Raw genomic sequence first — 104,574 nt, 5'->3', positions numbered from 1 at the left:
CATCTGGAGGTTGGCAACCATATGGAGGAAGGAGTCCTGCCTCTACCTGAGCAGTCTTTTCGTGCCAAAAAATGTGCTAGAGGAGTTTTTTCACCAATTTTGTCACTTCACATGGAGTTATCTGTGCACGTGGAGCAGCAAAAATGGTGAAATGACTCCTCCCCCAGCACAGTTTTCTCATGAGAAAATTGGACAGGGGGCAGCAGGAGCCCCTTCTCCCCCAGTCCTTTTCTGACACTTTTTGGCCTCTATGATGGCTCCGTCCATTTCCCTCCCTCAGAGGCAAGATTTTCTATCCGATTTTCCTAACCTATAGTGCTGAGCCACCCTAGTAATATGTTTTCTTATCTGCTGATGAGCTCTGGCGGTCCCGCCCTGTGATATTTTGGCTGCTGGCTGAGCCCAGGAACCTGAGGGAAGAACTGGGAGCCCCCTTTCACTTAAACATCCCTTAAGGTATTTTGACATTGCAAACTAACACAATATTTTATATAACACAGAAGGAAAAGGTCAGGTGAAATCAGGGGTTGAACATTTCTGAGGTAACTCAATATAGAAAACTCCGAGATAAAATCACTACATGTACAGACTTTAATTCTTATATTTCAGCCTAATGAGAGTTCCTTAAATTATGGGCAGCCCAATCTAGACATACGTGGCAGGCAGCCACTTGGGCGTGGGCGGATCTACGGCACCGCTCATTGTCTTCCAAAGGGGAGACGGTATGCCACGCTGGGAGAGGGAAGAGGGGCCCAACGAGCAAGAGAGAACACATCGCCACGGTGATTCTGCCCAGGTGCATGACATTGGCCCACTGCCGAGGCAAGGGTGGGGGAGGCGCAGGCTCACACGAGACCACGAGATTGGCCAGCCCATTGCATGTGATCGGGCAAGAGTGCGATCGGGCAAGAGTGCGAGCCGCTGGGCATGCATCCACTTCAGCAACACCCCCCTCCCAAGAGCCCAGCACACAGCAGCCCTTTGCAGTCGGGTAGGCCATCCACCCGGGCAGGGTGAGGGGCGGCACCCACCCCTCCCCTGCCCAGCCATGCAGGGGGCAGTGTGTCAGCTCATAGCCCATTCCCCGCTCCCAAGAACCAAGTCTGCCCACCCTCCCAGGCACTTGGAGAGGCCACTGACGGGGGGGGGGGGGTTGCCCCGGGAACATGCAGCATATGCCAAGCAGGAGAGACAACAGAGGGCACAGCTCAGACTTTATTTTTCCAGAACAGAGCGCAACAGTTTCCCTGGTGCGTGCTGGGCAGTCTCGCCGTGGGTGGGTTTCTGATGACACCAGAACAGGGAACTCTTAGCTCTTCAGAGCTAATTCCCTAATCTGACTGGATAGGGAAATTCTCCTCCCACTAGAAGATTTATCCGCTTTCATTCGCCCAAATGGGAGTCTTTGCCTGCTTCCCAAACTTCCTTGCCAACTCTCCCCCACTTCTCCTGTCTGTGTTAAACTTCTCTCAGTCAGGGCTAAATTCTGAAATTGTCAGTACTCCGCTCTTGTTGGCATCCAGTTCAGAAGCCTCTCTCTCCTCAGCTGATGCTAACTAAACAGATCTCTTGGAACAGCCTGCCACTCAAGGTTCTCTGGTTCTGTGAAGAATTAATCCTTCACGGTCTTTTATCTGTTTATACCGCACTTCTAAGTTTTTAAAAGAGTAGTACATCACAGCATCTCCAGTTTAAGTACTTGTCATGAACATATGAAGCTGCCTTATACTGAATCAGACCTTCGGTCCATCAAAGTCAGTATTGTCTTCTCAGACTGGCAGCGGCTCTCCAGGGTCTCAACCTGAGGTTTTTCACACCTATTTGCCTGGACCCTTTTTAGTTGGAGATGCCAGGGATTGAACCTGGGACCTTCTGCTTCCCAAGCAGATGCTCTACCACTCAGCCACCATCCCTCCCCAGTTTCTTTAAAAAGTTGTTGTGTGGCTGTGGGGTACACATGAAAATGTGAAAAAAGTATTGGATATTTTGGCTCCGATATCATAGAGAATGAATTCATACAGATTTTATACTGAATCTGTTACTATCACCTAAGAAACCCCATTTTTCCCCATCTGCAGTGAATGCACAAGCGCTCTGTATTGCATATGAATCTAGAAGTCAAAGGCAAAGGGAAGCCTGCTTGCTGAATAAACTCTTGGGAAACATTTACCTTCTCAGTTTGTGGCATATTGTTCAAAATGGTGAAGTGGAGGTCAAAAATAATCAATTTGTGCTGAAAAGGAAATTTTCCTGCTGAGAGGAATCAGCCATGGAGGGGTTTTTTGGAAAATATTTCATGCTTCCTGGAGAACTAAAAAGTAGCATGGTTGACAAAATGTACAAGTCACACCAGTGTAAAAGGTTTATGAATGAAAATGAAAGGTGTTTCAGACATGAGCATTAAATCAACTGTGAGCCTTGCCAGTACTGATGTTCCAGGACTCCTCCATAAAGGAAAGTGGATGGTGGGCATTTGCACTGTGGAAAAGCATTCTGACCAATATAAGTTTTACATTCACACAACACACCTGACTGAAACAAGAGCTTATGTAAACCTCACACATGACTCACGAAAGCTCATACCCTGCCACAGATTGCATTAGTCTTTAAGGTGCTACTGAACTCTTGCTCTTTTCTACTACCGACACATGAAAACACACTTACATGACTGTGAACTGAAGCAACAGGATTTAAAAGTAGAGAAAGAAGTACTTTTCTCCCTTTCTCACAATACAAGAACTCGTGGGCATTCGATGAAATTGCTGAGCAGACAGGTTAAAACAGATAAAAGGAAGTACTTCTTCACCCAAAGGGTGATTAACATGTGGAATTCACTGCCACAGGAGGTGGTGGCGGCCACAAGTATAGCCACCTTCAAGAGGGGTTTAGATAAAAATATGGAGCACAGGTCCATCAGTGGCTATTAGCCACAGTATGTGTGTGTATATAAAATTTTTTGCCACTGTGTGACACAGAGTGTTGGACTGGATGGGCCATTGGCCTGATCCAACATGGCTTCTCTTATGTTCTTATGTTCGTAAAAGTTGTTAGTCGGAGTGGGTTTCCACAGTAAAAGGGAAAGGCTGCTTTTAGAATGAAGTCCACATGAAGCTTGTTGCTTTAGAAAAGCAAGAAATGGATGTTGTTTACTGTGAAAGAAATCCACATTGTAAGAAGAAAACTAGACCAAGGCTTCTAGCTAGCTTTCCAAGTTGGGGATGGAGAGGGAGGCTGGGAACACCCCTTTAGGCAATCAGGGCCTAAATCATTAAGGAACAGGCTTGACTGCTCTGAGTTGAAAAGAGGGTTACCAGATCCCCTCAGGCCACCAGTGGGGGATGGGGAGATATTCTTGCCAGATCCAGGCTGGTAAACCCCTGGAGCACGTGTGGCCAAACATGTGGCTCTTTCACACATATCATATGGCTCTTGAAGCCCCCACTGCCCTGTCAGCTGGCTTGGAGAAGACATTTGTCTTTTTAATAATAATAATAATAATAAATCGCTCCTCCAAGCCACGCCAGCCAGTTTGGCCATCCCTGTCTTGGAGATTTGGGGATGGGGCCTGGAGAAGACAAAGATCTCAGTGAGGTACAATGCTGCAGAGTTCACCCTCTCGAGCATCCATTTTTCCACAGAACTGATTTTCGTAGTTTGGAAATGAGCTGTAATTCCAGAGGATCCCCAGGTCCCACCTGGAGGCTGGCATCCCTAGAACTTGGAATATACCTGGAGATTGGAGGGGAGGTGGAGGTTGGAGTCGCAGGGTTTTGGAGGACTTCACCATGGTGCAATGCCATATAGCCTCCAAAAACAGCCATTTTCTCCAGGGGAACTGAGCTCTATAGTTGTAGACCTAATTAATGTCACATTTTCCTGCAACCGAAGTTTCATTATAGTAATTCAACAACAAAAACAATCATTTGTTAGGTTTAAAAGCTCATAAGCAATACACCCATAGAATTTACGAGTTTAAAATTACAGTAAATGTAATGTATAGTAATGTAAGTCAACATTTAATGACACTCTTGGATCTTTGTAGCTGGTTCATAAATCAAAAAGAAAAGTCCACCACAAAAAATGCATTATGAATATGAAGAACATAATTCCACAAAGGACTCAAAGGAAATTTCCACGGCCACTATCACGGCAGGGGTCTATCATTTGCAAAGGAGACGGGGAAATTGTGAGGCAGAAGACAGAAAGACGGATTCTGGGGACCTTGATTGGGGGGGAAGGTGGCATTAAAATGTTTTAAATGAATAAAAAACAGAGCAAGGAAGCGAGCCAAATTTATGCACTTTCCCCAATGGGTTTTTGCTTTTCCCTGAGAGTGACTGCAGAAATGTTCCAAAGAAATTCCTAATTTTCTACCGACTCATCACAGGCAAAGGGGTCCCTCTGTCTCCAGGGACACTGCAGTGAAATTCCCTCAGGTGTTCAGTGGATGGAGTGGGGGTAGGGAGAAGAAGCACCAACTGACATTTCAACTGTCACCCAGTTTAAAAATTCCACCCTCTCAGCCCCTCCCACATACAAATTGGCCTACTGGCTTTTAAAACAGAGCCAGACCAGCATTAGATTCAAAACATTTCTTTTTCTTAAGCCCAAATATGATCTGAACCATTAATGGCCATCTCTGTTGAACCCTGGAAGGATCGTCAACTCCTGCTTCAGAAATACCTGGAGATTTTGGGGGTAGAGCCTGGGGAGAGTGGCATTTGGAACAGGGTGTAATGCCACTGATTTCTCCCCCCACCCCAAAAAAACCATTTTCTCCAAGGGAACTAATCTCAGTCATCTGAAGAACAGTTGTCATTCAGGCAGAACTCCAGGCACTATCTGGAGGTTGTGCAACCACAAAAAAGAATCACGGCACCAAGGTGAAATAGACAAATGCAAAAGCTACCGTGAAGTCCAGCCTCTGTCTAAAAATTGTATCTGGAGGTTGGCAGCCCTACTCACTGGGTACATCCATGATGAATCCTTAACACATAAACCCTTGAAGGGGTGAGATATTCTAAGCTTCCCAACTTCCAGGTGGAGCCTGGAGAATTCCTGCAATTACAACTGATTTACAGATGACAGAGATCAGTGCCCTGGAGAAAATGGCCACTTTGGAAGATAGACTCTATGGCATTATGCCCTGATGAGTGCCCTGCCCTCCCTAAACCTCTTCTTCTCCAGGCTCCACACCCAAAACCTCCAGGAATTTCCCAACCCAAACCTGGCAACCTAGAATCAGCAGTTAAAACCAGAAGTAACACAAGGGACATTTTTGGGAAAACTCTATGGTTTTACCATAGAGCTTAATAGAGCATACCCAATGACGCTTTCGGTTTCAACTAGAAACAAGGGATTGCTGGCATCCCTGGCATTTGAAGAGGCACCACAGCACCAGAACCCTCTGGGGCCTGCAGCTGGATGAGGTGCAGCTTCTAGAAATGATCATCTTTGATGACCAGAGAACTCCCAACCTATCACAAGAGCATGCCTTCCCTCAGTCCATCTTTCACCATCATGGAGCCCTTCCTCGAGGTGAGGTTCATGGTGTCAGCTTGTATACATTGAAGTCTTGTTTTATGACCTGAACTGTTTATTTACTGTGAACTAACCCCATGCCTTTTGCTACATTATCCCTAGTATTGTAGAGAGATGGCCAGGAGGGGGGAAGCCAGAATACCAGCAGGCCTTTGAAATGTAAAACATCTAGCTGTTCCCAGGCGCCTGGAAGAGACAAGCAACGCCGTTGCAGAGGAGGAGAGGCTGCTATGTAGGTGGGAGATAACAGATAGGTGCCCTGGCTTTTCTCAGCCGAGAAGCCCCAGTTTTATGGTGGGAAATGATTTAAACGCCCTGGCCTTTGATGTGTATCCTTATATACTCATGCTTGCACCCCTTTCGTTATTAGTATCAATGAACCTGCATTGTGGAATGCATTGCTATAATCAATAAACAGAAACTTTGTTTTCAACAAAGCTTAGCCTGTTCCTTGTTGAAACTTCAATGTCCCTACGCTGACACATGGAAAGAGTGAGGTCTGTGGAAAGAGGCCCACGGGAGGGAAAGGAGAGCGTGATGTGTGCCTGTGCAAAACACCAGCCAATGAAAAACAGGTACATCTCCTTCCCCTTGTGGTGTCAGTTTAATGCCCTTCTTGATGAACCTCTCCAGATTTCTGCCAAACACATTCTTCCCTGACCTTGACAGGTAAAGTCCATTGCATGATAATAAATTATTGTCTAGAAAACCTAGACCGGTGTCCCAGAATCCAAATCACTCCTGCCGGCACTACCAACGCAGCCAAAGGAATGGGGAACTGGGAGAGAAAATAAACCACTAAGAAACTACATCTTGCAATAGAGAAAACATGGCTAAGAGTGGGGGGACTGAGAGGAGACTTCCCCTTTCTTCTTGACCTTTTGCTGACTAACTGGCCAAACAAACAAGCAAGCTTTCCCACTCCCTTATCTCTTGATTGGCAGGGAGCCAGGCTGTAGGTCATGTAGACAACAGAGAATTAGGCACAGTATTAGCCCTATAATGACTGGAACTTTAGAACATTGCAAAGGACATGAAGAACAGATACATAATTCCAACACACGACTGAATTGGCTTGAAAGGACACCCTCTCTTCCTTTTCATGGTAAAGTGAGAGAAGCCTGTAGATTATAATTTCACAGGGGAAAAAACCTTTCTCTGACAGACAGACAAACAAACAAGCAGCAACAGCTTTGCCTGGGCAAGGGAGGGGGGGAACCTTCCAGCCTCTCATATATTTATTACCATTTTCTTCAATTTATATCTTGCCTTACATGTGGAGCAGGCTCTGGGCCGCTTACAGGTCACATAATCATGCTAGAGACAGAAATAAAGGTTTAAAATTCACCCCGTTAAGATTTAAAACACATACTTAAAACCAGAATAGAGTTGCCACAATAATAATTGATAGAGAGGAATATCATATTGATGAACAAAATTTGATTTTGGAGAATGGTAACCACTATTAACTTAAACCAGTTTCAGGAGCTGGCTTTGAATTTCTATTTGCCATTTCCCTTTTGGTAGAGTGAATATATTTCAGTCCTATATAGGGTTGCCAGGTACAACTCAATAAATATCTGAGAACTTTGGGGGTGGAGCCAGCAGCAAGGTTGTGACAAGCAAAATTGAACTCCAAAGGGAGTTCTGCCCATCATGTTTAGTGGGACCACGCACCTTGTGACGGAACCGGCCCGATTCTGCCTTCAGACCCGGTCCCGTCAACTCCCTATTGAATCGCCAACTCCTGGAGGGAGCTATTTCTCCTCCGGCCTCTTGGGCTCGCTGCCACCACCTGCTCAGTCTAGGGGTTCAGATTGAGAGGAACAGGACTCCCAATCCCCCTCTCCAGCTCTGAGGCCAGGCCTCAAGGTCCTCTGCCACCCTGTACTTGGGTATCACAGAGACCACAGCACATCTTCGGGGAACCCCTGGAGGATTGGCACCTTATCCAACTGCATGCCTTCCCCCTTCCCCGGGGCCCCCTTCCTAAAGCAGCGTGGTCTAAGCGATTGGGGATCTATGTGGTACAGAGTTTGACTGCCAGCATTCAAAGCAGTAAAAATGTTTAATAAGAAGAGGAAGAAAAATAAAAACAAAAACAGTTACATGTAAAAGTTTAGCACAGCACCTGATCAGCAACAAGAAGGGCAAATAAAAGGTGGATTTAAACGCATCCTCTCGTCCCTGGTGTAAACTGGCCCTACCTTGTGAATGACTGCCTGGGGTCCCACAGGCAGGAGCCCACAGGCTGGCAACCTCTCTGCCTGAGCGCCAGCTGAGAACTGGCCTTTTCCCACCTAACTCAAATAAATAAAACAAAAGAACTTCCTGCCCCTCTAGGAGGCTTTCCCCCTAGAGTTGCTGGTTTAACTCCAGAAGGGGGGAGGCAATGAGGGGAAGGCTAAAGAACTTCCTGCCCCTCTAGGAGGCTTTCCCCCTAGAGGCGCTGGTTTAACTCTGAAAGGGAGGAGGGGATGAAGGGAGGCTAGGCCAAAGCCTGCTTTAGTAGTTTAATGTTCCCTTCCAATGAAGCACCAACATTAACTAAGATGGCGTTCCTCCACACACCTTTTAAATGCCTTCCTTCCATTCAGAAAATCTGGAGAATAGGGGCACCTTCTTTGGGGGCTCACAGAAATGGAACCCCTGGTCCAATTTTTTAAAACATGGGGGGGTGGGCTGAGGTGATGCTATGCTTAAAATTTGGTGCCTGTACCTCAAAAAACAGCCCCCCAGGTACCCACAGATTGATTCTCCATTATACCCTATGGGAACCAATCTCCATAGGTTATAATGGAGTGCCCAGCAGACACCCCCACCCCCATTTTCTAATAATCCTGAAGCAGAGGACGGGCCTCCAAACTGGGGGATCCCCTGCCCCCAACTGGGGATTGGCTACCCTAGTCCTATGCTCCATCACTCACCGGGGTGGATTCGCTCTCTATTACATTTTTCTAGCTTGCTCTGCATCTAATGCAGTTGTGTGGGTGTTAAAATACAGCTCCAGTTTTCCTGTGTGATTGTACTGACATTCTGAGGAAGAATCAAAATGAGAAAACTACCTAGGATACTCCTCATAGAGACAGCCTACGGTCTTCCCGCAATTTGATGACAGCAAGATTTGCATCTGCCTTACAGGTTTTCCACCACATACATAATAGGCTATATTTAGTGGAGTTGTTAGCTGTTATTATAAGCTGCTTCACTGGGGACTTTCATACTTCTCCACATGGTGTTTGTATTATGCATTGATTGTGATTTGGATCTATCTTTATTCTCAGTATTATACCATATAATTCTTTATTTATTTATTTATTTATTTATTTGGTGACTTCTATCCCGCCCTTCCCACAAGTGGCTCAGGGCGGCTTACAACAACAATAAAACAGTAAAATCAGAGCAAATTATTACCTCTAAAATCAGACAATTAAAACCTAAAAACCTTAAAATTAAACATTAAACTATACAGTATAAACACAAAAATCTGGTAGCTACATTATCTCATCAGGCATAGGCTAACCGGAAGAGGGCTGTCTTACAGGCCCTGCGGAACTGAGCAAGGTCCCGCAGGGCCCTCACCTCTTCCGGTAGCTGGTTCCACCACATAGGGGCCATTGTGGAAAAGGCCCTGTCTCTAGTTGCCTTGAGACGCACTTCCTTGGGCCCGGGGATGACGAGCAGATTTTGAGTGCCGGACCTCAGTACTCTCTGGGGAACGTGTGGGGAGAGACGGTCCCTCAGGTAGGCAGGTCCCAGGCCATATAGGGCTTTAAAGGTGATGACCAGCACCTTGTACCGGACTCGGTATATTATTGGAAGCCAGTGCAGAGCCCGAAGGCCTGGCCGAATGTGCCCCCACCTTGGGAGGCGCAGTAACAGCCGGGCCGCGGCATTCTGCACTAGCTGCAATTTCCGGGTCTGGCACAGGGGCAGCCCCATGTAGAGGGCATTGCAGTAATCCAACCTCGAGGTGACCGTGGCATGGATCACTGTTGCTAGGTCGTTGGGGGCCAGGAAGGGGGCCAGCTGCCTTGCCCGTCTAAGGTGAAAAAACGCGGACTTGGCAGTGGCCGCTATCTGAGCCTCCATCTTTAGGGACGGCTCCAATAGCACCCCCAAGCTCCTGACCCTGTCCGCTGGCCTCAGCGGTACACCGTCAAAAGCTGGCAGAGGGATTTCCCCTCCCGGCCCCCGACGGCCCAAACAAAGGACCTCTGTCTTCGCAGGATTCAGTGTCAGTCCACTCAGTCTGAGCCACTCAGCCACGGCCTGTAGTGCCCGGTCCAGGTTTTCTGGGGCGCAGACCGGTCGGCCGTCCATAAGTAGATAGAGCTGGGTGTCATCAGCATACTGGTGGCACCCCAGCCCATACCTTCGGGCAATCTGGGCAAGAGGTCGCATATAGATGTTAAACAACATCGGGGAAAGAACCGCTCCCTGGGGCACCCCACAGTTAAGTGAGCTCCTCTGGGACAGTTCCCCCCCAATCGCGACCCTTTGTCCCCGACCTTCAAGGAAGGAGGAAAGCCACTGCAAGGCCAACCCCTGAATCCCCGCATCGGCAAGGCGGCAAGTCAGCAACCGATGGTCGACCGTATCGAACGCCGCCGATAGGTCCAACAACATCAGTACTGCCGAGCCACCCCGATCCAGATGCCGTTGAAGGTCATCCACCAGGGCAACCAACACCGTCTCCGTCCCGTGACCTGGACGGAAGCCGGACTGAAGTGGGTCAAGGACGGAAGCGTCCTCCAGGAAAGTCTGTAGCTGCCTCGCCACTGCCCTCTCAATAAGTTTGCCCAAAAAGGGCAGGTTTGAGACCGGCCTATAGTGTGCCAATTGGGCCGGGTCTAAAGATGGTTTTTTTAAGAGGGGCCGGACCACGGCCTCTTTAAGGGGCGCCGGAAAAAGCCCTTCCGTTAGGGATCTGTTTATGATATCCCGTATAGGATATCTGAGATCCCCCTGGCAAGATTTAATAAGCCAGGAAGGGCATGGGTCCAATTTGCAAGTTGTTGGGCGGGCAGATGAGAGAATCCTGTCGACTTCCTCCAGGCTGAGGGGGCTGAAACCGTCCAGGATATAATTCGAAGACATGCTCGGGGCCTCGGTTGCGTTAACTGTCTCAAAGTTGACAGGGAGGTCGTGGCGGAGTGACGCGATCTTGTCCGCAAAATAGTTCGCAAAAGCCTCACAGCCTATCTCTAATTCAACGGAATTTGGTCTGCCCTGGGGCAGAGTCGTCAGGTCTCGAATTATTTCGAACAATTGTGCCGGGCGCGAAGTTGCGGACGCAATCTTAGCCGCAAAGTATGTCTTCTTTGCGGATTTGATTGCCATCTCATAGGTCTTCAAACTCTCTATATAAGATGTTCGGGTCGCTTCGTCTCAAGTACGCCGCCATTGCCTCTCTAGTCGTCTGATTCTTTAAGATGTTTATCTATATTAATACAGTATACACATTCATTAACTTAATAGTGCTTATAAATATTCATATTAAGTTTCATATAGTTCATGCACAGTAATTAGCGTTTTGACTTGCAGCTTATTCTGTGTTCCCCTGTTAGCAGTGATTCTTCTGAGATGGCAAACAATATAGCAGACAAGGGGAAACTTTGTCTTACTCGTTGATTGACTTCTCAAGGTTCTGATAACATGCCATGGATGGCTCTTTTCTCCTTAACCCTTCCAACCTGTAACCTTCCTGATTTATCAGCTAGTTTTAAAAAAAAACTTTGTTAATTATATCACATACTTTCTGCAGATTAATTTCATATCTAGTACATCTAACTTCCTTTCACCCATTCATTAATTTAAAATTATCTGATGTATCTACCTATACGTTAATTAATTTTGGGCTTTTCCAACTCAAGAGTTCTCTTGTAAACCATTATGCTAAATATCACCCTTGTTCCATAAGCTTTAATAGCCTCTCAAATTGTAAGTTTTGTCATTTTGCTGATACAGTTGGTTTTTAAAAACCATTTTAATTCTTCCTTTATTATACCTTTTATATATGGGTTTAGGAATATGCTGTTATCCAATATAAAAGAGCCAGAGTCCAGGAACGCATTGTTATCCAATATAAAAGACCCAGAGTAGGGGAACGCTTTTCTATCCAATATGAAAGAGCCAGAGTCCAGGAACGCTTTTTTATCCAATATAAAAGAGCCAGAGTCCGGGAACGCTTTGATATCCAGTATAAAAGAGCCAGAGTCCAGGAACGGTTTGTTATCCAATATAAAAGAGCCAGAGTCCAGGAACGGTTTGTTATCCAATATAAAAGAGCCAGAGTCCAGGAACGCTTTGTTATCCAATATAAAAGAGCCAGAGTCCAGGAACTCTTTGTTATCCAATATAAAAGAGCCAGAGTCCAGGAACGCTTTGTTATCCAATATAAAAGAGTCAGAGGCTGGGAACGCTTTGTTATCCAGTATAAAAGAGCCAGAGTCCAGGAACGCTTTGTTATCCAATATAAAAGACCCAGAGTCCAGGAACGCTTTGTTATCCAGTATAAAAGAGCCAGAGTCCAGGAACGCTTTGTTATCCAATACAAAAGAGCCAGAGTCCGGGAACGCTTTGTTATCCAATATAAAAGAGCCAGAATCGAGGAACGCTTTTTTATCCAGTATAAAAAGAGCCAGAGTCCAGGAACGCTTTGTTATCCAATATAAAAGAGCCTGAGTCCAGGAACGCTTTGTAATCCAGTATAAAAGAGCCAGAGTCAGGGAACGCTTTGTTATTTGATATAAAAGAGCCAGAGTCCAGGAGCACTTTGTAATCCAGTATAAAAGAGCCAGAGTCCAGGAACTCTTTGTTATCCAGTTTAAAGAGCTAGAGTCTGGGAACGCTTTGTTATCCAGTATAAAAGAGCCAGAGTCCAGGAACTCTTAGTTATCCAGTATAAAAGAGCCAGAGTCCAGGAACTCTTTGTTATCCAGTATAAAAGAGCCAGAGTCCGGGAACGCTTTGTTATTCGGTATAAAAGAGCCAGAGTCCAGGAACTCTTTGTTATCCAGTATAAAAAAGCCAGAGTCAAGGAACACTTTGTTATCCAGTATAAAAGAGCCAGAGTCCAGGAACTCTTGTTATCCAGTATAAAAAAACCAGAGTCAAGGAACACTTTGTTATCCAGTATAAAAGAGCCAGAGTCAAGGAACTCTTGTTATCCAGTATAAAAAAGCCAGAGTCAAGGAACACTTTGTTAACCAGTATAAAAGAGCCAGAGTCCAGGAGCACCTTAAAGACTAACAAAATTTGATACTAAGCTCATTTGTGGTATGATCTTTCATGAGTCACTTCTTCGGATTCTGTTGTTATCCAGTCCTCAGTTGAAGCCAACTTGCCTGTCAGCCTTCATAGACAGGCATGGGTAATTGAACCAATTTGGCAGGAACATACCCACTGAACCCGGGATCTGGCAATCAGGAACAAGGGAAGGCTCTAACCAGTTTTTCACTCAGTCTCATCCAATTTCCATCCAACCCACAGAACGTTTGTACACAGAGGTACCATGATCTACAGGGTAGCCTTTTTCAGTGATCCCTCCTTCATTTTTCAATAGCAGAAAAAAACTGGTTGGATCGAGGCCTTGAATTCGGCAGCAGCTCACAGGAGTGCAACTCCTGACGCCCCCCTCCTCCTCCCCACCTAACTTGTCCATTGAATAGTAGGTACAGCTGCATAACAATCCCTGGGTTAGGAGAGCGGGCAGCCAGCCAGCCAGCCACCAAGGGATTTGCCATACTCCAAGCAGCCCTCATTAACCCCTGGAGAAGGCCATGCCATCCTTTCTCAACTTATGTGATTTTGGGCGGCACGTGGCTTGCTGGCCTTTTGTCTGGGGGGGGGGGGCAACCAAGGAGAGCCCCAGGTGAGCAAGGTCTACTTGGCTGGATGGAACTGAAGGGCTGTCACCAATAAACTGTAGAGTCTTGTGAGCAAAAATTCTACTTTGTGAGCTACTGGCATTAAAGTTGTAAGCTACTGCATAGATTAGCTTGCTCTGAGGCATTTTTCCTGAGCTAAGACAAAAAATTGTGAGCCAGAGGCTAAAAAAGGTGAACTAGCTCACACTTACTTATCTTAGAGGGAACACTGGCTGTCACTTAGAGGAAGGCAAGAAGATGTTCCTGTTGGCAGCAGAGAAAAAGACAACAACAAAAAGAAGACATTCGATTTATATTCTGCCCTCCACTCAAGAGTCTCAGAGTGGCTCACAATCTCCTTTATCTTCCTCCCCTACAACAGACACCCTGTGAGGTGAGTGGGGTTGAGAGGACTCTCACAGCAGCTGCCCTTTCAACCTCTGCCAGAGCCAAGGCTGACCCAAGGCCATTCCAAGCAGGTGCAAGTGGAGGAGTGGGGAATCAAACCCAGTTCTCCCAGTTAAGAGTCCACACACTTAACCACTATACCAAACTGGCTCTCCGGATTCTCCAGAGGAAAACGGCTTGCCAGATTTTCAAACTGTAGATTGGGTTGACCACTCTCGTAACTGTGGAAGGCTTTACCGTTCCATATAAAATTATTGGTGAGGAAGAAATCTCAGCCCTCAAAAAAGACCTTACTTTCAGTAGAAACGATCCTCGGGCAAGGGACCTCAGGAGAATGAGACCAGCATTTCTCTAAGAGTCTTTATTGTCTTCCAGAATCTTTTGTCCTGTTAAACAACTTTCTGAACATTCTGTTTGAAGGACTTTTGTGTATAAAGTGGAGTTGTGCAATAATAATAATAATAATAATAATAATAATAATAACAACTTTATTTTTATATCCCGCCCTCCCCCGCCAATGAGATGTGGACTGAGAAATTTACTAATACTTTACTACTGTTGGAAACATATGATCTGATTACTTTGTATTGTTGGAGATATATGTGGAGATGTATGAATAGAACATTTCAAATACCGTATTTTTCGGACCATAAGATGCACTTTTCCCCCTCCAAAAAGTGGGAGGGAAAGTGTGTGCGTCTTATGGAGCGAATACGGTCCGTGGCGGGAGGGAGAGTGAGCGAAAGCAAAGTGAGGTATAGCGGAGTAGGGTTGCCAATCCCCAGGTGGGGGCAGGGGATCCCCCAGTTTGGAGGCCCTCCCCCCGCTTCAGGGTCGTCAGAAAGCAGGGGGAGGGGAGGGAAATGCCTGCTGGGAACTCTGTTATTCCCTATGGAGATTTATTCCCATAGAAAATCATGGAGAATTGATCCGTGGGTATCTGGGGCTCTGGGGGGGCTGTTTTTTGGGGTAGAGGCACCAAATTTTCAGTATAGCATCTAGTGCCTCTCCCCAAAATACCCCCCAAGTTTCAAAAAGATTGGACCAGGGGGTCCAATTCTATGAGCCCCAAAAGAAGGTGCCCCTATCCTTGTATTTCCTATGGAAAGAAGGAATTGAAAAGATGTGCCGTCTTTCAATGTGATGGCCGGAACTCCCTTTGGAGTTCAATGATGCTTGTCACAGCCTTGATCTTGGCTCCACCCCCAAAGTTCCCAGATACCATATTTCTTGAATTGGACTTGACAACCCTAGAATGGAGTCACTCCCTTAAGTACAGTAAATGGGGTTATGGTACCGTAAATGGAGTCTCCTTTCAGTCCATTACTGTGTGTTACACCATGGATCATGTCCAAACGCTGCTGAGCTTTCTACCTAAGGGGTACTGAAACTGTATGTGTGGATGCCCTTGTTGCACCTGATGCAAGAGCAGTGCCCATATCCATTCATCACATTTTTTCCTCACCTTTCCTGGGAGGAACTTGAGGAGGTTTACCATACATGTATGGTTAGTGCTCAATGGTAAACATTGAAGAAATGATACTGACAGTCCCTTCATTTCTTGCAGAAAAATACCAGTACGGTACCTCAATCTACCAGTGCAAGCATGATAAAGCAGAAAAGGCTAGCATATAAAATTCCTTTTAAACTAGAGGTAGTAAAATATGCTAAGGAACATGGAAACAGAGCAGCAGAGAGACATTTTGGGCCTCCTCCAACTGAAAAAATGATTAGAGAGTGGAGGAAACAGGAGGATCAGCTGCAAAAAGCAGGTAAAAGTAAGCACACTTTCCGTGGGCATCCTGCAAAGTGGCCACAGTTGGAGGTGGACTTGAAAGAATGGATTGTACGTCACCGGAATAATGGCTTCTGTGTCTCGACAAAAATGATCATCTTTGAAGCGAAACGTATTGCTATAGAGAAAGGCATTCAGGATTTTACAGGATCACCATCATGGTGCTACAGATTTATGAGGCGACATAGTCTTGCTATACGGACCAAAACTAGAATTGTGCAAAAAATGCCAAAAGAATATGAATCCAAAATTCTGTCCTTTCATAAATTTGTCATAGATGCTAGGGAGAAACATGGCTTTGAAACTGGCCAGATTGGGAATATGGATGAAGTCCCGCTAACCTTTGATGTGCCATCTAATAGGACTGTAGATCTGAAGAGTGCTAAAACCACCACTGTGAAAACTTCAGGGCCTGAGAAGACCCATTACACAGCTGTGTTGTCCTGCTGTGCCGATGGCACCAAATTGCCACCCATGTTGATTTTCAAAAGGAAAACATTTCCAAAAGAAGTGATTCCATGAGGAGCTGTTGTACATGTACATGAGAAAGGATGGATGGATGAAAATGGAATGAGAGTATGGGTTGAAAAGGTGTGGTCCAAATGTCCTGGAGGACTTCTGAAAAAACCTGCCTTATTAGTGCTTGACCAGTTTAGAGCACATATTAGCGAACCAACAAAAAAGTGCTTCAAAGAAGTGAAGACTCATCTAGCTGTAATTCCCGGAGGTCTTACCAGCCAGTTGCAAACTCTTGATGTTTCCATCAACAAGCCATTTAAGGTCTTAATGAGAGAAGAGTGGAACAAATGGATGGCTGCTGGTAATCATGATCTGACACCTACTGGACGAATGAAAAGGCCCACCATCACTCAAGTTTGTGAATGGGTGAAAACATCATGGGACTCAGTGAAGGAGGAGATCGTTGTAAAGTCATTCAAAAAATGTGGCATTAGCAATGCCTTAGATGGAAGTGAAGACGATCTCTTATATGAAGACAGTGAAGAAAGTGATGTCAGTGATTGTGAGCAAATGAGCTTCCTAAAATCTGACTCTAGCGATGATGAGTTCTTGGGGTTTCCAGAAAACTAGAGTACTCAAACCTTTAAGTCTCTCCATTTGTTAATGACAGTGATAATGGTTCTTAATGCCACTGTTGACTGCTGTTCACTTTACATGGTTCAAATGTTATTCTGTTATAATTTATTAAATACCGTATTTTATTACACTACCGTATTTGGTTCAGAATTTTTTTTCCTGTTTTCCTCCTCTAAAAATTAGGTGCGTCTTATGGTCCGAAAAATACGGTAGTTTTGTATTAACTTGCACATAAGATATGAACCCTACTAGTGAAAAAAGATATTTCATTACATGCGGAGTAATTTTTCCTGTGTTCTGTATAGCTGAGGAGAGGACTCACAATAATGGACAAATTAAGAGTGGGAAGGTACTGACTGGATATTAGGGGTGATAACAGACAGGCAGTTTAGGGTGGTTGGGAGGCGTTCTGAAGTGGGCCGGCTCAAAAAGAGCCATCCCGAAGCCTCCACATGCTCCCCAGCGAAGCACCTGTATCCCATCTGCCAGGTAGCCAGATGCCTCCAGACGTGGAGACGCCTCAGAAGACAGACTCTTCTTTTTTTCCCCCAATGTATCAAGTGCTTATGCATTCAAGCGCTCTGGCTTATTTCTTCACACACACACACACACACACACACAAAAATGTGGATGCAGCTAAGGGCAGCTTGGCACTGTTACACAGTCAGGTTGCTTTACATCTGCCCTGCCAAGAGGCGACTGGTGGTTGGTCAAAAATTTGCTACCACTTTGAAAGTGATAGCTTTTCGAGCTGCTCTGCAGAGCCTGGAGGACAGGGTGGGTATGGGACGGAAATGGGTGGCAGATGTTGCTGTCTGGAGGGATTTTTGGGGTCAATTCAGAGTCGTCTCTGAGTCGGCCCAAAGTGCTGGTCTGTAATCACCCTAGGAAAAACTTTTTTATCAGTAAGAGTTGTTTCTAATTTCCCAATTTCTGCACTACTTGTTTCTGCACCTTCACTGAAGCTCCCTAGATGGCTTACACAAGGCCCCATAAAAAGCATGCGTCAGTTTAAAATGATTAAAACAATACATTGCAACGACACAGATATAGCAAATTACAGGAAAACAATATGATCACCAAGCTGTCAATACAGTCTTTCATAATAAAAGGCTTTCTGCAATTTAAAAAAAAAATGTTTTCTTGTCTTGGAAATCTGCAACGCCTCCTCAGGGGGGCCACACCCTGGAGGCAAATAAAAAGCTCCTCCAATGCATCCCTGTTGCCAGCCTTATATCACACCATGTCAATTTCTAAAGGAAGGCCTCATTCCTGGATCTTCTCTCTTCGACATGGTGATATGTCAGAAGGCAGACATTATGTACTGTTCACTCAAGCCCTTCAGGGCTCCTGAGGTTAAACCAGCACCTTGTATTGAGCATGGAAGTAAACCGGGGTTTGTGTGTTCATAGCAAAGGGTTGCAATCAGGGCTCCATGCTGCTCTATTTCTAAACTTCAGATCAATCTCCAAGGACAGCCCCAGGTGGAACACACTGCAACAGTCTGATTTGGATATTACCAAGGCAAAATTACCTATGGGTGGTTGAGTTTTTTGCAAGAGATGCAGGGCTTTTATTGAGCAGGAACGCACAGGAACGCAGTTCTGGCTGGCTAGGTGTCAGGCTAGGGGTCAGGTGGTGTGGCATAATATACACATGAATTCCTGCTGAGCTTTTTCTACAAAAAAGCCCCACAAAGATGAATCAGTTGACAAACCAGCCTAAACTGCTAAAAGGCATACTTGGAAAACTCTACCAGCTGCCTTTCTATGGACAGCAAAGGATTCTGAAGCACCTACAAACTACATACATGATTCTTTAGGAGCAATGTGACCTCATCCAGACACTTGATAAGAAGTGCCACGCAATCCAGAACAGGCTGAACATCTATTTCCATATCAGCCCGTTTTCAATCCACAGAACTTACATCTCTCTTCCATCTCTTTAACCACTATATGCGCCCCTTTGCCCAGCTGGCATGGAGTTTTGGGCTTTGATGTCTCAAGCACGCTGATGATACCTAGCTGTATCTGTTACTGGATGGTGATTGGGACTCCAAAATCTGGCCGTGGGATTGCAGGCTGTGGCGGGGTAGTTAAAAAAGTGCAGGCTGAGATCGAACCCAACAAAGATGGAGGTTCTGTGGCCTAAAATTTGCATTAGAAAATACTACCAAAGTCAGTCTCTCCCCTAGATCTTCCAACAAAGTAATCAAGGCAGTATTACTTCAGTATTACCGACAGGCACTAACTACATTAATAATGAAACATGCTGACATAATATGTGTCTGGAGGACCTTTGCTGTCCACTCCGGGGCTCAGGCAGTCCACGCTAGCCTATCTTAAGGACTATGTCTGCTAGGCTTGCGAACTTGGGCGGGGAGGGATGTTATATATGTGATCAGAAATGTATCTAATATATGGCAGCTTCATGGGTTTATGGAAGCCTGAAAGACCTCATTGATCGCTTGTCAAGGGACTGCTCAGAAATCCCCTAAGAACATCTAGGACCTGCTTTCCAAGAAAGCCTAAAAACTGCATTAGAAAAAACTACCAAAGTCCGTCTCTCCCCTAGATCTTCCAACAAAGTAATCAAGGCAGTTTTTTATATTACTTCAGTATTACCGACAGGCGTTAATTACATTAATACTATTAATTACATTAATACTATTAATTACATTAATAGTGAGGCATGCTGACATAATGTGTGCCTGGAGGACCTATGGCATTTGTCTTTAGTAAGTAGAGAGTATAAAAGGATGTCCAAAAGAGAGAAGCAGCAACACCTCTTGTGAAAAAAGTCAAAGAGCGCTCAACTCACCAGAGTCCTTAGGAAGACACCAAGACCAAGAAGGAGAATTATGTGGATACGGGCAATACTGGTAGCTGTGCTGGTGTGTCTCCTGATTCTATACTTTCTGAAACGGCTCCAAACACAGAAGAAGTACCCTCCTGGGATTCCTCTATATGTAACACTTGTAAAGTTTATACAGGCCGGATTCAGAATTCAACCTGACTCGCTCACCAAGGTACTCTTTTTCTAAATAGTTAATTGGCTGAAAAAAGATAATGAGCCAACAGAGCAATCTATAGTTCTGGGGGCAAATGTTGCTTAGTAGAAAACAAACTATGACATTTTTAAAAGGAAAATGAAACTGTTAAGTTAAGGTATGTTGGAAGGAACCGGGGTATAATATAGTGGGTTCTATGCATGGCAGAGTCTCAGAGTAAGTGATTAGAAGCTCTTTAATAGGAGTGACATAGTATAAGGTCACATTACAAGACTGGCATTGGGGGCCCACGGCCCAAACTTATATACATCTCTGGGTTCCTGCGCAAGCACATTATTGGGTCATTCAAACTGGTGGGGGCTTGTGATTGGTCCTGGGCTGTAGGGATTTGAATCCTGCAGCCCTTTGTTCCCAAGTCCCCAAGCTCAGTCCGTATGGCTCCAATGAGCCAGGCGGAAACATCCAAAGTCTTCCCTTCAGTCCACATACATAACACGGGGTATGCTAGAATCATCAGTATGTGATGGAAATGGCAGGGAAAGATTTTATGGGACCAAAACAGCTCCTTAGCAATGCTTGACAGAACAGGAAATGACAGAGCAATGTAAGTTCAAACCATGCACAGATTTATACTAGAGAACTATAATAATCACACAGGGTAATTAAGGGGTTATTTATTAGTGATGATGATGATGATGATGATGATGATGATGATGATGATGATGATGATGATGATGATGATGATGATGATGATGATGATGATGATATTGGATTTGTATCCCGCTCTCCACTCTGAAGAATCTCAGAGCGGCTCACAATCTCCTTTACCTCCCTCCCCCACAACAAACACCCTGTGAGGTGGGTGGGGCTGAGAGAGCTCTCACAGCAGCTGCCCTTTTAAGGACAACCTCTGCCAGAGCTATGGCTGACCCAAGGCCATTCCAGCAGGTGCAAGTGGAGAAGTGGGGAATCAAACCCGGTTCTCCCAGATAAGAGTATGCACACTTAACCACTACACCAAACTGGCTCTCTTTTGAGATCTCATGTGTGCCACATCCTAATAAAGGACTCGCACCAACCAGGATTTGGGGTCGCAGAAACTTTATAGAACAAATAAAAAATAAAATGAGGGTCCAGTGGCACCTAAGATCTATGAGGTTTTATCCAAGGTAAGAGCTTTCGTGTGCACAAATCCTTCTTTAGATAGAATGAAATGGAAGAAAACCATTCAAACTTCTAGAAAGAGTCTGAACAGCAAATTAGCATATAACATAGAATCAGAGCTGGAAGGGGCCATACAGGCCATCTAGTCCAACCCCCTGCTCAAGGGAGGATCAGCCTAGAGCATCCCTGACCAGTGTTTGTCCAGTAAAGACTGCCAGTGAGGGGCAGCTCACTAGGGATGTGCAAAAAAAAAAATTCGGATTTACTCGGATTCAGAAATACACGGGGCCAAAAACTTCGGAATACTGTGTATTTCCAAACACCAGTATTCGGAATAGCAGCATATACGGTAGATGTGCGACTATTTCCGAATATACGGCCCCATTATACCCTGTGGCCATTGAAATCAATGGGGAAATAGGGTATATTGGAAGCCATCTGGAGGGGAGGGGGTTTGAGGGAGAGCCCCCAAATTTGCAGGGTACCTGCAGGGGACTCTCCCCTACAAACCCCCCAAGTCCCAAAAAGATTGGGCCAGGGGGTCTCATTCCAGGGGCACCCTATCCCACCATTATGTAGACCTTATCCTGGGTGAAAGTCTGAAAGCGAGCCTCAAGCCGTTCCTGCAGCCTAACAACCAGGGGGCGCACCACTGGAAAAACATCTGCACGGCCTTGAGCTGGCACTAGAAACAAGGTCAGGTCTTCACGGGCCATGTGGACCATGGGGACGACCAGTGCGATGCTCAACATGTTAGACGAGAGCATTTCTGTGTGGGTCTTGAAGGGCCCAAGAGCCTCCACAGTCTGAGAAATGACCACCCAATCCTCTTGGGTGAGACGGTTCTCATCTCGAAAGACCCTCATCTCACAGACAAAGGCATACAGGGCTGCTCTCTGCTCCACCATGCACTCCATCATGGCACAGGTGGAGTTCCAGCGTGTGCTGACGTCACCGACCAGGCGGTGCCCTGGCACGCCTGTCAGTGTCTGTTTCTCACGCCGCAGATACGAGTCTGTATTGCTTCGTGAGAAGTGACCTGTGATGTGCCGACACTTCTGGAGCAGAAGTCGGTACTCATGGGTCGTGGCTAGATACCGACAATCCTGCCTTTTCGTCTGGCCCAATGTGTCCTTAACCAAGAAGTGGAGAAGGTGGGCCACGCAAGGAAGGCGTTGTAGGCCCTGATGCTGGACAGCCGACTTGATGTTGGAGCCACCATCAGTCACCATGAAGCCTATGGGGACTTCCCCGCTGCCTACACAGCCCTCTAACAGCTGTGAGAGGATGGCTCTGAGAGTGTCCACCGTGTGCATTGCGTCGACTGGTTCGGCATGCAGCAAGGCCCAGCAATAGCCGGCCTGGTGGCCCTGACCTTGCCTGCCGCTATTGCCAGTGCCACCCCCACCCTGCACTGCCTGCAGCTCTCTGGGTTGCCACCAATGCACATTCAGGGAGAGATACCCTTCGAACACATGTTGGGAGCTCCAGATATCTGAGATGAAATGCACAATCCCCCCAGCATCACGGGACAAATGCGCCTTCACCACAGATCTGGTCGCCCTGGAAACAGCTGGCATAACGGTCCTGCTAATGGTAGTTCTAGCAAGGTTCCAGGCGATCACCCTCCTGCCGTACCTGATTCCCCCTCTTGGCACACGGGTGCCACCCCCACCAAACATCTCAGGCAGAGATGGCTGGTGTTCCTGCACTGCAATGGAAAGCTCCTGGAGAGCTCTGGAGGTAGTCACGATGGGACAGACCTCCTGGCCGGGTGATGTTGGCCGTTTGGGCACCCCAGCACCAGCCTGCTTCTCCCCCTTAAGCAGCACCGCTGGGTGGTGCTTCCACAGGTGGTTCTGCATCCGCCCCCCAGAGTCAGGTGGGCAGGGTCCTGCCCACGACTGATCCGGGCCCTGCACAGCTGGCACTGCGCATAACATGGCTCCTCCATGAGTCGGAAATGCTTCCAGACTTCAGAGGTGTACGGATGCCCAAGCTGACTGGCAGCTTGGGTGTCCAGAGCCACCTCCTGTGAGGGGCTCAGGACAGACACATCATGTCTCGGGGTGGCAGGAGGGGCTGGCCACCGGGAGGAAGTGGGCGGAGATGGAGGCCCCTCGTGTGTCTCTTCCCCGTCCACCCCATGCAGCCTCCCCTCCTAGCCATACCCTGAAGGACTGCTGGTGCCTGAAGGAACCGAAGAAGGGGGCTGGTCCTCCTCAACCAGCTTCTCCTCCAACTCCTGCATGACACTCTGCACCCTCCTTGGGATGATCGTTTTGGACAGAAAACTGTCCCCAAAGCTCATCTCCAAAAAGGGCTGCTCTTGCTGCCCCTCCTCCAGCTGCTGAAGCCTAGTGACATCAGCTGGAGGAGAGACTGCCCAAGCAGCAGACCCCTGCTCAGTGCCAGCACCTAATGGCACCTCTGCCGGGGGCGCCCCAGCAGCAGCCTCGATGAAGGGCCCAAGGCGGGCCTTCTTCTTAATCACACTTTGGCCAGATGTCAGAGTGCTGGAAGGCAGCTGTGGAGTGGCCCTACGTATGGGGGGGGACACTGGGTCATCCCCCTCTACTCCACTCCTTTAGTCTTCTCCTTGGCATTGTCCCCAGGGCCCCTCTTTTGCTGCCTGTCACTCATGTCACCCTTGGCCAGTCTCACACAACCTCAACTGAGAGTGGGCTTTTTTACAAACTTAACTCACTAAACTGAACCCTGAACCAATAGGTGCCCTGACTTCTTTTTAAAAACCCTCCCACCAAAGCTTGTTTGTTTGTTTTTTTGGTCCCTAACCTGTCCTTCTTTGGGTTGAGGTAGTAATAGTCTGGTAAAGTTTAGGAGACTAGGTGACCCTGCCTCTACCTGGCTACAGTTTTTAAAAGGCAATCCTTTTTATATCCTCCTAGTTAAATTTCTCCTAACTAGATTGGGACAAACCAAATTTCCTTGCAAACTAGAAATCAGGTGTCCCGTATAACTTGAGAGAAGCTGTGGTTTACCCTATGGAAATCTAAAGATGCACCAGCTTTCAGTGGCTGAAAGCAAGATGTACTGCAACCCTAGTCTCTTTAAAAGGGAGCCTGATGTGGCCTAGTAGTCACGCTGCCATTTATGAGAAACCTAAAATCTTTTTAAATCGCCCCTATCTGGCCTAGTTGAATTTTGAAAGAAAATAAAGCCCTAAACTGGATTAATTTTTTTTTAAATTTCAAAAAACACAAGCCCTAAAAACACCCTTATTAGTGGGGCAGCCTATTTAGTGGCCCTAGCCAAACCAAAAGCAGCCTCAGACTCCAAAAACAACTCTATATAAACCCCACCCCACACAGCTCACACACCAACTCCCTCACACCAACCAGAGGTAATTTAAAAAAAACCAAAACGTGACAGAAAGAAATTTAACTTTTAACCCCCCCCCAAAAAAAAACACACCAGAACCAGGAAAAGGGACAACAGGACAGAGGATGCAAAACCAGCAGCAACAGAGAATAGATCCCAACAGATCACTGAAAAAAGGCCAACAAACTCAACTGTTAAAAAAGTGACCTTTTTAACAATAAAAATTAGGCCAAACAGTCCCCCCCCCCAGAACCAGAACCAGAAGAGAAAAGGAACAACAGCAGCACAACACAGCAGCAACAAATCAAACACAGACAGAATCCTTTAAAAACAGTAAAAAACTTGACTTTTAACAATGCAGGAAGTTTACCAACCCCTCCCCCCCCAAAAAAAACCTTCACGCTAACCCCAAGAAATCCAAGCCACCAAATCAGGAAAAGTAAAAGGACACTACACTTTTAAAAGTCCTCTCACTAAAGTAAGATACGGGCAAATTGGCAAACACCCCCACCTCAGGCCCCCAACCCCAGAAGAACCCCCTAACCCCAAATAAGCTACCCAGGCTCACCCACCCAAATCTGGATAAGTAAAGGGATTCCGAGTCTTAAAAAGTCCTTTTACTAACTAAAATAAAAACAAGAACCCCAAGACTGCCTTACCTTAGACGTCTTCTCTTCTCCAGCCAAGTCAGGCAAGGCTGAGAGAGAGCAGCAGCAGCTGAGGCCAAGGGCCCAGCACAGCACAATCTCTCTCTCACACACCAACACAGCAGCAATGGAATGGAGTCCAGCCAGGCAGACTCCTTAAAAAGGTTCTCTGGCCCTACACAGAGCAATTTCAAAAAATAGCACTGCTCTGTGATTGGCCAGAGAACACTGTTTACTTGGATACTTGGATACCCAAGTAAACAAAAGAACAACAATGTTGCTGATGGCTGGCGGATTAGCCCAGCCATCAGCTACACAACAGACCTGCAAAGCATGCATTTACAATGCATTATGCAAATGCATGCTTTGGATTGGCTGCTGGGGCTCCTCTCCCCCTCCCCCTCCCTCCTTGATCCCAGGCAGGCTATTGGAGAGGAGGGAAAAGTCTTCCAAAGGCGGGAAAGGAGGCAAGCAGCTCAACTGAGGCTGCAGAAGCTCCTTTCCCGCCTTTTCCTTTGACTTCCGAATACTTCCGAATATATATTTGGAAGTATATATATCTGAAGTATACGGGGAGCCGTATATGGCTCCCATCTCTCTCTCGGCTTGGCTTCGCGAACGAAGATTTAAGAAGGGTGCAATAGTCCACGTTTGCTGCAGGCTCGCTGGTGGCTGACAAGACCAATGTGGGACAGGCAGGTCCGGCCACAGCGGCTGCAGGGAAAAGTCTGATTTAGGGTTGGTCCTGTAGCAGTGCGATTCTTCCTCAATCTCCTTTTGTCCTCAAGACCAGCTATGCGTGTGTTCTCAAAGGAAGAGACAGCCTGGTGGATGGTGTGCCTCCATGCTTTGCGATCTGAGGCTAGGTCAGACCAGTAGGTCAGACCAGACTAGGTCAGAAGTATATGGCGCCATATACTTCTGAATCAGGGGTGATTCAGGGGAATCAGGGGTGATTCCAAACCAAATGCACACCCCTAGAGCTCACCACCTTCCTAGGTAGCTGATTTCACTCTGGAACAACTTTCACTATAAAAAAGTTTTTTCCTAATATTCAGCCAGTACGTTCCAACACTTAATTTAAACCAATTATTGCAAGTCCTTTTGTCTGCTGCAACAGGAACAGCTCCCTGTCCTCCCCTAAGTGACAGTCCTTCAAAGACTTAAAGAAAGCAATCATGTCCCCCTCAACCTCCTCTTCCCCATACTGAACCTTCCCACGTCCCTCAGGTTAGAAGAAGATATTGGATTTATATCCAATAGGGGGGACATGATTGCTTTGGTTAGCAAAATGGTCTCTCTCCATCCTCACTGCTCTCCTCTACACCCTTTTATTTCATTCACATCCTTTTTAAAGTGAGGTCTCCAGAACTGCACACAATACTCAAGGCGTGGCCTGTTGATACACCCTATAATATAGTGGGTTCCATGCATGGAAGAGGCGAGGTGGTAGTGATCATCAGCTCTTTATTAGTACAGAATAAGGTAGCCTGCACTTCAAGACTGCTGAATTGGGTCAACAGGGCCAACTATATACAACTCAGGGTTCCCGCGCAAGCACGCTATTGGATCATTCAAACCAGCAGGGGGCCTGTGATTGGTACAGGGCAGCAAGTATTTTGATCCTGCTGCCCATTGTTCCCAAGTCCCCAAGCTCCGTTCATATGGCTCCAATGAGAGAGGTAGGAACAATCAATTCAGTTCTCACTTGAATCCACACACACAACATCCCTCCTCCACCCCAAGTTCACAAGCCTAAACACATATAGTCCTTCAAGTGAGCAGGATTGCGGTGCTCCCATGTCGACCGCCTGTGTGCAGGAGTTGGTGGCGGCGCAGCCACAGCTCTAGGCATAGTGAGTGGGGAGGGGGGCAGAGTTGCGGGAATTTCGGCCGGTGATTCAGAGTCCACAGAGGCTTCCAGCTCTGATGGAAGGCCGGGGGTCAGATCCTCTGCTGTTGCCGGTTCAGTGGCTGTAGGAGCCAAGGCAGCAGACGGGTCCTGCGGGCTGATGTTGCCCTCGATCTCATCCCCAGGTGCCTCACATGACCGCAACTGGATGATGTGCCGCTGCATTGTGAACCCGCCCTCAGTGGTAACCACATACTCGGGCCGGAATCTATGCTGGCCCACCCAAAAGTTCTTTGCATACGCCAAGTTCCCCGTATCAGCCCCCCTGAGTGCTCAGACCATATCAAGCACCTCTTGCAGATCTGGGGCTTGATCTGGGTGCATGTGGTCTAGGAGCATCGACAATCGCCGGCCTATGAGGAGTTAAGCCGGACTACAGCCAGTGGCTGTGCTGGGGATAGTATGCTGGGCTAGTAGGTACTCTGTGAGGTGGGCCTCCCAATCCTCTTGGATGATGTGGCAGAGTGACTCTTTGGTGGATGCATCATTCTTTCTGCTTGGCCGTTTGTGGCCGCATGGAAGGGGGCTGACCTGATGTGCTGGATCAAGTTCTGGCCACAGAAGTCCTGGAACTCCCCTGATGTGAAGACTGTCCCATTGTCAGAGACTAGGGTGTCTGGCAGCCTGTGGGTTGCAAAAACCTTGTGGAGGGCAGCAATGGGGGCCAGGGATGAGGTGGATGCCACCAGACTATCTCGAGCCACTTAGAGTGGGAGTCAACTATGAGGGAAAGTATCTGTCCCTGGAAGGGCCCTGCAAAGTCCAGGTGAAGGTGGGACCACGGGTTGTGTGTGGACTCCCACTGCTGTGCCAGTGCTCGAGGTGGCTGGGTCTCAGCATAATTGACACCTCGCAACCCAAGACTCAATGGCATCGTCGATCCTGGGCCACTAAACATAGCTGTGGTCTAGGGCCTTCATCCACACAATCCCCGGGTGGCTATTGTGCAGTGCAGTGAGGACTCTCTGTTGCAGGGCCAGGGGCACCACCACCCTACTCCTCTACAACAAGCAGCCCTTATGCACCGACAATTCATCCCGGTGAGACATGAATGCTACAAACTCCGAGCCCAACCAGCCCGTGGGCCGTCCCCTCCACACCCAGTTCAAAACTCTGGAGAGGATTTTGTTCCTGGTTAAACAGCGACCAATGTCCTTCGTATCCACTGGGTGGTTCGGAAGGGATTCTAGCAGCATAATCTGGTATGCTGGGGCCGGATCCGGGACCCTGGATGGCAGCGGTAGCCAGCTCAAGGCGTCTGTGTGGCCCATCGCTTTCCCTGGGCAGTACTGGAGGTCATACTGGCACCCCACGAGGAAAATGGACCACCTTAAAACCCGGTGAGACAGCATCTGGGACGTTTGGTGGTCGGGGGCGAACAGGCCTCAGAGGGGCTTGTGGTCTGTTAGTATAGGGAAGGGCTGGCTGTACAGATAATCATGAAAATTCTTTACCCCTGCTACAATGGCCAAACCCTCCTTGTCTATTTGGATAGTTGCGCTCTGGTTTTTGTAGAGTCATCGAATAGTAGGCCACCAGGACTTTGCGGCCATCTGGCAGCATGTGGGCTACGACCGCCCCACACCATACAGAGATGCTTCACATGCCAAGACAACAGGCAGCCACTCGTCAAAATGCGCCAGCAAACTGTTGGACGTGAGGAGGTCCTTCATCACTTGGAAAGCAGCGGCCTGCCGGCAGCCTCAAACCCAAAGGGCCTCTTGTCCAGTAATCGGTGGAGGGGCTCCACTACCGCTGCCTTTTGGGGTAGGAAGGCATGGTAGATGTTGAGGAGGCCTAAGAAAGCCTATAACTCCACCTTATTAGTGGGCATAAGGCTTCAACCTTTTCCCTCGAGGAATGGATACCGTTCACGTCCACCGAGTACCCCAGGAAGTCTATCTTTGGGAACCCCAGGAGGCATTTCTGCTTTTTCATTTTCAGCCCCGCAGAGTCAAAATGCTGGAGCATTGCATAGAAGTGGGAGGTGCAATGTGGGATCATTGGATAAGTGGCCGTTAGAAACGGCTGGATCCCGGGGATAACTTTCAAAAGAGAATCCATAAAGTTCTGGAAAATCCCCAGAGCTACGCTGACCCCAAACTAGAGGCACTTAATCTTAAAAGCTACCCTATGTTTGCGCCTCAGCTGTGGCGGCGTCCACCAGGAATTGTTGATATGCCTGGACAGGAACACCCAATTCAGTTCTCACTTAAGTCAACATACACAACACACCCAAACCTGCAATAACCGTTTTTGTTGCTGCATCACAGTGGCTGCTCATGTTCAACTTACAGTCCACTCATACTCCAAGATCTTGTTCACACATGCTGCTACCCAAAAGGATATCCCCATCCAGTATATGCATTCCTCATTTTTGTTACTCAGAGGTAGAACTTAGCATTTATCCTTGTTACATTTCATCTTGTTCACATATGCCCACATGATGAAGATATTTTAAGATATGAAGAGACAAATAGGAATGACAAGTTAAATGTATAGGGTCAACAGCTGTATGGATTTAATTAAAGGAGAACAACAAATAGAAGCCATAAATATGTCAAAATAAATAATAGAATCATAGAGTTGGAAGGGACCTCCAGGATCATCTAGTCCAACCCCCTGCTCTCTCGGCTTGACGTCTATATCCTTCTTAAAATGTGGTGCCCAAAACTGAACATAATACTCCAGGTGAGGTCTTACCAGAGCAAAGTAAAGCGATACCATCACATCACGTGATCTGGACACTGTACTTCTGTTGATACAGCCCAAAATTGCATTTGCCTTTTTAGCCACAGCACCACACTGTTGACTCATGTTCAGGGTATGATCCACTAAGACCCCCAGAACCTTTTCGCATATAGTACTGCTAAGACAAGTCTCCTCCATCCTATAACCATGCATTGGATTTTTCCTACCTAAATGCAGAACTTTACATTTATCCTCGTTAAAATTCATTTATTGATTTTAGCCCAGTTTTCCAGCCTGTATCCTGTTTCTGTCTTCTTCTATGTTTGCAACCCCTCCCAATTGAGTATCATCGGCAAATTTAATAAGCATTCCCTCTATTCCTTCATCCAAATCATTGATAAAGATGTTGAACAAAACAGGTCCCAGGACAGATCCTTGAGGCACTCCACTTGTCACTCCTCTCCAAGAGGATGAGGAACCATTCACAGGCACTCTTTGAGTGCGACCTGTCAACGAGTTACAGATCCACCTAACAGTAACAGGATCCAAACCACATTTTACCAACTTGTGAACAAGGATAGTATGTGGAACCTTATCAAAAGCCTTACTGAAATCAACATAAATGATGTCTACAGCATTCCCCCGATCCAGCAAGGTAGTCACTTTCTCAAAAAAAGAGATCAGGTTAGTCTGACATGATTTGTTCTTGAGAAACCCATGCTGGCTCATAATAATCACATCCATTCTTTCTAAATGTTCCAGGACTGACTCTTTGATGATTTGTTCTAAAACTTTTCCAGGTATAGACAGCAAGCTGATGCGTCGGTAGTTATCCGGATCCTCTTTTTTCCCCTTCTTGAAGATGGAGACAACATTTGCCTGCATCCAATCCTCCGGCACCTCTCCTGTTCTCCAAGAATTCTCAAAAATAATAGCCAGAGGCTCAGAAATTACATCCGCAAGCTCTTTTAGAACCCTTGGATGCAATTCATCTGGCCGTGAGGACTTAATTTCATTTAAAGAAACTAGGTGTTTATGTACTACCCATATGCTGATCCTAGGTTGGAACTTCAAACCCTCCTTATATGTTCTGTTTTTGCCATGTTGAGCACCATTTCCCTCAGAAGAGAAGACTGAGAAAAAGTAGGAATTGAGCAGTTCCGCCCTCTCTTCATTACCTGTTACAATTTCACTTTCTTGCCCTCCCAATGGGCCTACCATGTCCTTGCTCTTTTTCTTACTCTGAACATAAGAAAAGAACCCTTTTTTGTAGTTTTTAGCATCTTTGGCCAGCCTAAGCTCATACAGAACTTTAGCTTTCCTAACTTTTTCTCTACAACCACTGGTGATTTGTTTATATTCATCCTTGGTTATAAGACCCTCCTTCCAATTCCTAAAGGAGTCTTTTTTATTTCTCAACTCTTTAGAGAGCTGTTTATGGAGAGCTGTTTATGGAGGCTTTTTCCATTTATTCTTCTCATAGGAATCGTCTGCGATTGAGCTTTCAGTATTTCACTTTTAAGAAACTCCCACCCCTCCTGAACCCCCTTCCTCCTAAGTATTTCTGACCATGGGATTTTACCCAGCATAGTTCTAACTTTATCAAAGTTTGCCTTTCTGATGTCCAACCTATACGTCTGACTACGTATAGCTTTCCCCTTCCCTAAGACTGTAAATTCCAAATTCATATGGTCACTATTGCCCAGGGTGCCCGCTATTTCCACTTCTTCCATCAATTCTTCCTTGTTGGTGAGAATCAAATCCAAGATAACAGATCCCCTTGTTTCCTTCTTCACTTTCTGGAAAAAGAAGTTGTCAGCAAGACAAGTCAGGAATCTATTTGACTTCATTTTTAGCAGAGTTGGACTTCCAACAGATGTCCGGGTAATTGAAATCTCCCATGATCACGGTATTCCTTCTCTTGGAGAACTTTGCAATCTGCTGTAGAAGTATCTCATCCAAGTCCTCTGCCTGACTTGGTGGTCTATAGCAGACCCCCACAATAATATCACTGTTATTTCTTACTCCTTTTATTTCTACCCAGAGACTCTCAACTGAGCTGCCATGCTCAGATTCACATATTTCCTCACAAGTATATACCTCCTTCACATATAATGCTATGCCTCCGCCCTTTCTCATTTGCCTGTCCCTTTAAAATAAGTTGTACTCCTGAATCCTAATATTCCAGTTGTGAATGACATCCCACCAAGTTTCAGTAAGGCCTATTGTGTCATAGTCTCCTTCTTTTATTAGGACTTCCAGTTCCTCCTGTCTGTTTCCCATAAACATGTAAGTAAATTCTTTTAAATTGTGGGGAGTTAACTGAGATGCCCTTGTGAGGCCCCATTCATCTCCTCTAAAGCATGAAGATAACAAACAGCATTTTTCTTTTGTTGGGGTGGGGCGCAGTGTTATGTAGGGAAATATATTTCAATGTTCATAGCATTACATTACAATCACTATGTTTTTCTAAATATTATGCCAATACATTGTTCTTTAGAGACACGTTATGTCAGAAACTCTATTCCTATATACTGAATTGCACTACAAACATTATTCCAATATATTATTCCAAAACGAAAAATGCATACAAATACAAAGGATGTATAGTCCTGCTCGGGGAGAATGAGTTCTGCATATATAATATTATAAGAAACCAATATCCCAGTTAAGTCCTGGTGGGGTCTGTATAACGAATGTTGTAATAACTTGTAACCCAGCAGTTTCTCTTTCCATTCTGTTCTTGAATTCCTTTGCAATAAAACAGCTATTCTGAGGTCACCTGTTGAATGTCCTGAGAGGTTAAAGTGTTCTTGTACAGGTTTTTTAGTCTTGTGCTTCCTGATGTCAGATTTATGTCCATTTATCTTTTGGTGTAGGGTTTGTCCAGTTTGCTCTATGTAGAGAATCAAAGGGCACTGTTGGCATTTAATGGCATATACAATGTTAGAAGATTATGTTGTATGTTAAACAATGACTCATACACGGGAGGGTCCAACAAGGATTGTTTAATAGAACGTGGTTTGCAAAGCACGGGGAGCCCGGATAGATTAGCTTCCACCTGTCGACTCCGCCTTCTGTGTCACAGCACAGTCCTTATATACCTAAGCCAACCCCCCTGTGGAACTCACCGATTGGCGGGTTCCCTCACAATCTTGCCTAGCAACAACGCGCGCAGGTTTTAAAAGCCTAATACTCCTAATCTTCCCCCCTCCCCTCTTCTCCTTCCAACCATTGTTACTGTTACTTTTTCTTAGTTTCCATAGTAACCACACATGCTTACAGAACTAGAGTTAAACAACAGTGCTCCCCCTTTCAGTCCCTCCTCTTTTTATTTTAAACTTGTTTCTCTAGTTCGTATTTATAATGATGCTTTCATATTCTACTTGTGGTGTTTGCTGCAAAACCATAACTACTTGTGTTTTTGGTTTCAAGTTCTTAATAAAGCTGATACATATTGGTAAGCATTGCATACAACAGCATACCAGAATCCCCATACATAAAATGACTAAAACAACAGTAAACAAACCCTTTAACCAACTGAAGTTAGGCAGCCAATTTGTAAGCCAATCCCAAAGATTCCATGTATTTTTTGAATAGAGTTGTTGTACCTGTATCCCTATACCTTGTAAGACTTTCACATTTGTTTCTATTTTTCCTGATTCATTTATCCAGTGACAGCAAGTAACATTTAGCCATACACACAACCCTCCTTGAGCACTAAGCAAATAATCTAAGGCCAGGCGGTGCTGGTATAACTCTGCCCCTAAAGATTCGATCTCTGATTGTAGTGTTTGCACCGTTTCTGCCGTTGTGTTCGCTAATTTCTCCACAGTGTAGCTTAGCTGTCTTATGGCCTTTACATTCCAGGCTACTCCCAGTCCTGAAAACATAATGGCAGCAAACCGCTCTCCCTCTGTTAAATAAGTGTTTTCTGGATCATATCCCAGGTCAGCATCGTATTTTCTTTTAACCCTATGCCATTTTATGTGAGGGTCCCATGTGTCTTGGCTTTGTTGTTTGGAATGAAAGGCAATGTCTCCTGGAGCTATTGTCCCAACTGTGCATGTTCCATTCCAAGCCCTGGGCAGTACCCTCCCTGCCCAATTTCCACAAACCCATAAGATTCCTGGTGGCAGACCATATAGATAATATCCAGCATTGTAATATATTCGTTCCTGCAACCCGTAGAATAATTGGGACCTTGATGTGCTTTGGTATAATTCTATAATTGGGCTATTATCTGATTCCCCTGAGGTAGAAAAAGGACTGCTCCAATTCCCTTCATTAGTTCCTTCTTCCAACCCAGGTCCTACCTTGATTGTTAGATTACACTCAGGATAGTCTCCCACCAATGTTCTCCTCACTTTAGTTTGTTGGGCATTTGTAATTACATGATACTCTGACTATGCCATTGGAAACATACCGGTGCTTTCGGCCAGAGATGGTGTCTGGCTAACCAGACCTGACTCTTATCTTTTGGAATCCTTCCTTTATCTCCTGGGATCCCAGAACCATTGAGAGCCCCAGCAACCCCTGTTACGTTCCACCCATGCAGTGAGATCACAGCCGAGACCACCATGGGCCACCCACTCCTCCTTGAGGAAGGGGGGTGGGCACACATCCAACATGAAGTAAGGTTTGTTTCTTTCACCACAGTATTCATGGTTTTGTGCCAAATATTTTGCTCCCATCCTCCTAAAACAATTGGAAATAAAACAATTGCCCATAGGGACTCTAGCAGTCCTCCCAGTTTCCCCCTCCTTGCCATATTGTAACCTCCCCTCTTTTTATTAATTCAACTTGAGTCTTTTACTAAGAGTTCGCTTGCTGTAAAATAAAACAGAGAACAAGGGTGCAGTTGATGCTTGCCCCACAAGCCAGAAATTCAATGACAGCACAAAAGGCCCTTTCCAAAAAGGTCAGCTTGTAATGTACCAGACTTGGAGACGAGCGTAGGGCAACATAGTTTATTGCAGGTACAAAACAAGATGGAAGAGAGAGAGCACGCGGGCCGGGTCCCGCATATATACAGTGCCGGAACTATTCTTCCTGCTGGCCGGTCCAATGCAGGCCAGCCATATTTCCCGCCACTAGCTGTGATTGGCGGGTGACCAGCGCCCCGCGCGGAGGCACCTGGGTGTTCTCAGTTGCCTCCGCTGCTTGTGCGGACTAACGCTGTTTCGATGTTGCGTTATAACGAAATGGTTTCGTTATAACGAAATGGTTTCGTTATAACGAAATGGTTTCGTTATAACGAAATGGTTTCGTTATAACGAAATGGTTGCGTTCTGCGAACGCCATATGCTACACTCCTCCCCCCTTAGTTAGTGCACATAATCCTGAAGGTAGGCGGGAGGTCGGCGCTCCCGTGTTGAACGCCTTGGGGTTGCTTGCGGTGCCGGGGTGGCTTCGGCTCCCGGGGTCTCGCCGGGGGCCTTAGCGTCCGTGGGCTGTGGGTCCGGTTCGGGGGGTGGGATCGCCTCCGCTTGTGGAGGCGGACTAGGTGCTGGTGCAGGGGTTGTAGGTGGCTCCCCGGACCCTGCCTCTTCCCTTACTTCCGTGGGTACCTCTGGTAGGGTCCGGCGGCGCATCTGATCGATGTGCCGGCGTAGGATCTGGCCCCCCTCGGTGGACATCTCGTAGTGGCGGGAACCCACGACCCGTAGTACCCGCCCTGCCAACCACTCAGGTCCCGAGGCGTAGTTGCGGGCGAACACTGGGTCCCCAGCGAAGAACCCCCTAGCCACGTCTCTGACCTCTGGGGACCCTCGTACGTCAGAGGCTCGGTCGGGGTGCAGCCGGTCCAGCCTTGTGGTGAGCTTGCGCCCCATGAGGAGCTCTGCTGGGCTGACCCCGGTGACTGGGTTTGGAATGACTCTGTTGTCAAAGAGGAATGCGGCTAGTCTGTGGTCCCAATTGCCCTGCACGATTCTGCCCAGGGCCTCTTTGGTCGTACGAACCATCCGCTCTGCCTGGCCGTTGGTGGCCGGGTGGAAGGGGGCAGACCTTATGTGTCTTATGAGGTACCTCTGGAGGAACGCCTGGAACTCTCCCGAGGTGAAGGCCGCCCCGTTATCCAAGACTAGGGTGTCCGGGATGCCGTGGGTGCACAGGACCCTGCGCAGGGCTCGGATGGCGGCTGCTGAAGAAGTGGACGCCACGGGGATGACCTCTAGCCATTTAGTGTAGGCGTCCACTATGATTATGAAGATCTGCCCCTGAAACGGCCCCGCAAAATCTATGTGGAGCCGGGACCACGGTTTCCTTGTAGTTTCCCACCGTGTAGCCGGGGCGCTGGGTGGGTCCGGCCGCGACTCCTGGCACGCGCTGCATCTCCAGACCCAGTTTTCTATCTCCCCGTCCATTCCCGGCCACCACACATAGCTCCTGGCTAGGGCCTTCATTCTCACTATGCCCGGGTGTGTTTCGTGGAGTGATTCCAGGACCCGTTTCTGTAGAGGGGGGGGGACCACCACCCGGCTCCCCCATAGCAGGCACCCCTTGTGGGCTGCGAGTTCCTCCCGTCTCATTTTGTAGGGCTTGAACTCTTCCCCCATGTCCCCTTCTGGCCACCCCCTCACCACCCAGTCGAGCACCCTTGCTAGCGTTTTGTTTTTTCCGGTGGCCTTGGCCACTTCTGCAGCGTGGAGTGGCTGGTCTGGGAGTGACTCGACTGACATGACATGGTGTGCTGGGGCAGGATCGGGGCCCGTGTCTGGAAGCGGTAAGCGGCTGAGTGCGTCAGCATGGCCCATTGCCTTGCCCGCCCTGTGTACCAAGGTGTAGGTGTATGAGTTGAGGAATTGGTTCCACCTCAACACCCTTTGGGACAGGATTTGGGGAGTTTGGCGGTCTGGGGCCAGCAGACCCAAGAGCGGCTTATGGTCCGTCGCTATAGTGAACCGCCGCCCGTACAAATAATCGTTGAATTTGTGGACCCCCGCTACAATGGCCAGGGCTTCCTTGTCAATTTGAGCGTAATTACGCTCCGCCGATGTCAGAGTGCGAGAATAGTAAGCGACCGGTACCTCCCGGCCGTCCGGTAACTGGTGCCCCAGGACTGCGCCCACCCCGTACGGTGATGCATCGCATGCCAGGATGACCGGGAGGCGCTCGTCGAAGTGGTGCAGCACCGCGTTGGAGACCAGAACGTCCTTTACTGCCTGGAAAGCGGCGGCTTGCTTCTTCCCCCACACACATGGAGCTTTTTTGTCCAGTAACCGGTGTAGGGGTTCAGCGATGGCCGCTTTGTGGGGTATGAATGTGTGGTAAAAATTGAGCACCCCCAAGAAGCTCTGTAGCTCCGCTTTACACGTGGGGGCCGGGGCTTGAACGATGGCCCTGGTTTTCTCTTCAGTCGGGTGGATTCCCTCAGCGTCCACCACGAATCCTAGGAACTCCACCCGTGGCACCCCCAGCAAGCACTTCTCCCTCTTCACCTTTAGTCCAGCAGCTTGAAAACGACGGAGCACCTCCCTGAGGCGGTTGCTGAACTCCTCAGGGTTCGGGGCGGCGATCAAAACGTCGTCGAAAAAGGGCTGGACTCCGGGGATCCCTTTGAGGAGAGCATCCATTATACTCTGGAAAATCCCCGAAGCCACACTGACCCCAAACTGTAGCCTGCTCACCCTGAACACCCCCCTGTGGGTTACTATCGTCTGGGCCTCAGCCGTTTTAGCGTCCACCAGGAGCTGCTGGTAGGCTTGTGCTAAGTCCAGCTTCCCAAAAATCTTTGACCCCGCAAGGGCGGCCAGGACGTGGCTGACTACTGGCACTGGGTATGGGTTATCCTGGAGCGCCTTGTTGATTGTGCACTTATAGTCTGCACATATCCGCACATCCCCATTAGGTTTGACCGGAGTCACTATGGGGGTCTCCCACATGGCATAATCGACCGGCTCCAGGACCCCTTGTGCTACTAGGCGGTCCAACTCTGCCTCGATTTTGGGCTTCAAGGCAAAGGGGACCCTCCTTGCCTTGAGCCGGATTGGTCTGACCGTTGGGTCGAGCGGTAGGGAGATGGCCGGGCCCTTATAGCTACCCAGCGACCCGTCAAATACATCGGGGAACTCTCTGCACACCTCCCCGAACCCTCCAGCTGAGACCGATTGCGCTACCCCCTCTATGCGGATTCCCAGGGGGCCGAACCATGCGAGGCCCAACAGGGTGGTGAGCGGTCGCTTCACCACCAGGATGTCCAGCGGGCCCCTGAAGGATCCCCGCTCCACTTGTACTTTGGCCCACCCCGCGATCTGTACCGGGTTTTGCTGAAAATCCCGTAAGATAAAGTCTGCCGGCCGCAGCGGTATGCTCTGACTGGGGCACAGCTTCCTCAGGGTCTCCTCCGCAATTATGGAGAGGGAGGAGCCTGAGTCCACCTCCATGAGGCATGGGGCTCCTTCTATAAGGACCGCCATCTTGATCTTGTTGGGGGTGGCACAGGGCAAGTTCAGTACCTGGAGTGTGGTAGAGGCCGTGGAGTGGGACTCAGCAGCCTCGTGGTGCGCGGTTGGTCGCGGACGGTTGGACTTGGCTCGGCAAGCCCGCGCTATGTGGCCGGTCTTTCCACAGCTTCTGCAGTCCGAGGTCCGGTACTGGCAGTCCCGTCTGTCGTGGGAGTCACCGCAGCTGGCGCATTTCGTCCTTTCGTTGGTGTGTTGGTTCGACCGTTCACTCGTTCGGAGGCGCTGTGGAGCTCGGGAGGTTGGTCCTGTGGAGCGGCGCATCTGGAACGCTTCTCCCTCGTCCTGGTGATCGGGGTCCAGCTCTTCATGGTGGACGGCCTCGGTTTTGGCCCTGGGGAAGGTCCAGGTGGTCCTCTCGAACGCCACAGCCTCGCTGAAGGCGCCCTGGAGGGTGAGCTCTTCCTTCGCGAAGAGCTTTTGCTGGAGCCTCTTGTCGCGGAGGCCCCAGGCGAACCGATCGGCCAGGGTCTCTTCCAGGTTCGGGAAGTTGCAACTCCCGGCGATCTGTCGCAGGGCGGCCAGGTAGTCCGCGGCCGATTCTCCCTGGGCCTGGTCCCTCTTGTGGAAGAGGAACCGACGGGCCACTCTTGACGGCTGTGGCAGGAAATGTCCCGTGAGGAGGCGGACGACCTCTGCATAGGTCTTCTCCGTGAGACGGGCGGGGGCTGAGAGACCCTTTGCGATCTCGAAGGTGGCGGCCCCGCAGACACTCAAGAGAACGTCTCTCTTCATGCTGTCCTCGGTTATGCGATTCACCCTCAAGTAGCAATCAACCCTTTCCGAGTAGGACTCCCATCCTTCGGCATTGGCGGGGTTGAAGGCTTCGATGTGACCGGTGTTCCCGCTTGGGCTGGCCATGGTGGCGGTAGCAGCGGCGGTCGTGGCGATGTAGCGATGTAGCGCTGTATCGCTCGGTTGCCCGTGAGTCTCCTCGGTAGCCCGGTAGTCTGCAGGGCTAGGATCCCACCTTCGTCGCCACTGTAATGTACCAGACTTGGAGACGAGCATAGGGCAACATAGTTTATTGCAGGTACAAAACAAGATGGAAGAGAGAGAGCACGCGGGCCGGGTCCCGCATATATACAGTGCCGGAACTATTCTTCCTGCTGGCCGGTCCAATGCAGGCCAGCCATATTTCCCGCCACTAGCTGTGATTGGCGGGTGACCAGCGCCCTGCGCGGAGGCACCTGGGTGTTCTCAGTTGCCTCCGCTGCTTGTGCGGACTAACGCTGTTTCAATGTTGCGTTATAACGAAATGGTTTCGTTATAACGAAATGGTTGCGTTCTGCGAACGCCATATGCTACACAGCTCTTCTGTGATCCACTCTCCAGGCCACACAGGTTGTTTGAGTCAGTTAGTTCCACATTCATCAATCGCAGCCTCAGGGGTTCTCCTTTCACCGGCTGGCTGGTCCAGTTTTCCGGCTCTGCCCCTTCTTTAGTGCGAATACGATGTGTGAGTCCCTGCTCCCTAGTGGACTTAAGGAGAGAGGACAAAGCCAGCACATATTCATGTACACACACATCTTTTATCAGGTGTAAATTGCCTGCGGCTGAGTCGGGCATCACCCTTCATAGTGGAAACCCATATAACGTTTCAAAAGGGAGACAGTTGTATTCCTTGTCGTGGCCTTGTCCTAATTCCAAACAATACTAGGGGCAACATTTTGTTTGAGGTAAATGGGTTTCCATAAATAGTTTCCTTATTGCCTTTTTCAAGGTCTGGTTTAATGCATATAATTCTGTTGTTCTCTTGTTATAGGATACTGTTTTTGGTAAATGGGCCGTGTATCCTGTAATACAATCTCAACTGGGGTCACATTCATTCAGCCTAAATTCTCTAGGGCTGCCCATATTTTAGGAGAAATTTCTCTTTGGTTTTCTTCTGATGTGCTGCCAAACTCACAATGCATCGGCCCCCCTCCATAATATTCATGATGCCTATCTTATCAGCCAAATCTCTCCCCATCAAATTCATTCCCTCCCTTCCCAGCAGGGCAAACGTATGTTTTACTGTCCCTTTTCTCCCTGGATATATTACTTCAATTTCCTCAGTGATGGGTGCTTGGAATGGTCTGTTTTTGACTCCTTGCATTCTAACACTCAGTGGCCCTAGTCTGACACCTAGTGGTAACTTTTGTAATGTTGCTCTTGTAGCCCCAGTATCATACAGAAATAACATCTTTTCTCTTTTCGGTCCCAGCCTTAGTTTTACCAAGGGCTCTTCGGGGCTGGGTCCCGAATATAGGAGCCCGTGACACCCCTATTCTCCATCTTCATACATGGCTGCTGCCCTATATCCTTCCCACTCTTCCTTATTTCTATTTACACATTCTCTTCCCCAATGTCCCCTTTCTCCACATTACTTGCACATGTCCTTAGGTAGGGGTCCTCTCTCTCCTCTTGAGTCCCTCTGCCCTTCCCATGAGGGACGGGAACCCCTCCCTCGCATTCCTTTTTTTCTTTATATCTGGGTTGCTTTGTTCCACAAAGTGAAACTTTAAGACTGCCTTCCCTTCTTCTGTCTCAGGATTTAGCCCTGTAAAGGCGGTCATATTGTTCTTTAACCTTTCTAGAAACTGAAAAGGGGACTCTGCCGAGCCTTGGGGCTCTCCAAAAGCCTTATGAAAATTAACCACCGGGGGAATCATTTTTACCAACCCATCCAATAACATTCCCCTGTATTGGGAACAGAAAGTCCGTCCAGCAGTTGCTTGAATATCTAGGTTTGGTGGATTGCCATCAGGAAGAACCACCAGGGCTCCCTCATCTGTTCTATCTCCAGCCCCTTTAACCCATTGTTTTCTAGCAGTTGAAAGTGCTTCAGTTGCTTCCTCATTTCCCGTCACTTGTTTTAATATGTGCATCATTTCTTCTGGGGAGTATATGGACGGTCCCAGTAAGCCATCCAGTTTTGTCCTAAACATTATTGGATTTTCAGATAAAGGAGGCAACTGATTCCTCATAACATGTAATTCAGTACTAGTTAATGGAACCTCCACATACCCCACGGCTTTTCCCATTGGAACTTGTCTGAGGGGGGCTAATAAATTTCTCTCAGGTTCTTGTACACTGTTTGGTGACTGAGTATGAACCTTGCTTGCTTTTACCTCAGATCTTGTCCTCCCCTCCCCCTCTTGGCAGCCCCAATCTTCTGTTCGTTTTAAAAGGTTGAATACCTCAGCATATGCTCCTCGACCCCTAGAGGTGGCTCCCTGTGGTGTTGCCTCCTGAGCATATGGTGGGGGAGAATTAGTTGGTTGGCCGTTATTTTTGGCGGGCTCTGGCACAATAGGCTCTGGTAAAAGCAGAGGGCGCCTTCTCCCTGTAGCATGGTCGTTAGGATCCCACACAGGGGGTGCTTTATCTTCTTCTATTTCAACTGCCATCATTGTAATGGCAGTGGAAAAAGGATTTTTCGCAAAATCAGTCCAAATAGCAACACAATTTAAATTAAAAGGAACCTCCGGGCGTGGTTCCAACTTCAGCCAATATTGCCTCATGCCTAGAATTATTTCCTCATTAATGGTACCATATTTTGGCCAATGATGTCCATACGGAAGATCTTGGATGGCCGGCCATTCTAAAACACATGTCTTAACCAGTTGTTCTTTGGTTAGGCCATAATCTTTAAATCGTTCCCATGCCTTTAATATGCGGTCCAAGGGGGTTCCCACAGGGAACTCCACTTTCCGCTGGCGCCCCTGTACTGCCGGCTTACCAGTCCCTTGCACCTGTCCTTTGGGGACGTCTCCCCGGCGCTCCCTATTTTTGGATCCCTTTTGACCCATTGTGTCTTGTTTAAACAAGATACTCACCAGCTTTCCGTCGCTGGTCACCAGCTTTCCGTTGCTGGTTGGCGCCCGCTCACCAACTTTCCGTTGCTGGTTGAGTCCTGGCGCCCCCTCCCCCCCACAATCGTTGGAGGACCCTCTGCGGTTCTTGTCAACCTCGGGTGGTCTGCACAGTGGTCAGGGGGAGATTACCCCTCAAAAAGGACAAATGGTCCTGGGGCCCATGAGGGGCCTTCCTCTGAACCGCTGAGGCGGCCCCCATTAGGAAGACGTGTATCACACCGCTGCCGCCAAATTGTTACGTGTAGAGCCTGTCCAGATGTTGTATGTTAAACAATGACTCATACACGGGAGGGTCCAACAAGGATTGTTTAATAGAACGTGGTTTGCAAAGCACGGGGAGCCCGGATAGATTAGCTTCCACCCGTCGACTCTGCCTTCTGTGTCACAGCACAGTCCTTACATACCTAAGCCAAACCCCCTGTGGAACTCACCGATTGGCGGGTTCCCTCACAATCTTGCCTAGCAACAACGCGCGCAGGTTTTAAAAGCCTAATACTCCTAATCTTCCCCCCTCCCCTCTTCTCCTTCCAACCATTGTTACTGTTACTTTTTCTTAGTTTCCATAGTAACCACACATGCTTACAGAACTAGAGTTAAACAACAGTGCTCCCCCTTTCAAGCCTTAGATGGTGTAGGTGCAATGATTGCATTGTCTGGGTGTATGTGGCAGCAAAGTTGGCATTTGTGTTTATTGTAAGCTCTGGTACCAGTGTCCATGTTCAAATTAGATGTTGCATTATTGTGGATGAGGAGTTGTTTGAGATTGGGGGGTTGTCTGTGAGCAAGAAAAGGGTTTGCCCCCCAGTACTTATGAAAGAGAGTTGTCATTGTCTGGGACAAGTTGTAAGTTATTGATGATGCACTGAACTGTTTTAAGTTGAGAGCTGAATGTGACCACTAGTAGTGTTCTAGTATTGTCTTTTTGGGGGGTCTGTCATAATCCTGGGCCTAGCGAGGTCTGCAGGCCTCAGGGGAGCCTGCCTAGAAGTTACTGGGGAAAGCCTACATTTCCCAGGATCCCCTCTGTCCCTCTGATTGGGTGGCAAGGTTTTGGAGGGAAACTAGTCCACAGAGGGGAGGGGTATGGAAGGAGAGCATAAAAGTTCCAGGCCCAGACAGAGTGTGTTCTTTTCTGGAGAAGCTGCAGGCAGAGAGGTTCTCTGTTTAGAGAGGTTGCAGACAGAGAAGGAGGGCTCTCTCGAAGAAGCAGCAAGAAAAGATCCCTTAGCCTAGGAGGTGAGTGTTGGGTATTAGAGTAGGGATTGTATAGTTAAACACGTCAGGTCTTTTGTTTCATTGCACCAACTTTTACTGTTTTCATATTCACTTTAGCACTAAATCCTTGTCACCCACTTATTGTTTTAGAGCACTAATTTTTCTGCCTGCGCTAAAGGGCAGATAATTGATTCACTAAGAAGAAGGAAATGCTGAACCTTTAAATGCATGGGGTTATGGGTTTTGTGGTTCTTTAGGTGCTGTAAATCAGGTGGGATTATATAGTCCCCCCTAATTGGCCAATTGTGGAAGGTTTAGCCCCCTCTGCAGAACCGCAAAAGTTTATTGTCCTTTTCCCGTCTGTTTTACAATCCTTTGTTAAGCTATTTGCTCAACATGGTGACACAAGGGGATGTGTCTGTCTTTTCCACATCCATAACTTGTAAGAGCCATTTCAGCATGCATGTCCCACCTGATGGCAAGGCGCAGTGAGTACTCTGAAAATGCCTTGGGATGTCAATAAAGTCTGTAAAAATTCTGCAAGTGTGTTTGCGCAAGTTGATCACACATGGACAAAAGCTGCTAGAAAGAGCTACCCTGGCAGCTGGGCTCCGGAATACTAAAAATAAACTTTTTGTTGTTATACTGCCTGGGTTCTCACATCTCCTTGGTCACAATTAGGAGGTATTTATTAATAAGGAAGACAAGGGTGGTTGGGTGCTCTGGGCCCTCCATACAGACCCTTTCCAGAGTGGTGGCAGCCAGTAGAAGGCCCTGTTAGGCCCTGATGTGTGACACAGTGGTCTTAGCAGTGGGATGGACTAAATTTAGGACCCAGTAAAGAGGCAGAGTGCTCAGTGGGTTTTACTTCCTTTCCCAGTTTTGGAATTTGGAAAAAAAAAATCCTGTTTGCTTTTGATTGGAAGAAGCTGTTTGCCAGAGCAGGCAAGAGCACAGTAAAGGTACTGGTGGTGTTTTCTTTATTTTCTAGCTCTCAAGTCAACGGGATAGTGAGGCTAGATAGTTAAGGTATGCTCCTCCGGTCTGGGAAAGGGAAGCCAGAGGACACTCCTGTCCCTAGAACAAAGACCCAAACAGGGGCGTCTGAGGAGGAAACACCAGAGAGATGGCATTCCTGAGTGAAGAGGCCATGCATCTTCAACTGCAGCTTAAGCAGGCAGATCTTGAGAGAGACAGACTCAAGGTAGAGTTATGGAAAGAAAGGATGCTGAAAGAGAAGGAGAATGCAGCCAGGATGATGAGAGAGGAGATAGAGAATGCAGCCAAGATGGAGCTGGCAAGAGAGAAAATTAGGCTGGCTCACGAACTTGAACTGGCAAAAACTGAAAAGGGGCTGCTTCCTCCAGATGCTGCTGTACAAGGGAATAGACTAAAATACCCTATATACAAGGAAGGGGAGGACACTGAAGCATTCTTGCAAAACCTTGAGCAAGTCTTCATGGACTACAAGCTTTCCCCAGATGTATATATGGACAAGTTGAAACCCCAGCTAAGTGTAGTTCTGGCTTTAGTGTCTGGGCAGATGGAAGGTGAAGAGAGGTCAGACAACAAGCTGTTTAAACAGAGAGTGTGTGAGAGGGTGGGGTTTTCCAAAAAAGAAGCCCTTAAGAGGTTCAAGGAAGTGAAACCTGCATTGTCCTAGTTCTACAGGTGCTGGTGTGAGGCAGCCAACAGGAGATCGGAAGGTACCGTGCTGCTATTCCTGCAATGAATTGGGGCATATCCAAAGCCAATGCCCAGAGTCTACCACTAATGTGGCATTCCACATGATGCCAATGGGCCCTGGACCCACTTCTGAACCACACCCTGAGTGTATTCCTCAGCACCATCGTAAGGAAGTGATTGTGGATGGGCAAGACACTGCTCCACTTTTGACCTCTGTCCATCATTCTCTTGTGGACCCAAAGTACTTCCTCCAGGTGAAGAAAGGTGCTGCACATCAATGAAGCTGAAGGAGTTACCCTTCCAGTGGCCAGAATATCCATTCAGTATGAGGGGTGGAATGGAACATGGAAGGTCGCTGTGTATGAAAACATACCTGTGGCTATGTTTATAGGGGAGGATTTGGCAGAACATGTACTTCGATGGCAGAAGAAAGCAACTGAGTCAAAACAATCTCCCAAAGTGGCTTGTGAAGAGGAGAGACAAGCTGCAGATTGCAGATCTTCACAGAGACAAGGTTCTCAGGAACCAGAACAGCTGTGGAAACTGTTAGTGGCCTGAGTTTTGAGACTACTGATGACAGTTTGAGGGAACAGTCTGAAACCTGGGGCACACTCACTGACTTTGTGGTAGTGAGAGATCCACAGACAAAATGTTCCCACAGGTTTGGGTTTGTGACCTATTCTTGCCAGGAGGAGGCAAATGCTGCACTGGTAGCTCAACCACATAAGGTGGATAGCTGGGTGGTGTGTCTAAAGAAAGCAGTGCCTAGGTAAAGTTCTGTGAAACCTGGTGCCCACTTAACTGGGGGGAAAATTGTAGGGGAAACTGGAGACCTGGAAGAATGGCATATCAATGGAATATAAGGAACTATTTTGAAAAATATGGCCTGATCAAAAGCATACATGTAATGGGAGATAGGCAGAGGTGGAAAGGTTGTTCAAAGATTGTATTTTCCTCAGAAAGTCCATCTGTTGTGCACATAGCTAGGAGCATTGATGGCATAGGGTTTTCGCACATAGTTAGGAGCGTTGATGGCATAGGGTCTTAGAACAGAGTCCATATATCCAGATACCCCCACAGTGATAGTGCCTATACCTAAGACAATGGGGCATCCTGGGTTGCTGGGTCTCTATATTTTGGATAGAAGATAAAAGGTACCTGGTCAAGGTAACTGTGGTATGTCTGAAAGAAGTTGTTCCTGAACATTCAGTAGTAATTCTTTTCTGTATTTCTGTGTGGGGTCTGAGTCCAGTTGTGAGAGCCAGTGTGGTGTAGTGATATAGTGGACTCTTATCTCGGAGAACCGCGTTTGTTTCCCCACTCCTCCACTTGCACCTGCTGGAATGGTCTTCGGTCAGCCATAGCTTTCGTAGGAGTTCCTCTTTTGAAGGAAAAAGCTCTCTTAGCCCCACCAACCTCACAAGGTGTATATTAAGGGGGGGGGGGGAGTAAAGAAGATTGTGATTGCTCTGAAACTCTGAGAATCAGAGTACAGGGTGGGATATAAATCCGATATCTTCATATTCATTTTCTTCTTGTTTGTAAAAAGCAAAATCTAGATAGGGAGGAACTGTAGGCGTGAATAAAACTGGAGAGCCAGTTTGGTGTAGTGGTTAAGTGTGCGGACTCTTATCTGGGAGAACCGGGTTTGATTCCCCACTCCTCCACTTGCACCTGCTAGCATGGCCTTGGGTCAGCCATAGCTCTGGCAGAGGTTGTCCTTGAAAGGGCAGCTGCTGGGAGAGCCCTCTCCAGCCCCACCCACCTCACAGGGTGTCTGTTGTGGGGGAGGAAGGTAAAGGAGATTGTGAGCCGCTCTGAGACTCTTCGGAGTGGAGGGCGGGATATAAATCCAATATCTTCTTCTTCTTAAAGGTCCACGTACCCTCCCTCTGGAGGACTCCCCTCACATCTGCAATGCTGTAACTCTGAGATACATATTTAAATAGAACAAAAAATCTTAAGTGTCAGCTTCATGATGTTGTTGAATGAAATGCTCAACAAGAGAAGTCTCATTCACTCTATTCCTAATCCATGATTGGTGGAGTTTTTTAAAAAAGCTATTTTTTTTTAATTTCACTTTTATTGTAAAAAAAAATGTTACAAACAAGAACTTAAATAAAGCTTATACAAAAGTTATATCAAAGTTTGGTTTTACAAAAAAGAACAAGCACAGATCAATCAATTATAGAACAATAAAGTTCAACAATTCTGGAGGCAATATTTCTTCTGCAGAGGCAATTGAGTTCACATATTCAAGATATGGAAACCATTTTTCAATAAAGTTATTTTTATAGTTCGGTGTTTCCATGATTAAAAGCTGTGTGGACAATTTATCTTGCACTATAAGCTCCCTGACTTTCCATCGTAGGAAGACTAGTTTTTTTCCACTTCTGAGCTACTAAAATTTTACCTGCCAGTATCAAGTAAGCAATAAGCTCTTTGCGTTGAGGAGTGGAAAAACTATCTGGCCAGAGATTTAAAAGTACCGATTCTGGTGTTAAAGGTACCATACAGCCAACTATTTCAGATATTTTCGCTATCAACCGAGCCCAATACTTTTGAATTTCAGGGCATAGCCACCAACAATGAAGAAAGTTACCCTCCTTACCACACCCTTTCCAACATTCCGCATTATTGTTAAGTTTACTTCGAAAAATTTTTAAAGGAGTCAAATACCAACGTGAAAGGAGTTTAAATTGTTGTGTATGAATATTTATAGCTCTGCTCTTTAAAAGGGGTGGGTTCCAAATCTGAACCCAGTCATCTTCAGTGAATTGTGTATCGCAGTCTCTTTGCCATGCATTTTGCTGTGAGGTAGGTAGCAGCCATATTTTATCCGTCAAAATTGTATAAATTATTGAAATAATGCCTTTCAAATTTGTTCTTCCTGATTTTAGCACTTTTTCAAAGTTATTCAGTTGTTTAGTTTTATAAATTAGTGGAATTACATGGTGAAAAGCCTGATGGATTTGATAGTATTGGAACCATGAAATAGTAATATGATGTTTCTCCTCTAGTTGTTCCCTAGTTCCTAATTTACCTGCAATTATTAGGTCATTTAACCTATATAAGCCCTCTTTTCTCCATTCCCCAAAAGTTAAAGAGGCTTTTCCTGGGACAAACCAGGTTTGCCCCAGAAATGCCATCATCGGAGAGGTTGGAGGGGCCAACTGGCCTCTTACTTTATCCCACAGTTCTAAGGTAAATTTCAAATAAGGGTTGTGTACCTCCTGCCATCTCCTATCTTTTTTATCATTCCAAAGGACTTCATTTAAAAAGGGATGGGCAAGAGAGGACTGTTCAATTTGGATCCAAGATATCTGCTGGGTAGGGCTGGCATAAGACACTATATGCCGAAGGTTAGCTGATATATAATATGTATAAAGATCTGGAAGGCCTAAACCACCTCTTTTAGTAGGTTTAGTTAATAGTTGTGTGGATATCCTTGCTTTTTTCCCATTCCATAGGAATGAGAGAATTAATTTCTGCCATTTTTTAAAAAAGGTCCCAGGGATTGATATTGGAATATTTTGAAATCTAAAAAGGAATTTAGGAAACAGAAAGGATTTAATCAGATCAATTTTTTCCATCAAGGAAAAAGAAAGTTTGGCCCAGTCTATAATAGTGGAATGCATTTCTTCTATTAAGGGGTTGAAGTTGCAGCTAAATAATTTTTGCAGGTTAGTAGGGATAAGTATTCCCAGATGTCGCCATTTCTCTTTTACCCATTTGAATGGGAAAGATTTAGAAATATTGTCCTTAGTATTATCCCCTTTATCTTCAAGATAAATGGGATATAACTCTGACTTATTATAATTGATTACAAACCCTGAATATGTGCTAAATTTATCAATCCCTTTCATGACGTTAGTCAAAGAAGAGATTGGCTGAGATAAATAAAATACTGCATCGTCTGCGAAATAACTTGCTTTATAAACTGTTTTATTGACTTCTATACCATGAATTTCAGTGTCTGAACGAATACCATAGGAAAGAGGTTCCAAAGATAAAGCAAATAAATAAGGAGAGATGGGGCAACCCTGTCTGGTTCCTCTATAAAGAGGGAAGTCTTTTGAAAGATAGCCATTTAAGCTAATGCTTGCAGTAGATTTTGAATATATTGCAGCTATAGACCTTAAAAATTTAGGGCCAAAATCCATCACCTTTAATAGAGTTTGCAAATAAACTGGTTCCACTCTGTCAAATGCTTTATCCGCATCCAGTAACAATATAACTGAAGGTACTTTTTAAGCTATACAATACGTGATGAGATTTAAGGTTTTCCTTACATTATCAGATAACGATCGGCCCGGAAAAAAACCTGTTTGATCCATATGCAAATACTGATCTATTATGGCACTCAGACAACTTGCTAGTAGTGTAGAAAAAACCTTGAAGTCATGATTGAGTACCGAAATCAGTTGGTATGAAGTTGGGTATACTTTATCTCCACCGGTTTTATGAATGACTACCATACGTGTTTCCAACCAGGAAGGGGGTACCTTACCAGATTCCATTACATGATTACAGATGTCAACAAGGGGCTGAAGCAGACTTGTTTTAAACTTCTTATAGAATTCTACTGAGTATCCGTCCCTTCCTGGGGCCTTATTATTTTTAATTAAAGAAAGAATTTTTTCTAATTCCGGAACTGTGACTGGCTTCTCAAGCAGCCCCAGATGGTCTGAGGATAGTTTTCTATTAAAGTTAATGGAGTCTAAAAACTGTCTTATGTCTTGGGGTTTGGGATTTGTTGTAGAGTAGAGTTGTTTATAATAGTTCACAAATACCTCCGCTATGTCTTTAGAAGAAATGACTGACTTGTTTTGCTTATTTTTAATAGAATAAATCAAGGTATTAGCTTTCTTTTTCTGTATTCTGTATTTTAATAATTTTAACAATTTTGGAGTTTTAGTTATAAATCTCTGCTTAGCACATATAATATCCTTCTGAATTGAATCAGTCTCCAATAATTCTAATTTAGAACAAGCATTATTCAGTTTTTTCAAAGTACGTTTACCTCCCTGCTTCATATGTTTTTTTTCTAAGCTTTTTATTTCCAATTGCAACTGTAATTGTTTCTTATTTTTCTCTTTCTTACAAGCCGAAGAAAGAGAGATCAGACTGCCTCTTAACATGCCCTTAAACGCCTCCTGCGTTCTCCTGCGAAGCACCACAGTCAGCGTTAAATAAAAAATATTCTTTTATGTTTTTCTCAATTACTGTGCAGACTGACTCACTACACAATAAAAATTTATTCAGCATCCATGAAGGTTTCTCCCCCCTTTCAGGAGACAAACTAAATGAACTTGTAATCCAAGAATGGTCTGATATAGTTCTAGACCCTATATCAATAGAGACCATATTTTTGACAAAAGAAGTTGAAACTAAAATGAAATCAATTCTGGTGTAGGTGTCATGAAGGTGAGAATAATAAGTATACTCACGGCTCCCTGGATTATATTCCCTCCAGACATCAGTGATGTTAAAGTAGTCAGAAGTTTCCCCAGTTCCGTCATTTGTGTATGCTTAACCTCTCTCCTTGTTCTAAAAGATTTATCAAGATTAGGGTTAATTATGCAGTTTAAGTCACAGCCAATGATAAGTTCACCTGTTTAGAAAGACTGCAAATCATTTAAAGTTGACTGTAAAAATTGGATCTGGCCTTCATTGGAAGCATATATTGATGCTACTGATCAAATGGCCATCCAACTTTCCTGCTACAAAAATATACCTACCATTAGGATCAATTTTAGAAATTAAACACTGGAAAAGAGTAGTCTTGGAAAATAGGACTGCACCCCCCTAGCTTTGGAGGAGCCTGTAGCATAATAGGACTGCGATATCCAATTTGATTTTAATAGCTGGGTTTTCATCTTTTTAACATGTGTCTCCTGAAGACAAATGATATTTGGTCTTTCCTTTCTAATTCTTTTTTGTTTTATTGGATTTTTAAAGCCTCTGCAATTCCAAGATAAAACCTTATAGTTAACTGGCATAACTACCCTCTTTTAGCTCTGAGGGTGCAAACAATTAGAAATGGTCTCCAACATATTATAAATAGTAACTGATGTCCACAGAATAGGCCCGTTAGTGGACAGAAATCAAATAACAGTTAGTTGTACCTATAAAACCACCACACACACCCGTCTCCAACGGGGGGGGGGGGGAGTTTCCAGTCCCTTCACTTGGGAAGGGAATATAGAGACTGAACACAAAGAAAGTCCCTATGTGGAAACAGAATATAATTCAGGAGGCACCAAAGTAGAACTATTTCACTTTAAACCTTATATTTCCCCCCTCCCTTCCACATCAAAATTAATATTGGGCTGTTTTTTTAGATAAACTGTGATCAATCGCATGAAACAGCCACCTGTTACCCTAAAAGTCAAGCACTAGTAATATGAGGTCATATTAATTTAATACAATGAAGCAACACTTATAGTATTTGTGACGGAACCAGCCAGATTCTGCCTTCAGACCCGGTCCCGTCAGCTCCCTATTGAGTCGCCAACTCCTGGAGGGAGCTATTTCTCCTCCTGCCCCTTGGGCTCGCTGCCACCACCTGCTCAGTCTAGGGGTTCAGATTGAGAGGAACAGGACTCCCAATCCCCCTCTCCAGCTATGAGGCCAGGCCTCAAGGTCCTCTGCCACCCTGTACTTGGGTTTCACAGAGACCTCAGCATTTCTTTGGGGCACCCCTGAAGGATTGGCACCTTATCCAACTGCATGCCTTCCCCCTTCCCCGGGGCCCCCTTTATAAAGCAGCGTGGCCTAAAGCGGTTTGGGGATCTATGTGGTACAGAGATGGACTGCCAGCATTTAAAACAGTAAAAATATTTAATTAAAAGAGAAAAAGAAAAGAAAAGAAGAACAAAACAAAAACAGTTGCTTGTAAAAAGTTAGCACAGCACAGCACCCGCACAGCAAACAGCATGACAAAGGAAAGGTGTTTATATACGCTTTCTACTGTCCCTGGTCTAAACTTGCCCTGTCTTGAGAATGACTTACTTGGTCTGACTGCCTGGGACCTCACAGGCAGGAGCCTCCATGCTCACCACATGCTCGCTTGAGCGCTAGTTCCAAACTGCTTTCTCTTCCTGCTAACTCCAATTCCCAGAACAAAAGAACTTCCTGCCTCTCTAGGAGGCTTTCCCCCTAGTGTTGTTGGTTTGGCTCTGGAAGGGAGGGGGGGTTTGGAGGGAGGCTAGGCCCAAGCCTGCTTAGGAGTTTCATGTTTTCCCTCCCAATGAAGCACCAACATGGACTAAAATGGCGTTTCTCCACAGTATTATCTAACACATATCACAACTTTGTTCCTAGTATATTAATTTCATGTATGAATTGATCTTATCATATTTTCCAACCCAAAAAACATCAAAATGTATATCTATCTAATCATTCTATTACCCTTATAAAACCTATAAACAGTCATTTTTCATCTTACCCTCCTAATCATACTCTTATAAATTCATCCACACATCAACACTCAAAACCTTCAAAAATATCTAACTTCTACCTAAAAATTGATTTCAAATTTGAATTAAATTGATCATAAAATCTACTTGTATAAATAAATAAATATACACATACACGCACATATACCTACACCCACACACATATATGCATACATATACACCCACACATACATACATACACATAAAACCAACATAACAATAATTAATCCTATGAACTTAAAAAACAATCATCTTATGCCAATCCACAGATTTATTTTCTTATATTTACAATCACACTACATCTCCCCCATTCATCATTCACCTTTCTCCCCCCACGTTCTTAATTAAATCCACTCCAAATAATACCTCTTACAACAAATACTAAGAGCATAAACTTCAGTTTCTAGATGGATGAACAAAAAAACCTTGCCGATAAGAGAAACAAGATATTAGTTATAAGCAGTCATCTAATAAAGCACTTTTGCTCCATCTAGTGGACTGTCCTCTTAGGTGCAATAAGATAATTGATGGCAAGAATAAAATCCTTTCAAGTAGAATTATATGTGGCTTGGAGCTCTTTTTCTTCCTCCTCTGTGAGTTTGATATTGAGTTGAGAGAGCACTTCTTTCCCGATGGTTATTGAGTCAATCTTAAGTGTTGAGCCGTTTCTGTGCATGAGAATATCCGATGCATTGTTCCATTTAAACTTGATGTTGGTATTAAACAGTTTAGCCATGAAAATTTTTAACCGTCTGTGTTTCTCCAAAGCCTCGCGTGAAAGAACCAGTAAAACCAGAACTCTCCAGTCATTATGCATTAGTGTTCCTTTGGATCTAACCTCCTGTAGAATCCTATCCCTTGCTCTTGGATAGAAGAACTGGACTAAGATATCCTGAGGTCTGTTTTTCTTTGCCAATGATAGGGGACCCAGTCTAGAGGCTTGTGCTATAACCGGGGATGAGCCTTCCTCCAGCGAAAGAGCACGTGCTAGCCATTTTGCCATGTATACTGATAAATCAGATCTTAACTCCACGCCCTCCTCAATCCCCCTAAACTTCAAGTTCAGATTCCTCTATCTCTGTTCCAACATAATAATTCTCTCCTCTAAATGTTGTTCTTTTGTTTTTATAGTTTGTATCTCCGTTTTTAAACCCAGAGAGGCTTTTGCCGCCTGCTCCGCCATTTTCGCGGTCACATCTAACTCCACTGTCAACTCAGTTAACTTTTTGTTAATCGGTTCTAAACAGTTAGCAATAGCACTTTTAAAGTCATTATTCAAATCTTGCCTTAAGAGAAGGAGGTCTCCTTTTGTTATTGAGGCAGAGTCATCATTCGTTTGCCCCAGGGTATTGGTGTTCTTTGTGGCCGTCATTTTCTTCTCAGAGGTCTTTTTTGCCCTCCCTGCTGCTGCTGAGTTTCCTGCACCGATAAAAAACATTCACTGACTTTCAATTAGGCTTTCTTGCACTCCGTTTGACTTTCGAAGCCTTTTCCATTAAAATAAACTATTTTCGCCCAATGTTTTCCAAGTTGTCATCACAAAAGTAAAGTAGAGAGGGAGAGCACAGCAATTAAGCGTCCGCCATTGCCCCGCGACACTCCGCCCCCCTAAAAAACCTATTTAATAGCCTTTGTTGTACTCCCTATATACAGGTGCCCACAAGGACAGATTATTACACCAATCTTTTAGTTATTACAATTGCTGAAGCCAGACAATGTCACTTTACAAACCGTGTCTGGATAGCCAAGCTCCTTAATCTCCAGATCAATAGAACATGCTGCACATGAATGACATTTGGAATGTCCTCTGGGTTCAGATGCTTTACATGAATTCTCTCTGTTGCATGACCAACAACTTGTGATTTGGACCCTTGCCCCTCTTGACTGATTAAATCTTGCCAGAGGGAGCTTAGATGTCCTTTACGGGACATAATAAATAGATCCCTCTCAGAGGGGCGTTTTCCATCACCTCTGAAAGAGGCTTTGGTCTGTCCCCTCCTGAAAAAATGCACAGCAGACCCGGCCGAATTGGCAAATTACCGACCGGTCTCTAATTCACTGTTTTTAGGTAAAATTATTGAGATGGCAGTGGCGTTGCAACTGCAGAGGTTTCTGGATGACGCTTCTGTCCTAGAGCCTTGCCAGTCCGGCTTTCGCCCAGGCCATGGGACGGAGACAGTGCTGGTTGCCTTGGCGGATGACCTCCAACGGCAGCTGGATCAAGGCGGCGTGGCGGTGCTGATGTTGTTAGACCTGTCGGCTGCGTTTGACACGGTCGACCATCAGCTACTGACCCGCCAACTCGCCGACATAGGGGTTAGGGGGCTGGCCTTACAATGGCTTTCCTCCTTCCTCAAAGGACGGGGACAAAGGGTGGCAATCGGGGGTGAGCTCTCCCAGAGGCGCACACTAGATTGTGGGGTGCCTCAGGGAGCGGTTCTCTCTCCGATGTTATTTAACGTCTACATGCGCCCCCTTGCCCAGATTGCCCAGAGGTTTGGGCTGGGCTGTCATCAATATGCAGATGACACCCAGCTCTATCTGCTAATGGATGGCCAGCCTGACTACGTCCCAGGGAATTTGGACCGGGCACTGCAGGCCGTGGCAACCTGGCTTAGGCTGAGTGGGCTGAAGCTGAATCCGACGAAGACAGAGGTCCTTTGTGTGGGCCGTGGTGCTCTGGGAGGGGAAATACCTCTCCTGGTTTTTGATGGTGCGCCGCTGAAAGCGGCGCGCCAGTTCAGGAGCCTGGGAGTCCTACTGGAGCCTTCACTATTGATGGAGGCCCAGGTAGCTGCCACTGCCAAGTCGGCATTTTTTCATCTGAAGTGGACTAGGCAGTTGGCCCCTTTCCTGGAGCGCCGGAACCTAGCAACAGTGATCCATGCGACGGTCACCTCAAGACTAGATTACTGTAATGCCCTCTACATGCGGCTGCCTTTGTGTCGAACCCGGAAGCTGCAGTTAGTGCAGAACGCAGCGGACAGGCTGTTATTAGGACTCCAGAAATGGGAACATATACAGACAAGGCTGCGTGAACTGCACTGGCTGCCGGTTATATACCGGATTCGCTACAAAGTGCTGGTTATTACCTTTAAAGCCCTATATGGCCGAGGACCTGCCTACCCGAAGGACCGTCTCTCCCCATATGAGCCCCAAAGAGCACTGAGGTCAGCAGGGAAGAACAAGCTGACTGTCCCTGGGCCAAGGGAGGTGAAATTACAGAGCACTCGGGCACGGGCTTTCTCTGTGGCAGCCCCGTGCCTGTGGAATCAACTCCTGGAGGAGGTGCGGGCCCTGTGGAGTTTAGACCAATTCCGCAGGGCCTGCAAGACCATCCTCTTTAGGCAGGCCTTCCTAGACTGCTGACAGAGGATGGTCGAACGGATGATCCAACAGAGTAACCCTTTAATGACTCTTGCCATTATTTAAATATGTATATGGATAAATAGCGCCCGGAACATCTCTGCTGCTGTTAAATTATAGATTATATATGCTGGATTAGTTTTAAGATATGTATTAATTATGTATAATTTTAACGTTGTTTTAAATTATTGTATTTGTATAATGTTTTATTGAATGCTGTTAGTCGCCCTGAGCCTGCCTAGGCGGGGAGGGCGGGATACAAATAAAATTTAATAATAATAATAATAAAAACATGATACACAGCTGAAATCTGATCTCAGCATGTTCTGAGTTGACTTACACCACTGCTGTGATGCAACTCTACAGATGAACTCAGCAGAGATTTAAAGTTTAAATGCTTGCTGAGTTCAGTTGCAGAGTCACACAGTTGGCATGATGTGACTAAGCAACTGAATCTGTGCCTGAATAACAGCTGGATTTTATTGGCTTTTATTTGAGTGGAGCTGTTTTGGTAGCCAGATATAGATCTTCAATCTGTATACTGCTGAATGAATACCTGAAAAATGCTGACAAGGCACACACCCCTACTATCAGGCAAGTTAGTCAATCTAACTACAAAGAAGAATTGTACAGACTAAGGCTGTTTTTGTTGGTGCTGTCTGCTCTTTTTCTTGCTGTGGGGCAAAGAACCCAAATTCCCAGCAAGGTTAACATGAATGTTAGCAGCCTTGTTTCGGCTTTCAGGTGTCCATAATTGGGCCTCTCTGCCCGGATTCAAGAATGTGGTAACTGGCCAATCAAGAGAACATTTGTTCCATTCTGTAACTTGATGGGAGTGATGAAGCAGGAGTGGATGTCATCATCTCCTGGGGGGTTACATCAAGTTGAGCTCCCTGATTGAGTTTGGAAAACCACCTAAGAACATAAGAAAATACAAGAAGCCATGTTGGATAAGGCCAATGGCCCATCCTGTCCAACACTCTGTGCCATACAGTAGCCAAAAAACCCAGGTGCCATCAGGAGATCCATTAGTGGGGCCAGGACAGTAGAAGCCCTAACACTGTCGCCCGTCGCAAGCACCAAGAAACCAGAGCATCACTTGACCCAGACAGAGAGTTCCAACAATATGATGTACTGTCCCGCCCAGCCCGGGCAGGGACTGCGCGGAGGAGACCCCCCGGCGCCTGCCAGCCGCTCCAAGCCCCCGGCATCGCCCCAAGAGCCCTCCCCACCTCTCCAAGCCCCTGTGGAGGCCCCACCCCTCACCTCGACTGACGGGGCGAAAGCAGCCACCCGAGCGACGCCTCCCAGACGGCGAGCCCGGCTTCGAGTCCGTGAGGTCTGGCCGGGGCAAGACGCCGGAGAGCAAGAGGGAGAGCCATTCAGCTCGTCGCAGCACGAGACGCTCCCTTGCAGCACGCCGCTGAGGGCTGGGACACCCGAGGCACGCCCAGTCAGCCCGGCCCCGACGTACCTCTCCTGGGCGTCTGGGGCTTTGAGGGGGGGAGGAGCCAGAGAGGGGCAGGTCCTGGGAGGGGGGAGGATGGGTCGGGAAGCATAAAAGGAGGGAGGGAGGAGGTCGCTGAGGAGAGCTGGCTGATGCGCAAAGAGGCTGCCTCGCGAGAGAGAGGGACAGGAGCCATAGCACAGCCAGGAGGGAACGGGGGCCTGCGGTGAAGTAACCCAGTGCCCACCCCCCTGTTTCTGAGACCTCCGGGGAACGCCCCAGAGTGCCCGGGTGGGGCAACGGCGACGCCGGGGGACCGGGAGGGGCACCAAAGACCTGACATGTACTAATAAACACTGATGGACCTTTGCTCCATATGTTTATCCAATCCACTCTTGAAGCTGACTATGCTTGTAGCTGCCACCACCTCCTGTAGCAATGAATTCCATGTGTTAATCACCCTTTGGGTGAAGAAGTACTTCCTTTTATCCATTCTAACCCGATTGCTCAGCAATTTCATTGAGTGCCCACAAGTTCTCGTATTGTAAGAAAGGAAGAAAAGTACTTCTTTCTCTACCTTCTCTAATCCATGCATACTATTGCAAACTTCTATCATGTCAGCCCTCAGTCAACGTTTCTCCAAGCTAAAGAGCCCCAAGAGCTTTAACCCTTTTTCATTGGGAAAGTGTTCCAACCCTATAATCATTCTAGTTGCTCTTTTCTGCATTTTTTTGCAGTGCTATAATATCTTTTTTGAGGTGTGGTGAACAGAATTGTACACAGTACTCTAAATGAGGCCGCACCATTGATTTATACAGGGGCATTATGATACTGGCTGATTTGTTTTCAATTCCCTTCCTAATAATTCCCAGCATAGTGTTGGCCTTTTTTATTGCAGTCACACACTATCTTAACATGTTCAGTGAGTTATCTACTATGACCCAAGATCTCTCTCTTGGTCAGTCTCCACCAGTTCTCATCCCATCAATTTGTATTTATAGTTAGGATTTTTGGACGCAAGGTTTATTACCTTGTATTTGGCCCCGTTGAACCTCATTTGCCATGTTTACGCCCACTCACCCAGCCTCAGCAGATCCCTTTGGAGTGCCTCACAATCTTCTCGGGTTCTCACCACCCTGAACAATTTAGTGTCACCCGCAAACTTAGCCATTTCACTGTTTACTCCCAACTCCAAATCATTAATGAACAAGTTAAAAAGCATCGGACCCAGTATAGAGCACCCCTGTGGCACCCCACTACTTACCACCCTCCACTCCGAAAATTGCCCATTTATACTCACTCTCTGTTTTCTATTAATTACCCAGTTTTTGATCCACAAGAGGAGTTGTCCATTTACCCCATGACTCTTCAGCTTACTTAGGAGCCTTTGATTAGGAGCTTTATCAAAAGTTTTGTGGAAGTCAAGGTAAACAACATCTATTGAGTCCCCTTTGTCTACACGTTTCTTCACCCCCTCAAAGAACTCTAACAGGTTAATGAGACAAGATCATCTCTTACAGAACCCATGCTGAGTCTTCCTCAACAATTTTTGTTCATAAATGTGCCTACTAATTCTCTCTGTAACTTTCTTGGTATTTCGGCCCCCGAACCGCATGTTTGACACCCCTGGCTTAAAGGAATCCTTCTTACCTTTTACAGTTTCCATTACTTTGTTTGTTAACCATGCAGGCCTTTTTACTATACCTATCTGTGCCTTTCCTGACTTGCGGTATATATTTTATCGGAACCTCTAGGATCGTAGTTTTAAATAATAATAATAAATTTATTCTTATATCCCGCCCTCCCCCGCCAAGGCAGGCCCAGGGCGGCTCACAGAACATGGTATACCATGATTACAATAAAATACAATAATTACTATAAATGGCAGTTAAAATATAATTACATTCATCAGTTAAGTTAAATACACATTAAAATATTATAAATTATAGATTAAAGTGCTTATAGATTAAAATAGCCTCCAAGCTTCCCCAAGGGTTTTACCTTTCCTTTCAGTTTCCTCCTCACATGCATCCTCATCTCAGAGAAGTTACCCCTTTTAAAGTTAAAAGTGGTTGTGTTGGTCTTTTTGGGCAACTCTCTATTTATACAAATGGTGAACGCAACCCAAATGGCCAAATACTATAATTAAGCCATAGGCAAAAGGAAAGTTATGCTAACTTTGTGATTTGACCGGGCTGTGGCTCTGTCTATGTCCTGCTTCATCGAGTTGGACTGCTGCATAGTGAATGCTTAATCCTCTAGCTTGGATTGTTATATTCTATTCTATGTGCCATCTAATGAAGTATTAGATAGAAGGTTAGCTTTTGTTGTTTTCTTTCTACCAGACTGCAGAGACTGTGTTGCCTAAAGTTATCTTGTTTTTTTAAAGTAATGCATAAAACTGTTATACATTTTACAAACCTCTAGTTCCTTTTGTGCACATAATCTTGAGGATCCATGAGTCTGAGCATGGCTCACTTGCCGAAGAGGTAGTGACTCAAGGGAACCAAGGCTTGGGTTTTTGACATTTGTGCAGTTTTTTAAACTCAGTAGTAGATTAATTGTTAAGGTGCTAGCTCAACAATGACCACTGTGGGTTAATGAGAGGCATGTGGGGAAAATAGGAAGGAAATGGCACTGCACTTTGGGGGGGAGGGAATAACAATCCAGGCCTTCCCATGCTCAATAGAATCAAACCTACTCTGAGAATGAGCAAGGATCAAGCCAAAGTGGGTTTGAGAAGGTATGGAGACGAGCCAAGGAAAACACAGAAGGTTGACAACTACATGACTATGTTGGGCAAAATCCCAAGCACTGCAGTTTGTTTGTGTGGGTGTGGGTGTGGGTTTTTTTTTTGGGGGGGGGGGGAGGGAGAGGTGCAGTGTAAAAACTCCATGTGGAAGCAACCTAAGCCATGTAGGTCAGCCAAGGTGCAGAACACTGACTTCCATATGTTAATCTGAAGAAGAAAAAATGCAACATTTATCTGTTTCTACCCAAACTGCAGTTAGCAAAGGAATATGGAGCCATTTACACGGTATGGGATTATAATATGCGTGCAATAGTAGTGTCTGGATATGAAGGTATAAAAGAAGTACTAATAAAGCATTCAGAAGAATTCTCTGGGAGACCGGTCACCCCATTATCTAGAGCTGTGGTAGGAGACAAGGGTAAGTTCCCATTAAAAAACTTTTCAATTTCATTCCAGAGAAATAATAAAGTAACATTAAAGAAGAGCTGGGTGGGGTGGGGTTTAAGAAAAACAATAGAACTTTCAGATAGTTGGAAGTTTCTCTATCCAGCAGCAGATAGTATCTCCTCACTCAGTATGTGGAAGGTAAAGTTCTATTGCATTCCTCTGCATCAGTCTAGGTTTTTTGTTTTACCCCTGTGAGATCAGTCTGGAGGTCCCAGGACCGGTGTGTAGACAAATAGCCACATGAGGTAGGGAGGGGGCTCAAGTGAGGAGGGACAAGGAGCTAAAAGCCATCCTCCTTTCAATTCCACATGGAGGAGCCATTTTCAGACCAGTGGTCCATCCAGTCCAGCATCCTGTCTCACACAGCAGTCAGCCAGTTCCCCTGGAGGGCCAACAACAGGGCATAGAGCCTGAGGCCTTCCCCTGAGGCTGCCTCCTGGCTCTGGGATTCACAGGTTCAGTGCCTCTGAATGTGGAAGTTGGTCACCATGGAAAGCAGCCATTGATAGACCTGTCCTCCATGAATCTCTCTAAGCTCCTTTTAAAGATCTTTATTTCTGTAGAGATCATTGCATCCTCTGGCAGTGAATTCCACATTTTATTCACTTACTGGTAAATAAATATTTCCTTTTGTCCATCCTGAATCTACTGCCCATTGGCTTGATTGCATTGTCTCAAGTTCTAGTATTTGGGGGGAGGAATAAATTATTCTGTCAACTGTCTCCACCCCATGCATAAGTTTATAAACCTCTATCATGTCCCACCCTCTTAGTCAACTCTTTTCTGAACCAAAAAATCCCAAACTATTCAGCCTTTCTTCATAGGGAAAGTGCTCCAATTCCCAAATCATCTGGGTTGCCCTCTGTACTTTTTCCAGCTCTGCAATATCCTTTATGGGATACAGTGACCAGAACTGTATACAGTGTTCCAAATGAGGCCACACCATAGATCCATATAGGGACATTATAGTATTGGCCATTTCATTTTCAATCCCTTTCCTAACAATCCCTAACATAGCATTTGCCTTTTTCACTAGGTTGATGCTTTCATTGAACTATCTACTATGACCCCAAGATCTTCTTCACTCTCAGTCTCAGCAAAATCAGACCTGATTTGCCTATTCCTGAAGTTGAGATTTTTTGGCCCAAGGTGCATCACCTTGCATTTACCAAGACTGAGCTTCATTCGCCACATTGTCACCTGCTCACCCTGGAGCTCTTCACAATCAGCCTTGGTTTTCACCATCCTGAATAATTCTGTGACATCTTGCCAACTTGGCCACTTCACTATTCACCCCTAGTTCCAGGTCACTTATGAACCCCCTTGCCCCTCCTTGCTCCAGCCTGTTGACCCTCACAGCTATTAAATACCGGAGCTAGAGCATCATGAAGTTAGTCAATGGCCACTAGCCGTGGTGACTGAAGGGAATCAATATCTACAAAGGGAACCTTGGGAAGCCTCAGCAAAGTCCAGAAGACAGCGCATGTGCTCAGAGCCGGGCTCTGAGCATGCTTGCTACCATGCCCCCTGACTTTGACAAACTCACCTGAGCCTTGGAAGCCCTCGGTGATGTCCAGAAGGCAGTGCATGCTCTCAGAGCCGGTCTCTGCACGCTAGCTGCCACACACACACACACCCCACTTAGCTAAGGTCTCCCAAGCCTCCGGAGTCCTTTTGAACTCCGGAAAGCTGCGCACTTCCTCTGAGCCCGGGCTCTGAGCATGCTCACTACCACACACCCCGACTCTGGCAAGGTCTCCCAAGCCTTAGGAGGTCTCGCTGAAGTCTGGAAGGCAGTGTGTACTCAGGGCTGGGCTCAGAGTGCACTCACTGCCACACCCCCAACTTCGCCACGGTCTCCCGAGCCTCAGTAGCCTTCTCGAAGTCCAGAAGGCAGCACGCACTCTCTGAGCCGGGCACGGAGCATGGTTGCTGCCATGCCCCCTAACTTCGCTGAGGTCTCCTGAGCCTCGGGAGGCCTCAGTGAAGTCCAGAAGACAACGGGCGTGGGAAAGGTGGCACCCTAGGTGGCTGCCTACTTGGCCTACTCCCGTGCGCCAGCCCTCCTCTCACCAGATCTTGGGCAGTACTTAGAACCAAGTCCAGGATTGCCTCTCCCCTGGTCGGTTCCGTGAACATTTGTTCCATAGCACAGTCATAGCACAGTCCTGGCCCCACTGATGGACCTCTTGATGGCACCTGGGGTTTTGGCCACTGTGTGCCACAGAGTGTTGGACTGGATGGGCCATTGGCCTGAGCCAACATGGCTTCTCTTATGTTCTTATGAGTTGCAGCAATGGATTGGACTGTCAGAAAATGGTGTGCCTTCTGGACAGGGATGGTATTGTTCTGCCCAATGAGCTTTTGAATTTGAATTTTTGTGAATTAGATTTTTGTGATCCAAGGATAGTCCATGGGGAACTAGTGGGTTTTGAGAAGCACTCAAAAGACCAAAAGTTGCTACAGGCCTGAAATAGCTGTTCTGTTAATGGAGGTGAAGCTACTATTTACTGGGTCTGATCATTGATCTATCAAGCTCAATATTGTATACTCTGACTGGCAGCAACTGTCCAGGATCTCAAGTAGTAGTCTTTCACATCCGTTAAGAGATACCGGGGTGAGAAAGATGGTGTACAGAAGAGGATGGCAGAAGAAAATATGCCTCCAACCATATTTTGGCCACTGTCCTCTTCTGCAAACACTGCTTTCATCCCTGGCATCTTCAGATCAAATCATAGAATCTCTGAGTTGCAAGGGACCATACAGGCCATCTAGTTCTACCCCCTACTCAATAGATGATCACCCTAGGGTAGAGGTGTTGAACTCATTTGTTACAAGGACTGGATCTGACATTTGTCATTTTGTTGGGCCATGCCATGAAGGCCATAAAGTATAACATGAGATACCAGAGATATAAACTGTATAAACCCAATTTCAGATGTCAAATGGCAATAGCAGTCTTGATTGGATTAGGCGGGATATACAGAGGGGTAGTAGGTGTAAAGATACTAGCATTGTGTTGTGTCTTGCATTTCAGTCCCGAAATTACAACACAGTGGACGCTACGGAGGTGACCAGTGGAAGTCCACTGGTCCCCGGATGTAGCTCCGCAAATACGCTCCGCCAATCAAGATCTGTGGCGGGAAGTTTAACTGGCCAGGATTGGACCTGGCCAGACTGAGGGTTGTTCCGGGGTATGTATATAATCAGGACCCGGCCCGCGTTGCCTTGCCCTGTGATGTACTCACTAATAAAGCATGTTGCCTTCAACACGTCTCGTCACTCAGTACATTAAACATTGGTAATGAGACAGGAAAACTAGGTATCCATTCTATCCAGGAGGATTCCGTTCAGGAGGATGCAAAGAATAAATGGACATAATATGACATTAGAAATCACAACATTCAGTTGCTGACCTAAGAGTAGTAGTGCTCTTACAACGGAATTTCAAAGGTAGATTAGAAAGACTGATTATTTGCATTTGATAATGAAGCTCAAGACAATGGCCGTTTTCCCACTTACCTTACCCCGGAGCGACGTCCCTCTTCACCGCGCTGCGTCTGCGCGGATTTCGCACAAACTGCTGCGCAGCACCAGGAAGAGCCGCGTAGTCCCGGGGCTTTTGCGTCGCAAATGTAAACCGCCAAAAAGCAGGTTTACATTTGCGACGCAAAAGCCCCGGGACTACGCGGCTCTTCCTGGTGCAGCAGTTTGTGCGAAATCCGCGCAGACGCAGCGCAGTGAGGACGGACGTCACTCTGGGGTAAGGTAAGTGGGAAAACGGCCAATGCCTCCTCCAGGACTAAACTGAGAGCTAGTTTCCCTGTCTCATTACCAATGAGTTCTGTTATTATTTGGCATCTGAAATCACCCTCCAAGGAATAAGGACCAATCCAGATAGGAACAGAGAAATCCAATCTTCTTTAAAGACAACTTTTCAAAATAAGCCCACAAAAAGAGTGCATTGTGGTTGTTAGAAGAATCCATTCACCCTCCCACCCTCTCTCAGAAGACGTCTACTTGCACATAAAAGCTTCTACCTGGAATACAACATTGTTTATCTTAAACCTGCCATGTGACTCCAACTAAGGTTGCTCTTTCTCTCTTCCTTCACTCAGGGTGTTTTCGCACTGACCTTCAAGTAGCGCGACCACCCTCTTCACACCGGAGGATCTGCCCGGATTTTGCACAAGAAGCGCCGGCGCTCCCAAAAGAGCCGGCTACTTCCGTCGCGAAACCCGCTCAAACGGAAACCGCCAAGAAGCAGGAAAACGTTTGAGCGGGTTTCGCGACGGAAGTAGCCGGCTCTTTTGGGTGCGCCGGCGCTTCTTGTGCGAAATCCGGGCAGATCCTCCGGTGTGAAGAGGGTGGTCGCACCACTTGAAGGTCAGTGCGAAAACGCCCTCAGTCTTCCTTCCCAAAACAGGAGCAGCCCCAAGGAAGAAGCAGAAGTTCTGTGTATGTCTATGAGGGGAGGGGGGAGCTTGTCTTCATATCTCTCCTGCATGAAACAGGAAGCAGCCGTGGACCTCTGTGTATGTGTGTGTGTGAAGGGGGGAAGGGAAAGAGAGGCAGAGGGGGAGAGAGAGGGAGGGAGGCAAGAGGCAGGAAACTGAAAACAAAAAGACACTGAGGAAGCTGGGAAATATGCAAGTGATGGTGGAGCTGCAGCAACAGCCCTGAAAAGTAAGCAGAAGGAAGATGCTTGGGGGCCAGATTTGAGTCCTGTGCAGACTGGATTCATCCCACGGGCCACATGTTTTGCACCCCTGGTCTAGAGCATCCCTGACAAGTGTTTGTCCAGCCACTGCTTCAAGACTGCCAGTGAGGGGGAGCTCACCACCTCCCTGGATAGCTGATTCCACTCTTGTACAACTCTGACTGTAACAAAGTTTTTCCTTATATCCATCCAGTACCTTCCTGCCCTTAATTTAAACCCCATTATTGGGAGTCCTCTCCTGTGCTGCCCACAGGAACAGCTCCCTGCATTCCTCTAAATGACAGCCCTACAAATACTTCAAAAGAACAATCATGTCCCTCCCGCCTCAACCTCTTCTCCAGACTGAACATTCCCAAGTCCCTCAGCCTTTCTTCATAGGGCTTCATCTCCAGGCCCCTGATCATCCTCCTCGCTCTCCTCTGTACCCACTCCATTCTGCCAACATCCTTCTTGAAGTGAGGCCTCCAGAACTGCACACAATATTCCAGGTGCAGCCTGACCAATACTGAGTACAGTGGAACTATGACATCTTACCAAGGCTTTTTTTTTGAGTGGGAACAGCTGCCTTGGCATCAGCGTGTGTGGCCTAATATGCAAATAAGTTCCTGCTGGGCTTTTTCTACAAAAAAAGCCCTGTGTAAAAACAATGTTAATGTCAGGGGCATCGCCTAATATGCAAATGAGTTCCTGCTGGGTTTTTTATACAAAAAAAGCTCTGCCTCTAATTATTTGGATGTTACACCAGGTGGTACGAGAATAAATGAAGGAGAGGCAAGAACAGTAGAGGTGTAATGAGAAAAGGGCACTGGATATGACAACAGAGAGTCATCTAGCTGGCTGTATGAGTCCAGTGTTTGTTTTCAGGATTTAACTTGACAGCATAGATGAGTACACACTGAACACATAAGTGATGTTGTATGGCTTTCAGCTGAAAGTTAGCATTCTGCCCCTTCCCCTGCAACTTCTTGCTGTACCCCAGGGATGAAGTGACAAGTTTCCCACTCAGTTGGGAGGAAGGGTCATGAGAGTTGTCCTGACCCCTCTCCAAGGGATTTCCAAAGCTGGAAGTTCACACTGCCATCTCCCAGCTGTCTCTTTAGATGACAAACAGCATCCCGAGATTTCCCACCATACATTCCTCACAATGTCATACTCTGAATTCTGAAACATGTGCCACAACCCAGCATTATCAGAATCTTCATTCTTACACAGAAGGTAGCGCTTGAATGCTTAGATATGAATAACATGAGAGTTCACGGTTTCTAGGCTGACGACTTAAATGATTGTTAACATGAATTTCTACAAGGTATAGTGTCTCATTGCTTTTGACGGCCTCAGGTATCGTAGCATCTAATGGCCACATCTGGGAGCAGCAGAGGAAGTTTGGATTAGTTACGTTGCGGAAGCTGGGGATGGGAAAGAAGTCTCTGCAGAGACAAATAGAAGATCTGGCCCTTCAACTTGTGGAGACTTTTGCACGTGAAAACGGTATGTTTTACTGGTACTGAGATAGCATGTCCTGCTCTGCAGAAATCTTTTATGAATACTGTCTTCTGCTACGTTTCTTCTTGGATGTGTAAACTAGTTTAGTGCTGCCTTTTCAAGGTGCTCCAAACTGTTTGAACATGAGAACATAAGAGAAGCCATGTTAGATCAGGTAATGGCCCATCCAGTCCTACACTCTATGTTACACAGTGGCCAAAACCCAGGATCCATCAGGAGGCCCGCCAGCAGGGCCAGAACTCCAGTAGCCATCTTACTGTTGCCTGCCCCCCACCACCAATTTTTAAAGTTAGTTTTTAAGGTATGTTAGGACAGTTTCTTTTTGCTGTGCTACGACCACTGTTCTGGAATTCTTCTTTAGACACCCTGAGTATTTAGTATGGCCTGACTCTCTCAAGCCACAAAACAGCTTGTCTGTTTCTTACCATGTCTGACTCTGGAGATAGCTTTGGGGGTGGAGCATGGAGGCTTTTCCATTGCCTAAATAAATATACAGCAGTGCAGTTCCCCTTGTCAGGCTTTGGAAGCAATTTCAAGAATGGCTTTATTAAGGGACACACACACAAAGCAGTCAAAATAAACATAGTTTGCAAGCCCACACTTTTGTGAACTTACTGAGGCAAAATGGTATAGATCACTTTACTCACAGCAATTGCTGAACGTAACTATCTGCTGTATTTCAACAAGCTTCTTCAGTCTAACACAGGAATATGAAAGGAGAGCAGCCTGGGGGGGGTGGAGTTTTTCTCCATCTCATAATCTGGTTCTAGTTAAATCTGTACTATCCATTTTACTATACACACAACTTCTTTTTTTTTATTTTATTTTGTGTGAAACCCCAGTGCATAAAATTACAATAGTTACTCAAGTTAAACATTAATAGATATCAGAAAGAAGAACATCAACCTAACTTTCATATAGTGAATACAAGAAAAGTAAAGCGATACAGTTTACAACGATATCAAATCAAATCAGCTAAACATTCATCACGATCTCCCAGAGATCAGCTAAACATTCATCACGATCTCCCATTCATGGAACGATCTCCCAGAGATGGTGCGAGCCCTGCGGGACCTGAACCAATTCCGCAGGGCTTGCAAAACATTTCTTTTTCAGTTAGCATTTGAGTCACCATGTGGCAACTAAGACGGAACCTGATTAATGAATGAATAGACACTCAGCCATCTTAAATACATCATTTTAGCACCTATTTTTATATCTTATATGTTTATATGTTTTTATGTATTTTAAATAATTTATTGTAATTAATGTTTAAGTTGTTATGTTTTATGAATCACGGGACTCCCATGTCTATTATTGTTTAATGTGAATCATGAGACTCCCGTGTCTGTTAGCCGCCCTGAGCCCGCCTAGCGGGGAGGGCGGGATATAAAAATAAAATATTATTATTATTATTATTATTATTATTATTTGCTAAATGGACTCCAAATCTCATTAAAACGACACATTTGTCTACGACCAGAAAACGATATTTTTTCAAAAGCTGCAAGTTTCAATAAGTCATCTTCCCAAAGAAGAATTGAAATTACATCATTTTGTTTCCAGTGTTTAAGAACTATACACACAACTATACAGTGTTTAAGAACTATACACACAACTTCTGAAATGAATGCAAAACAATCAGAGGAACTGTGCTTGCTTCTTTTCGTTTCTCACATGCTTCATGCAGTCACCAAAAAGAGCCATCTGGATATGCCTGCTCACACCACCCATGCAGCTTTTGTCCTGCTGACATTTAAAGGCACACACACAGTGCAGAACACAAGCAGTTTGCAAGCTTCTTCTACACTTGCTGAGATTTTAAGGCACATGGTGACTGTTGGGGTAGGGCTTTCTCCTACTGGCCGACTGGCTCACAGTGAGGAGAAGCCTGCAAAACTGGAGGATCCTAGAGGACTGGCAAGCTTCCTGCTTCTTCCATTGATTACTGTGGGTCAAAAGAACAAATCACAGTCTGTCAAGGTAACCCTGCTAGTACCATCCAAAACTAGGACTACGGGACAACAATATGGGATTTTTTAATACTGTAAGGAATCTAAATCGGATCATCCTTTATATGCAGCGTTAACATATAAATGGGAGTCTTGTTTCAAAGAAAGTAAGTCATTGTTCACCTGACCATAAGTGTTAGATGAGTGCCCCAAAAGATGAATGATTCCTGCTAGGAAAATATCAGATTTTGACACTATTGGGAAATGGCTGTCCAAGATGTGACTAATGTGGAATTGTATCCTGGCAGCAGAACAAACCAAACAACCTATGTTCTTAACTAATTTCTGTATTGCAAGCATGAGAGGAGTGGATTCAAGGAAAGAATGGAAGTCCTATAAGCCAAGAGTGATTTGTAGTCAACTACATTTTTCAGGAACCCTCAGGGAGAAACCTGAAATCAAAGAGATGCAATATCTAGGGGCTGATTTTTATGTCATAAAGCATCACATGCTGCCTTTCTCCCCTGAAACAGTAACTTAAGACAGCTTACAAAAGCCACAGATACCAACAAGACATTAACATCAAAAGGATCATAATAATCAGCAATTAGCCCCTGTATCTACCACCAAGTCTTGTGCTTGTCAAAGGCATATGTGAAAAGTCTTACACTGCATGCAGAACTGGACAAAGTAAGGCCTTCCTCAAATCCCCCCACCACCACCAAATTGTCACAAAGCGCAGGAAGCCATTGTTATAAAAAAGCACATCAGGATGATGGTTGGAAAAATGGATCTAATTGAAAGCTTCAATAGGAGAAGAGGACCAGAGACATTGCACAAGGTCCCTCAAGTAGGCAGCTCGAAAGCCGAATAAGCCTTCTAAAGCCAAGACCAACCTCTTAAATGAAGCTGCTTCATAATGGGAGCATTATGCTCCCACTTCTGGGTTTGCACCAATAAACAAGCAGTCATATTCTGTACCAAATGAAGCCTCCAGATAATTTTCAGGGCATCCCCACTGCAATAACCCAGCCTTGAAGTCACAGAAGCATGGGTCAGTCAGTGTGGTCAGACTGATGGAATCCAGGAGGGGATCCAGACTTTGCACCAAGAGCAAGTGAACACACATATCTATTGTGATCATTTCACAACGCTGTCAGATTCAGTAAAAACCCCTAAGCTCTTAACTATGGGTCAGTTTCAGGGCTACACGATCTCATGTGGACAAAGCAATCCCTTCCCTGACCTCCACATTTCCAACCAGTGCTATCTCCATCTTGCCTGGATTCAGTTTCTGCCTGTTCTCCCACAGCCACTTGACCGTAGTATCCAGGCACTGCCCCAGCACAACCGATCACAGCTGCTGAACCTCTGAGCCATACCCCGAGGGGTCAAGGGAATTAGAACTGTAGGAACCGTACTAGAGAAGCCACCAACATGATAAACAGACCCTCTGAGGCACCATTCCATTCCCTGTGCACAGTCTCTCCATCTGTCTGCACTGTAGAAGATGGGTCTTCCAAGGGACTTGCTGCTTTAAGACTTCTTAAAGCAAAGAGAGCCCTTGAAGCAATTTCTCCCTACAGAGGATCCCAAAGTGTAAAATTCTTCGGTGTGGTCTGTAACTAGGGCTTTTTTTTTAGCAAGAACGCACAGGAGCGCAGTTCAGCCTGGCTTGATAGCAGGTGGTGTGGCCTAATATGCCTCAAAAAGGATATTATAGCATTTGAAAAAGTTCAGGTTTGGAACACTTTCCCTATGAAAAAAGGTTAAAATGCTTGGGGCTCTTTAGCTTGGAGAAATGTCGACTGCAGGGTGACATGATAGAGGTTTACAAGATTATGCAAGGGATGGAGAAGGTAGAAAAAGAAGTACTTTTCTCCCTTTCTCACAATACAAGAACTCGTGGACATTCAATGAAATTGCTGAGCAGTTGGGTTAGAATGGATAAAAGGAGGTACTTCTTCACCCAAAGGGTGATTAACATGTGGAATTCATTGCCACAGGAGGTGGTGGCGGCTACAAGCATAGACAGCTTCAAGAGGGGGTTAGATAAAAATATGGAGCAGAGGTCGATCAGTGGCTATTAGCCACAGTGTGTATATATATATGTGTGTGTGTGTATACACACACACACACACACATATATATATATATATATATATATATATATATATATATATATATATATATATATATATATATATATATATATATATATATATATATATAAATTTTTGGCCACTGTGTGATACAGAGTGTTGGACTGGATGGCCATTGGCCTGATCCAACATGGCTTTTCTTATGTTATGTTCTTTAAAAAAATAATCTTCCTATTATTACAGTTACCTCAAAGCTCGGCTCCCAGTAACAAAGTTGTGCAGGTACTTTCCTCACATAAATGTTAAGGGTAGGATCTACTTGCTGACCTCCTTTGGGAATTTTTAAAAAATTCTCATAATGTGCTGAATAGTCTATGACATTGTAATGAATTCTCCAACTCAGTTTTTAATTAAATGTATCCCAAGATATTTAGATTTACACTGTTCAGTGAGATCTCATATTTCTCAGATAGCTTTACAAAAACCACTACCTTTTCCCTCTGAGTAATTAATGGTAACTTCTTCCTCTTACAGAAAGCATCAAAATTAGCCTACATCTGTCTCACCAAAGGAGGGGGGGGGGGTTGGAATCAAAAGAGATAATCTCATATTCAGCTGTTTCCTGTCTTAAGAAATTTCATTCTCTATATTAACAAGAGAATTAAAACAATTGTCAATGTTTTGCATATCTCTTGGTTTTCAGGGCAGCCTTTTGACCCTTCAGTACACTTCTTTTCTTCAGTCGCCAAAGTGATCTGTGCTCTGGTTTTTGGACATCAGTTTTCTGCTGATGATGAAGAATTTCTCAAGCTGATGCAAGCCCTGAATTTTGGTGTACATTTTGGAGGTACTTTCTTTCATCTTGTGAGTAGTCTTTTGCTTTGCGATTGTCTTGGGGAGAGATTAGGGCATCTCACTGCATGGATGGTAAACTAATGCTGGGAGAACGGTATTATACATGAAACAGCCTTTTGTTCAATCAGGCCGTTGGTCTCTCCAAGTCAGTACTGTTTACTCTGACAGGCATCAGCTCTCCAGGGTCACAGGCGGAGAGGTCTTTCTTACTTGCTTTCCTTTTCAGAACTCCTTTGAGCAGATGATCTTGCGCAATGACTAAAAGAATCATACAGTATTTACTGAAGAGAAATATGCTAGACAGAGATTTGGCGACCAGTTTGGTGTTCCTGTCACCATCTAGCAACTGACAGGGAATATTACCTTCTGGTGTGAGATAGCAGAGGTCTTTCCTTCATATCACCTACTACTTGACAAGAGCAGAAGGAACTGTTGTTTCATAAACACTTGAGCAGGGTGATCATTCCACTCGGTTTCCAGAGTGTTCTTTTTTTTCCTACAACCCCGCTCCAAGGTGCACTTCAGAGCCCCCATAGAACTGGGCCAGGAGCGCTTGTGCGCTTGTCTGCCCCTGTGCATACACAGTGGGAATTTGGCAAAAAAACCCCAAACCCAGACCCAAGGCCATGGTTGCAGCAGATGAGTGATGTGCATGACCAACCACGGGCCCATGCGGCTTTGATGCTGGCTTAGAGGCTGCCAAGTGATCGACACAAAGCAGTGCAAAATGAAACAGATTTTTAAAAGGCGAGATCCTGCCATGACAACCTGCCCATCTGATCGCACCCAGTCTGTCCTTAAGAGATGCTGCAGTAAATGCTTGGGGAAATATTGGTCAAATCTGAGGGAGCAAGTTGCAATACCAAACCTAGCAAACAAAGGCAAGAACATTTGTGATCAAATCACTAAAGTGCAATGAAGAACTTTCATTCAAAATATCAAAAGTCTAATATAAACCTATATAGATGGCATACATACACTATACCAAAGGTTCACAGCCTTTTTTGAGTATAAGGAATCTTTTACAACATAACACACGGACACACACACTCTCCCAATGTGATAGTAGTTGTACATAACCATTGATCAAAAGTTCAAAATGACAGTGTTTAGAACATGTGTGAATTCCTGACCCCTTGCAATAATTGCATTCCCCTCCTGGATCCTCAGTCTGGTGAAGCTGGATAGCTTCGCTCTTCTCTGCTGGCTGTGCAGGGATTGGGTTCTTGCCACTTATGACCTCTGGATGGCTGAATTGTGCAGGATTCTTGAGCCTCTTCAACAGATGGCTGGCTGGCTGGCTGGCTGGATGGCTGGCTGGCTGGATGGATGGATGGATGGATGGATGGATGGATGGATGGATGGATGGATGGATGGATGGATGGATGGATGGATGGATGGTCTGTCTTATGGTGTTTTTCCTCTCTAGATCAGGGGTGTTGAACGCATTTGTTATGAGGGTCAGATATGACATAAATGAGACCTTGTTGGGCAGGGCCATATCGGGTTGGGTCGAGCAATGTCGAGCTGGGTCATGTGTGTACCTATTTAAAATTAGGTAGCAGAGATTGAAACTTTAAAAGGACACAGAGAAGCTCAAGGATTTTTTTTAAAAAAAAAAAAACTTAAAACATGCTTAAAACATTAGCACTTGTTGGTCTTAAAGGTGTTTTCTTTGTATCTCTTCCATGGGATCCAGGGGACTGGACAAAGAAAACTCTGGCTCTTTCCTTCCTTCCCTAGGGAACCAGGAGGGGGAGGAGCCTCAGCCAATAGAAGGAAGAAAGGCTTGGCTCATTACCACTGCTGTGCAATTGAGTAAGCCTTGCAAAGCAAGCTATTATGCAAAGGAAGCAAGATATAGGGAGAAGGAAGCAGTTGACAGCCAGTTGCTTGGGGGTTTGACAGGAGCCCTCTGGGGGCCTGAAACGGCCCCCAGACTGCATGTTTGACACCCCTGCTCTAGATGATTGCAGTGACTCCAGTGGCCAGATCTTGGGCCACAGTCTCCATCAAAATTCCCAAGCCTAAGGATACGGGGGGTCTCACAATTGAGTGGGGGGATGACTCACTCTGCTATCCTGTGCCAATGGCAGTTGTCCTACATTGGATTAAGTTTGTTGTTGGTATGGTCCCGTGCTTTCTCATGTTTCCAGGGACTTGGTGACAAAACTGTATAATGGCAAACCTCAGAGCTGGAAGCAAGTACCCTGTGGTTTCACATTCTGGTGTAGATTTATTTATTTATTTATTTAAATCACCCTTCCTAATAGCCAGGCTCAGGGCAGTTAACAACAAAATTATAATTTACAAACAAATAAAATTAGAATAAATAACAAATAAAACATTACAGTTCTCAAAGAAAGATGATCTTCTCTCAGCCATTGTCTCAGTTGACAGCACAACTTGAGAGAGGATTTTTGCCCCCAGAACAATCTTCAACAAGGTAAGTGAAGGAAAGAGAGTACTGCAAAAAGTAGGAAGCTGAGGGGAAAGCTGCCCTACAAGCACTGCAAAGTTTCCAAATATCACCTCACTCCCCACAGAAGGCAGGAAAGGAACTGCCAATGGCAGAGGAGAGCGCCTCCCACCAGTGCTCAAAGAAAGCTGTGATTTGTCCCTGCCTCCTGTTTTGATGTGAGAAATCACCCATCAGTCAAGGATACCTTCTTCCTCCAACTGAGAACTTAGCAATGCAGTCCTGCTAATTAGCTACTAAAACCAACGACTTCCTCTAGCTGTGTTTTGGAAACTGAGAACTATCAAAAATTTAGGATACCATTCACTCGTCTCCTCCCTGTCATCCAAATCTTGACCCAGGAACAGTCCTTCATTCACTAAGAATTACTGTGCTTCCTGTCAAGAACCTGACGCTGAAGGGCAGGGCTTTTTTTTCAGCAGGAACGCACAGGAATGCAGTTCCAGCTGGTTTGCAATCAGGGGGTGTGGCCTAATATGTAAGTGAGTTCCTACTGGGCTTTTTCTACAAAAAAGCCTTGTGTGAAACAATGATAATGTCAGGGGTGAGACTTAATATGCAAATGAGTTCCTGCTGGGCTTTGTTAACAAAAAAAAAAGCCCTGCTGAAGGGGCTGCTCAGCCTGTTGACTGAAGTGCAGAATTTACGTTTTTTTCCCCCTGCAGCTCTATGAAGCGGCCCCATGGCTCATGAAACATATCAAAGGGCCATACAAGGAGGTGTATGCCGCAGCAGATGTTATCTTTGCACAAGCAAGGAAAGAGATAGAAATGCATAAGACGAAACTTGCAGGGAATGATCCACAGGATTTCATTGACTACTATCTACTGCAGATAGAGGAAGTAAGTATCCACTTTCTGAACTCAGCACCTCTGAACCATTGTTATATCCCCTCTTATATAAGAAGTTTATTTATGATTGAACTCATTTACAAGGTAATTAAAATCATTAAAATAACATAAACTACAGGTGGGACATAAGCATTTGTGCATAATAGTAACCAGTTGATCTAAACAAACGAATATGCTATACAAATACAATTTTCTGTGAAGAATTGTCCTGTAGCAAGTAAAGTGTTGTGATTTCAATAATTCTTGCCAGTGTTCATAACCTACAGAGGAATGAGGAATACAACTTGGCACCATCCCAAGCCTAAAACAAGAAAAAAATAAACAAATAAAGAGGAGGAGAAAAATCAGGAAGATCAGAAGAAAGTTGATGAGCGGTGTGACAACCTCCACTGCATTAGCTGGAGTTGGCCCATCAGAGAGCTTGGAGTAGCCTATCACTCAAAGCTCTCCATTCTTGAGGCAATTTAAACTCTTCCCCTCCTGATACTCTGATAGTACAGCATTTTGAAGCCTGTTTTAAGGGCTGTCCATCATAGGGGGCATTCAGAATATACAAAGATGAACTAATGGGAGTTCCCAACTGTTAATTCTAAACATAAAGATTTTTAAAGCTTTAAAATATATAATCAAGACCTAAAACATATGGTGAATTCATTTAATGGGGCATTCACCATTAATGCATTTTACATCAAGATTTTTGCTATTCTTACACAGTAAAAATCCGGATGTAAAATGCATTATTTAAGAAGAAGATGATATTGGATTTATATCCCCCCTTATACTCTGAATCTCAGAGTCACAGAGTAGTCAGTCTCCTTTACCTCCCCCACCACCACCACAACAGACACCCTGTGAGGTAGGTGGGGCTGAGAAAGCTCTCACAGACGCTGCGCTTTTGAGGACAACTCCTACGAGAGCTGTAGCTGACCCAAGGCCATTCCAGTAGCTGAAAGTGGAGGAGTGGGGAATCAAACCCGCTTCTCCCAGATAAGAGTCCATGCACTTTACCACTACACCAAAGCAGCTCTCCATTTAGTGTATTGTGAATGCACTATAAGACTGTTCAGTTGCACTTAATGTGTGATAATATAATGTACTAGGTTCAGAGCATGAGGATGCTCAGGAGATAGTGAATTCAGCTCTTTATTCAATGATTCAGCATAGCAAAGTAGAACTGGACTGGCTTGCAGGGCCAAAGGCCCTGCTTATATGTATGCAAATAACCCCACCCAAAAACCCATCACACACAACCATAGGTTCACGGCTGGCCTAACGACCCCTGCTGGCCTCCCTCCAGAATACAGATGGCTATTGTTATAGAGCCTCAAGCTCAGCCACGTCCCTGCTTGACCCTAAGGCCAAATTCCAGTCTCAATACATAACACTCCTCCCCCCCTCCCCAAAAAAGTTCCCCAACAAACATAGCCTTTAAGATGTGCTGGTTTCCGTCACTCCTGGTTAGAACGATGAAGCACACCTGGCGCAACCGAGGAGTCAGGTTCCCTTGTCACGGTTGCTGGCGCTGTACTAGTGGAAGGCTGTCGCTGCGGAGTGGTCAAGAGTCAGGGATGGTGGAAGCACCCTGCAGGGTTTCTCCAGCTCCTGGCAGTCTGACTGGCTGCTAACTCCCTCTGGCTCCTGCAGCAGTGCTGACTGGGGTTGCTTCGAGGTGTCTGGTATAAAGTCTGGTTCGGCAGGAAGCATGCAGCGGCAGAATTGATCCACATGTCTGTACAGGACTTGGCCCCCATCGGTAGATACCTCGTATGAAACAGGGCCTGTGACTCGGATGACTCAGGCAGGGATCCAGGTGGGGCCACTGCTGAAGTTCCAGGCGTATACGGGGTCTCTCAGGAAAAACCCTTGTGGCGCATCCTGGCACTCTGGCCCATGAGGAGCTCTGCTGGGCTGTGACCCGTTGTTGCGCTTGGAGTTACCTGGTGGCCAAAAAGGAATGCAACTAGGCGGTGGTCCCAGTCCCCGTGAAATCAGTCCCTGGAGATACTCCTAAGTGGTGTGCACCATCTGTTCCACTTGTCCATTGATGGCTGGGTGGAACGCGGCAGAGCGGATGTGCCTGATGAGTTAACGACCCAGAAACTCTTGGAACTCTTCCGATGTGAACGCTGTTCTGTTGACAGTGGCTACCATGTCTGGGATGCCGTGGGTGCAGAAAATCTTTTGGAGTGCTTGGATTGCCACTCGGGAGGAGGTGGAAGTGACCAGGACTACCTCCAACCACTTGGTGTATGAGTCCACCAAAATGAAGAATATTTGCCCCTGGAATGGGCCCGCAAAGTACAAGTGTAGCCGGCACCAGGAGTTGTGGGTGGACTCCCAATGTTGCGCGGGGGCGCAGGGTGGTTCTGATCGGGTTTCCTGGCAGGCCTGGCATCTCTTGACCCAGGCCTCAATTTCACTGTCCATTCCTGGTCACCACACATAGCTGCGGGTGAGCACTTTCATTCTCATGATGCCTGAGTGTGCCTCATGCAGGGCTTCCAAAACTTGATGGTGCAAAGGTTTGGGAACAACCACCCAGCTTCCCTAGAGTAGGCATCCCTTGTGGGAAGAGAATTCCTCCTGGCACGAGGAAAAAGCTGTAAATTCTGGGCCCACCCAGCTGGTGGGCAACCCCCTCCTCACCCAGCCAAGGAAGCGGGAGAGGATGTGGTCCTTACCCGAGTAGCAGGTGTTGACTACGGGTTACAAAGGTTGGTCAGAGAGATCCTTGATGAGTAGGATCGGGTGGGCTGTTGCCCTCCCACCACCAGCAAGTCCAAAAGATCCAGGTCTTGGGCTTGCCACGGCTGGTGACTGAGGGCATCGGTGTGCCCCATCGCCTTTCCCAGCCTGTGCTTATGTGCTGTATTGGTAGCCCATGAGAAAAATGGACCCGCGCAGGACCTGGGGATGTAGCATCTGGGAGGTCTGCCGGACATAATCAAGTAGGCCAAGCAGGGGCTTGTGGCCCATGGCAATGGTGAATAGCCACCCACAGAGGCAGTTATGGAACTTTTTTACTCCCACAACAATGCCCAGCGCTTCTTTGTCAATTTCTGCATAGTTGCACTCGGCCGAGGTCAGGGGGTGGAAGTAATAACCCACTGGCACCTCCCTGCCATCCAGAAGGCGATTGCCGAGGACAGTGCCAATGCCATATCAGGATGCATCGCAGGAGAGGACAACCGGCAGTGATTCATCAAAGTGCGCCAGGACCTTGTTGGAGATCAGGAGGTCTTTGATGACCCACAATAAGGAGGCTTGCTTCTGACCCCAGACCCACAGGAGCTTTCTTGTCGAGGAGACAGTGAAGTGGTTCCCCGAATGAAGCTTTAATGGGCAGGAAGGAATGATAAAAGTTCAGAAACCCCAAGAATGCCTGTAGCTCCGGTTTAGATTTGAGTTACGGAGCATCTATGGCACTGATTTTGCTGGAAGCCAGATGGATGCCCTCTGTGTTGACCAAGAATTCCAGAAACTCGACCTACAGAACACCCAGGAGGCACTTTTCCCACTTCATCTTTAGCCCCGCCGAGTTGAAATGCTGTAGGACAGCACGGAGATGAATGAAGTCCTTTTCCATTGGAGCAGCAATCAGAACATCATCAAAGAAGGGCTGGACCCCAGGGATACCTTTTAAAAGACAGTCCATTAAGTTCTGGAAGATCCCTGGGGCCACCAGACCCCAAACTACAGTCTCTTAACCCTGAATGCTCCCCTGTTGGTTACAATAGTTTGTGCCTATGGACAGGAATTCATTGCAAACCCTCCCCAAGTCTTTAGGGGTTAAGCTATCTATACACTCCAGTGACGGCAAACCCCAAGGGTGCAAACCACAATAGAACCAGCAAACTTGTGTGTTGCCCTCCCACCACCAGCAAGTCCAAAAGTCCATCAAAGTGTCTATACTGCACCTGGAACTTTCCACACCCCTTTATCTCCACATCGTTCTGTGAAGAGTCTCTGAGAATGAACCCCTCAGAGGGCTGGAGGTGAGGCCCTCCGTTGGGACAGAGTCCCCTGAGGGTCTCCTCTGAAATAACTGAAATGGAGGAACCTTTGTCCAATTCCATCAGGCAAGGGTCTGTTTCTATCTTTATAATCACCTAAATTTTATCTGGGGTGTCCTGGAGCAGATGCAGTAAGTGTAGTGCTTGGAGTGAAGTGGTTTGGAGCTCCATCTCATGCATTGACTCTTGGTGGTTTGGCATCTCGAGTCCCCTTGGAGTGGCAGACTCTGGCGATATGGCCGATCTTTCCACAGATCCGGCATGGGGCATCTCGGAACTGGCAGGACCTCTGCTCATGGAGCTCTCCGCAACTGGCACAGAGACTCGAGAAGGCAGCGTGAGGTGGCGTGGTGGTCGGGCATGAGGCGTGGTGAGTAGGTCAGGGCAGCTGCAGAACCTCTTTGGCCTCGGCTGAGTCCACGTGGTGGGCCACAGTGGAGGGCCTCTGGGAAACCAGTGGGCTTGGTGCCTGGCAGACCTCAGTGGTGAACTGGTCTGCTGTCTTGGTGGCAAGGGCCTCTTCCACTGCAACCTGGAACGTGGGGTCCTTCTTGGCAAGGAGCCTCCATTGGATTCTTTCATCCCTGAAACCACACACTAGTCGGTCCCGGAGGACTTCCTCCAAGTTGCTGAAATTGCAGTGGTGAGCCGCCCTTCAGAGAGCTGTAACAAAAGCAGTAATCGACTCACTGACTGCCTGGTTCCTTCCATAGAATGCATGGCAGGCCACTGTGATGGAGGGTTTGGGAGAGAAGTGCTCTTGATGCCGGTTCACAATGTTCCAGTATGGCGTGTCTTTGAGGTCGGCCGGAGACAGCAGGGAATGGGCAATTTTGAACATCGAGTGACTGCAGATGCAGAAGAAGGTGGCTCGCTTCTTCGCATCCTCCATGATGTCGGAGGATTCCAAGAGGAAAGCGAAGCAAGAGGCGTAGGACGGTGGTGGCATTGAACTCATAGAAATGTCCTGGAGCAGCAGCCATGTCATCCGGTACTGGGGATGCGATGTGCAGGGCTGGATGCAGAGTGCAGCGATGTGCGGTGCAGTGCCGACTGCCAGGGCATCTCGCTCACCAGGATCCCACCCTCGTCACCAGTATAATATACTGGGTTCGGAGCATGAGGACACTCAGGAGATAGTGAATTCAGCTCTTTATTCAGTGATTCAGCATAGCAAGGTAAAACTGGACTGGCTTGCAGGGTCAAAAGCCCTGCTTATATGCATGCAAATAACCCCACCCAAAAACCCATCACACACAACTATAAGTTCACAGCTGGCCTAACGACCCCTAATTGGCCTCCTTCCAGAATCCAGGTGGCTATTGTTATGGAGCCTCAAGCTCAGCCACGTCCCTGCTTGACCCTAAGGCCAAATTCCAGTCTCAATACATAAGAGGTAATGATCTTGCATGCAGAGTTGTGTGCCTGTAATTACTCAGGATTAGATTCCTTGTGCAAAAGTGACGAAGATGGCTTACAGGACCATCCTAAACAGTTGCACCCTTTTGAGACCATTGAAATCTATAAGCCTAACAGGTGGTGTTATTCTGCTTCGGATGACACTCTTTGTTGTCTCTTAGCACTCTTTGTTGAAACTGCCTGTCTGAATAATAGGATAAAGTCAGAGGGAGGATACAGTCCAGGCCAGAGGACCATGGAATGGGTACTAATATCATAAGAACATAAGAGAAGCCATGTTGGATCAGGCCAGTGGCTCATCTACTCCAACACTCTGTGTCACACAGTGGCCAAAAAACCCAAGTGCCATCAAGAGGTCCACCAGTGTTCCACTGTGCTTCCCCCCCCCCCACCACAAACACAAGACTACAGAGCATCACTGCCCCAGACAGAAAGTTCCAACAATAAACTGTGGCTAATAGCCACTGATGGACCTCTGCTCCATATGCTTATCCATTCCTCTCTTGAAACTGTCTATACTTGTAGCCGCCACCACCACCTGTGGCAGTGGATTCCACATATCACATTTCCTAATTTGTAATCCCACAGGAATTACAATTTACCTGCTTATGCTGCCCGTTAACTACTACTTATTCCTGGGTTCTATACCCACAGTGACAAATGCAGATCAGAGCCAACTCATCCCATGCAGGAGCACAGGCAATACCTTTAAAAACAGATTAATTTTCCCTGATGCCACTGAACCACTGTTAATCTGACCTGATAATTCAGGATAGACACTTTCAATATCCAGAACACGGAACATGTGCAATTATGCTAGACTAAACCACAGGAAGAAGGGACACTGCAATTTGTGTAGTTCTTCATACTGTACAACATGTAACACTGCAGACACAACTCCCTTCTTTCACACCCCATAGTGGAACATTTAGAACTTTTGATACCCTCAGGTTCCGTACTCCCAATCAAAATGTGAATTCAGAACTCTACCCCAGTAATATACATGAATTCAAACGACAGAAACAAACATCCCCTTTGCCATCCCTGAACATTTCTGACTATGGCCACAAACCACAGTGATACTGTACTTAACAGGAATTCATAAGGAATATTTTTAAATCTCACATAATTGCTAAAGCCACACAATCTAATTCTCTTTTCAAAATAGAGCACAATAGATTTCTGTTGTTGTTGTTTATTAAATGTAATTAATCACGTATCCCAGCTTATACCAGACTCTGGGCGATCTACAACATGAATAGTTGTACAATAAAACACAGCATAACAGAATAAAACAGTTAGAATGATGAAACTCACAGGACTCCCTCCCATAGGTTTTTTTGCCCCATCTCTATCCCAGATTACCAGAGCATCCTGTAAGAGGGGGAGCGAGGCTTACAAAGATTTTTTTTAAGGGGTGTGTGTGTGGAAAGGAGATGCTAGCTAGATAATAAACCATTACTCAACTAAAAAGCCGGCAGAACGTCTCTGCCTTCCAGGCCCTGCAGAACCGTAAAAGATCTCACAGAGCCCTGATGTCATCTGGCACAGTGTTCCATAGGGTTGCCAAGTCCAATTCAAGAAATATCTGGGGACTTTAGGGGTGGAGCCAGGAGCAAGGGTGTGACAACCATAATTGAACTTCAAGGGAGTGCTGGCCATCACATTTAAAGGGACCAAACATCTTTTAAATCCCTTCCCTCCATAGGAAATAATGAAGGATAGGGGCACCTTCTTTTGGGGCTCATAGTATTGGACCCCCTGGTCCAATCTTTTTGAAACTTGGGGGGTATTTTGGGGAGAGGTACTGGATGCTATGCTGCAGATCTGGTGCCTCAGCCTCAAAACACACACACACACCCGAGCCCCAGATACCCGCGGATCAATTTTCCATTATTTCCTATGAGAATAAGTCTCCATAGGGAATAATAGAGTTCCCTCCCCTCCCCCCGTTTTCTCTCTCTCACTCACACACACGCTTAACTGTCTCTGGTGCAAGTGGGCAGCCGTGTTGGTCTGAAGCAGTAGAACAAAGCAGGAGTCTCTGGTGCCTCCACAACGAGGTCTGTAAAGTAAAAGGGCTATGCTGCTCTTTTACACACACACTCACTTGTCCGAAAGGAAAGCTAAACGAACAGAGGGGCTGCACTCTCATAAGATCTGCTGTTGGTAACCCTTCCCCATGAAGTACTTCCTGCTCCAATTTAAAGGCACACACACATTTTAAAACTGGACCTGTTTGCAGGTCCTGCCCAAGATCTAGAGATACAGGGTGGCTGTGGGGGAGGAGCTTCCCCCGTCGGCCAGCTGGCTGGGGGCGGGGGGAAGCCTGTAAAGCCGGGGGAATCCCCCGCTGGAACCTGGGGGTTGGGAAGCCTAGTGTTCCACCAGTTCAAGGCCAGGACCGAGAAGGCCCTGGCCCTGATTCTAAGACTACCGGACCACCCTGGGGCCAGGAATCACCAGAATGTTGTTACAAGTGGAGTTCCTCTTTCCTCTTGGACCTTTTAACTGCCCCAGTAGCCTGTACTGGTCTGAAACTTCTCTGTACTTTTTACACATCCATATATCTATGAATGAAAAAACAGTCAAAAGCTCTTTCATTATTCATTCATTCATTCATTATTTATTTATTTATTTGATTTATATTCAGATTATATTCAGATTGTAGAGTCCATCCTATTATATCCTTGTCCTCTCTTTCTAGAAACAATTTGTGGACATCATTGTTATTTCATTTCCTGTTGTCCATAACAGAGCAAGAATGACCCCACTTCAACATATGACACCGAAACCCTAGTTCATTGTATTAGCGAATTCCTTTTTGGTGGGACAGAAACAGTCAGTGCCACTCTGCAATGGGTACTGCTTCTCATGGTGCTTCATCCAGATATCCAGGGTGAGTAAGAACTGTGTACTGTAGATGAGCGCCACTCTATCCTCAGCAGTTTGTTGAAGAGTTCGTAATTTGGGGCTGATTAATATATCAACACAAGGTGGGAGTCTGTGAAGAACTGGTAGAAGGATAAATAATCGAAAATGTTCTCTGTATAGAAATAGATTTCTCCCCACTCCAGGTTTCTAGAATGTCTTAATAGATTGAAATATATTGAAACAAAAGTCACCATCCATTACATGTAGGTAGAGGGTGTTGCTGAGAAGGGCTAATTGAATCAAGATCCATAACTAACTGAGTAATAAATAATAGCTGTATCTAAAGAAGTGAGCAGTGACTCTAGAAAACTCATCCCCTACCTCCAATTTTGTTAGTCTTTAAGGTCCTCTTGGACTCTTACACCTTTCCGCTGATGCATAATTAGGGTCTTCATCTGGGAAGAAACCCATGATCTGTTGAACAGACTGATTTCACACTGCCTGCTCCCTCCCCCGTTTTTACTGACTCTCAACTAATTTCAGAATTCTGTGCCTCTTGCAGTACATAAGAAGAACATAAGAGAAGCCATGTTAGATCAGGCCAATGGCCCATCCAGTCCAACACTCTGTGTCACACAGTGGCAAAAAATTTATATACATATACCTGTATGTGTGTGTGTGTGTGTGTATATATATATATATATACACACACACACACACACACACATTGTGGCTAATAGCCACTGATGGACCTCTGCTCCATATTTTTATCTAAACACCTCTTGAACGTGGCTATGCTTGTGGCTGCCACCACCTCCTGTGGCAGTGAATTCCTCATGTTAATCACCCTTTGGGTGAAGAAGTACTTCCTTTTATCCGTTTTAACCTGTCTGCTCAGCAATTTCATCGAATGCCCACGAGTTCTTGTATTGTGAGAAAGGGAGAAAAGTACTTCTTTCTCTACTTTCTCCATCCCATGCATTATCTTGTAAACCTCTATCATGTCACCCCGTAGTCAACGTTTCTCCAAGCTAAAGAGTCCCAAGCGTTTCAACCTTTCTTCATAGGGAAAATGTTCCAGCCCTTTAATCATTCTAGTTGCCCTTTTCTGGACTTTCTGCAATGCTATAATATCCTTTTTAGGTGCTGCGACCAGAACTGCACACAGTACTCCAAACGAGACCGCACCATCGATTTATACACGGGCATTATGATACTGGCTGATTTGTTTTCAATTCCCTTCCTAATAATTCCCAGCATAGCGTTGGCCTTTTTTATTGCAAACACACACTGTCTTGACATTTTCAGTGGGTTATCTACCATGACCCCAAGATCTCTCTCTTGGTCAGTCTCTGCCAGTTCACACCCCATCAACTTGTATTTGTAGCTGGGATTATTGGCCCCAATGTGCATTACTTTGCACTTGGCCACATTGAACCGCATCTGCCACGTTGACGCCCACTCACCCAGCCTCAACAGATCCCTTTGGAGTTCCTCACAATCCTCTCTGGTTCTCACCACCCTGAACAATTTAGTGTCATCCGCAAACTTGGCCACTTCACTGCTCACTCCCAACTCTAAATCATTTATGAACAAGTTAAAGAGCATGGGACGCAGTACCGAGCCCTGCGGCACCCCACTGCTTACTGTCCTCCACTGTGAAGACTGCCCATTTATACTCACTCTCTGCTTCCTATTACTCAGCCAGTTTTTGATCCACAAGAGGACCTGTCCTTTTACTCCATGACTCTCAAGCTTTCTAAGAAGCCTTTGATGAGGAACTTTATCAAAAGCTTTCTGGAAGTCAAGGTAAACAACATCCATCGGGTCTCCTTTGTCCACATGTTTATTCACCCCCTCAAAGAAATGTAACAAGTTAGTGAGGCAAGATCTTCCCTTACAGAACCCATGCTGAGTCTTCCTCAATAACCTGTGTTCATCAATGTGCCTTTCTCCCTTTCTCACAATACAAGAACTCGTTGGCATTCGATGAAATTGCTGAGCAGTAGGAGGGTGAGGCATCATCAGCCCATTCTTTAAGGAAAAGATTCTTTTCTTTTGGGTTTATTTACAAAGGCATTTTGGAAGATCTTCTAAGTACACAGAAACCTAAACCTTGTGTGCTGGCAATAGGGTTTATGGGTCCAAATCAGAAAATACCTGGGGATTTTGGGGGTGGAGCCGGGAGACATTGGGAGTGGAGCTAGGAGACTTTCCCATTCCCTAAAATACATAAAAATACAACAGTACAGTTCCCCTGAATACAGTCTTCATTTCCTTGCCCCCCAGCAGCTAAACATACAATAAATGAAAGTGAACACACTCTCACAAAGCAGCCAAAATAAATGGAGATAGCAAGAACACAGTTTTCTATTCTCTCCAGTGGAACTGATCTCTGTGGTCTGGAGATGAGTTGTAATTCCCCAAGTCCCACCTGGAGGCTAGCATCCCTAGCTGTGGAGTCTGTTTGTGAAGTATGATAACCTGTGCCATGCATCAGACATCTCACCTGATGGGCAGCCCTTGACTGTGGGCACTGTCCTGTGAATATGAGAACATAAGGAGAGCATGCTGGATCAGACCAGTGGATCCATCTAGTACAGCATACTGCCTCATACCACAGCCAACCGTTTGCACTGGAAGACCAAACAAACACGACATAGAGGAGGCCAATGGCCCACTTGCTGCTGCCTGTCAACACACGTATTTAGAGATCAGGGCCGGCACCAGGATTCTTGGTGCCCTAGGCCCTACCTCTGCCCTGTAGATTTGGGAGTGAAACCTGAGAATGGCAGAGTTTGGGGAGAACAGGGACTTAAATGAGATACGATGCCACAGAGTCCACCTTCCAAAGCAGCCATTTTCTCCAGGTGAACTGATTTAACTATCGCCTGGACATCAGGTGGCTGACATGAAGAAGCAGAGAGTCAGGCACATGGAGAAGACTCTCAGGAACTTGTGAGATGTGTCCCACTCTGAAAATGGCAGTCCTGCTGCTGTCAAGGAGCATGAGGGTCAAGAGGCAACAGGGCAGCATGCTGAGGACAAGGGGAATGTACCATCAGAAGGAATATCTTCTCCAGTTGATGAACAGGTATCCTTTCACACAAGGAAACATCCCTGGGCAGGGAGGGAGGGAGGCTCTTGGTAGTTGGTGATTTGATCCTTAGGCGGATAGAAAGCTGGATGGCAAACCTGAGTACTGACTTTAGGGTGACTTGCTTGCCTGGTGTGAAGGTAGTGGACATTACACGTCTCTTAGATAGGCTGGTAGACAGTGCTGGGAAGAAGCCGATGGTTGTGGTACATGTCAGTACCAACACTGTTGGGAAATGCAGTCGTGAGGTACTGGAGGAAAAAAATTAGGCTGCTAGGCAGGCCAGAATCTCCAAGGTAGCCTTCCCAGAAGTGCTACCTGATCCACACACAGGGCTGAAGAGACAGACACAAATTAGGAGTCTTGATGCCTGGATGAAACAATGGTATAGGGAGGAAGGGTTCAAGAGCCTTCTCTGTAGCATCCCCCTATTGGTGGAACCAACTGACGGAAGAAGCAAGAGCCTTGCGGGACCTTGTTCAGCTCTGCAAGGCTTGCAAGGCAGCTTTATTTCAACTTGCTTTTAATCGATAGCCACATATGAGGATACTCAAGAAGATTGAAACTGAAACTACTGGAATGTATTATTAGCACCAAATTGTTTTTTAAAATGTTTTAATTGTTATATTGTTTAGGATTTTAATTAGTTAATGTTTAATATTTTTGCATGTTTTTACTGTTGTGAGCCACCCTGAGCCTGCTTCGACGGGGAGGGCAGGATATAATTCCAATAAAACAAATAAATAACTAAATAAGTTAGTTAGGCATTGGAATGCTTTTTGGAACACGTGGGAGCTGTACAAAAGAGAAAGTCTTCATTTGTCCCAAGAAGGAACCAGGCTGCTGGCCCTTAAAATTAAAAAGGTGGCAGAGCAGTTTTTAAACTGATTCTTGGAGGGAAACGGACAGGAGATTAAATATCTGGTTCAGGATGACTTATCTCAAAGAGAGGAAGCATTAGCTGTTACTTTTCTACAGGGCAATTATAATATAGTGGGTTCAATGCATTGACGAGACAAAGTGCTAGTGATCATCAGCTATTTATTAGGTACAGCATAGTATAGGGCTGCACTCCAAGACTTAAGAACTGAGCCAATGGGCCCAACTATATACAACTCAGGGTTCCCATACAAGCACATTATTGGATCATTCAAACCAGCAGGGGGGCTGTGATTGGTGCAGGGCAGCAGGAATTTGGATCCTGCTGCCCATTGTTCCCAAGTCTCCAAGCTCTGTTCGTATGGCTCCAATGAGCCAGGCAGGAACACCCAATTCAGTGCTCACTTGAGTCCACATACGCAACAGCGATTGATTTGAGTTGTGCACTGAGATGGTGACAAACAGTATGGACTGCCTGGCAAGGTCTTGAAGGAGCAGGAGGAAGGTTGTGGGCCTCACATGCCCAGGAAATTATAGATTTTATATACAAATCCTAGACATCTCTGAGATAAAATTGGGGGGTTGGAATGCTTAGGGTTGGGGGGAAATATAGACAAGGTGGACATTTCAGAAACCTGGTGGGATGAAGAGAATCAGTGGTACATGGTGATTCCTGGATAAAAATTATATCAGAAGCATAGGGAGGAAAGGGTTGGGGGTGGAGTGGCTCTGTATGTGAGAGAGGGTAAACAGTCTAATAAGATTGAGAAGGTAAGAGAATTAAATTCGCTTCTGGAAATGCTTTTGGTTGAAATAGTGGGACCAAAAGGGAAGCTTAATTCTGGGAGTTTGTTAGGACCCACCAGACCTAAAGATAGATGATTATAAAATGATGAAAGAATTAAAGATAGCAGCTAGGCGTAAAATGTGTCATAATAGGTGATATTAACTACCCACGCATTGATTGGGTCGAGGGCTTTCTTTGAAGCAGGAACTCCTTTGCATACTAGGCCACACCCATCTGAAGTAGCCAATCCTCCAAGAGCTCACAGGGCTCTCCTTACAAAGCCTACTGTAAGCTCCAGGAGGATTGGCAACATCAGGGGTGTGTGGCCTAATATGCAAAGAAATTCCGGCTACAAATATGCAAAGAAATTCCGGCCCTGATTGGGTCAATATGTGTCCAAAATCAGAGAAAGAGATTGAGTTTCTAGACACTCTGAATGACTGTGGTATGGAATAGATGGTCACAGAACCTACCAGCGGAGAAGCAATCTCCAACATGGTTCCAAGTAATGCCCAAGACCTGGTGAGAGATGTAAAAGTGATTGCACCACTTGGAAACAGTGACTATAATGCTGCTGATTTCACCATTTGTATAAATAAGGATTTGCCCCAAAAGACCACTTTTAATTGTAAAAGGGGTAACTTCTCTGAGCTGAGGAGGCATGTGAAGAGGAAACTGAAAGGAAAGGTAAAACCCTTGGAGAAACTTGGAGATTATTTAAAACTACCATCCTAGAAGGTCAGATACCTCTAGAAGGTCTGTGCCTCTTGCAGGACATAAGAAGAACATAAGAGAAGCCATGTTAGATCAGGCCAATGGCCCATCCAGTCCAACACTCTGTGTCACACAGTGGCAAAAAAATTATATACACACACACACACACACACACACACTGTGGCTAATAGCCACTGTGGTTGCTATGGAAACTAAGTAAGAGAATGTTAACTGTAACAATAGTTGGAAGGAGAAAAGGGGAGGGGAAAGATTAGGAGTGTTATACTTTAAACTTGTGCGCGTTGGTGCTAGGCAGATTGTGAGGGAACCCACCAATTGGTGGGCTCCACGAGGGCTTGGCTTAGGTATATAAGATCTGTGCTGCGACACAGAGGGTGGAGTCGACGGGTGGAATCCTTCTATCCGGGCTCCCCGTGCTTTGCAAACCACGTTTTGATTAAACAATCCTTGTTGGACCCTTCCGTGTATGAGTCATTGTTTGATATGTAACATCTGGATAGGCTCTACATGTGACAACATGATACAGGTTTACAAGATTATGCATGGGATAGAAAAGGTAGAGAAAGAAGTACTTTTCTCCCTTTCGCACAATACAAGGACTCATGGACACTGAATGAAATTGCTGAGCAGTTGGGTTAGAATGGATAAAAGGAAGTACTTCTTCACCCAAAGGGTGATTAACACATGGAATTCACTGCCACAGGTGGTGGCAACTACATGTATAGACAGCTTCAAGAGGGGGACTGGATCAACATATAGAGCAGAGGTCCATCAGTGGCTATTAGCCACAGCATATTGATAGAACTCTCTGTCTGGGGCAGTGATGCTTTGTATTCTTGGTGCTTGGGGGGCAACGGTGGGAGGGCTTCTAGTGTCCTGGCCCCACTGGTGGACCTGCTGATGGAACTTGTGGGGATTTTTGCCACAGTGTGGCACAGAGTATTGGACTGGATGGGCCATTGGCCTGATCCAACATGACTTGTCTTATGTTCTCTTAAGTTGTCATAGTGGGTGATCTCCAACCATTACCTGGAGACTGGCAAACCTAATATCAGTCCTTTTCTTTGTGGCCACTTAGTACAATCTCTTTAATAGCCAACTGAGGAAATCAGGTGTACCACTGAGTGCTTGTGCCCACAGTTCTTGTAAGTACAGCTCTTTCACAATATATACTTTGTGTTTATGTCCTTTTTTAACATTTAGTTCCTCATGGGGTATTCAGTGATATACTGCTTGGTAGGCCTTACTGGTTTAAAGGTTAAGATCCACTATGTTGGATAATGCACTGGGTTTTAGGAAATGCAGAATCAGGAATTAACAAGAAGTGAATCATTAAAATGGACAAGGGAGGGACCAATCAGCTCTTCTATGAGTTTAGGCAACGCCAGCTTCTTTATCTCTAGATTCTTTTCTTCCTTCTGGCATGGAGAAAATGTCCCTTCCTTATGGGGTCAGGATCTTCTATCTTTTGCTACCACACAGTGTGTATTTTTTAATGTGGCCACATAGACTAATTTCAAATGGAATAAATATCTCTTAATGATTGCTCAACTTCCACAGACAAATAAGAAATCTTATGTTTTCCAACATTTTTTTCAGAGAAAGTCCAGAAGGAGATGGAAGATGCTTTTGGTTCCTCACGATCAATTAACTATGAAGATCGGAAGAAACTGCCTTATACATTAGCTGTGATTAATGAAATCCAGCGTTTCAAATGTGTCTTATTAGTTTCGACACCAAGAGAATGTATAAAGGATGTGACTGTTTTTGGTTTTCACATTCCAAAGGTATAAAAGATTGTTATAGTTGCGGTCCTGTATTACAAGAAACATTATCCAAGGGGCATTTTAAGAAATGTATCCACCTCAGAACTCACAGTGAGGAACTCCCAGAATACCACAGAAACCAATAAAATACAGTAGTCCAATTGTGCCTCTTCCCCTGCTACCCCATTTCTTATTGATACAGCTTAAAAGTTTTCTATAAGAGGCAGATATGCCATCTGGAAGGCTTTTAGGGAAGCAGTTGATCTCAATTCTTGAGTAAAGATACAACAGCTAAAAAAGCTTCTCACTGAGTTTCCACCAACAGTTTGTGTCTAGGTTGGTACCAGAGGAACATCACTGGGTTGCCAACCTCCAGGTGCAACCTGGAGGTTTCACAGGACTAGAACTTTTTTCCAGACTACAGAGATCAGTTCCTCTGGAGAAAATGGCTGCTTTAGAGGGTACAATCTATGACATCATACCTGTGGCAATCCTCCTCCCCAGTCTCTAATTTCGTTTGTGGTCAGAAGCAAAACGATATTACAATAATCCAATGTGGAAAGAGAAAAGCACAATAAGATATAGTCCCAAAATTTCAATAGTCTCACTCCACTTGTATCACAATTTCCAATGTCCAACTTGACGTGCACTCATGAAGTGGAGTGGACTCATGCAGAGTTTTGAAAATCCGTAAGAAATAGGATGCCTTCTCCGGATGAGAAGTGCCCCGTTTTGAGTAGCTCTTTTTCAAACCCAATAGGCTAATAATGGGACCTTATCTCAGCAATACGTTCATCTAGGAAACAATTCATTTAGTCATGGTGGATCATGATCATTTATTAAGTTGGCTGATATGTGAGGCTACCCACTCTGGGTGGAAAACACCTGCAGATTTTGGGGATGAAGCCTGGTGAGTTTTGAAACAAAGCCAGGTGTAATATCTTTTCAATCTGTTGTGGTCAAGAACAATGTATTGCCAAAGAAATCTCCCAGGACTGCATAAAATAAAATTCTTCCAGTTTCACCTTCATCCCCATGCGAAGGATACACAATCTCCTTTTCATTTTTCAAACTGTAAAGGCTTTCTGAAGGTGTTTTGATGGTTTCAAAGGCATAGCTTCAGACTTCATTCAGGAAATACTTCTTTACACAGCAAGTGATTAAGTGGAATCACAGCAAGTGATTAAAAGGTGGAATTCACTGCCAGTGGATGTAATGATGGTCATAAGCACAGATGGCATTAAAATTGGGTTAGACAGATTAATAGGGAAAACATCCATCAAGGGCCATTAGCCATAGTGAGTAAAAGGAACTTCCATAAACAGAGGTAGTGAATCTCTGAATTTCAATGCCAGGAGGCCACATGCCCTCTTTGCCCTCCAGGGCAACTAACTGGCACTGTGTGAAACAAGATCATGTGTGAAACAGGAAACACAGCTGAACACTATGTGAAACAGATGGACCTCTGGCGTAATACAATAGGGCTCTTATGTACATTTGGTACATTTTTGAAGAAGCAAGTTTAGAGTTCCAAGAGGATCCTTGGAACTCCAAGAGGACCAGCCCTGAGACAGTGAGGGATGAAAGCATTAGGTGCTGGTGTGGATGCACTCTAACTCAACTGATTTTTCCTTGCAGGGTACCATCACTATTCCAAATGTACACTCAGTTCTTTATGATTCCAAGATATGGGAGACCCCTCAAAAGTTCAACCCAAATCATTTTTTAGACAAAGATGGAAAATTTGTGGCTAGAGAAGAACTTCTGATCTTTGGTGCAGGTAAATGCAAAAGTCCAAGCTATGGATCTGGGCTGTCTTCAAGGAGACTCAATTCCTTGCTCACAATAGCTGCTGAATTAAGTGGACGAATACTGGAGAATATGTAGAGCTGTTACTCACTTGCTGGCTTTGTTTTATTTGCTTTCACAGGAGCCCGTGAGTGTCTGGCGAAAAATATGGCACAGATGGAGCTCTTCTACTTTTTCACAATCCTGCTGAAAGCATTCACCTTCAAGCTGCCAGAAGGGGTGACAGAAGTCAACTTAGACCCTGCCGGGGGTGTGATATTCTATCCACAACATTATAAGATCTGTGCTCTTCCCAGGGTTCACTGAATCAGGGACCTTAACAAACGTTAATGCAGCTTATTGCTTCATATCCATTTCTCCATCATTAATTTTAAATTTCATCTAATATTCTGCTCTGATTATTCAGTTCACTGTTCCAGAGTTTCTGTGTCTCATTAATGCTGATCTGAGCATCACAGTATATGTCATTCTTCTCACATTCTCATGTGCTCCTCACATATTCCTCACAGCCATAGAGCAGCTTCAGGGATTCTCGAGACCTCAAATGAGCTCCAAATGGCACCACATGGAGAAGGATAGGGTTGCCAGCTCTGGGCTGGGAAATACTTGGAGACTTTGGGGACAGGGCCTGAGGAAGGCAGGGTTTCAGGAGGGCAGGGACTTCAGTCAGGTATAACGCCATAGAGTCCACCTTCCAAGGCAGTAAATTCCCCAAGGGGGGGGGGGGGGCAGACCTTTATCACCTGAAGATCAGTTGTACTCACAGGAGATCTCCAGCCACCATCTGGAGGTTGGCAACCATATGGAGGAAGGAGTCCTGCCTCTACCTGAGCAGTCTTTTCGTGCCAAAAAATGTGCTAGAGGAGTTTTTTCACCAATTTTGTCACTTCACATGGAGTTATCTGTGCACGTGGAGCAGCAAAAATGGTGAAATGACTCCTCCCCCAGCACAGTTTTCTCATGAGAAAATTGGTCAGGGGGCAGCAGGGGCAGGGGGCCGCAGGGGCCCCTTCTCCCCAAGTCCTGTTCTGACCCTGTTTGGCCTCTATGATGGCTCCGTCCATTTCCCTCCCTCAGAGGCAAGATTTTCTATCCGATTTTCCTAACCTATAGTGCTGAGCCACCCTAGTAATATGTTTTCTTATCTGCTGATGAGCTCTGGCGGTCCCGCCCTGTGATATTTTGGCTGCTGGCTGAGCCCAGGAACCTGAGGGAAGAACTGGGAGCCCCCTTTCACTTAAACATCCCTTAAGGTATTTTGACATTGCAAACTAACACAATATTTTATATAACACAGAAGGAAAAGGTCAGGTGAAATCAGGGGTTAAACATTTCTGAGGTAACTCAATATAGAAAACTCCGAGATAAAATCACTACATGTACAGACTTTAATTCTTATATTTCAGCCTAATGAGAGTTCCTTAAATTATGGGCAGCCCAATCTAGACATACGTGGCAGGCAGCCACTTGGGCGTGGGCGGATCTACGGCACCGCTCATTGTCTTCCAAAGGGGAGACGGTATGCCACGCTGGGAGAGGGAAGAGGGGCCCAACGAGCAAGAGAGAACACATCGCCACGGTGATTCTGCCCAGGTGCATGACATTGGCCCACTGCCGAGGCAAGGGTGGGGGAGGCGCAGGCTCACACGAGACCACGAGATTGGCCAGCCCATTGCATGTGATCGGGCAAGAGTGCGATCGGGCAAGAGTGCGAGCCGCTGGGCATGCATCCACTTCAGCAACACCCCCCTCCCAAGAGCCCAGCACACAGCAGCCCTTTGCAGTCGGGTAGGCCATCCACCCGGGCAGGGTGAGGGGCGGCACCCACCCCTCCCCTGCCCAGCCATGCAGGGGGCAGTGTGTCAGCTCATAGCCCATTCCCGCTCCCAAGAACCAAGTCTGCCCACCCTCCCAGGCACTTGGAGAGGCCACTGACCGGGGGGGGGGGTCGCCCCAGGAACATGCAGCATATGCCAAGCAGGAGAGACAACAGAGGGCACAGCTCAGACTTTATTTTTCCAGAACAGAGCGCAACAGTTTCCCTGGTGCGTGCTGGGCAGTCTCGCCGTGGGTGGGTTTCTGATGACACCAGAACAGGGAACTCTTAGCTCTTCAGAGCTAATTCCCTAATCTGACTGGATAGGGAAATTCTCCTCCCACTAGAAGATTTATCCGCTTTCATTCGCCCAAATGGGAGTCTTTGCCTGCTTCCCAAACTTCCTTGCCAACTCTCCCCCACTTCTCCTGTCTGTGTTAAACTTCTCTCAGTCAGGGCTAAATTCTGAAATTGTCAGTACTCCGCTCTTGTTGGCATCCAGTTCAGAAGCCTCTCTCTCCTCAGCTGATGCTAACTAAACAGATCTCTTGGAACAGCCTGCCACTCAAGGTTCTCTGGTTCTGTGAAGAATTAATCCTTCACGGTCTTTTATCTGTTTATACCGCACTTCTAAGTTTTTAAAAGAGTAGTACATCACAGCATCTCCAGTTTAAGTACTTGTCATGAACATATGAAGCTGCCTTATACTGAATCAGACCTTCGGTCCATCAAAGTCAGTATTGTCTTCTCAGACTGGCAGCGGCTCTCCAGGGTCTCAACCTGAGGTTTTTCACACCTATTTGCCTGGACCCTTTTTAGTTGGAGATGCCAGGGATTGAACCTGGGACCTTCTGCTTCCCAAGCAGATGCTCTACCACTCAGCCACCATCCCTCCCCAGTTTCTTTAAAAAGTTGTTGTGTGGCTGTGGGGTACACATGAAAATGTGAAAAAAGTATTGGATATTTTGGCTCCGATATCATAGAGAATGAATTCATACAGATTTTATACTGAATCTGTTACTATCACCTAAGAAACCCCATTTTTCCCCATCTGCAGTGAATGCGCAAGCGCTCTGTATTGCATATGAATCTAGAAGTCAAAGGCAAAGGGAAGCCTGCTTGCTGAATAAACTCTTGGGAAACATTTACCTTCTCAGTTTGTGGCATATTGTTCAAAATGGTGAAGTGGAGGTCAAAAATAATCAATTTGTGCTGAAAAGGAAATTTTCCTGCTGAGAGGAATCAGCCATGGAGGGGTTTTTTGGAAAATATTTCATGCTTCCTGGAGAACTAAAAAGTAGCATGGTTGACAAAATGTACAAGTCACACCAGTGTAAAAGGTTTATGAATGAAAATGAAAGGTGTTTCAGACATGAGCATTAAATCAACTGTGAGCCTTGCCAGTACTGATGTTCCAGGACTCCTCCATAAAGGAAAGTGGATGGTGGGCATTTGCACTGTGGAAAAGCATTCTGACCAATATAAGTTTTACATTCACACAACACACCTGACTGAAACAAGAGCTTATGTAAACCTCACACATGACTCACGAAAGCTCATACCATGCCACAGATTGCATTAGTCTTTAAGGTGCTACTGAACTCTTGCTCTTTTCTGCTACCGACACATGAAAACACACTTACGTGACTGTGAACTGAAGCAACAGGATTTAAAAGTGGAGAAAGAAGTACTTTTCTCCCTTTCTCACAATACAAGAACTCGTGGGCATTCGATGAAATTGCTGAGCAGACAGGTTAAAACAGATAAAAGGAAGTACTTCTTCACCCAAAGGGTGATTAACATGTGGAATTCACTGCCACAGGAGGTGGTGGCGGCCACAAGTATAGCCACCTTCAAGAGGGGTTTAGATAAAAATATGGAGCACAGGTCCATCAGTGGCTATTAGCCACAGTATGTGTGTGTATATAGAATTTTTTGCCACTGTGTGACACAGAGTGTTGGACTGGATGGGCCATTGGCCTGATCCAACATGGCTTCTCTTATGTTCTTATGTTCGTAAAAGCTGTTAGTCGGAGTGGGTTTCCACAGTAAAAGGGAAAGGCTGCTTTTAGAATGAAGTCCACATGAAGCTTGTTGCTTTAGAAAAGCAAGAAATGGATGTTGTTTACTGTGAAAGAAATCCACATTGTAAGAAGAAAACTAGACCAAAGCTTCTAGCTAGCTTTCCAAGTTGGGGATGGAGAGGGAGGCTGGGAACACCCCTTTAGGCAATCAGGGCCTAAATCATTAAGGAACAGGCTTGACTGCTCTGAGTTGAAAAGAGGGTTACCAGATCCCCTCAGGCCACCAGTGGGGGATGGGGAGATATTCTTGCCAAATCCAGGCTGGTAAACCCCTGGAGCAGGTGTGGCCAAACATGTGGCTCTTTCACACATATCATATGGCTCTTGATGCCCCCACTGTCCTGTCAGCTGGCTTGGAGAAGACATTTGTCTTTTTAATAATAATAATAATAATAATAAATCGCTCCTCCAAGCCACGCCAGCCAGTTTGGCCATCCCTGTCTTGGAGATTTGGGGATGGGGCCTGGAGAAGACAAAGATCTCAGTGAGGTACAATGCTGCAGAGTTCACCCTCTCGAGCATCCATTTTTCCACAGAACTGATTTTCGTAGTTTGGAAATGAGCTGTAATTCCAGAGGATCCCCAGGTCCCACCTGGAGGCTGGCATCCCTAGAACTTGGAATATACCTGGAGATTGGAGGGGATGTGGAGGTTGGAGTGGGCAGGGTTTTGGAGGACTTCACCATGGTGCAATGCCATATAGCCTCCAAAAACAGCCATTTTCTCCAGGGGAATTGAGCTCTATAGTTGTAGACCTAATTAATGTCACATTTTCCTGCAACCGAAGTTTCATTACAGTAATTCAACAACAAAAACTATCATTTGTTAGGTTTAAAAGCTCATAAGCAATACACCCATAGAATTTACGAGTTTAAAATTACAGTAAATGTAATGTATAGTAATGTAAGTCAACATTTAATGACACTCTTGGATCCTTGTAGCTGGTTCATAAATCAAAAACAAAAGTCCACCACAAAAAATGCATTATGAATATGAAGAACATAATTCCACAAAGGACTCAAAGGAAATTTCCACGGCCACTATCACGGCAGGGGTCTATCATTTGCAAAGGAGACGGGGAAATTGTGAGGCAGAAGACAGAAAGACGGATTCTGGGGACCTTGATTGGGGGGGAAGGTGGCATTAAAATGTTTTAAATGAATAAAAAACAGAGCAAGGAAGCGAGCCAAATTTATACACTTTCCCCAGTGGGTTTTTGCTTTTCCCTGAGAGTGACTGCAGAAATGTTCCAAAGAAATTCCTAATTTTCTACCGACTCATCACAGGCAAAGGGGTCCCTCTGTCTCCAGGGACACTGCAGTGAAATTCCCTCAGGTGTTCAGTGGATGGAGTGAGGGTAGGGAGAAGAAGCACCAACTGACATTTCAACTGTCACCCAGTTTAAAAATTCCTCTCAGCCCCTCCCACAAACAAATTGGCCTACTGGCTTTTAAAACAGAGCCAGACCAGCATTAGATTCAAAACATTTCTTTTTCTTAAGCCCAAATATGATCTGAACCATTAATGGCCATCTCTGTTGAACCCTGGAAGGATTGTCAACTCCTGCTTCAGAAATACCTGGAGATTTTGGGGGTAGAGCCTGGGGAGAGTGGCATTTGGAACAGGGTGTAATGCCACTGATTTCTCCCCCCACCCCCAAAAAACCATTTTCTCCAAGGGAACTAATCTCAGTCATCTGAAGAACAGTTGTCATTCAGGCAGAACTCCAGGCGCTATCTGGAGGCTGTGCAACCACAAAAAAGAATCACAGCACCAAGGTGAAATAGACAAATGCAAAAGCTACCGTGAAGTCCAGCCTCTGTCTAAAAATTGTATCTGGAGGTTGGCAGCCCTACTCACTGGGTACATCCATGATGAATCCTTAACACATAAACCCTTGAAGGGGTGAGATATTCTAAGCTTCCCAACTTCCAGGTGGAGCCTGGAGAATTCCTACAATTAGAACTGATTTACAGATGACAGAGATCAGTGCCCTGGAGAAAATGGCCACTTTGGATGATAGACTCTATGGCATTATGCCCTGATGAGTGCCCTGCCCTCCCTAAACCTCTTCTTCTCCAGGCTCCACACCCAAAACCTCCAGGAATTTCCCAACCCAAACCTGGCAACCTAGAATCAGCAAGAAGGCATGCTGAGATGAAGAATTCAGGGCATAGCAACAGACCTCTAGGTAGTGCCTGGAGATCTCCCACTATCACAACTGACCTCCAGGTGTAGGAGAACAGTTCACCTGGGAAAAATGGCTGCTTTGAAGAGTGGACTCTAGTCTATGGCAATATACCCAGCTGATTTTATGGTTAAAGTGGGCACAGCCAAGCCTGAGGTCTATAAGGATTCAGAGCAATGTTTCCAGAACTGTCCAGAACTGCAGGCTCAGCCATCCCTGACAGGAGGCCACTTCAGGAGGAGAGAGAGAATGCCAAGACAAGTGCATTCACTAGGGCTGCCAGAATGCAGCCAGCAACCCCTAAGGGAAATTACACGGCTCAGCCTGGAGAACCTGCATTAAGCCAGCCACTTTTGCCATTTCCAGTTAAAACCAGAAGTAACACAAGGGACATTTTTGGGAAAACTCTATGGTTTTACCATAGAGCTTAATAGAGCATACCCAATGACGCTTTCGGTTTCAACTAGAAACAAGGGATTGCTGGCATCCCTGGCATTTGAAGAGGCACCACAGCACCAGAACCCTCTGGGGCCTGCAGCTGGATGAGGTGCAGCTTCTAGAAATGATCGTCTTTAATGACCAGAGAACTCCCAACCTATCACAAAAGCATGCCTTCCCTCAGTCCATCTTTCACCATCATGGAGCCCTTCCTCGAGGTGAGGTTCATGGTGTCAGCTTGTATACATTGAAGTCTTGTTTTATGACCTGAACTGTTTATTTACTGTGAACTAACCCCATGCCTTTTGCTACATTATCCCTAGTATTGTAGAGAGATGGCCAGGAGGGGGGAAGCCAGAATACCAGCAGGCCTTTGAAATGTAAAACATCTAGCTGTTCCCAGGCGCCTGGAAGAGACAAGCAACGCCGTTGCAGAGGAGGAGAGGCTGCTATGTAGGTGGGAGATAACAGATAGGTGCCCTGGCTTTTCTCAGCCGAGAAGCCCCAGTTTTATGGTGGGAAATGATTTAAACGCCCTGGCCTTTGATGTGTATCCTTATATACTCATGCTTGCACCCCTTTCGTTATTAGTATCAATGAACCTGCGTTGTGGAATGCATTGCTGTAATCAATAAACAGAAACTTTGTTTTCAACAAAGCTTAGCCTGTTCCTTGTTGAAACTTCAATGTCCCTACGCTGACACATGGAAAGAGTGAGGTCTGTGGAAAGAGGCCCACGGGAGGGAAAGGAGAGCATGATGTGTGCCTGTGCAAAACACCAGCCAATGAAAAACAGGTACATCTCCTTCCCCTTGTGGTGTCAGTTTAATGCCCTTCTTGATGAACCTCTCCAGATTTCTGCCAAACACATTCTTCCCTGACCTTGACAGGTAAAGTCCATTGCATGATAATAAATTATTGTCTAGAAAACCTAGACCGGTGTCCCAGAATCCAAATCACTCCTGCCGGCACTACCAACGCAGCCAAAGGAATGGGGAACTGGGAGAGAAAATAAACCACTAAGAAACTACATCTTGCAATAGAGAAAACATGGCTAAGAGTGGGGGGACTGAGAGGAGACTTCCCCTTTCTTCTTGACCTTTTGCTGACTAACTGGCCAAACAAACAAGCAAGCTTTCCCACTCCCTTATCTCTTGATTGGCAGGGAGCCAGGCTGTAGGTCATGTAGACAACAGAGAATTAGGCACAGTATTAGCCCTATAATGACTGGAACTTTAGAACATTGCAAAGGACATGAAGAACAGATACATAATTCCAACACACGACTGAATTGGCTTGAAAGGACACCCTCTCTTCCTTTTCATGGTAAAGTGAGAGAAGCCTGTAGATTATAATTTCACAGGGGAAAAAACCTTTCTCTGACAGACAGACAAACAAACAAGCAGCAACAGCTTTGCCTGGGCAAGGGGGGGGGGAACCTTCCAGCCTCTCATATATTTATTATCATTTTCTTCAATTTATATCTTGCCTTACATGTGGAGCAGGCTCTGGGCCGCTTACAGGTCACGTAATCATGCTAGAGACAGAAATAAAGGTTTAAAATTCACCCCGTTAAGATTTAAAACACATACTTAAAACCAGAATAGAGTTGCCACAATAATCATTGATAGAGAGGAATATCATATTGATGAACAAAGTTTGATTTTGGAGAATGGTAACCACTATTAACTTAAACCAGTTTCAGGAGCTGGCTTTGAATTTCTATTTGCCATTTCCCTTTTGGTAGAGTGAATATATTTCAGTCCTATATAGGGTTGCCAGGTACAACTCAATAAATATCTGAGAACTTTGGGGGTGGAGCCAGCAGCAAGGTTGTGACAAGCAAAATTGAACTCCAAAGGGAGTTCTGCCCATCATGTTTAGTGGGACCACGCACCTTGTGACGGAACCGGCCCGATTCTGCCTTCAGACCCGGTCCCGTCAACTCCCTATTGAATCGCCAACTCCTGGAGGGAGCTATTTCTCCTCCGGCCTCTTGGGCTCGCTGCCACCATCTGCTCAGTCTAGGGGTTCAGATTGAGAGGAACAGGACTCCCAATCCCCTCTCCAGCTCTGAGGCCAGGCCTCAAGGTCCTCTGCCACCCTGTACTTGGGTATCACAGAGACCACAGCACATCTTCGGGGAACCCCTGGAGGATTGGCACCTTATCCAACTGCATGCCTTCCCCGGGGCCCCCTTCCTAAAGCAGCGTGGTCTAAGCGATTGGGGATCTATGTGGTACAGAGTTTGACTGCCAGCATTCAAAACAGTAAAAATGTTTAATAAGAAGAGAAAGAAAAATAAAAACAAAAATAGTTACATGTAAAAGTTTAGCACAGCACCTGATCAGCAACAAGAAGGGCAAATAAAAGGTGGATTTAAACGCATCCTCTCGTCCCTGGTGTAAACTGGCCCTACCTTGTGAATGACTGCCTGGGGTCCCACAGGCAGGAGCCCACAGGCTGGCAACCTCTCTGCCTAAGCGCCAGCTGAGAACTGGCCTTTTCCCACCTAACTCAAATAAATAAAACAAAAGAACTTCCTGCCCCTCTAGGAGGCTTTCCCCCTAGAGTTGCTGGTTTAACTCCAGAAGGGGGGAGGCAATGAGGGGAAGGCTAAAGAACTTCCTGCCCCTCTAGGAGCTTTCCCCCTAGAGGCGCTGGTTTAACCTTTTAAATGCCTTCCTTCCATTCAGAAAATCTGGAGAATAGGGGCACCTTCTTTGGGGGCTCACAGAAATGGAACCCCTGGTCCAATTTTTTAAAACATGGGGGGGTGGGCTGAGGTGATGCTATGCTTAAAATTTGGTGCCTGTACCTCAAAAAACAGCCCCCCAGGTACCCACAGATTGATTCTCCATTATACCCTATGGGAACCAATCTCCATAGGTTATAATGGAGTGCCCAGCAGACACCCCCCCCCCCATTTTCTAATAATCCTGAAGCAGAGGACGGGCCTCCAAACTGGGGGATCCCCTGCCCCCAACTGGGGATTGGCTACCCTAGTCCTATGCTCCATCACTCACCGGGGTGGATTCGCTCTCTATTACATTTTTCTAGCTTGCTCTGCATCTAATGCAGTTGTGTGGGTGTTAAAATACAGCTCCAGTTTTCCTGTGTGATTGTACTGACATTCTGTGGAAGAATCAAAATGAGAAAACTACCTAGGATACTCCTCATAGAGACAGACTACGGTCTTCCCGCAATTTGATGACAGCAAGATATGCATCTGCCTTACAGGTTTTCCTCTCTCTCTCTCGGCTTGGCTTCGCGAACGAAGATTTAAGAAGGGTGCAATAGTCCACGTTTGCTGCAGGCTCGCTGGTGGCTGACAAGACCAATGTGGGACAGGCAGGTCCGGCCACAGCGGCTGCAGGGAAAAGTCTGATTTAGGGTTGGTCCTGTAGCAGTGCGATTCTTCCTCAATCTCCTTTTGTCCTCAAGACCAGCTATGCGTGTGTTCTCAAAGGAAGAGACAGCCTGGTGGATGGTGTGCCTCCATGCTTTGCGATCTGAGGCTAGGTCAGACCACTGGTGATGGTTGATGTGACAGGTGCTAAGGGATTTCTTCAAGGAGTCCTTGTACCTCTTCTTTGGTGCCCCTCTATTTCGATGGCCGGTGGAGAGTTCGCCATACAGGGCAATCTTGGGAAGGCGGTGGTTTTCCATCCTAGAAATATGCCCTGCCCAGCGCAGCTGCGTCTTCAACAGCAGTGCCTCGATGCTGGTAACCTCTGCCCGCTTGAGGACTTCAGTGTTGGTCACAAAGTCACTCCAGTGGATGTTGAGGATGGTGCGAAGGCAGCGCTGATGAAAGCGCTCAAGGACTCGCAGGTGATGACGGTATAAAACCCACGATTCGGAGCCATAGATGAGGGTTGTCATCACAACCGCTTTGTAAACATTGATCTTTGTGCCTTTTTTCAGATGCTTGTTGCTCCACACTCTTTTGTGCAGTCGGCCAAATGCACGGTTTGCCTTTGCCAGCCTGTTGTCAATCTCCTTGTCGATCTTGGCATCTGAGGAGATGATGCACCCCAGGTAGCTGAACTGCTGGACTGTCTTCAGAACTGATTCACCCACAGTGATGCAGGGAGGGTGATAATCTTCCTGGGGTGCAGGCTGGTGGAGAACTTCTGTCTTCTTCAGACTAACTTCTAGGCCGAATAGCTTGGCAGCCTCTGCAAAGCAGGACGTCATATGCTGCAGAGCTGATACCGAGTGGGAGACGAGTGCAGCATCATCAGCAAACAGTAGCTCTCGGATGAGTTTTTCCATTGTCTTGGAGTGTGCCTTTAGTCGCCTCAGGTTGAACAGGCTGCCATCGGTGCGATAGCGGATGTAGACACCATCGTCCTCATCTAGATCTACTGCGGCTCTTTGAAGCATCATGCTAAAGAAGATCGTAAAGAGAGTTGGCGCGAGAACGCAGCCTTGCTTTACACCTGTGCCTATTGGGAAGGGCTCTGAGAGGTCGTTGCAGTGTCTGACTTGGCCTCACTGGTCTTCGTGTAGCTGGATGATCATGCTGAGGAACCTTGGGGGACATCCTAAACGTTCCAAGATTTGCCACAGGCCTTTCCTGCTAACGGTATCGAAAGCTTTGGTAAGGTCGACAAAAGTCACATACAGACCCTTGTTCTGTTCCCTGCATTTCTCTTGGAGCTGCCTGAGAACAAATACCATGTCGGTGGTGCTCCTGTTAGCTCTGAAGCCGCACTGGCTCTCTGGGAGGAGTTCTTCTGCAATGGTGGGCACCAGTCTGTTCAGGAGTATTCTGGCAAGGATTTTGCCTGCGATGGAGAGCAGGGTTATCCCCCGGTAGTTGGAGCAGTCTGACTTTTCCCCTTTGTTCTTGTATAGGGTGATGATGATTGCATCGCGAAAGTCCTGTGGTAATTTGCCTTGTTCCCAGCAGGTGACAAGTACTTTGTGAAGTGAGCTATGTAGTACTGTGCCCCCATGCTTCCAGATCTCTGGTGGAATTCCATCAACTCCTGCTGCCTTGCCACTTTTCAGTTGCTTGATGGCTTTAACAGTCTCTTCTAGGGTGGGGATCTCATCCAACTCTGTTTTCACCGGTTGAAGTGGGGTGAGGTGGATTGCTGAATCTTGAACTACGCGGTTGGCACTGAAGAGAACCTGAAAATACTCCGACCACCGGTTCAGTATGGATGCCTTGTCTGTGAGGAGCACTTGGCCGTCTGCACTATGCAAGGGACTCTGAGCCTGATATGATGGACCATATACTGCCTTCAGGGCTTCGTAGAACCCTCTTAAATCACCAGTGTCTGCACACAGCTGGGTTCTCTCTGCAAGCTTGGTCCACCACTCGTTCTGAATGTCTCGAAGCTTGCGCTGGAGGTTGCTACATGCAGCGCGAAAGGTTGCTTTTTTCCCAGGACAGGAGGGCTGAGCAAGATGTGCTTGGTAGGCAGATCTCTTTTTTGCCAGTAATTCTTGGATCTCTTGATTGTTCTCATCAAACCAGTCCTTGTTCTTCCTTGTGAAGAACCCGAGGACTTCTTCAGAGATCTGCAGGACGGTAGTTTTTAGGTGTTCCCAGAGTGCTTCTGGAGAAGGGTCTGTGGGGCAACTGAGGTCCTCAATTTTTGACTGGAGTTTTGCCTGGAAGGCAGCTTTGACTTCGGCTGACTGGAGGCTGCCAACCTGAAACTTCCTCCGAGGGATACCTCCTCTCCTGGGTGTGGGTTTAAAGTGAAGATGGAGATTGCAGCGTACAAGACGATGATCCGTATGACATTCTGCGCTGGGCATTACTCGGGTGTGTAAGACATCGCGAAGGTCTCTCTGGCGCACCAGAATGTAGTCGATAAGGTGCCAATGCTTGGACCGTGGGTGCATCCAGGTTGTCTTCAGACTGTTCTTCTGCTGGAAGATAGTGTTGGTGATGGTGAGCTGGTGCTCCATGCAGAATTCTAGCAGGAGGCGCCCGTTGTCATTGCAGTTGCCAATGCCTTGTTTGCCAAGTACTCCTTTCCAGGCTTCCGAGTCTTTACCTACTCTGGCATT

The 104,574-nt window shown here is 46.2% G+C and overlaps 1 protein-coding gene across 1 annotated transcript; it reads left to right on the top strand.

Moving 5' to 3' along the window:
- The first annotated feature begins 19,570 nt into the window (after positions 1 to 19,570).
- On the top strand, positions 19,571 to 92,321 carry LOC132574364 (cytochrome P450 2J2-like). The gene is made up of 9 exons (XM_060242726.1): positions 19,571 to 19,738; positions 59,983 to 60,145; positions 66,233 to 66,382; positions 71,155 to 71,315; positions 74,451 to 74,627; positions 82,826 to 82,967; positions 90,040 to 90,227; positions 91,845 to 91,986; positions 92,137 to 92,321. Exons 1-9 carry the CDS (start codon positions 19,571 to 19,573, stop codon positions 92,319 to 92,321), a joined length of 1,476 nt encoding a protein of 491 aa, XP_060098709.1.
- Positions 92,322 to 104,574: the final 12,253 nt, after the last annotated feature.

The sequence above is a fragment of the Heteronotia binoei genome, chromosome 6 (genome assembly GCF_032191835.1).
Source record: "Heteronotia binoei isolate CCM8104 ecotype False Entrance Well chromosome 6, APGP_CSIRO_Hbin_v1, whole genome shotgun sequence".
Taxonomy (NCBI): domain Eukaryota; kingdom Metazoa; phylum Chordata; class Lepidosauria; order Squamata; family Gekkonidae; genus Heteronotia; species Heteronotia binoei.
Note: the sequence above shows the minus strand (reverse complement) of the source record. Positions and strands in the feature narration are given on the sequence as shown.

What these genes read in the sequence shown, in the direction of transcription:
- LOC132574364 (XM_060242726.1), top strand. Translation starts at nt 19,571, where the DNA reads ATGTGGATACGGGCAATACTGGTAGCTGTGCTGGTGTGTCTCCTGATT. An exon ending in GACTTTTGCACGTGAAAACG is followed by an intron (nt 66,383 to 71,154) that starts GTATGTTTTACT and finishes CTTGGTTTTCAG; the next exon opens with GGCAGCCTTTTGACCCTTCA. An exon ending in TTGGTTTTCACATTCCAAAG is followed by an intron (nt 90,228 to 91,844) that starts GTATAAAAGATT and finishes TTTTCCTTGCAG; the next exon opens with GGTACCATCACTATTCCAAA.